Source organism: Amblyomma maculatum, chromosome 9, assembly GCF_055883805.1.
Source record: "Amblyomma maculatum isolate TAMU_Amacu chromosome 9, ASM5588380v1, whole genome shotgun sequence".
Classification (NCBI taxonomy): domain Eukaryota; kingdom Metazoa; phylum Arthropoda; class Arachnida; order Ixodida; family Ixodidae; genus Amblyomma; species Amblyomma maculatum.
In genome coordinates this window covers 84,582,241-84,726,419 of record NC_139352.1, presented here as the reverse complement: position 1 = coordinate 84,726,419, position 144,179 = coordinate 84,582,241, and the positions used below count along the sequence as shown (strand labels likewise).

Sequence of the window (144,179 nt, the reverse complement as noted above, 5' to 3'; positions counted from 1 at the left end):
AAAATAGTTTCTGCAACGTTCTTAGTGTTCTCTCTTATTTAGAAGTCCTCTATCATTGTGAGAGAGAGAGACAGTGTCATACTCTATGGTTGTTTCTCTTTTCCATGCCTCGAAGAAAGACCAAGAAAAAAGAACAGTTTCTTCCCCCGAAATATCCCTTTTTTTCAAGCCCTCCTATCTCACAGCGTAGGCAGTTTATGCAAACTAGCTTACACTTGTTCACTAAAGTGGCAAGCCTAGCTCTACTGATATTTAATACGCCACCATTAGATGCCACAATGATTAAAATGTAAATTGGCTTATAGGAAAAGGAAAATCGCAACATCGGTGACCCCTGTGGAAGCCTCTTTTTAACGCGATAGCGTTAAAAGCCCCGTGTCGCAGAAAAGTCTGTGTCGCCGTCGGCGGACGCCGTCCCGCGTCGTCCGGCGTTGGCCGTGAGTGAAAAATCCCAGAAGCATTAATAAACAAAACGAGTAGGCAAAATCGCCGACCTGAGGAATCGAACGTGGTCCTCCGTGGTGCGAGACGAGCACGCTAACCACTCCGCCACGACAGCTTATTTTTTTTCAGCATGGTAGTTATTACATGCTTTTAAGTCCAGCGTAGAGTTATAAACCTTATTTACAGAGTAATCAGCCTGTAGGCGAAAAGTCTAATTGGAACATACAACGCAACACCACACAACTAGATCCGCTAGATGGTTTGAAATGGACAAAAGCGCGTCTATTGATTGCGGTTTTGTCTCAAAAATGTCCCTCAGAGATGTGCATTGTGGCGTATAATAATAATTATGAGCATGTAAAAACAGAATTAGAGAACACGCAGTTAAGCGAGCGGCAAATTACTTTTCCTCTGTACTTCCTCTTCGCTTGCCGTGCACGTAGCGCCATCATGCGAGTGGCGCACGGAATAAGATAGACAGGGCATGGCCTCCGAGATCTTCATCGCGCCGGCTCGGATCGGCAACGATGTTGCCGAAGAACTACGACTGCAACTTGAGGCCCGCGCGTTTCGGCAAGGTGGCTGGCAGCGCTTCTACGTCCCGGAAGGAATAATACATAAAAATGAGTAACTTTGTACAAGTTAACGAGTGTTGTATCATGTGAACTATGTCTTTGTGTAACTCAAAAGCGCGACAAGCAAATGGGTAGACGGTGCGAACGGGGCGCGATAACGTTATCGCGTTCCATTCTTAAAGGCGAAGCTTAAGCGTCCTCCAAATTTTTTCGTCGTGGTATCGCTATGGCTCGCATATATCGTCCTTCGCTTTCTGTGTGGTTTCCTCGTCTTTATTGTTTTTTCTTTCGGAATGGCGCCGACCAGTCAGCGCGTGCACGGATGTCACAAAATGTTTGCGTACGATTTGATCACCATATGCATGTATCGCGACGCAACTCGCATGATTTCATGTTAATACTTAAAGCCTCCACTTAGCCATGATCGATGTTTTCAGAACACAATTACGTTGTGTCTGTTATTTTGCGTGTCATTCCTCTTAATTTACAAAATTAACCATATATCGACGGCCTAATTACTGCCTTACGCGGCTCGTGCGTGTCGACAGCCCCTGCTATGTATTTGTTTTTATTGCGACAGCAATACTAACACTTTTCAACCCTTCGCGTAACGAGGCGGTAGCTACCATTGACCTTTAGCGTGACCTTTGATGCGGCGCCGAGCAGAGCTGCGCAAAAACAGGGGCCCCAACTCGCGCCGTCAACTCGCGAGGCGGTAGCTACCAACCTCGGCCTAACTCCCGCTCTTTCCGTGAGGGAGCGCTACAGCCGGAGTGACGTCAACCCTGAGACTGTTGTGAGACCGTTTAGAACGTCGTTTGGGGCGCCGGTTCGGGTACGCCTTTACACACCGAGAGTTAAGCCCAACGAGTATCTACGGCCAGGTGGAGCTGCATTTGTGCCACATGCTCCTAAAGCTAAGACGAATTATGGGGTTGCAGCCGCAGCTACCGCCGGGGGTGCAACGTTGGATACTATAGGAGGTGGCCTAGCGGCAGGTGGAACCAATGCAGTCTCCAGGGATGCTTTCACTTCTGCTGGCGTAAAGAATGCCGTTGCAGCCGGCTCCGAAGCGGCAGTTGTACATTCTGCCTTAACCTCATCCACAACCAAGTATATCGTTGCAGCCACGGCACTCCTTGCCTCGCTACTAGTTATACATAGAATAACCAGGTAGCACCCCGCAATAAACAATATTTGAGCCATATGCCGTGGCCAGAGTGAATCACTGCATAACCATAAGCTTAACCACAAGCACCACAACCAGCTACACCACCAGCTGAACCTATGCGTAGCCATAGCTATTGCTTTCATTATTACCAGGCTTAACCAAGCTAAGCCACTGCCAATTTTGTTTACTTAGCCATGCAACATGTTATCGGGGCGTGGTACACAATGTTCAGCAAAAAAAAAAAGCCACTTAGGCGACGCGCCTCCAGACGTAGGGGTAGAGTTCCTGTAGTTTCTTCCTGTCGTCCCCGTTTGTTCGCGCTGTTTTTTTGGTAGAGTGGGGGTTCGTCTAGAAACGCGCCGCACATATTTATTGATAAATATGCTTTACAGAGATGTCAGACGCGAAATGTTGTTGCATACGTAATTACATGGTCTTAAAATAATGCACTAGCTCTTACAAACGACTCCTTTCGTAGCCGCAAAGTCAGCTTCTTTGAGAACCATTCTTTACAAATATTTTTTGGGGGACCGCACTACCGCAATGCTTTTCTAACTCGGATTCCAACGAGGGATAGATGTAGATTTTTTACCGCATCGACGCAGCACAGTTTGTCACACATTTTATCAAAGCGCTGGCCAACGTTTAACGACTGGCCAGCACTTCTGGTGTCCTGTGAAACGAGAAAAATGTTACGAAATGTGTGTTTACATGTGTTTTTATGGGTCGCCCCCCCAACTCAGGCCCCGATACGTTTCGCGGTTTTATTTTAAATACTTCGCCTCTGTAATGAGATTTCATACTTTCACGACCTATTCGGATGTTCACGGTTGCTCTATACCGAATAACAACATCATAGGTGTCCCGGGAAATAAGAAAACTGCTTTGAAATCTTTCGGTTCCACGTATTCATATGGGCGCTAAGTGTACTTTTCACCCCCAGTCGGCCCAGGCTTACTAGCCTGGCGACAGAAGTTCCACCGCATCGTGCTTGCGTCACAGATCGGTGTTGGTCTATACGAAGTTGACACCGCCGGACGTTCGATCCAGACGTCCGTGCGGCGCCATTCATTTGACACTTCCTAGAACGCCGCACCACAAAGCATATAGAAGCCGACTCAGTGCAGCAGGCATCAGGTGGGAGGAAGGTGGGAATGAAAACGGAAAGAGATAAATTGATGCCGTAGTGGAGGGCTCTGGAGCAATTTCGACCACCTGGGGATCACTACCGCGCACTGACATCGCACAGCACATGGACGCCACTTCATTTCGCTTCCATCAAAACGCTGCAGCCGCCAGTCGATATCGAATCCGGGTACTCTGGCACAGTAGTTGTGGCTGTAAGAAGAAGGAAAAGAAAAGGCACGGGCCTGCTACTGGCTCTGTAGCTGAAACATCTCCGCTGCCTCGTGCAGACAGAAGAGAAAATAGAGAAGAAAGAAAAGGAAGAGGGCGAGAAAGACGCGCCTCGCAACAACGGCCGTCGTCCTCCACCAAAATGGTGGCGGGTGCAATGACGGCCTACAACAAATTAAAAATCGCTGGCAAGCTAGCCCCCGCCGCAAGCGACGGTGACCAACCTGTCCCTGCCCCCAGCTCTTCATGGCACATTAGACAGGCGTCTTAACACTGCACCACCGCGACAGGCCATCAGCGGCGTTTCAACTTGGACTACAGGAAAGAAAAGGCGCAGTATCTGTCACAATTTTCCGCGGACACCTTAACCAACTTGTAAAGCCGCGTTCAGACTACGTGCGCAACGTACGTATCGTTCGTAATGATCGTAAGCGTAAGCGCAAAAAACGTAACGTGTGTGTTCAGACTGCTGTCGTATTGAGCGTAAAATACGCAACGTACGCAGCCAGCGTGGGCGTAAATGTCGGAGGACCCGCGACTTTTACGACTAGCACAGATACGTCTGTTACGCGCGACCAATGCGCACTGCCGTTTCGGTTTTCCCTTTCCGGTCATGGGGCTTCCGGTCCTCCCAGATTTCGCGCGCAAACCACTAGTAGGCGACATCATCCAACGCTCCTACTCTGCTGCAGTGTCTCGGCTCGCCGGTGTTATTGGTGTTGTGTCGGTGATTGTGTCTGTCCGCTTGATCATGTGCAGTGCGGAATCTTCGCTGTGGAATTATCAGCCTCTCATAAAAAAAAGTTAGGCAGAGGCCGGCTCTCTACTACGAGTAGCTGAAATCGCACAGAGAGAAGTGCAAAACGAAGCCTGGCTGCAAATTGCCAGTGCGCTGAGTCAAAGTAGTAAGTGGTTTATCAATCCGTTTTTTCATGCGCGAACAAGCTCTCAACAAGCAAATGTTTCCTCTAGTTAGAAAAGTGAGGTTATGGAGGCGGGGGATGTCCGCTTCATCCCCGTGCATTCTCGCAGCCCATCGGCTCCGTTGACAAGTGAGGAAACAGTTGGCTTGCAGCGAAAGGCCGATGCGGGGTGACGGTGCGGTCGGGCCGCAGAACGGAGCTGGTACGGACTCGTCGAAGTTTGAAAGAAGCTCACCGTAAAAGAGAAAAAGAAAACAGCATTTTCTGAGGGGGGACGAGGTTCCGTGGACGTTTCCGTGTCTGCCGCGCGCCCCGGCTCATTGTTTGGAGTCAGTAGCACGGCTTTTGAGTCACCGCCCCGGCCCGTCTCCAAGATCGCTCCGGGGCACTGGTAAAATCGCAAGCAGGGATGCAGGCGGACCGTACGCCTGATTTGGTGCGAGAGAGTGCGATCACGGGACACCGAGCAGGAGTGCGCGATACGTCGACAATGAGAACGGGCGCGTGAAGAAATGTGCGAAGGAGTGAGCGGTGCGTCAGCACGGTGAGCGGACGTTTGAAAACTGTGTGCGAACGTGCGTGTGTGAAACGAAGTGTATTTATAATCGAGTTGTTAATTGTTAATATACCCATTGTTCTTTTTCGTATTTTATTTGTGTGTCCAGTCTTTTCTTTCACATCTCATTTTGAGCTTGAAGAGCCCAGACCTCCGCTATCAGCCGCTTGCTAACCGGCCCCATGTTGAGAGCGCTGATTGGCCGGTCGTAAAGAACGCATCTTACCGAACGGCCCAGTGTGAACATGCGCGGTCGCAAGCTACGTAAACGGGAGTTCCAGCCACTATGCGCACTGCGATAAATACGATACTTACGACGGATGCGCACGTAGTCTGAACGCGGCTTAAGAAAAGGAGGATGGTGGGAGTGAAAATGGAGAGAAAGGGGTGAAGTAGTACAAAGCTTCAGACCACCGAAAAACATACTTTCGCTCCATCGCACTTCAAAGCGAGTCGGGGAGCCTAAAACAAGCCAGGCTTAGCCGTCGGAACAAAACAGGCGAAGACGACAGGCTGAAGAGACTGAGGAAGAACGCCCAGAACGTCTCGATAAGCAACGGCGTGAAAATACAGCTGTGACGGGGACAAGGTGCATCTGCGACGGGGACAAGGAGGTCTAATGCGTCTCTCGCTACGTATATGCTGGCATAGCTGAGCTAAGCCACAACCAATTCAATGAAGGCGAAAAGCAAGGCGCAATTGTGCAGGCCGATGTCAGTGCACGTTGAACAACCCCAGGTGGTCGAAATTTCCGCAGTCCTCCACTACAGCCTCTCTCATAGCCTGAGTTGCTTTGGGACGTTGAACTCCACAAATTAAACCAACCTTTATTGTATATTACGATTACCTAAATTTCTGTGCATCACATCGATTTGCGAGACATGTAATTACTTTCTGGACAAGTACCGCCAAAATTTGTGGGGATGTTTTTAATAAAAGACAAAAAAGAGGGAAAGAAATGAAACGCGTTTTTGATGCAGTATTACTATTATTATTATTTTGTTTTTGAGCGTGCGATTACTCTTCAACTTCGTTTCTCCCGGTACGTTTGCTCCATCGTTCAGTTTTTCTGTTCATTTGAATATGTGACATGTCATTCATGGTTTGGTTTCGTTTATAGGGTTTAACGTCCCAAAGCGACTCAGGCTATGAGAGACTCCGCAATGGCTCAGCTACAGAGCCAGTAGCAGGCCCGTGCATTTTCTTTTCCTTCTTCCTACAGCCACAACAACAACAACCACAACAACAACTCCATAATGCAGGTCTCTGTAAGGGGCTAATCTTATTTACAATGCTTCGTGCATTGAAATACACAGGCATAAAAACTTTGGTCCTCTGTTGTCAACATGGGAACTGCTGTGCGCATGCAGACAGCAATGTACTATGTAACCCTTTTATTTAATTTTTCGCCCCGAGCAAAACCCTGCCTTCGACCTTGAGCTTACTAAATATCAAACCTTGGAGCTGCCGGCCTTCTCTGTGGCAAGAAAGCGCCAAAGTTTATAGTAATGATACCTGGCATTTGACAATAAACTCTCAGAAATCGTAAAAGAATTAACCTCAAGTTAGTAGCTTGATAAAATATATTTTTTGTTGTCAAAAATAATAGTATAACCGGACAGTCGCACCTGTTTTGCTGTTGCGGTTGGCGACCGGTGAATGCGCTCCGGATAGATGACTTTCAGACTAATTTTTATTTAAATATGTACCGTCGAACTTTGTGTTCTAGCGATTTGCCATCGTTATTTGTTGGCTTTTTTATGCCATAAATCATAAGGTCGTTGCAGCGACTCCGGGTTTCGAGGTCATCAGTTTTTCTGCTAACTGGAGAATTTCTTTTCTCATGCAGCTGCATCACCGTTTGAAGTTTGCCATGCGCTGCTCCAGGGCTTAAAACTTTAGAATAATATTAACTACCAACGATACTATTTGCTCTACATTGTTACAGAAGTTTCAACGTGCTTTATATTCAGAAGCAGTGTCCAATATTTTATTTGTTTCCAGTTGCTTCTTTTGTATTCTCATTTACAGATCTCTATTCAGAACGGTGTCGGTATGCGTCAGACGGAGGTGCAGGTTTTGCTTTCATCTCCTGATTGCAAATAACATTCTCATGATTCAGGTGAAATCATAAAACAGGCATAAGGCAAAGCAGTGCTGGCAACAACGTGAAGGTTAAGGGAACATCCTTGACTGAATAGAGGATGTTTCATAAACCGGAGCAATAAAAAAACTGGATCATTAAAGATCTCCAGATGATTGAAAATTCTTCGGAGCCCTCCACTACGGCCCACCTGCCTTTCTTTCCTTACGGCGTGGTCCAAGTGTCCACAGAAACAAGTGTGACAATGATCGCCCCTTACCCTTCGTGTGAACAAATTATTATTACCCTTCTCTATTCTCTCTTTCCGCTTTCACTCCACCGGCCACCCTTTCCTTACAGCGTGGTGCAAGTGTCCACTGACAAATGTTAGAGAGTGCCATTTCCCTCTGTGAACCATTTTAAAAATTATTCCCTATTCAGTGTCACCGAACCGATGTTGAATCCTTTTATGCGCGGTGGAAAGGGCAGCCGATGTCGTCACCGATGTGGTCAGATGATACCGGAACAGTACACGTGGAACTGCGTCGAACGCATGTTGTGACGCGTCGATGATGAGGCAGTCAGGGGGCGTTACGAGGCACAAACATCAGGACATACTTGGCAGGGCTGTCCTTCAGCGGTTACATTCGGCCATAGCGCTATCTGGCCAATCAAGACAAAACACGATCAGCATCCTTACTCCAAATGATCGGGCCCAGCTTCCGAACACGACGTTGCGTCGATAGCGACAACCTTCCACGGTGGCATGTTTCCCTCCGCAGTGCCTGTGCTCAACTTGGCGCGTATCGCTCGTATGGCCATGCACAGTTCTGTGTGCACACCGATGAGCCGTACAAGAGGCTCTAAAATAAGATTGAGCTCCACGGCAGTCGAATGTTCACATCATTCTTCGGTATTCTAGAATCACCGAGAAACCGTTCACCGCGATGAAATTTGACTGCGATTTCTGCATTTTGATCATGGCCAACTTTCCGCCAGTCTAGGCCCGGACGGGCGAAAGACGACGTATGGAACCGCAAGTATTCTGCCGAACAGATTAAACGGAAGTGCGAGAGGTTCATCGCTGACGATCGGTGGAAGGCGGTAAAGCATCACAAAGGCCACTGGAGAGCCCATGTGCTTCCGAGGTATTTCAGTTGACCGGCTAGGGTGAGAGATTCGCTGGCACCTACTGCAGGGTGCTGGAGACATTCGCTGAACCGGAGACTGCGCCTTCATCGGCAGCAGAGCAGGTAGAGGTAGGTATCTCTGGACAAGTACCGCCAAAATTTGTGGGGATGTTTTTAATAAAAGACAAAAAAGAGGGAAAGAAATGAAACGCGTTTTTGATGCAGTATTACTATTATTATTATTTTGTTTTTGAGCGTGCGATTACTCTTCAACTTCAATCTTAAAGTGGCGTTGTAAATATATCAGGCTAAAAGTTGCTCGCGAAATTTATTGCTACTCCAAATAATTTAATCCACTAATGTATAAGCGCACAGGTCTGATTCAGTGGAGAAATGTAGCTGCCAATAACCTGTATCACCTGGTACCTTGCCACAAAACTAAGTCGAAAAGAGAATTTATTGGGTACATACATACATACAAAAACACACATCCCAGTCGGAAAAAACTACAGAAAATTTTCTGATATTATGACAGAATTTCTGTGCGGTTTTTGACGGGAAACCTGTTGTGACAACAGAAAATTCTGTAGTAACATCAGAAATTTCTGTAGTTACAACAGAAAAGTGCTACAGAACTTACAGACAACAGAAATATACTACAGAAAAACAACAGAACTACAGAAAAGTACTACAGAACTACAGAAATATCTGATGGTTACGACAGAACTACAGGATATTTTGTCGTGTTTTTGACACAGTTCTGTAATTTTTTCGACTGGGATTACTCAAAAAAAAAAGCACTATACAAAACACTATAGGTTACATATGCATAATAAACTAAATATATCATGATTTCCCTGAGAGGGGAAAACAGTATCAACGAGGAGGGTTCTAATAAAGGACGACAGGCATCTCAAGTCTGCTCCCTCGTACAACATAGAAGCGCGTGGGCCAGCGCCGCAGAAACCGCGTCTCGCCGTCCGTTTCTAACTGTCCAGAGAGATAATTCCAGACGACGAGGCGCAGTCTTTGCAAGGCTGGGTACATTGCACGGGCGGAAGTTCGGCGTGCCTCAGTGAGGCACCTGCGATGGCACTACACAAACAAAAACACGCTGAACACAAGGTGTTCAAAAGGAGTGCGCCGGTAATGCAAACACGGGGGCCAGTTGGTTGATCATTCTGTGGAATACTGCGCTACTTGATATACAGAGACAAATGGAAGACGACACACGAATGAAGCGCAAACTTACAACTATTTATTTTTATCGACAAAACACGTACATATATACAAAATGCATTCTTGTCAAATCACAGACACATCATTCATGCATGTGATCACGCACGTTATCATTTCGCCACAACTCCGCATCTGCACAGCTATCATATCTAGCTCCTCTTTTGTGAGAGCCACAGAAGATGTACTAACGCACGTATCTTTTTCTGCTGACTCGATTAAGAAGGCTTCTACTATTTCTCTTTCAATTCTTTCCTTTTGTTTACCTACAATTTCAGTCCTATGAAATAATGGTTTGCAGCCATTTACGCATCGCAAGCAATGTTGCGCAAGATTTCCAGGGTGGCTGATTTTCCCACAGTCATTATGATGAATCATCATAATGACTGTGGGAAAATCAGCCACCCTGGAAATCTTGCGCAACATTGCTTGCGATGCGTAAATGGCTGCAAACCATTATTTCATAGGACTGAAATTGTAGGTAAACAAAAGGAAAGAATTGAAAGAGAAATAGTAGAAGCCTTCTTAATCGAGTCAGCAGAAAAAGATACGTGCGTTAGTACATCTTCTGTGGCTCTCACAAAAGAGGAGCTAGATATGATAGCTGTGCAGATGCGGAGTTGTGGTCGAAATGATAACGTGCGTGATCACATGCATGAATGATGTGTCTGTGATTTGACAAGAATGCATTTTGTATATATGTACGTGTTTTGTCGATAAAAATAAATAGTTGTAAGTTTGCGCTTCATTCGTGTGTCGTCTTCCATTTGTCTCTGTATATCAAGTAGCGCAGTATTCCACAGAGTGCGCCGGCGCCTGACGCCGGGGTTCATGCGGACGTTAAACATCCTATATGCGAGCCGCCACATTATTCTAGCGCACGTTAAAGAACCCCAGGTGGTCGAAATTTCCGAAGTCCTCCACTACGGCGTCTCTCATAGCCTGAGTTGCTTTGGGACGTTAAACCCCACAAACCAACCAACCAGCCAACATTGTTCTAGCAACTACACATTCGAAAAAAAAAAGCATGAGCGAGGCTCTCGAGAGCACCGCAGTTGGCACACTGGTAAGGCGCTGTCTCGTGGGGAGGACGCCCCAGCGCCTAAGCCAGTCAAATTCTCGCACTTCATTTGGCAGCCGACAAGCTGCCCACGCTCGCCATTTGGGTACAGCCGTCTCCCGTTGCTCATCAGCTGAAAGCCTGCGCACGGCTACTATTTCGCTGATGCGTATGGCTGGTAGGTCGCCTACATCAACATCTGACAGGTCTGCATCTAGAGTCGACTTTATCTGGGCAACCTCGCGCTAAAAAGGCAGAGGTCTGTCCGCTTGTGGACCGAGGTATTGTTCGGGTGTAAGCACACGACGCGCCGTGCTCATCCAGTACAGGATGAGCGAGCGACCAGCAAAGACTCGTCATCCAATAGCCTCTCCACCAGCCTTAACGCGAGCACTTGAGACACTGTCGGGATGCACGGCAGGCCAAGGCCTCCCCTGCTCCTCGGAAGGTGAAGGATGTGACGGGCGACTAGTGCTGTCCTGCCATCCCAAACAAAAGTCCCTATAAGAAACGCGAGTCTGTTCACCATCCAGCGCGGGATTGTCGCGATACGCGCCACATAAAAGGTGAAAGCGCACGCTCGTGTCTTGACGACACAAACTTTAGCATCGAGCGCGAGGTTGAAACGCGCTGCGTCAGAAAGGGCGTGCGTGGATCGCGAGAGAACTGCGTCCCATGTCCGGTGGGAGACTCCGCTTGGCTCAAATAGCACGTCAAGTACACGCACTGCGACCACAAACGGTACGGCGGCCGCTAAAGCGCCCCTGAACTGACTGAAGCGGAGAGCGTCACTTTTCTTTGGGTTGAGCTGAGCTCCTGACACAGCTGCGTATTCTGAAAAGATGTTCAAAACAAAAACAATGAAGCTGTCATTTTCATGCACGAAGAGCGAAATGTCGTCCGGGTATGCAGATACAACGACAGTCTCCTGTCCTACTGATGTAAAACCTCGAATACGCCTGTCCGCGGCGACCCTACGCAGCAGCGGGTCGAGCGAAAGTATGAAGAGTACCGGCTAGAGCTGGCACCCCTGACGCACTCCCCGCGTAATCGGAAAGCTGCCGGCAATTTGGCATTCAATACTAGTTCACTGCTAAGATCTGCGAAAAGGCCGCGTAGGAGCTGAATGAATTCGTCAGGAAAACCAAATGAGCGGAGCACAGCGAGCAAGTAACCATGTTCTACGCAGTCGAAGGCCTTTACCTGGTCCAAGGAAACAAAGGCTCCAGTGATCCGTCTGGCACAGGCGTATTCGAAGACGTTTCTCGTTAGTGTCAGCGATGCGAACACCGATCGTCCTGGTACCGAACGGGACTGGTATGGGCTAACCAAATCCTGAAGGTAGATTCGCACCCTACGAGCTAGCAATGTGGCTACGAGTTTATAGTCGGTGTTAAGTAGGGCAATCGATCACCACGATGAGGGACTCGACGGCGTCATGCCCTCCATCGGTGTTAGAACGATACGGCCGACACTGAACGAAGGTGGCCTGGTGCCGCTCTCGAGGAAACAATTACGAGGCTAATCGCTGACGCTCAACTGCAACGAAGACAAGCAATACTGAACTAGGCGATTACGCCACTGTTTGGAACGCTCTACGGTGCACTGATTTTTGGATAAAAATAGTGGGTTTCTTGCTGCGGCTCAACATTCTGTCAAACTCATAATGAATGATAATTTTAGCGCTTGAAGACCTGCGTTAATTTTGAATTAACATTTGTACATGATAAAATTGTACCTTTAAAATAGTCAAGGAGATAACGAACCGATTGTGATACCTACATGCTAGCTGATCGAGCAGCGATTCTGTAGTAAACATAATAGGAACACCATAGCGTTAAATGATCTAGTCTGCGTCTTTCCATGCAGTTTTTTGTTTGTGTATAAAGTAGTGAGGCTCGGTATATGTTGTTTAACGTGCCAAAGTGACTAAGACTATGAGGGATGCTGTAATGAAGATCTCCGGAAATTTCGACCAACAGTTGGTGGCTAACGGGCACTGCCATCATACAGCACGCAAGCGTCTTGCTTTTCGCCTCCATCGAAAAGCGACCGGCGCAGCCAGGATTCGATCGCGCGTTATTGGGTATAGTAACAGAGCGCCCTAAGCACTACACCACCACATTGTGGTGTCTATAAAGCAGTCTCAGTTCACTAAGCCCTTAACCTCGACCCCGCCGGGGTGGCGCAGTGGTTACGGCGCTCGACTACTGTTCCCAAGGACGTTGGATCGAATCCCGGCCTCGGCGGCCGCTTTTCGATGGAGGCAAAAAGCAAGGCGTCCGTGTGCTGTGCGATGTCAGTGCACGTTAGAGAACCCCAGGTGGTCGAAATTTCCGGAGTCCTCCACTACGGCGTCTCTCATAGCCTGAGTCGCTTTGGGACGTTAAACCCCACAAACCAACCAACCAACCAACATTTATACCTCTATAAACCCTAACTGATTGATTAATAGGAAGGGAAAGGCGCGGTAACTGTTTCGCTTGTTTTTGTGGACACCTCAACCGCGTCGTAAAGGAAGAGAGCAAGATGGGAGTGAAAGTGGAAAGAGAGAAAGAGGAGCCGTATTGGAGGGCTACGGAGTAATTTGGTCCACCTGAGTCTTCAAAGTGCACTGACATCGCACAGCACATGGACGCCTCTTCGTTTCGCCTCCAGGGAAACGCAGCCGCCGAGGTCGAGTTCGAACAGGGGTACTCCGGCACAGTATCGGGCATCTTTCCACTGCACCACCCCGGCGAGGCTTTGTGCTGTGCGGCGTTCGAGGAAGTGGCAACTGAATGGCGCGCGCAGACGCCTGGATTGGTATGACGCGATAGCTCAAGCTACCAGCCATCATATAAAGCCTCGCTTTGACCGAGCAGTATGCACATGCTTGCGTTGCCAAGGGATAACGTGAATGCACAGGTCTTGGCAGGCTGATTTTTTGAACGCCTTCCCATATGAAAAGAGAGGAATGAGCTGGCAGCTCCTACCAACCATAATGTCAGGAAGCCATACGTCCAGTTAGATCTCGGCCATGTTAGCTGCCAGCTACTTCCTTCCACTAACTAAAGCGTTAAGGACAGACACGAGCGTGGCCGCAAGCATAAGCCATTAAAGGCTGTCGCCTTATTACCTAATGCATGCTTATTAGCGTGTAGTGCTATGCTACAAAGTTATCCAAGTACCACTAATAGGTGACAACCCGATCAATAAAGTTCATATTAAGGCGATAGCCTTTAATGGCTTCACGCTCGCGGATTGTGTCCGTCCGTCCATAGCAGTTTCGTTACGTAGGAGGCGGTAGCTGGCAGCTCGCATGGCCAAGCACTACCTGGACGTTGGTCTTCCTGACATTACGTTTGTTAGGAGCTCCCAACTGGGGCATTTCCTTTCATATGAGAGGTTGATGTCAGAATCAGCCTGGCAAGACTCTTGCATTCACCTTACCCCTAAGCTACACAAGCACGATCATACGGATCGGTTCAAGCGAGGCTTTGTATGTTGGCTGGTAGCTTACGCTACAGCGTCATTACGAAAGTTGGGAGCGATCACTATGTACTCAAAATAACGATTAAGCGGGGAGTCAAAATAACACGAGAAAAGCTACTCAGAGCAATCGAATGGAAAAAATTCAGACAAATTAAGGAAATTCAGGAACCCTCAGATATAGAAGAAAATATTCAAAACAGACGATTAGGCAGAAACCCTCATGCGCCGCGTTAAATTCGCTATCATCCATCTAGAGGTGGACGATGCACCGAAAACAGTCGACAGGTGGGAAGCAAAAAATGGTATAGAGAGACGCCTCCGCTGTCGGAGGTGGAACCGAACCCTAGGGCGAAAAATAGCCAGGCACAATAAAGAAATTTAGGATTATGCAATTAAACTCTGCTAGCAAAACTGGTGTAACAGGTGCCATGAAATGGAAGTCAACATGAGCCTTTCCAAGACGTTGAGGCTGCTATATCTTCTTGATCCCGACAGTTCGAAAACAGAGTCGAACGCAACAATAGGCCCCGCCGGGGTGCTGCAGTGTTAAGACGCTCGCCTACTGTGCCGGAGTTCCCGGGTTCGAACCCGACCACGGCGTCTGCGTTTCGATGGAGCTAGGCGAAACGAAGTGGCGTCCGTGTGCTGTGCGATGTCAGCGCACGTTATAGATCACCAGGTGGTCCAAATTACTCTGTAGCTCTCCACTACGGCTCCCCTTTCTCTCTTTCCACTTTCACTCCCATTTTCATCCCTTTCTTTACGGCGCGGTTCAGGTGTCCACAAAGCAAGTGTGACAGATACTGCGCCTTTCCCTTCCTGTGAACCAATAAAAAAATTACCGACGATTACGTTACTTCCTAATGCGAAATTTGAGCGCAGCAAATAAGCTGTTTCACCTTTTCGATAGATTGAGGCAAAGAAATCGAGCAACACATGTATGCGCTGCCACAGAATTTTTTTAATATTTTTCACACGTATTCCTTTAACAAAGACTCCACTAACAGTTCTTGACAGGAGACTCGCAGGAAGAGGGGGGAGGGGGTCGGCGTGTACACCCAGCGGCAAACGGTGGGGGCAGAAGCGCGCGCAGCAAGCGGACAACGCGATAAAGGGAGGAGGGAAGAGATAGCAGCGACTGACTGATACTGCTGACGCCGAGAGTGAGTCAACCCCAGCTGCGGAGTTGGTTTCAGGGACAACGCCGCCGATGCCGACGCAAACAATATGATACCCTCGCTTCCGCAGCGCCAAGAACCAGGTCTAGCCGTGGGAAGGTGGTCACGTATTCGTCGACGTGCCGGGGCCTACGTGAAATAACCGGCGCGTCGGCAACTGAAAAGCACCCTATCCGCCACACAAAAACAGGGGGGGGACCCTCCCCTCCTCTTTCTGCATGGCGGCGACGGTGTTCTATGCAGTCACGCTATCTTGACTCTCTAGCGCCGTCAGCGGCATCCAGCGGTATCAGTCGGTCGCCGCTAGCGCTGGGGGGATGAATGGGGGGCGGAGCTGCTTACGATCGCCGACGACGACGCCGACGCCGACGCGAAACCCAGGAACGGACGCCAAAGAGCTGCGCTCTAAAAACACAACAATAGCAAAGGCAAGACACGCGTTCAAGGAGACGGACTTGGAACGTATTAGATATGTCGACGATGCAACATTCCTCCCTCTTAAGCAATACGCGGGCCCTCTGAACGAGGCCCTCGACGCGCCCATCACATTGGCGGAGGTTAGAGCCGAAATCCTGAGCTTAATGAAGCGATCAGCCCCCGGCTCCGATGGCATAACAAACCAAATGCTAAGATGCCTAGACGATGCCTTCATAACGGCACTCACCAACTAAATGCAAGAAGTGTGGAGTAGCGGTCGCCACCCCTAGCAGTGGAAAACTGCAAACGTTGTGCTAATTCGAAAACTAGAAAACCACCGAAATAGGAAAATCTTTGACCCCTTTATCTAACTTCATGCATTGGAAAGCTCATAAAACGCGTAATCCAAACAAGGCTAGCAAACCTCATGGAGCAAAACGATCTGTTGCCGCACGAGATGGTCGGGTTCCGACCGGGCCTGTGCACGCCGGACATGATGCTCCGTTTACAGTATGACATCACTGACTCGAAATCCAGAGACGCCAAGGTAATTTTAGCACTAGATTGGCAACGTAAAACACGAGGCAATTCTCGCCGCTCTGCAAGAATTATTAGTCGGCAAGAGAATACAAAATTACATAATAGATTTCCAGGAAAACACGACACTGGAACAAAACTTTCAGGACCTAGAATCCCCCACTGTCCACCTGGGAAGTAAAAGCCCGCCGCAAGGTTGGGTGCTCTCCCCCTTCCTCTTTAACGTGGTGATGAGAGCCCTTCCCGCCGCTCTTAAGGTCATAAAAGATCTAAAGTTCAGCATGTACGCAGATGGCGTTAATCTCTGGATGGACAATGGCAGCGACGGCAGCATAGAGGAACGCCTACAGGCGGCGGCGGACCCTATTGTGTCCTACGCGGCCGGAAGGGGTCTCACGTGCTCCCCTCAAAAATCCGAACTTTTCATATATAAACCGAAATCATGCGATGCAAGCGCGACTGTAACTTCGAAATTAAGGTCGACGGCAAAACCATACCAAAAGTCCAGCAAATCAGAATCCTGGGACTTTTTATTCAAAATGACGGATATAACCACGGAACTATAAAAAGAACTCACTACGTACACGACGTAAGTAACAGGGATGTTTAGGAGGATTGAACTCAGAGGCAGAGGCCTCAAAGAGAGAGAAGCCTCTTGAGACTAATGCAGGTGTAAATAATAAGCCAAAAATACTACTCCACAATGTTCCTCAACATCAGGACCAATTAAAATTATTATGACCACATTCCCTGCTTAATTCCCATAACCCTATCTTCATTCCTACTTCCCCTTCCGTTATAACCTATCCCTTCCGCTAGTTCCCAGAGGAGATATGTGGGGTATCCCTGGGCCTTCCTAGGCAAAGCCATCGCTCAGTAGCATTCCCCCCATACATTTAATAACTTCTGATCAAAAACTTTTGACCGGATGCCACTGTTCATTTATATCGCCAATTCCAGAACTTTCTCTACCCGTGATATATTAGTGGCGCGGGAAGGGTCTGTCTTTGGACTCCATCTTGCATATTGCTGCTTGCGGTTACATTCGGCCATAGCGCTGTCTGGACAATCAAGACAAAACACGATCTTGCATCCTTACTCCAAATGATCGGGCCCAGCTTCCGAACACGACGTTGGGTCGATAGCGACAACCTTCCACGGTGGCATGTTTCCCTCCGCAGTGCCTGTGCTCAGCTCATCACGTATCGCTCGTATGACCATGCACAGCTCTGTGGGGACACCGATGAGCCGTTCAAGAAGCTTTAAAATAAGATTGAGCTCCACGGCAGTCGAATGTTCACATCATTCTTCGGTATTCTAGCATCACCGAGAAACCGCTCACCTCGATGAAATTTGACTGCGATTTCTGCATCTTGATCATGGCCAACTTTCCGCCAGTCTAGGCCCGGACGGGCGAAAGACGACGTATGGAACCGCAAGTATTGTGCCGACCAGATTAAACGGAAGTGCGAGAGGTTCATCGCTGACGATCGGTGGAAGGCGGTAAAGCATCACAAACGCCACTGGAGAGCCCGTGTGCTCCCGAGGTAGTTCTGTTGACCGGATAGGTTGAGAGATTCGCTTGCACCTACTGCAAGGTGCTGGAGGCATTCGCTGAACCGGAGACTGCGCCTTCATCGGCAGCAGAACGTGTAGAGGTAGGTCCTATCTCCGCATCCTAAGCAGTGGCGTTGTAAATATATCAGGCTAAACGTTGCTCGCGAAATTTAGTGCCACACAAAATAATTTATTCCACGAATGTATAAGCGCACAGGTCTGATTCAGTGGAGAAATGTAGCTGCTAATAACCTGTATCACCTGGTACATTGCCACAAAACTAAGTGGAAAAGAGAATTTGTTGGGTACATACATACATACAAAAACACACATTACTCACAAAACAAAGCACTATACAAAACACTATAGGTTACATATGCATAATAAACTAAATATATCATGATTTCCCTGAGACGGGAAAACAGTATTAACGAGGAGGGTTCTAATAAAGGACGACAGGCATCTCAAGTCTGCTCCCTCGTACAACATAGAAGTGCGTGGGCCAGCGCCGCAGATACCGCGTCTCGCCGTCCGTTTCTAACTGTCCAGAGAGATAATTCCAGACGACGAGGCGCAGTCTTTGCAAGGCTGGGTACATTGCACGGGCGGAAGTTCGGCGTGCCTCAGCGAGGCACCTGCGATGGCACTACACAAACAAAAACACACTGAACACACGGTGTTCAAAAGGGGTGCGCCGGCGCCTGACGCCGGGGTTCATGCGGACGTTAAACATCCTATATGCGAGCCGCCACATTATTCTAGCGCACGTTAAAGAACCCCAGGTGGTCGAAATTTCCGAAGTCCTCCACTACGGCGTCTCTCATAGCCTGAGTTGCTTTGGGACGTTAAACCCCACAAACCAACCAACCAGCCAACATTGTTCTAGCAACTACACATTCGAAAAAAAAAAAGCATGAGCGAGGCTCTCGAGAGCACCGCAGTTGGCACACTGGTAAGGCGCTGTCTCGTGGGGAGGACGCCCCAGCGCCTAAGCCAGTCAAATTCTCGCACTTCATTTGGCAGCCGACAAGCTGCCCACGCTCGCCATTTGGGTACAGCCGTCTCCCGTTGCTCATCAGCTGAAAGCCTGCGCACGGCTACTATTTCGCTGATGCGTATGGCTGGTAGGTCGCCTACATCAACATCTGACAGGTCTGCATCTAGATTCGACTTTATCTGGGCAACCTCGCGCTAAAAAGGCAGAGGTCTGTCCGCTTGTGGACCGAGGTATTGTTCGGGTGTAAGCACACGACGCGCCGTGCTCATCCAGTACAGGATGAGCGAGCGACCAGCAAAGACTCGTCATCCAATAGCCTCTCCACCAGCCTTAACGCGAGCACTTGAGACACTGTCGGGATGCACGGCAGGCCAAGGCCTCCCCTGCTCCTCGGAAGGTGAAGGATGTGACGGGCGACTAGTGCTGTCCTGCCATCCCAAACAAAAGTCCCTATAAGAAACGCGAGTCTGTTCACCATCCAGCGCGGGATTGTCGCGATACGCGCCACATAAAAGGTGAAAGCGCACGCTCGTGTCTTGACGACACAAACTTTAGCATCGAGCGCGAGGTTGAAACGCGCTGCGTCAGAAAGGGCGTGCGTGGATCGCGAGAGAACTGCGTCCCATGTCCGGTGGGAGACTCCGCTTGGCTCAAATAGCACGTCAAGTACACGCACTGCGACCACAAACGGTACGGCGGCCGCTAAAGCGCCCCTGAACTGACTGAAGCGGAGAGCGTCACTTTTCTTTGGGCTGAGCTGAGCTCCTGACACAGCTGCGTATTCTGAAAAGATGTTCAAAACAAAAACAATGAAGCTGTCATTTTCATGCACGAAGAGCGAAATGTCGTCCGGGTATGCAGATACAACGACAGTCTCCTGTCCTACTGATGTAAAACCTCGAATACGCCTGTCCGCGGCGACCCTACGCAGCAGCGGGTCGAGCGAAAGTATGAAGAGTACCGGCTAGAGCTGGCACCCCTGACGCACTCCCCGCGTAATCGGAAAGCTGCCGGCAATTTGGCATTCAATACTAGTTCACTGCTAAGATCTGCGAAAAGGCCGCGTAGGAGCTGAATGAATTCGTCAGGAAAACCAAATGAGCGGAGCACAGCGAGCAAGTAACCATGTTCTACGCAGTCGAAGGCCTTTACCTGGTCCAAGGAAACAAAGGCTCCAGTGATCCGTCTGGCACAGGCGTATTCGAAGACGTTTCTCGTTAGTGTCAGCGATGCGAACACCGATCGTCCTGGTACCGAACGGGACTGGTATGGGCTAACCAAATCCTGAAGGTAGATTCGCACCCTACGAGCTAGCAATGTGGCTACGAGTTTATAGTCGGTGTTAAGTAGGGCAATCGATCACCACGATGAGGGACTCGACGGCGTCATGCCCTCCATCGGTGTTAGAACGATACGGCCGACACTGAACGAAGGTGGCCTGGTGCCGCTCTCGAGGAAACAATTACGAGGCTAATCGCTGACGCTCAACTGCAACGAAGACAAGCAATACTGAACTAGGCGATTACGCCACTGTTTGGAACGCTCTACGGTGCACTGATTTTTGGATAAAAATAGTGGGTTTCTTGCTGCGGCTCAACATTCTGTCAAACTCATAATGAATGATAATTTTAGCGCTTGAAGACCTGCGTTAATTTTGAATTAACATTTGTACATGATAAAATTGTACCTTTAAAATAGTCAAGGAGATAACGAACCGATTGTGATACCTACATGCTAGCTGATCGAGCAGCGATTCTGTAGTAAACATAATAGGAACACCATAGCGTTAAATGATCTAGTCTGCGTCTTTCCATGCAGTTTTTTGTTTGTGTATAAAGTAGTGAGGCTCGGTATATGTTGTTTAACGTGCCAAAGTGACTAAGACTATGAGGGATGCTGTAATGAAGATCTCCGGAAATTTCGACCAACAGTTGGTGGCTAACGGGCACTGCCATCATACAGCACGCAAGCGTCTTGCTTTTCGCCTCCATCGAAAAGCGACCGGCGCAGCCAGGATTCGATCGCGCGTTATTGGGTATAGTAACAGAGCGCCCTAAGCACTACACCACCACATTGTGGTGTCTATAAAGCAGTCTCAGTTCACTAAGCCCTTAACCTCGACCCCGCCGGGGTGGCGCAGTGGTTACGGCGCTCGACTACTGTTCCCAAGGACGTGGGATCGAATCCCGGCCTCGGCGGCCGCTTTTCGATGGAGGCAAAAAGCAAGGCGTCCGTGTGCTGTGCGATGTCAGTGCACGTTAGAGAACCCCAGGTGGTCGAAATTTCCGGAGTCCTCCACTACGGCGTCTCTCACAGCCTGAGTCGCTTTGGGACGTTAAACCCCACAAACCAACCAACCAACCAACATTTATACCTCTATAAACCCTAACTGATTGATTTATAGGAAGGGAAAGGCGCGGTAACTGTTTCGCTTGTTTTTGTGGACACCTCAACCGCGTCGTAAAGGAAGAGAGCAAGATGGGAGTGAAAGTGGAAAGAGAGAAAGAGGAGCCGTATTGGAGGGCTACGGAGTAATTTGGTCCACCTGGGTCATCAAAGTGCACTGACATCGCACAGCACATGGACGCCTCTTCGTTTCGCCTCCAGGGAAACGCAGCCGCCGAGGTCGAGTTCGAACCGGGGTACTCCGGCATAGTGGTCGGGCATCTTTCCACTGCACCACCCCGGCGAGGCTTTGTGCTGTGCGGCGTTCGAGGAAGTGACAAATGAAAGGCGCGCGCAGACGCCTGGATTGGTATGACGCGATAGCTCAAGCTACCAGCCATCATATAAAGCCTCGCTTTGACCGAGCAGTATGCACATGCTTGCGTTGCCAAGGGATAACGTGAATGCACAGGTCTTGGCAGGCTGATTTTTTGAACGCCTTCCCATATGAAAAGAGAGGAATGAGCTGGCAGCTCCTACCAACCATAATGTCAGGAAGCCATACGTCCAGTTAGATCTCGGCCATGTTAGCTGCCAGCTACTTCCTTCCACTAACTAAAGCGTTAAGGACAGACACGAGCGTGGCCGCAAGCATAAACCATTAAAGGCTGTCGCCTTATTACCTAATGCATGCTTATTAGCGTGTAGTGCTATGCTACAAAGTTATCCAAGTACCCCTAATAGGTGACAACCCGATCAATAAAGTTCATATTAAGGCAATAGCCTTTAATGGCTTCACGCTCGCGGATTGTGTCCGTCCGTCCATAGCAGTTTCGTTACGTAGGAGGCGGTAGCTGGCAGCTCGCATGGCCAAGCACTACCTGGATGTAGGTCTTCCTGGCATTACGTTTGTTAGGAGCTGCCAACTCGGGCATTTCCTTTCATATGAGAGGTTGATGTCAGAATCAGCCTGGCAAGACTCTTGCATTCACCTTACCTCTAAGCTACACAAGCACGTTCATACGGATCGGTTAAAGCGAGGCTTTGTATGTTGGCTGGTAGCTTACGCTACAGCGTCATTACGAAAGTTGGGAGCGATCACTATGTAATCAAAATAACGATTAAACGGGGAGTCAAAATAACACGAGAAAAGCTACTCAGAGCAATCGAATGGAAAAAATTCAGACAAATTAAGGAAATTCAGGAATCCTCAGATATTGAAGAAAATATTCAAAACAGACGATTAGGCAGAAACCCTCATGCGCCGCGTTAAATTCGCTATCATCCATCTAGAGGTGGACGATGCACCGAAAACAGTCGACAGGTGGGAAGCAAAAAATGGTATAGAGAGACGCCTCCGCTGTCGGAGGTGGAACCGAACCCTAGGGCGAAAAATAGCCAGGCACAATAAAGAAATTTAGGATTATGCAATTAAACTCTGCTAGCAAAACTGGTGTAACAGGTGCCATGAAATGGAAGTCAACATGAGCCTTTCCAAGACGTTGAGGCTGCTATATCTTCTTGATCCCGACAGTTCGAAAACAGAATCGAACGCAACAATAGGCCCCGCCGGGGTGGTGCAGTGGTAAGACGCTCGCCTACTGTGCCGGAGTTCCCGGGTTCGAACCCGACCACGGCGTCTGCGTTTCGATGGAGCTAGGCGAAACGAAGTGGCGTCCGTGTGCTGTGCGATGTCAGCGCACGTTATAGATCACCAGGTGGTCCAAATTACTCCGTAGCTCTCCACTACGGCTCCCCTTTCTCTCTTTCCACTTTCACTCCCATTTTCATCCCTTTCTTTACGGCGCGGTTCAGGTGTTCACAAAGCAAGTGTGACAGATACTGCGCCTTTCCCTTCCTGTGAACCAATAAAAAAAATTACCGACGATTACGTTACTTCCTAATGCGAAATTTGAGCGCAGCAAATAAGCTGTTTCACCTTTTCGATAGATTGAGGCAAAGAAATCGAGCAACACATGTATGCGCTGCCACAGAATTTTTTTAATATTTTTCACACGTATTCCTTTAACAAAGACTCCACTAACAGTTCTTGACAGGAGACTCGCAGGAAGAGGGGGGAGGGGGGCGGCGTGTACACCCAGCGGCAAACGGTGGGGGCAGAAGCGCGCGCAGCAAGCGGACAACGCGATAAAGGGAGGAGGGAAGAGATAGCAGCGACTGACTGATACTGCTGACGCCGAGAGTGAGTCAACCCCAGCTGCGGAGTTGGTTTCAGGGACAACGCCGCCGATGCCGACGCAAACAATATGATACCCTCGCTTCCGCAGCGCCAAGAACCAGGTCTAGCCGTGGGAAGGTGGTCACGTATTCGTCGACGTGCCGGGGCCTACGTGAAATAACCGGCGCGTCGGCAACTGAAAAGCACCCTATCCGCCACACAAAAACAGGGGGGGGGGGGGGACCCTCCCCTCCTCTTTCTGCATGGCGGCGACGGTGTTCTATGCAGTCACGCTATCTTGACTCTCTAGCGGCGTCAGCGGCATCCAGCGGTATCAGTCGGTCGCCGCTAGCGCTGGGGGGATGAAAGGGGGGCGGAGCTGGTTACGAGGCCGACGACGACGCCGACGCCGACGCGAAACCCAGGAACGGACGCCAAAGAGCTGCGCTCTAAAAACACAATAGCAAAGGCAAGACACGCGTTCAAGGAGACGGACTTGGAACGTATTAGATATGTCGACGATGCAACATTCCTCCCTCTTAAGCAATACGCGGGCCCTCTGAACGAGGCCCTCGACGCGCCCATCACATTGGCGGAGGTTAGAGCCGAAATCCTGAGCTTAATGAAGCGATCAGCCCCCGGCTCCGATGGCATAACAAACCAAATGCTAAGATGCCTGGACGATGCCTTCATAACGGCACTCACCAACTAAATGCAAGAAGTGTGGAGTAGCGGTCGCCACCCCTAGCAGTGGAAAACTGCAAACGTTGTGCTAATTCGAAAACTAGAAAACCACCGAAATAGGAAAATCTTTGACCCCTTTATCTAACTTCATGCATTGGAAAGCTCATAAAACGCGTAATCCAAACAAGGCTAGCAAACCTCATGGAGCAAAACGATCTGTTGCCGCACGAGATGGTCGGGTTCCGACCGGGCCTGTGCACGCCGGACATGATGCTCCGTTTACAGTATGACATCACTGACTCGAAATCCAGAGACGCCAAGGTAATTTTAGCACTAGATTGGCAACGTAAAACACGAGGCAATTCTCGCCGCTCTGCAAGAATTATTAGTCGGCAAGAGAATACAAAATTACATAATAGATTTCCAGGAAAACACGACACTGGAACAAAACTTTCAGGACCTAGAATCCCCAACTGTCCACCTGGGAAGTAAAAGCCCGCCGCAAGGTTGGGTGCTCTCCCCCTTCCTCTTTAACGTGGTGATGAGAGCCCTTCCCGCCGCTCTTAAGGTCATAAAAGATCTAAAGTTCAGCATGTACGCAGATGGCGTTAATCTCTGGATGGACAATGGCAGCGACGGCAGCATAGAGGAACGCCTACAGGCGGCGGCGGACCCTATTGTGTCCTACGCGGCCGGAAGGGGTCTCACGTGCTCCCCTCAAAAATCCGAACTTTTCATATATAAACCGAAATCATGCGATGCAAGCGCGACTGTAACTTCGAAATTAAGGTCGACGGCAAAACCATACCAAAAGTCCAGCAAATCAGAATCCTGGGACTTTTTATTCAAAATGACGGATATAACCACGGAACTATAAAAAGAACTCACTACGTACACGACGTAAGTAACAGGGATGTTTAGGAGGATTGAACTCAGAGGCAGAGGCCTCAAAGAGAGAGAAGCCTCTTGAGACTGATGCAGGCGTAAATAATAAGCCAAAAATACTACTCCACAATGTTCCTCAACATCAGGACCAATTAAAATTATTATGACCACATTCCCTGCTTAATTCCCATAACCCTATCTTCATTCCTACTTCCCCTTCCGTTATAACCTATCCCTTCCGCTAGTTCCCAGAGGAGATATGTGGGGTATCCCTGGGCCTTCCTAGGCAAAGCCATCGCTCAGTAGCATTCCCCCCATACATTTAATAACTTCTGATCAAAAACTTTTGACCGGATGCCACTGTTCATTTATATCGCCAATTCCAGAACTTTCTCTACCTGTGATATATTAGTGGCGCGGGAAGGGTCTGTTTTTGGACTCCATCTTGCATATTGCTGCTTGCGGTTACATTCGGCCATAGCGCTGTCTGGACAATCAAGACAAAACATGATCTTGCATCCTTACTCCAAATGATCGGGCCCAGCTTCCGAACACGACGTTGGGTCGATAGCGACAACCTTCCACGGTGGCATGTTTCCCTCCGCAGTGCCTGTGCTCAGCTCATCACGTATCGCTCGTATGGCCATGCACAGCTCTTTGGGGACACCGATGAGCCGTTCAAGAAGCTTTAAAATCAGATTGAGCTCCACGGCAGTCGAATGTTCACATCATTCTTCGGTATTCTAGCATCACCGAGAAACCGCTCACCTCGATGAAATTTGACTGCGATTTCTGCATCTTGATCATGGCCAACTTTCCGCCAGTCTAGGCCCGGACGGGCGAAAGACGACGTATGGAACCGCAAGTATTGTACCGACCAGATTAAACGGAAGTGCGAGAGGTTCATCGCTGACGATCGGTGGAAGGCGGTAAAGCATCACAAACGCCACTGGAGAGCCCGTGTGCTCCCGAGGTAGTTCTGTTGACCGGATAGGTTGAGAGATTCGCTTGCACCTACTGCAAGGTGCTGGAGGCATTCGCTGAACCGGAGACTGCGCCTTCATCGGCAGCAGAACGGGTAGAGGTAGGTCCTATCTCCGCATTCTAAGCAGTGGCGTTGTAAATATATCAGGCTAAACGTTGCTCGCGAAATTTAGTGCTACACAAAATAATTTATTCCACGAATGTATAAGCGCACAGGTCTGATTCAGTGGAGAAATGTAGCTGCTAATAACCTGTATCACCTGGTACATTGCCACAAAACTAAGTGGAAAAGAGAATTTGTTGGGTACATACATACATACAAAAACACACATTACTCACAAAACAAAGCACTATACAAAACACTATAGGTTACATATGCATAATAAACTAAATATATCATGATTTCCCTGAGAGGGGAAAACAGTATCAACGAGGAGGGTTCTAATAAAGGACGACAGGCATCTCAAGTCTGCTCCCTCGTACAACATAGAAGTGCGTGGGCCAGCGCCGCAGAAACCGCGTCTCGCCGTCCGTTTCTAACTGTCCAGAGAGATAATTCCAGACGACGAGGCGCAGTCTTTGCAAGGCTGGGTACATTGCACGGGCGGAAGTTCGGCGTGCCTCAGCGAGGCACCTGCGATGGCACTACTCAAACAAAAACACACTGAACACAAGGTGTTCAAAAGGGGTGCGCCGGCGCCTGACGCCGGGGTTCATGCGGACGTTAAACATCCTATATGCGAGCCGCCACATTATTCTAGCGCACGTTAAAGAACCCCAGGTGGTCGAAATTTCCGAAGTCCTCCACTACGGCGTCTCTCATAGCCTGAGTTGCTTTGGGACGTTAAACCCCACAAACCAACCAACCAGCCAACATTGTTCTAGCAACTACACATTCGAAAAAAAAAAAAGCATGAGCGAGGCTCTCGAGAGCACCGCAGTTGGCACACTGGTAAGGCGCTGTCTCGTGGGGAGGACGCCCCAGCGCCTAAGCCAGTCAAATTCTCGCACTTCATTTGGCAGCCGACAAGCTGCCCACGCTCGCCATTTGGGTACAGCGGTCTCCCGTTGCTCATCAGCTGAAAGCCTGCGCACGGCTACTATTTCGCTGATGCGTATGGCTGGTAGGTCGCCTACATCAACATCTGACAGGTCTGCATCTAGAGTCGACTTTATCTGGGCAACCTCGCGCTAAAAAGGCAGAGGTCTGTCCGCTTGTGGACCGAGGTATTGTTCGGGTGTAAGCACACGACGCGCCGTGCTCATCCAGTACAGGATGAGCGAGCGACCAGCAAAGACTCGTCATCCAATAGCCTCTCCACCAGCCTTAACGCGAGCACTTGAGACACTGTCGGGATGCACGGCAGGCCAAGGCCTCCCCTGCTCCTCGGAAGGTGAAGGATGTGACGGGCGACTAGTGCTGTCCTGCCATCCCAAACAAAAGTCCCTATAAGAAACGCGAGTCTGTTCACCATCCAGCGCGGGATTGTCGCGATACGCGCCACATAAAAGGTGAAAGCGCACGCTCGTGTCTTGACGACACTAACGTTAGCATCGAGCGTGAGGTTGAAACGCGCTGCGTCAGAAAGGGCGTGCGTGGATCGCGAGAGAACTAAGTCCCATGTCCGGTGGGAGACTCCGCTTGGCTCAAATAGCACGTCAAGTACACGCACTGCGACCACAAACGGTACGGCGGCCGCTAAAGCGCCCCTGAACTGACTGAAGCGGAGAGCGTCACATTTCTTTGGGTTGAGCTGAGCTCTTGATACAGCTGCGTATTCTGAAAAGATGTTAAAAAAAACAATGAAGCTATCATTTTCATGCACGAAGAGCGAAATGTCGTCCGGGTATGCAGATACAACGACAGTCTCCTGTCCTACTGATGTAAAACCTCGAATACGCCTGTCCGCGGCTACCCTACGCAGCAGCGGGTCGAGCGAAAGTATGAAGAGTACCGGCTAGAGCTGGCACCCCTGACGCACTCCCCGCGTAATCGGAAAGCTGCCGGCAATTTGGCATTCAATACTAGTTCACTGCTAAGATCTGCGAAAAGGCCGCGTAGGAGCTGAATGAATTCGTCAGGAAAACCAAATGAGCGGAGCACAGCGAGCAAGTAACCATGTTCTACGCAGTCGAAGGCCTTTACCTGGTCCAAGGAAACAAAGGCTCCAGTGATCCGTCTGGCACAGGCGTATTCGAAGGCGTTTCTCGTTAGTGTCAGCGATGCGAACACCGATCGTCCTGGTACCGAACGGGACTGGTATGGGCTAACCAAATCCTGAAGGTAGATTCGCACCCTACGAGCTAGCAATGTGGCTACGAGTTTATAGTCGGTGTTAAGTAGGGCAATCGATCACCACGATGAGGGACTCGACGGCGTCATGCCCTCCATCAGTATTAGAACGATACGGCCGACACTGAACGAAGGTGGCTTGGTGCCGCTCCCGAGGAAACAATTACGAGGCTTAACGTTGACGGTCGTATGGCAACGAAGACAAGCAATGCTGAACTAGGCGATAACGCCACTGTTTGGAACGCTCTACGGTGCACTGATTTTTGGATAAAAATAGTGGGTTTCTTGCTGCGGCTCAACATTCTGTCAAACTCATAATGAATGATAATTTTAGCGCTTGAAGACCTGCGTTAATTTTGAATTAACATTTGTACATGATAAAATTGTACCTTTAAAATAGTCAAGGAGATAACGAACCGATTGTGATACCTACATGCTAGCTGATCGAGCAGCGATTCTGTAGTAAACATAATAGGAACACCATAGCGTTAAATGATCTAGTCTGCGTCTTTCCATGCAGTTTTTTGTTTGTGTATAAAGTAGTGAGGCTCGGTATATGTTGTTTAACGTGCCAAAGTGACTAAGACTATGAGGGATGCTGTAATGAAGATCTCCGGAAATTTCGACCAACAGTTGGTGGCTAACGGGCACTGCCATCATACAGCACGCAAGCGTCTTGCTTTTCGCCTCCATCGAAAAGCGACCGGCGCAGCCAGGATTCGATCGCGCGTTATTGGGTATAGTAAGAGAGCGCCCTAAGCACTACACCACCACATTGCGGTGTCTATAAAGCAGTCTCAGTTCACTAAGCCCTTAACCTCGACTCCGCCGGGGTGGCGCAGTGGTTACGGCGCTCGACTACTGTTCCCAAGGACGTGGGATCGAATCCCGGCCTCGGCGGCCGCTTTTCGATGGAGGCAAAAAGCAAGGCGTCCGTGTGCTGTGCGATGTCAGTGCACGTTAGAGAACCCCAGGTGGTCGAAATTTCCGGAGTCCTCCACTACGGCGTCTCTCATAGCCTGAGTCGCTTTGGGACGTTAAACCCCACAAACCAACCAACCAACCAACATTTATACCTCTATAAACCGTAACTGATTGATTTATAGGAAGGGAAAGGCGCGGTAACTGTTTCGCTTGTTTTTGTGGACACCTCAACCGCGTCGTAAAGGAAGAGAGCAAGATGGGAGTGAAAGTGGAAAGAGAGAAAGAGGAGCCGTATTGGAGGGCTACGGAGTAATTTGGTCCACCTGGGTCTTCAAAGTGCACTGACATCGCACAGCACATGGACGCCTCTTCGTTTCGCCTCCAGGGAAACGCAGCCGCCGAGGTCGAGTTCGAACCGGGATACTCCGGCACAGTAGTCGGGCATCTTTCCACTGCACCACCCCGGCGAGGCTTTGTGCAGTGCGGATTTCGAGGAAGTGGCAAATGAAAGGCGCGCGCAGACGCCTGGATTGGTATGACGCGATAGCTCAAGCTACCAGCCAACATATAAAGCCTCGCTTTGACCGAGCAGTATGCACATGCTTGCGTTGCCAAGGGATAACGTGAATGCACAGGTCTTGGCAGGCTGACTTTTTGAACGCCTTCCCATATGAAAAGAGAGGAATGAGCTGGCAGCTCCTACCAACCATAATGTCAGGAAGCCATAGGTCCAGTTAGATCTCGGCCATGTTAGCTGCCAGCTACTTCCTTCCACTAACTAAAGCGTTAAGGACAGACACGAGCGTGGCCGCAAGCATAAGCCATTAAAGGCTGTCGCCTTATTACCTAATGCATGCTTATTAGCGTGTAGTGCTATGCTACAAAGTTATCCAAGTACCATTAATAGGTGACAACCCGATCAATAAAGTTCATATTAAGGCGATAGCCTTTAATGGCTTCACGCTCGCGGATTGTGTCCGTCCGTCCATAGCAGTTTCGTTACGTATGAGGCGGTAGCTGGCAGCTCGCATGGCCAAGCACTACCTGGACGTTGGTCTTCCTGACATTACGTTTGTTAGGAGCTCCCAACTCGGGCATTTCCTTTCATATGAGAGGTTGATGTCAGAATCAGCCTGGCAAGACTCTCGCATTCACCTTACCCCTAAGGTACACAAGCACGTTCATACGGATCGGTTCAAGCGAGGCTTTGTATGTTGGCTGGTAGCTTACGCTACAGCGTCATTACGAAAGTTGGGAGCGATCACTATGTACTCAAAATAACGATTAAACGGGGAGTCAAAATAACGCGAGAAAAGCTAGTCAGAGCAATCGAATGGAAAAAATTCAGACAAATTCAGGAAATTCAGGAATCCTCAGATATCGAAGAAAATATTCAAAACAGACGATTAGGCAGAAACCCTCATGCGCCGCGTTAAATTCGCTACCATCCATCTAGAGGTGGACGATGCACCGAAAACAGTCGACAGGTGGGCAGCAAAAAATGGTATAGAGAGACGCCTCCGCTGTCGGAGGTGGAACCGAACCCTAGGGCGAAAAGTAGCCAGGCACAATAAAGAAATTTAGGATTACGCAATTAAACTCTGCTAGCAAAACTGGTGTAACAGGTGCCATGAAATGGAAGTCAACATGAGCCTTTCCAAGACGTTGAGGCTGCTATATCTTCTTGATCCCGACAGTTCGAAAACAGAATCGAACGCAACAATAGGCCCCGCCGGGCTGGTGCAGTGGTAAGACGCTCGACTACTGTGCCGGAGTTTCCGGGTTCGAACCCGACCACGGCGTCTGCGTTTCGATGGAGCTAGGCGAAACGAAGTGGTGTCCGTGTGCTGTGCGATGTCAGCGCACGTTATAGATCACCAGGTGGTCCAAATTACTCCGTAGCTCTCCACTACGGCTCCCCTTTCTCTCTTTCCACTTTCACTCCCATTTTCATCCCTTTCTTTACGGCGCGGTTCAGGTGTCCACAAAGCAAGTGTGACAGATACTGCGCCTTTCCCTTCCTGTGAACCAATAAAAAAAAATTACCGACGATTACGTTACTTCCTAATGCGAAATTTGAGCGCAGCAAATAAGCTGTTTCACCTTTTCGATAGATTGAGGCAAAGAAATCGAGCAACACATGTATGCGCTATCACAGAATTTTTTTAATATTTTTCACACGTATTCCTGTAACAAAGACTCCACTAACAGTTCTTGACAGGAGACTCGCAGGAAGAGCGGGGAGGGGGGCGGCGTGTACACCCAGCGGCAAACGATGGGGGCAGAAGCGCGCGCAGCAAGCGGACAACGCGATAAAGGGAGGAGGGAAGAGATAGCAGCGACTGACTGATACTGCTGACGCCGATAATGAGTCAACCCCAGCTGCGGAGTTGGTTTCAGGGACAACGCCGCCGATGCCGACGCAAACAATATGATACCCTCGCTTCCGCAGCGCCAAGAACCAGGTCTAGCCGTGGGAAGGTGGTCACGTATTCGTCGACGTGCCGGGGCCTACGTGAAATAACCGGCGCGTCGGCAACTGAAAAGCACCCTATCCGCCACACAAAAACAGGGGGGGGGGGGGACCCTCCCCTCCTCTTTCTGCATGGCGGCGACGGTGTTCTATGCAGTCACGCTATCTTGACTCTCTAGCGGCGTCAGCGGCATCCAGCGGTATCAGTCGGTCGCCGCTAGCGCTGGAATGATGAAAGGGGGGCGGGGCTGGTTACGAGGCCGACGACGACGCCGACGCCGAATCGAAACCCAGGAACGGACGCCAAAGAGCTGCGCTCTAAAAACACAACAATAGCAAAGGCAAGACACGCGTTCAAGGAGACGGACTTGGAACGTATTAGATATGTCGACGATGCAACATTCCTCCCTCTTAAGAAATACGCGGGCCCTCTGAACGAGGCCCTCGACGCGCCCATCACATTGGCGGAGGTTAGAGCCGAAATCCTGAGCTTAATGAAGCGATCAGCCCCCGGCTCCGATGGCATAACAAACCAAATGCTAAGATGCCTAGACGATGCCTTCATAACGGCACTCACCAACTAAATGCAAGAAGTGTGGAGTAGCGGTCGCCACCCCTAGCAGTGGAAAACTGCAAACGTTGTGCTAATTCGAAAACTAGAAAACCACCGAAATAGGAAAATCTTTGACCCCTTTATCTAACTTCATGCATTGGAAAGCTCATAAAACGCGTAATCCAAACAAGGCTAGCAAACCTCATGGAGCAAAACGATCTGTTGCCGCACGAGATGGTCGGGTTCCGACCGGGCCTGTGCACGCCGGACATGATGCTCCGTTTACAGTATGACATCACTGACTCGAAATCCAGAGACGCCAAGGTGATTTTAGCACTAGATTGGCAACGTAAAACGCCAGGCAATTCTCGCCGCGCTGCAAGAATTATTAGTCGGAAAGAGAATATAAAATTACATAATAGATTTCCAGGAAAACACGACACTGGAACAAAACTTTCTGGACCTAGAATCCCCCACTGTCCACCTGGGAAGTAAAAGCCCGCCGCAAGGTTGGGTGCTCTCCCCCTTCCTCTTTAACGTGGTGATGAGAGTCCTTCCCGCCCCTCTTAAGGTCATAAAAGATCTAAAGTTCAGCATGTACGCAGATGGCGTTAATCTCTGGATGGACAATGGCAGCGACGGCAGCATAGAGGAACGCCTACAGGCGGCGGCGGAACCTATTGTGTCCTACGCGGCCGGAAGGGGTCTCACGTGCTCCCCTCAAAAATCCGAACTTTTCATATATAAACCGAAATCATGCGATGCAAGCGCGACTGTAACTTCGAAATTAAGGTCGACGGCAAAACCATACCAAAAGTCCAGCAAATCAGAATCCTGGGACTTTTTATTCAAAATGACGGATATAACCACGGAACTATAAAAAGAACTCACTACGTACACGACGTAAGTAACAGGGATGTTTAGGAGGATTGAACTCAGAGGCAGAGGCCTCAAAGAGAGAGAAGCCTCTTGAGACTGATGCAGGCGTAAATAATAAGCCAAAAATACTACCCCACAACGTTCCTCAACATCAGGACCAATTAAAATGATTATGACCACATTCCCTGCTTAATTCCCATAACCCTATCTTCATTCCTACTTCCCCTTCCGTTATAACCTATCCCTTCCGCTAGTTCCCAGAGGAGATATGTGGGGTATCCCTGGGCCTTCCTAGGCAAAGCCATCGCTCAGTAGCATTCCCCCCATACATTTAATAACTTCTGATCAAAAACTTTTGACCGGATGCCACTGTTCATTTATATCGCCAATTCCAGAACTTTCTCTACCCGTGATATATTAGTGGCGCGGGAGGGGTCTGTCTTTAGACTCCATCTTGCATATTGCTGCTTGCGGTTACATTCGGCCATAGCGCTATCTGGACAATCAAGACAAAACACGATCAGCATCCTTACTCCAAATGATCGGTCCCAGCTTCCGAACACGACGTTGGGTCGATAGCGACAACCTTCCACGGTGGCATGTTTCCCTCCGCAGTGCCTATGCTCAGCTCATCACGTATCGCTCGTATGGCCATGCACAGCTCTGTGGGGACACCGATGAGCCGTTCAAGAAGCTTTAAAATAAGATTGAGCTCCACGGCAGTCGAATGTTCACATCATTCTTCGGTATTCTAGCATCACCGAGAAACCGCTCACCTCGATGAAATTTGACTGCGATTTCTGCATCTTGATCATGGCCAACTTTCCGCCAGTCTAGGCCCGGACGGGCGAAAGACGACGTATGGAACCGCAAGTATTGTGCCGACAAGATTAAACGGAAGTGCGAAAGGTTCATCGCTGACGATCGGTGGAAGGCGGTAAAGCATCACAAACGCCACTGGAGAGCCCGTGTGCTCCCGAGGTAGTTCTGTTGACCGGATAGGTTGAGAGATTCGCTTGCACCTACTGCAAGGTGCTGGAGGCATTCGCTGAACCGGAGACTGCGCCTTCATCGGCAGCAGAACGGGTAGAGGTAGGTCCTATCGCATCATCCTAAGCAGTGGTGTTGTAAATATATCAGGCTAAACGTTGCTCGCGAAATTTATTGCTACACCAAATAATTTATTCCACGAATGTATAAGCGCACAGCTCTGATTCAGTGGAGAAATGTAGCTGCTAATAACCTGTATCACCTGGTACATTGCCACAAAACTAAGTGGAAAAGAGAATTTGTTGGGTACATACATACATACAAAAACACACATTACTCACAAAACAAAGCACTATACAAAACACTATAGGTTACATATGCATAATAAACTAAATATATCATGATTTCCCTGCGAGGGGAAACAGTATCAACGAGGAGGGTTCTAATAAAGGACGACAGGCATCTCAAGTCTGCTCCCTCGTACAACATAGAAGCGCGTGGGCCAGCGCAGCAGAAACCGCGTCTCGCCGTCCGTTTCTAACTGTCCAGAGAGATAATTCCAGATGACGAGGCGCACTCTTTGCACGGCTGGGTACATTGCACGGGCGGAAGTTCGGCGTGCCTCAGCGAGACACCTGCGATGGCACTACACAAACAAAAACACACTGAACACAAGGTGTTCAAAAGGGGTGCGCCGGCGCCTGACGCCGGGGTTCATGCGGACGTTAAACATCCTATATGCGAGCCGCCACATTATTCTAGCGCATGTTAAAGAACCCCAGGTGGTCGAAATTTCCGAAGTCCTCCACTACGGCGTTTCTCATAGCCTGAGTTGCTTTGGGACGTTAAACCCCACAAACCACCCAACCAACCAACATTGTTCTAGCAACTACACATTCGAAAAAAAAAAAGCATGAGCGAGGCTCTCGAGAGCACCGCAGTTGGCACACTGGTAAGGCGCTGTCTCGTGGGGAGGACGCCCCAGCGCCTAAGCCAGTCAAATTCTCGCACTTCATTTGGCAGCCGACAAGCTGCCCACGCTCGCCATTTGGCTACAGCGGTCTCCCGTTGCTCATCAGCTGAAAGCCTGCGCACGGCTACTATTTCGCTGATGCGTATGGCTGGTAGGTCGCCTACATCAACATCTGACAGGTCTGCATCTAGAGTCGACTTTATCTGGGCAACCTCGCGCTAAAAAGGCAGAGGTCTGTCCGCTTGTGGACCGAGGTATTGTTCGGGTGTAAGCACACGACGCGCCGTGCTCATCCAGTACAGGATGAGCGAGCGACCAGCAAAGACTCGTCATCCAATAGCCTCTCCACCAGCCTTAACGCCAGCACTTGAGACACTGTCGGGATGCACGGCATGCCAGGGCCTCTCCTGCTCCTCGGAAGGTGAAGGATGTGACGGGCGACTAGTGCTGTCCTGCCATCCCAAACAAAAGTCCCTATAAGAAACGCGAGTCTGTTCACCATCCAGCGCGGGATTGTCGCGATACGCGCCACATAAAAGGTGAAAGCGCACGCTCGTGTCTTGACGACACTAAATTTAGCATCGAGCGTGAGGTTGAAACGCGCTGCGTCAGAAAGGGCGTGCGTGGATCGCGAGAGAACTACGTCCCATGTCCGGTGGGAGACTCCGCTTGGCTCAGACAGCACGCCAAGTACACGCACTGCGACCACTAACGGTACGGCGGCCGCTAAAGCGCCCCTGAACTGACTGAAGCGGAGAGCGTCACTTTTCTTTGGGTTGAGCTGAGCTCCTGACACAGCTGCGTATTCTGAAATGATGTTCAAAAAAAAAACAATGAAGCTATCATTTTCATGCACGAAGAGCGAAATGTCGTCCGGGTATGCAGATACAACGACAGTCTCCTGTCCTACTGTTGTAAAACCTCGAATACGCCTGTCCGCGGCGACCCTACGCAGCAGCGGGTCGAGCGAAAGTATGAAGAGTACCGGCTAGAGCTGGCACCCCTGACGCACTCCCCGCGTAATCGGAAAGCTGCCGGCAATTTGGCATTCAATACTAGTTCACTGCTAAGATCTGCGAAAAGGCCGCGTAGGAGCTGAATGAATTCGTCAGGAAAACCAAATGAGCGGAGCACAGCGAGCAAGTTACCATGTTCTACGCAGTCGAAGGCCTTTACCTGGTCCAAGGAAACAAAGGCTCCAGTGATCCGTCTGGCACAGGCGTATTCGAAGACGTTTCTCGTTAGTGTCAGCGATGCGAACACCGATCGTCCTGGTACCGAACGGGACTGGTATGGGCTAACCAAATCCTGAAGGTAGATTCGCACCCTACGAGCTAGCAATGTGGCTACGAGTTTATAGTCGGTGTTAAGTAGGGCAATCGATCACCACGATGAGGGACTCGACGGCGTCATGCCCTCCATCAGTATTAGAACGATACGGCCGACACTGCACGAACGTGGCTTGGTGCCGCTCTCGAGGAAACAATTACGAGGCTAATCTCTGACGCTCAACTGGCAACGAAGACAAGCAATGCTGAACTAGGCGATTACGCCACTGTTTGGAACGCTCTACGGTGCACTGATTTTTGGATAAAAATAGTGGGTTTCTTGCTGCGGCTCAACATTCTGTCAAACTCATAATGAATGATAATCTTAGCGCTTGAAGACCTGCGTTAATTTTGAAGTAACATTTGTACATGATAAAATTGTACCTTTAAAATAGTCAAGGAGATAACGAACCGATTGTGATACATACATGCTAGCTGATCGAGCAGCGATTCTGTAGTAAACATAATAGGAACACCATAGCGTTAAATGATCGCGTCTGCGTCTTTCCATGCAGTTTTTTGTTTGTGTATGAAGTAGTTTGGCTCGATATATGTTGTTTAACGTGCCAAAGTGACTAAGACTATGAGGGATGCTGTAATGAAGATCTCCGGAAATTTCGACCAACAGTTGGTGGCTAACGGGCACTGCCATCATACAGCACGCAAGCGTCTTGCTTTTCGCCTCCATCGAAAAGCGACCGGCGCAGCCAGAATTCGATCGCGCGTTATTGGGTATAGTAACAGAGCGCCCTAAGCACTACACCACCACATTGTGGTGTCTGTAAAGCAGTCTCAGTTCACTAAGCCCTTAACCTCGACCCCGCCGGGGTGGCGCAGTGGTTACGGCGCTCGACTACTGTTCCCAAGGACGTGGGATCGAATCCCGGCCTCGGCGGCCGCTTTTCGATGGAGGCAAAAAGCAAGGCGTCCGTGTGCTGTGCGATGTCAGTGCACGTTAGAGAACCCCAGGTGGTCGAAATTTCCGGAGTCCTCCACTACGGCGTCTCTCATAGCATGAGTCGCTTTGGGACGTTAAACCCCACAAACCAACCAACCAACCAACATTTATACCTCTATAAACCCTAACTGATTGATTTATAGGAAGGGAAAGGCGCGGTAACTGTTTCGCTTGTTTTTGTGGACACCTCAACCGCGTCGTAAAGGAAGAGAGCAAGATGGGAGTGAAAGTGGAAAGAGAGAAAGAGGAGCCGTATTGGAGGGCTACGGAGTAATTTGGTCCACCTGGGTCTTCAAAGTGCACTGACATCGCACAGCACATGGACGCCTCTTCGTTTCGCCTCCAGGGAAACGCAGCCGCCGAGGTCGAGTTCGAACCGGGGTACTCCGGCACAGTAGTCGGGCATCTTTCCACTGCACCACCCCGGCGAGGCTTTGTGCTGTGCGGCGTTCGAGGAAGTGGCAAATGAAAGGCGCGCGCAGACGCCTGGATTGGTATGACGCGATAGCTCAAGCTACCAGCCAACATATAAAGCCTCGCTTTGACCGAGCAGTATGCACATGCTTGCGTTGCCAAGGGATAACGTGAATGCACAGGTCTTGGCAGGCTGATTTTTTGAACGCCTTCCCATATGAAAAGAGAGGAATGAGCTGGCAGCTCCTACCAACCATAATGTCAGGAAGCCATACGTCCAGTTAGATCTCGGCCACGTTAGCTGCCAGCTTCTTCCTTCCACTAACTAAAGCGTTAAGGACAGACACGAGCGTGGCCGCAAGCATAAGCCATTAAAGGCTGTCGCCTTATTACCTAATGCATGCTTATTAGCGTGTAGTGCTATGCTACAAAGTTATCCAAGTACCACTAATAGGTGACAACCCGATCAATAAAGTTCATATTAAGGCGATAGCCTTTAATGGCTTCACGCTCGCGGATTGTGTCCGTCCGTCCATAGCAGTTTCGTTACGTAGGAGGCGGTAGCTGGCAGCTCGCATGGCCAAGCACTACCTGGACGTTGGTCTTCCTGACATTACGTTTGTTAGGAGCTCCCAACTCGGGCATTTCCTTTCATATGAGAGGTTGATGTCAGAATCAGCCTGGCAAGATTCTTGCATTCACCTTACCCCTAAGCTACACAAGCACGTTCATACGGATCGGTTCAAGCGAGGCTTTGTATGTTGGCTTGTAGCTTACGCTACAGCGTCATTACGAAAGTTGGGAGCGATCACTATGTACTCAAAATAACGATTAAACGGGGAGTCAAAATAACACGAAAAAAGCTACTCAGAGCAATCGAATGGAAAAAATTCAGACAAATTAAGGAAATTCAGGAATCCTCAGATATAGAAGAAAATATTCAAAACAGACGATTAGGCAGAAACCCTCATGCGCCGCGTTAAATTCGCTATCACCATCTAGAGGTGGACGATGCACCGAAAAAAGTCGACAGGTGGGAAGCAAAAAATGGTATAGAGAGACGCCTCCGCTGTCGGATGTGGAACCGAACCCTAGGGCGAAAAATAGCCAGGCACAATAAAGAAATTTAGGATTATGCAATTAAACTCTGCTAGCAAAACTGGTGTAACAGGTGCCATGAAATGGAGGTCAACATGAGCCTTTCCAAGACGTTGAGGCTGCTATATCTTCTTGATCCCGACAGTTCGAAAACAGAATCGAACGCAACAATAGGCCCCGCCGGGGTGGTGCAGTGGTAAGACGCTCGACTACTGTGCCGGAGTTCCCGGGTTCGAACCCGACCACGGCGTCTGCGTTTCGATGGAGCTAGGCGAAACGAAGTGGCGTCCGTGTGCTGTGCGATGTCAGCGCACGTTATAGATCACCAGGTGGTCCAAATTACTCCGTAGCTCTCCACTACGGCTCCCCTTTCTCTCTTTCCACTTTCACTGCCACCTTCATTCCTTTCCTTAGGGCGCGGTTCAGGTGTCCACAGAGCAAGTGTGACAGATACTGCGCCTTTCCCTTCCTGTGAACCAATTAAAAAAAACACAACAATAGCAAAGGCAAGACACGCGTTCAAGGAGACGGACGTGGAACGTATTAGTTATGTCGACGATGCAACATTCCTCCCTCTTAAGCAATACGCGGGCCCTCTGAACGAGGCCCTCGACGCGCCCATCACATTGGCGGAGGTTAGAGCCGAAATCCTGAGCTTAAAGACGCGATCAGCACCCGGCTCCGATGGCATAACAAACCAAATGCTAAGATACCTAGACGATGCCTTCATAACGGCACTCACCAACTAAATGCAAGAAGTGTGGAGTAGCGGTCGTCACCCCTAGCAGTGGAAAACTGCAAACGTTGCGCTAATTCGAAAACTAGAAAACCACCGAAATAGGAAAATCTTTGACCCCTTTATCTAACTTCATGCATTGGAAAGCTCATAAAACGCGTAATCCAAACAAGGCTAGCAAACCTCATGGAGCAAAACGATCTGTTGCCGCACGAGATGGTCGGGTTCCGACCGGGCCTATGCACGCCGGTCGTGATGCTCCGTTTTGCAGTATGACATCACTGACTCGAAATCCAGAGACGCCAAGGTAATTTTAGCACTAGATTGGCAACGTAAAACACCAGGCAATTCTAGCCGCGCTGCAAGAATTAGTAGTCGGCCAGAGAATATAAAATTACATAATAGATTTCCAGCAAAACACGACACTGGAACAAAACTTTCAGGACCTAGAATCCCCCACTGTCCACCTGGGAAGTAAAAGCCCGCCGCAAGGTTGGGTGCTCTCCCCCTTCCTCTTTAACGTGGTGATGAGAGGCCTTCCCGCCGCTCTTAAGGTCATAAAAGATCTAAAGTTCAGCATGTACGCAGATGGCGTTAATCTCTGGATGGACAATGGCAGCGACGGCACCATAGAGGAACGCCTAAAGGCGGCGGCGGACCCTATTGTGTCCTACGCGGCCGGAAGGGGTCCCACGTGCTCCCCTCAAAAATCCGAACTTTTCATATATAAACCGAAATCATGCGATGCAAGCGCGACTGTAACTTCGAAATTAAGGTCGACGGCAAAACCATACCAAAAGTCCAGCAAATCAGAATCCTGGGACTTTTTATTCAAAATGACGGATATAACCACGGAACTATAAAAAGAACTCACTACGTACACGACGTAAGTAACAGGGATGTTTAGGAGGATTGCACTCAGAGGCAGAGGCCTCAAAGAGAGAGAAGCCTCTTGAGACTGATGCAGGCGTAAATAATAAGCCAAAAATGCTACTCCACAATGTTCCTCAACATCAGGACCAATTAAAATGATTATGACCACATTCCCTGCTTAATTCCCATCACCCTATCTTCATTCCTACTTCCCCTTCCGTTATAACCTATCCCTTCCGCTAGTTCCCAGTTGAGATACGTGGGGTATCCCTGGGCGTTCCTAGGCAAAGCCATCGCTCAGTAGCATTCCCCCATTCATTTATTAACTTCTAATCAAAAACTTTTGACCGGATGCGGCTGTTCATTTATATCGCCAATTCCGGAACTTTCTCTACCCGTGATATATTAGTGGTGCGGGAGGGGTCTGTCTTCGGACTCCATCTCGCGTATTGCTGCTTGCAGGTGCCGCTTGCTGCTGCTGCTGCTGCTGCTGCCGCCGCCGCCGCCGCCGCCGCTGCTGCCGCCGCCGCTGCTGCCGCTGCTGCCGCCGCCTCTGCTGCCGCTGCTGCTGCCGCCGCCGCCGCCGCCGCCGCCGCCGTCGCCGCCGCCGCCGCCGGCGCTGCTGCTGCTGCTGCCGCTGGCGCCGCTGGCGCCGCTGCCGCCGCTGCCGCTTGCTGTTGCCGCTTGCTGCTGCTTGCTGCTGCTGCGGCCATGCTTGCTCCGCATGCTGCCGCCACTACTGCTATTGATACTTCTACTGATAATGCTGCTGCCTTTTACAGCACTGTAAATTTGGGTTTGGCTATATATGGCTACTTTTCATCGGCTTCTAACATTTCTTTTGGAGCATTTCTTAGCCTCTTTTTAGTAATAAGAGAAACAATTCCAGGCTACACTTAACATCCCATAACAGCTATAAGACGAAAGCCTTTGGGGCTAGATCTACTGTACTGTTTATTTGACAGAACCCCGTCATTGACACAGGGTAGGAAAGCGGTTTCTGCAGTGCCTAATCCGAGGTCAGTAACTCCACTCTAGAGTAACTCGACCGGGACAGGAAGTATGGTGCTAAAGGTAAGCTCGGTGGCACTGAAGGACCAGCCACCACATAGAACGGCTCAGATGCCAAGCCTGACGAAAGGAAAGCTCACAATCTATGTCGAAGGATAAGTCGAAGCCATGAGTTAATCCTTCAGTTTCCGTTGAAAACCGTCCATGACACCATTTGACATTGGGCAGTGAAATGTCCTAATATGATTAACTCCGATGAGCCGAGAAAACATAACGAACATTTTACATAAACTGACGTCCAAAGTCGGTCATAATGTTAGAAGTGACTCCATAGCGGCTACTTCAGAAAGGACTTGAACTATCGACTTGGCCGTGACCTTCTAGCACCGTGGCCGTGACGTCCTTGAGCGGCATCGCTAAAGACTAGCGAGTGAATCTCAGTGCAGATTAGTAGGTAGCGATGGTCCCCTGAAGGGTCGAAGAGGACCGACAATTTCAACGTGCAGATGGCTAAAGCATGCGTTCAGGGACGAGAATGAGTCTACAGAACTCGTAGTATGGCGACGCACCTTAGACTGCTCGCAGCTGAAGCAGGCGCGACCAGTGACAAATGCCTATGTTGATGCTGAGCCAGACGTATTAAGATATGACCAGTCTTTGGCTGGCGCGAATCCCACGATGAACCAAGGAATGGAGAGCATCTTGACGGTCCGGCGATGGGCTAGGCACGTGAAGACGAGGACGGCCGGTCGACATATCACAAACTTGGGACACGTCGCAGCGAGGAAAACGTCTTCAAGTTCCAGAGAGCTGCCACATGTACGAAATAATGGGATCTCGTCATCGGTAATTTCAGCGGCAGCCATTGCATTGAAGTCGATGACTGGGCGATCTTGCTCCGTTGCATGGAATGCGGGAGAGAAAGTGCATTGGCAACTGCGTTAGATTTGTCGCTGACATAACCACACCTACTAAACAAAACTAAAAATTGGACGAAGTACTTCTCATTGCTACTTTACGCGCATTACATATCAATTTCGTAACCATTCTTTTATTTCGAAACCCTATGGGATATACCGCAAAGTCCGGTTCAGGTTCGCCAGGAGCCGTGCAAATTAGAACAGCTGCCTCGGCCAAACCTGCGAGCCCCCAAGCTGTGCTTCATTGAGAACAAGGTGGTAGTTGCACCCCCCGGTAGGATGTTAGATGTGCCTACCCAATAGGCTGCAGGTGCGGCAGTGGCTATATGGTTTTGGGTGCCTTTGTGTTAACCACAATCATGCTATTGACGCTGAAAGGCGTTGCTCTGGCCCCAAACGGAATCACCAGATCACCTCCTTGTGTCAGCCATTGGTTTTAAACACATAATTCTTCGTTTTTGGAGTTATCTTTGTTGCCGTCTGTGGAACAATAGTGCAAAGTTAAAAATCATCCGTCGTATGTGTAACGTGTAGTGTTCATTTTTTGAGCAGTGCCGCCCTCCAAAATTCTGTAACACCACAAATGCAACTGCGCTTCTGAAATGCTTCATATGAAGGCGGCGCGAGCTTCAGCTTGTTCTCAGACTCGAGAATGACCCTGAGCCTATAACCGGCGTTTGAAGGCTCTCTGTACACAATGAAGCTTTTTTACTATTCCGGAGATATGCAAAGAGATGTTTCACCTTCATTTTTTATTTCGGTTGCAAGCAAGCGCAGCTTCATGGTAACTGGCTCATATCCTGCGACTAGAAAGATGCCTCAAAACTACGGAAAAAACGCTTCCACTCTAATAAACCGCAATGCCAAAGTAAATGCCACATTATTGAACATAGCTAAGCATGGAACATTATGCAGTCGCGCCGCTTGGCCTACTTCAGCACTGCTTCCATCTGTTGAGCCACGATCTTACGATCCGTCAACACCCACAGTTGCCGCAGCATTGGCCGGCGCTCTTTTCGTTGTCAAGTTCGGCTCAACATTGCGACAAAATTCATACGAGATCCAATTTTGCATCCATGCTAATATCAGAAAGCAGGCCCCACCTGGTGGGGATGATGATGATGAGGATGATGACCTCAGACAAAATGACACATACCCATGACAGGGGATTGGCGAGGGTGCATTGTAGATAGTAGATATATAAGGTCAACCCTACTGTAAAAATTGCCTGAGGCAATAACCTCACATTTTCTCGCACACTCACATACAACTCACATAAGAAATCGCGTACAAGTCGCTTATAATTGCATAGGACCTCATAGTTTCTTGCCTATTATCATAAATTAAGGGAGATATTTTATGATAATGATATGCACCAAATGAGAGTATATGCGATTTGATGAGATTGTATGAGGTTATCGCCCCGTAGACCTTTTGCTTTTTCAGTAGGGAAGTACTGGAGTATTCAGATAAATATGGGTGTTTAACTAGGATTTGGAAAAAAACAAAAAGGAAAAGAAAAAACTAGAAGTCTTGCCAGGCATAGGAATCTGCCTGTTGAACTTATGTAATCATGAACAGAATCGATCACTGGTTTTAAGGCATATCCCTTGACGCTTGCTCCGAAGGAGAGGCGAATTGGACTGGTTAGTGGAATGCCTAACCTCAAAAGGGGAGTCGCTAAGTAAGTAAGTAAAGTAACGCCAACTTCTTCATGGGCCATCGAGAAGACCATATGAAAAACACAGGCACACATTTAAAATCAAGTCTTCCATTATTTGTCAGCGGCGATGAAGCCGATAAGGAAAACGACATCGAAAGTCAGCTTGAAAAGTTGCTAGCAATCGCTCTGTTTGTGGCGATGTAATTATACATCTAAATGCAATCTGCGCCCCAGTTCTCGGCCGGTCTCCTTATGTGGGTATGTGCCATCAATTTAGAGGATAACAACAGCAACAACGGTATTAGTTTCTTACTAAAATTGGAATATTAAGTACAGCTGTTTTTCGTTCATCGCTGCACCAATTTGCTACACAGTGGAGAATACTTTATTGTGTATTATTTCCGGACAGCCCACATTATCATGCAATTGTGCGCTGCCTACACATCGCATAAAATACAAAACGAGCACGTATGACACATCATGGGGATCTGCCGCAGAGGCTGAGTAGCTTTAGGGTGCCCAAATGTCCTGAGCACGTGGTCCAATTCCAGCAGCGACGGTAACGGTTCAGTGCGAAGTATTATTAACAAGTGAAAGAGCTAGCCCGCTTCAACTACGCATGCGCTTCGGACTAAATTATGTTTTCAGGAAAAACAGGCAGTGCATGGAGTGCCGTTTGATGGAGTATTTATGTACTCTTCGTGCATGCTGGCGGCGCAGAAACCATGGAATCCTGTCCCGTCCTGTCTTCACAGCATCATTAACATGGTGTGTTAATGAGTTAGCGAGCCTTAAAAGAACAAGGAAAAATTTGTTGTAGTTTAACTCTGGTTAATCCTAGTTGAATTGCGAAAGCAACGGCGGAAGATTCTTTTGCCTGCTACATTATTCCCCTGTCACGCCCTATCAGCGTAAGGTGCTACATTATTGGGGACACTTAAGTTCATCCTTTAAGAGTATGACGCGAGAGCGTAAGCTACCTGCCCACATAAAAATGAGAAGGGTTCAATGCTGCTGAACCGAATGCGGAGCGAAATCATTAGCTGCGGGTGACCGAGCGTTCATCGTCTTCTTCTTCGTCGTCTTCGTCTTTTTCTTAGTCTTCGTCTTCCTCTTCGTCTTTTTTTCTTAGCCCGATGACTAGTGCGATGACTAGTGCGGGATGGAGAAAAAATAATAATTATTTACATTGGCACATAACTAACTTAAGGGGTCACGCGCCAAAAGAAAGTTAAAAGAAAATAATCTTTCCTTCTGCTTTTTTCAGGTACTAAAAATTCACATAAATTTTCATTTAGAGGGAAACCTCTTCTATTACACGTACAACAGTGTTTAATCCGACTCCCACTAAATGACTTTGAAATCAGATCATGGCCCAACCAAGCACACACCTCAAGACTAACGGTGCATATACCATATGTGTGACTATATATCGCACACCATGCGGACGCTTTTGCATTATTTACTTCTATTAAGGTGAGGCTCTAAGGCACCCGTCTGTTATTATCGGAAATGCGCTGACCAAAGCCCCTCCTCCCTCCCCCGCTATGCATTGGGATTGGAGTCATTATCGTATTTGCCGGTAAACCGGATAAGTTAATCGTAATTTGAAAGTATGCGCTGCTTAGGCATAGAGACATGACATGACATCATGACTGCTCTGATATATTTCATTATGAGCTCAGTAAATGCTTCCAACTTATGGGTTCAGAAGTGATTTGATCTAACATGTTTTGAGTTTGTGGCACGCAGCGGCATCGTACAAGGACACTTGCAGTAACTGCTCTTTTCCCACCTGGTGCAATGTGCATTGAAAAGTTTGTCATTGACACATCATTTCAATTTGTTCCCCAAACGCATGTTTTCTTGACGAACTTGCAAAAAGAGAGATGCATGGTAAAACGAAGATGTACTTTAGTTTTTAACGCACTGATAATATTCTTGGCCAGAGTGTATAATATTATTCTAGCAGGAGTATTATTCTATTATTGACAAGCTATGCTCTATCACACTGAGGATTTCCTTATTCATTTACTTTGTTGCAGTGCACCCGCGGATTGAAGGCCAAGAAAAACGGCCTAACTTTGGTGGCACTCATGCTGGTTTGGTTTGTTTGTGGTTTAGCGTCTCAAAGCGACTCAGGCTATGAGAGACGCCGTAGTGGAGGAATCCGGAAATTTCGACCACCTGGGGTTCTCTGACATCGCACAGCACACGGGCGCTTTGCTTTTCGCCTCCATCGAAAAGCGGCCACCGAGACCGGGATTCGATCCCGCGTCTTTGAGAACAGTCTTCGAGCGGCATAACCACTACGCCCCCCGTGGCACTCAGGCTCTTCTGCTCTTGACCGACAAAGTTCCATTTATTGTTCTGTAATGAAATATTTTGTGTAGACCTGCTTCCGTTCAGTTTAGCTACACATTTGGCCCTGCTATAGCGTGGCTACTTTCAGGCACTTTAAAGAACTTGAATTGTAGCTCTTTTCACTATCAGCTCGATGGAAAGACTGCGTGGAAGGTTGACTCTTCTGCGACACTCCCCCTCTCGAATCATCAAGCAGAGTTGGCTGTTCCTCCCAACTTTGTGATATCACGTGGCTTCGTTACATCACAAATCCAGACCGCCGGTGGCTGCACTTCAATGAAGGCGAAAAAAAGTGACGTCTGTGTACTGTGCAATGTCAGTGCACGTTAAAGATCCACAGGTGGTCAAGATTACTCCGGAGCCCTCCACTAAGGCACCCCTTTCTTTCTTTCTTTCTTTCTTTCTTTCTTTCTTTCTTTCTTTCTTTCTTTCTTTCTTTCTTTCTTTCTTTCTTTCTTTCCGCTTTCACTCCCGCCTTCCTCCCTTCCCTTACGGAGTGGTTCAGAAGTCCACAGAAACAAGTGTGACAGATGCTGTGCTTTTCCTCATTTTTGAACCGGTTATTATTATTATTATTTTTTTTTTTCTCTTCTATCTACCGTTCTTTTTTTTTTCTTTATTTCCTGGTGTGCTAAAAAATTCTCTCACTGTGTATATAAGTGATGCTACTCATTGTTTGCTTACTTTCCGTGATGGATGGATGGATGGAAAAACTTTATTTTCGTCAGAGAGCATGTATGGATGGTTCCGTGTTAGATGGCCATCAACCCATGGCTGACGGCGACCTGGGTGGCCCACTCCACGGCCCTGGTCTGGACGACCGGGTCTGAGCTGGCCAACACGGCCTCCCACTGCTCGAGGGAAGGATCACGCATAATATCCGCCGGTGGCGGTGCTATGCTACAGCTCCATAATATGTGGTCATAGGTTGCCAATTCCTGACACCATTTGCACTCCGGCTGAATGTCCGGGTAGATTTTGCTCAACACGTATGGGTTTAAGAAACATCTAGTCTGCAATCGTCGCCAGACGCATTCCTGCGCCTTCACCAATTGCTTGTCCGGGGGTGGGTAAATCCTCCGCTCAAGTTTGAAATGATTAGTAATGTCATGAAAGGATACCAGCCCATCTCTCGTGGACCTTCCCGGAACGTCCGGCTCACCTACTCGGCTGACGAAACCTCGAGCATTCATGTGAGCCGTCTCGTTCCCAGGATTCCCAGAGTGTGCTGGTACCCAGACAATTTCCGCCTCCGTAGTCCCTCGCCCCGTGGCCCGATTCAGCAATCGCGCCGCTGTGACAGATATTCTGCCCCTCGCCAAATTTCGGATGGCTGTTTTGGAATCGCTGAAGATCAAGTCAGCATTACTACTAGTAATAGCTAGTGCTATCGCCGCTTCCTCTGCAGTTTCTGGGGAGCGGGTTTTGACTGATCCGGAGGCGATCAAGCGTCCCCGCCCGTCCACCACCGCAATTGCAAATGCGTCCTTGTCCCTATACTCGGCGACATCTACATAGACTGCCCCGTTGTACTTCCCGTACTTAACATGTAAAGCTTTGGCTCTTGCCTTCCTGCGGTCCTCGTGATGTATTGGATGCATGTTCTTGGGCAAAGGTTTTATGTACAATCCCTTGTGCATTTCCCGCCTAATCTGAATTTTAGTGTCACCAGCTGGAGCATCAACTCCAATGCCGATCCTTTCCAATATGTCCCTTCCTGCTTTTGTTTTTGAAAGCCTACCGAGCTGCATCACCAAGTGCGCCTCCCGTAGTTCTTCTAGGGTGTTGTGCACCCCTAATCCCAGCAGCCTTTCGGTAGACGCATTGTGAGGCAACCCAAGGGCCGCTTTATATGCCTGCCTAATCATAGCCTCCACCTTGCCTTTTTCCGTCGCGTCCAACTTCAAATAAGGCGTCGCATACACTATTCTACTGAGCACAAACGCCTGCACCAGCTTACACAAGTCCTTTTCCTTAACACCTCTCTTACGATTAGCGATTCTCCTGATTAACCTCACGGTAGCATTGACCGTATTTTTAAGCCTTTTCAAGGACTCGCTATTTTTCCTGTTAGTCTGCAGATACATACCCAGGATCCTGATCGTTTGAACCTCAGCGACCGGTACGCCCCCCACTTTGACCTCTAAAGGCGGTGGCGGCACATAGTGTCTCGCATGTATCCCTCTTGGCTTGTCCCTCAGCACAAAAAGCTCGGACTTGGGCTGAGAGCACGAGAGTCCTGCTTCCCCTGCTAGCTCCTCAACAATATCCACCGCGTGCTGTAGAGTTTCTTGCAAATGTGCGTCACTGCCTCTTGTTACCCAAAGAGTAATGTCATCCGCATAAAATGTATGTTTAAGTCCCGATATCCCTTGCAGCCTGGGTGGTATCTTGATCAATGCGAGATTAAATAGGAACGGCGATAATACCGACCCTTGCGGTGTCCCTCTGCCCCCCAATGGGAAGGGATCCGATTTCATTTCTCCGACTATAATCTCCGCAGTCCTACCCTCCAGAAACGATCTGATGTACCGGAAGGTTCTACCCCCCGGTCTTATGTCCGATAGGTTCCTCAATATTGCCTCATGGGTAACATTGTCAAAGGCCTTAGTTAGGTCGAGCCCCAAGATAGCCTTGGTGCCCGTGCCGTACCCAGGATCAACAACGTCTTTTTTTAGTTGTATCATGACGTCCTGCGTTGATAAATTAGCCCTGAAACCAATCATTGTTTCAGGTATCAACTCCTTGTCCTCTACATAACCCTGAAGCCTGTTCAGGACCACATGCTCCATCAATTTGGCTAAACACGACGTTAGCGAGATGGGACGCAGATTCTCAATGCAGAGCTTCTTCCCTGCTTTAGGAATAAATGTAATCCTAGCATGCTTCCACTCTGGCGGAATCTCCCCGGCCACCCAAAATTTATTCATCAAATTCGTGAGTGCCCCTACTGACTTGAAATCCAGGTTCCTCAGCATCTTATTAGTAACCCCGTCCGGACCCGCTGCTGACGTGGTACGAAGCTGACCCATTGCAAACTCCACCTCCGCCACCGTAAAGTCTGCATCTAATTCAAGGTTTTCCTCTCCCGAGTAATCCGGCAAGCAACCGCCCGCCTCTGTGTTTATGTAACGTCTTCGGAGTTCATGTATAAACTCCCCAGTCGTGCCTTGATACCGATGCACTAACCTAGCCATTTGCCCCTTCTGCGCAGATTTGGTTGCCGTCGGGTCTAAAAGGTGCCTCAACAACTGCCATGTTTTTATGCATCCGAATTGCCCATTCATCCGGTCACAAATCTGCCCCCACTGTTTGCACTGCAACTCCAATGTGTACGTTTCGATTTCTCGTTCTAACTTGGCCATCTTTCTACGGAGCACACCATTATGCCTTTGTTTCTTCCACCTCCGAAGGAGACTCGCATGTGCTTCCCACATGTGTAACAATCTGGAATCAGCCGTAGAGCCCTCCTCCTCCGCTGGAACCTCTTTTGTGGTACTCTTCACGGCCTGCTTGAGTGCCTCAACCCAGGCTCCTAAGTCCTCGATTTCCCCGGTCACTGTATCATTCCTGACTTCCCGAAATCGGTCCCAGTCCGTCACTCGAGTTCCTTTCACCTTGTCTTTGTGCTTAGCAGCACTAAATATCGTGGAAAGGATATAGTGATCACTTCCCAGTGGCTGTCCCGTGTTTACCCACTTTGTATCCCTGATACCATTCACAAATGTGAGGTCTGGAGAGGTGTCTATGCTCACGCTGTTGCCTATCCTTGTATGATCTAGCGGGTTGTTCAAGATCGTCCATCGCAGGTCCTGGGCAACCTGCCAAAGTTTATTTCCCTTCGGGCTGGCTCGGATGTAGCCCCACTCCGGATGAGGCGCATTGAAATCCCCCACCACGATGAGTTGAGACCTAGCCGCTAGCCGTTGCATCTTTATCAGGAGGTCTGGCAAGCCCACCCCCTTATCTTTTGGAGAAGAGTATACATTAAGAGCAAAGAGACTCTTATCGCCTTTTCTTTTGGGTAAAATCTCCAGCAGGACGTAGTCCTCCCTGCTGCTATCTATGGTATGCTGAATCACTGTGGTGTTACGATGGACTAGCATGGCCGTAAAGACGCTCGATACGCCCCCTCGATCAATTTCTGGTGGTGTAAATGTCTTAAATCCCGGTAATTTAACCGAGCCGCTAGCCTCCTGCAAAGCTATAATGTCCGGCTTACTATCTAGATTTTGTATGTGCAACTGCAGGTTCCCCCGCTTGCGACGGAAGCCCCTGCAGTTCCACTGCCAAACCTCAATTTGCTGGCGAGGGGCCATGGTGAGGCACTAGGTTCACTAACATCGGCTCCTGGCCGACTACGGGAGGCAATCTAGCCTCTAGCATAGCATTTAGGTGTTTAAACATACCCATTACTTGGGTCTGGAAACCCCTTAAGTCATTGGTGAAGGCGTCAAGACGCTCCTCAATCTTGCCTAGTCTGGCTTCGATCTTGTCGACCCGACCTTCCAACCTATCCTGTCTTTCTTCCAGTTTTCCTACTCTCTCTGCAAGGGTAAGCATGTCCCTCCTAAGACTAGTGACTTTAACTACTGGCTGCGGCGTGTCCGCCGCCGAAGTTTCTGCTATTCTCTTCGCATGAGCTCCCTCATCTGCCGGCGGCGGCCTTTTGACCGTCCCCCGATTCTCCACTTCCATAGCTGTACAGTTATCGTCCACGCTAGAAGCGTTCGCCTGCGCCGCTTTCTGTGGGGCGTCCACGCTAGAAGCGTTCGCCTGCGCCGCTTTTTGTGGGGCCTGGGCCAGCGGCGTCTGTACCCTTTCTACTCTGCCGGTTTTAAGCGCGCGTTCCATCTCTGCCATCCTAGCTTCCATCTTTTTGATAGTTTCGGCTTGCTGCAACACCTGCCTTTGTAGCTCGTTCTCTCGAGCAGTCTCATTTTGGGAGCCCGCGTTTGGCCAGCTCACCTTTTTCCTTGTGGCACTGGGACTTCTTCCATGACCGGAACCTTGCCCTCCTCCTTTGCCAGGCTCGGGTCCGGGCAGTGACGGGAAGGAAGCTGACCGGTCCCTTCTCTTGCTATCGCCTCTCGCACCGCTAGATGACCGCTTCCTGGGCCTCGAACGCCGCTCTTCCTTGCCAGTTTGGCTCTTGTCCTTGTTGCTGTGCCGCTCTTCCTTGCCAGTTTGGCTCTTGTCCTCGTTGCTGTGCTGCAGACCCGTCGGCTGCTGACGGGCTAGACGAAACTTGCAGTTGCGGCTTCCCGTGCTGTGCGCCCCATGGCACACGATGCAGTCCGGCGTGCAGGTCAGCGACTCTCCGTCCGGTGGTGCAGGATGTTCCTTCCCGCAACGGCGACACAAATTAGTCTTCGGACGATAGCAAACGTCCGCCCGATGTCCCACTCGTCTGCAGTTATAGCAGGTCTCGACTAACTCTCTATACGGGATCACAGCGTACAGACAGTTCCAATAAATAACTTGCCGGGGAACGCGCTTCCCGCCGAAAGTGATCTGAATCGCCTTTGACTTGCCCAAAGGTCTGGCATTCAAAATGTCCATGTCTTCGTTCTTCTTCAAGAATCCTGCGCGAACTTCTGCCAATGGGCATCCGTTGTACGCATTGTAAATTACTCCGCGCACAGAGTTCTCCGGCGCCGCCACGTACGCCGAAACCTCAAGGTCACGACCGCCCAGCTTGAGCGTCTTTACATTCGCATATGCCCCACTACGATTCATACACGGCGTGCTCACCGTCATCGTGTTGTTTGTCTCATTGACCCGCACCAGGTCTTCTTCCACCGCAGTCGCGTTCGTCAGCTCTGCTGCCGCTCTCAAGGCACATCCGAGCTCCCTCGGCGTCACTATACTCAAGTCCCAATTCTTGGGCCGGCACACAACCTTGAAATCCTTGGCTTGCATCTTCAGAAACGGTCCCCGTTTCTTCCACACCGGCGCTTTCCCCCGCTTGACTTGGGCTGCTCCGTGCGTCTGGCGCCCGTCGCTGTCCGCCTGTTTCTCGGTAGGCCTACTCTCGGAGTGATCCCCGTACACAGACTTCTTGAATCGATCTTGCGCCTTCAAAACCCAGGTCCATTCTCCCGCCACGAACTCTTCGGGCGATATTCTCCCTCAACGGAGTACTCCATTGTATTCAGCCTCGCAAAGGCCCACAACCACAAGTCACAGCCCCGGAGCCCGGTGCCGCAGGCGTCGGCTCGGCCTAATGATTAGGCCTGATTTGCCGCGCCGTGGTCGAGTACAAATCGTGAAAAAAACCCTAAAAGGGGGGAACACTTGCCAAAATATGGTGTCCACAGGTACAGGGCAACTGCCTGCAGACGAGTCCACAAAAAGCAAGTCCAAGGCACAGCGCGTTCCGCCGAAAATCGGTCTCAAGGCGGGAGCTCATGCGGAACACGTCCGCACAGCGTCCGCTCTACAACCCTTCTCCTACTTTCCGTGATACTTTTCGTAATACTTTTCGTCTGTTTCATTTCATGCATTATTTATTTATTTTTTTTGTGTTCTCTCTGTGTGTGTAAACATGTTTGTGCTTTTTCATTTTTGTTTCTTTTTTTTTATTTGTGCTGCAGCACAAAGACCACATGGTTGTTCCTGCGCACATTAAATAAAGATTGATTGATTGATTATTATTATTATTATTATTATTATTATTATTATTATTATTATTATTATTATTATTATTATATTATTATTATTATTATTATTATTATTATTATTATTATTATTATTATTATTATTATTATTATTATTATTATTATTATTATTATTATTATATTATTATTATTATTATATTATTATATATTATTATTATTATTATTATTATTATTATTATTATTATTATTATTATTATTATTATTATTATTATTATTATTATTATTATTATTATTTTCATTTCATGTATTATTTCTTTTTTTGTGTTCTCTTTGTGTGTGTAAACATGTTTGTGCTTTTTCATTTTTGTTTCTTTTTTTTTTTATTTGTGCTGCAGCACAAAGACCACATGGTTGTTCCTGCGCACATTAAATAAAGATTGATTGATTGATTGATTGATTGATTATTATTATTATTATTATTATTATTATTATTATTATTATTATTATTATTATTATTATTATTATTATTATTATTATTATTATTATTATTATTGTGGAAAATGGCACGCGTGTTTCCTGTCTTCAAGTCTGGAAACAAAACTGATGTTTCCAATTATCGTCCGATTTCTCTTCTATGTGCAACCTCTAAGCTTTTCGAATTAGCTTTGCACAGCGTACTTTCCTTCCATCTCAAACATATCATAGTACCGAATCAACATGGCTTCATGTCGGGTCGCTCTACTTCCACCAACCTAGTCACGTTTATGACGTATGCCTCTGCAGCAGTCCTTCAGAGGGGTCAGGTTGACACTGTGTACTGTGATATGAGCAAAGCTTTCGACGTTGTTACTCACTCACTACTTCTTGAAAAACTTCTACTCTCTGGCGTTGAAGTCTCTCTCGTAGCCCTCCTACGCAACTATCTCCTTGATCGCTTCTGCTTTGTCAGTGTCAATGGACAGACTTCTTTCGTTTACCCTGCAACGAGTGGAGTTCCTCAAGGTTCAGTACTAGGCCCGCTTCTCTTCTCCGTTTTTATTAATGATGTTTCCTCGGCGATAAAGAACTCCTCGTTTCTTCTTTATGCTCATGATATAAAAATATTCAAGGTAATACATTCTTTTCAAGATTGCGTGTTGTTGCAATCGGACATATCTGCTTTTTCTGATTGGTGTGCGATGAATCGACTTACCCTCAATTCTTCCAAAACTAGGGTTGTGTCCTTTACTCGTAAAACACATAGCTTTCTCTACCATTATTCTGTCAATTCTGTGCTGTTGGATAGGGTTGATGAAATTAATGACCTTGGTGTACTTTTTGACCGCACCCTCAGCTTCTCCTCTCACACTAAACGCATTGCTCAGCGGGCTATGCGCACACTCGGATTCGTTTGCAGACTTTCGAGAGAGTTCCATACTCCACTTCCGTTCCTAAAACTGTACCTGTCCATATGCCTCCCGGTCTTGGAGTATGCGTCGGTTGTTTGGAATGGCACTTGCCAATCGAACTTGGACAAGGTTGACAGAGTACAAAAAAAATTTTTACGGATATTTCATTATCGCTTTCCTTTCGCAACTTCCCCCTCTCGCTCCACCAGGAGCGCCCAACTGAATCTTCCTTCCCTTCACTGCCGTCGTATCAGACTTGATATCATATTTCTGTACAAACTCCTTCATGGCCACATTATGTGCCCTCAGCTCTTAGAGTACATCCTACTGCGCGTTCCGCGAAAGAGCATGAGGGAATTCAGACCATTTCAGGTTTCTCCTCTTCATTCCCACTCCCCTCTGGACAGGATGCAGTGGTTATTTAACTCTTTTTGTCCTCACCTTGACATCTTCCAAAACTCGCTCTGTTCATTTACATTGGATGTTCGTAGCGTTGTATTCTAAATAGTACTTTATCACATATAACTCCCACTTTCTAGCCTTAAATTGTATTTACTTCACTTTTTGCTTTTTCTCCTGTTCAATGCTGTCTGTATCTTGAACTACTTTTTATCCGTTTCTTGCTTATATTTCAACTTTAAACTTTATATTCGAATCTTACTGTCCCTTGTTCAATTTTACTTCTTTATTGTATTATTCTGTATTTCTAGCCTGTGTTTTAAGTACCATGCACTTGTTGCGCCTGGAATGGTTGTTTATTTTATGTATATTTCTATATTACTATAATCAATGTCAGTCATCTGTTTTTTTTTTTCTCTTCTACCTACCGTTCTTTTTTTTTTTTCTTTATTTCCTGGTGTGCTAAAAATTCTCTCACTGTGTATATAAGTGATGATACTCATTGTTTGCTTAATTTCCGTGATACTTTTCGTCTGTTTCATTTCATGTATTATTTATTTCTTTTTTTTGTGTTCTCTCTGTGTGTGTAAACATGTTTGTGCTTTTTCATTTTTTTTTTGTGCTGCAGCACAAAGACCACATGGTTGTTCCTGCGCACATTAAATAAAGATTGATTGATTGATTGATTGATTGATTGATTGATTGATTGATTGATTATTATTATTAACAATATTAATTAGTCACAATTCTCGGCCAAGTAACCTGCACACTACCACCTAGTCGAGACATGCCCGTGATTTTTCGCACACAACGCTGGCGTTGTCGGCGTTACTGTGATATCGTAAATTGGTGGATAGACGAGAACTGTGGGATTTCTTATCAAGAAGCGTATACAATGTTTCGCAGCTTTATTGGACCAGTGTGCCAACTGCGGTTCTCCCGACAGCCTCTGATATGTTTTTTTTTTTTCGAATGTGTAGTTGCGGGAACAATGTGGCGGCTCGCATATAGGATGTTTAACGTCCGCATGAACCCCGGCTTCAGGCGCCGGCGCAACCCTTTCGAACATCTTGAGTTGACTGTGGTTCTGTTTGTGTTGTGGCGTCGCAGGTGCCTCGCTGAGGTGCACCGCACTCCCGCCCGCGCAATGTACCCAGCCTTGCAGAGGCTGCGCCTCGTCGTCTGGGTAGTTAGAAACGGACGGGCGAGAAGCGGTTTCTGCGGCGCTGGCACACGCGTTTCTATGTTTTACGGGGGAGCAGACTGGAGATGCCCGTCGTCCTTTATTAGAACCCCCCCCCCCCCCCCCCTCCCCTTCTATTGTTTCCCCTGTCTGGGGAATCATGTTTTTCAGTTTATTATGTATATGTACCCTATAGTGTTTTATATAATGCTTTGGTCTGTGAGTAATGTGCGTTTTTGTATGTGTGTATGTACCCAATAAATTCTCTGTGTAACCGTTCTGGAAAATTCTCCCACCTCAACCGAAGGCTCGTTTGCGGTGAAACCGTGCCGAAATCTTCGCGGTATTGACCTCTTTATTGCACAGTAAGAGTGCTGCTTACCTGATTTGGCCGCACATGATATAAAATGAGAGATATATTACGACACTGAAGGAGCTACCGGTAATTTTCCGACAAAGGGCGATGGTGAGGCTATCTGTCATCATTACGAAAATATATACTACGCTTACCTCGGCACTTCAAAGTTGTGGCGCTTTCCTCCGGTGTAGGCAAATGGCGCCACGACAGCCATTTGCCTGAATCTTGGCGAAGGCGTCTTTTGATCAGTCAATCTTGGCGCATATGGTTGTTGTTGCTCAGCATGCACGGCCAAACCAGGTAAGAATCGTTGTCATACTTACTACGTAACAAAAGGGTAAACATCGCCAATGCTTTTATGTGCGGTTGCACCGGAAAAAGCCTCCAAATGAGGCGAGATAATTTTTTTAAAAAGCTCGCACAAAGTAGCTGAACACTGCATAGCTAGGGCACCAGAGGAAATTTAAAGCATTAACGAGTGAGTGACAGTTATCGCAATTCAGCTTCCTAAACTAGGAGGTGAAGATTGAGGATGCAGTATGGCATGTAATGGATGCCGCGAAAACAAGGACAATCAGTGAGCAGAAGATGACCAATGCACAGAAAGTTATATCCAGTTGTTTATCTTAGTCTGGAAGCTACGCTTAGGATGCCAGGTGCACCACATACGCACCTCAGGGGGGCGTGTAATCCGACAGATAAATAGCAAATTTTAATGATTTTATCTTCTCGTGTGCTACCTTCCCATCGAAGCAAGAAAAATGGATGAGTAACAAATAACAAGATGAATTTCAGATAAGGACGGTGACGCAACAGCATATAATTAGCTAGACTTCCTTAACGCTTCTTGACATTCATTACTATTCTTGTCTCTTGCTTTGCTGTGTAGGGAGCTAAAGAAGAGATAAAAATAATTCGAAGGTGTTATAATTTTTCTGTCAATGATACCTAGCGCCCCCCTAGTGTGCGCACGACATGTGACTGCCTATATAAATGTAGCTTCCTGGCGAAAATAAACCAGTTGATAGTAGAGATAATTGTGCCGTGCATTTTCTGCTCTGCTGTCGTCCTTCCCTGTGCTGCCTTCTTAAAAATAATGTCAGCAACTAGCCTACCAACAGTTTTGTTGCAGTGCGCCTATGTGCTTGCATAATGTCATAACTGCCAGATTATTAAAGGCCTTTACGAAGATGTGGAATTGGCACTGAGTGGAAAAGCACATCACACAGTGCTGTTGAGCGACTAAATGCCAAAATAGTAAGGAAGCAGGCTAGACAGCACTCTGTGTGGCTATGACACTGGCTTCAGGTATGTCACCGAAAATATTTTTGTTGAGTATGCACATCGAAATAATTTACGGATATTGAAAACCTTCTTCCTTAAACGGGAAAACAAGAAGCTAAGATATGGTAACCTTCAATGGCGAGGTTAGAAACGAAAACAGACTTAACACAGCTCCACGTGGCATCGTGCGGGATGTAGATGTTGTCGGAAAGGTGCAGTGCAGCTACCATGGCGTGATAAGGTCCCTCTCGGGTCTAGTAATTAAGAGAGAGCAGAATAACTGTTGAGGAAGAAGCCCACCTAGTTAGCGGCAATAGAGAAAGTAGTGCAATGAAAGGCATCGCGCGAAAACAGATATTCGGCTTGAACCGAGGACGACGACCACCGTCATTCTCGGGAGAAGGGAGCAGCAGTAGCGAGGAGCTGGAAATCACAAAGCATAAGTAGGTAATTAGTTGCTGCGCATCCGTACTGCCAAAGAGGAATGACTGGAAGAATAAGAATAGAGCGCGAAGTTTTCGGCAGGTACTGGCACGCACCTATACCTTATATAAACATGAAGCCTAAGCGGAAGGGTTCGCCTTAAATTGAGGACAACGCGGCAAGAGACGGGAAGTTATGACAGGATCCTAGGAGTCAGGAAGCGTGCCGAGTAAGTGAGAGAAGAAACATCTAGCCGATGAAGTTTGGTCTATGCAATGACTTAGCTGTGTTTAGTGTCGATGAAAAGGAGTGTTAGGAATGCAATGACACGCCGCGAATGTTTGATTGTTAGTTATCGACTTAATCTGGACAAACCTGATGGGTTATGACACGGAGACTGGGGACGCCTGATCACATTCTCCAGAAAGTAATTTCACGAATCTGTTTTGGAATTTCCTTGGCTCAGTACCCAAAATATTGCGCCACACGGGATCTCAAGAACAATCGAATACATGGAAAGGAGGATATTTTTCAGTATTTGCGTGGGTGGCCATTTTTAACGTGGTTTTGTTTACCAGGTTTTTATTTATTTATTTATTTATTTATTTATTTATTTATTTATTTATTTATTTATTTATTTATTTATTTATTTATTTATTTATTTATTTATTTATTTAGTTATTTATTTATTTATTTATTTATTCAATCATACTGCAGGCCAATATGTTGGCCCAAGCAGGAGGCGCAATACAACAAATATATTGGAATATAGAGCAATACAGAGTAAAAAGTACAAAAAACTGAGGACAAAAGTTCAACTCTGGTCACTGTAATGAAATAGGCAAAATTCAAGAACACAGTTCAACTTAAGGAGCTGTTCCGAGAAGACATTCCAGTTCTTTTAGGACGTCGTTTGATTGATGAACATTTGGTGGCAGTTCATTCCAATCGTTCACAGGTTTAGGGAAAAAACTGTTCTTACAAGAGTTTGTTTTTGCGAAAATTTGAGCTAGCGTGTGCAGTGTAGTATGTCTTGTTCTTCGAGTAGTAGCTTGCCAGAGTACAGGTTTTTATTTTAATCCCGATAACGTGAGGAAGATTTACCAAGTCTTCGGCGTTTCAGCGGATGCCAGCCTATGCAAGAACAAGCCGCGACAGCCTGTTTCGGACCCTAGACGGTGGAGCCTTAGCGCCTTACCCAGCCTCAATGCTAAACAAGTGATCTCGCGGCTTCTGTTTCTTGGAGACCAAAACAACTCTTTGCTTCCCACGTTACTGCAGGCATGCCTCTCTTCTGCGCTTCCGAACGTTGTTGTTTCCTCCAACGTGAGCGTAAATAATTTTGGAAGTTCTACCAATCGACTTATCTAAGATAGTACCTTCGGGAAAAGGCAATGAACGGATGCTGTTCTGATGGCGTAGTTCTCTGAAATAGTTTCATGCGAAACTGAGCGGTTCGCTTCGTCACGGTGTTATTAAACGCGGTGGCGTCTATATTTTTGTTTTATATTATTTCAAGGAGAGTGAGATACAGGCACTGATGACAGGTAAGTGGATTAAGTGGAAGTTCTCAAGTCAGCACACCGCTCCCCACACCCACAAGAACAAAAAAAAAAAGTAAATCCCCTGTGCTCTACTTGGCAACAAGACCTTAAGCTCCCCATCCTCGTGTGCTCAACATTTTGTGTTGCAGTTACTTTCGCAAGCTACATAACCATTCTACTGTCTAATTATGCTGCCTTTGTGACCACTAAGAAGATAATTCAAAATTTTATCAGTAGGTTAGTCAGCTCGTTTTTACATTTTCTTGTCGGTTATTTAATATGCATAGCATTCTGATGCTTCATGATAATTATCTTTGCTCGCATTTAATTGCCCCAACCCACTGATGTTTCTAATCGGGATATTCGCAGGAAAAAGTTGAGGTAAGCTTTTTTTTTGTTTTCTCCCTTGTGTTGCCTGCCACTTAATGGGTGAATAGGCTGCGGCGCTTCTATAAACTTATCGCTTTCGTTCCCCTCCCACTTGTCGATTCGGGGGAAATAGTATTCGTAAATATTCCCAGGCGAAACGCCCACAGGAAACAGAGCCACGAAGCTCAAAGTACATCAAAACACGGACAGCTCTCCCACGGCCCGCTATTCGCGCGTTACACGAGCAGAGCGAGACATTTGTCTGCAGGTATTGGCTGTCATTCCGGAAATGAAGGCTCGATATTTCGCGCAGGATGTGTAGACGTAGTGCTCTAAGCGGGCAATCGTACAACTATATACCATGGTTGCCGTACAGAATAATAAACTAAAATAAAAGTTGTGCTGCCGGTTTCTTAATGCATAATAAATTCAAGCCACCAGACACAAAATCAAATTGGAAAGCAAACCAAAATCATTTGTAAAAAAAGGCAGGCTGTAAACCACTCCAGTTAGGGCTCCAAACAAAAACTAAGAACCGATACTCACTTCAGCTAGGAAATGGTGCAGTCGCAGTATTGATTTTCTTCCATCTTTTAAATATATTTCTTTCTTTCTTCCTAATTATCTTGCGCATATTTGTTTACTTTACTTCTTTTTGTTTTGAACGCCTTAACTCTTTCATTACCCAGTGCGGTGTAAGCCAGCCTCCGTCTTAGCATTTCTGTACCGTGATTAGCAACGCCAATATATATGCTTAAAATTGTGAAGATATAAGACATGTGTATTATTGGACGTGCACTGCTGTGTAGACACTACACGTTCTGAAAGGAAAAAGGGCATGACGTAAGGCGGAAAACTTCATACGACCGACTGGAAATATCAAGTTATGTCATTCTCTTTGTTGCAAATGTATAACTGGTTAATTTGCAAACGCAGGGAGCTGTGAGAAGAATAGGAAAGGAACGAGACACATGTTTGTTGTTGCAAATCTGAAACTGGTTAATTTGCAAACGCTGGGAGCTGTGAGAAAACCAGAAAAGGAAAGAGACAGGCTTAAGCCCCAATTCATCCTACTCTATGGGCTGTTTGGTTCACGGTTGCTCACGACTACAATGGGATATAAACCGTATTATTCCTTATGGAGAACTATTACGTCAACGTGCTAGTATGACTTCCATCGCACTGTAATTTCATGGTGCAATTAAGCCTCTATGACCTTGCTTTCTATGATTTGAGAAGGCCGTGCTTTTATGTGGCCAAATTAAGGTAAGCATTGTAAGGAAACTGTGGCGAGCATATATAGCAGCACTTGCCTGGAATATTGCGAAAACTTACGTCCGGACATTGTATACAGCACAAAATGAATGTTGTAAGAATGTATAGGCAATCGGGTGCTTTGAACCTGGGCTTACACAAGCAGGGAATGTCCCTTTACCAATGCATTGGACTTAACTGTCACCACAACAGTTGCTCGCATTTTGTGTTCAAAATTATTATTCTCGTCATCCTTCGTTCATGCGTACTGTGCCGCGAATATTTCCTAATACTGGTGAAGAAGGGGTTAGGCGCCAAAGAGAATCGGCTGAATACAGGACCACGTATACAACAATAGCGGCCGCTTTTCAAGACGCAAAAGCAATTTGAAAAAAAAAAAAAAAGACAAATGGAAAAAGGCAGCAATGACACGTTCGAGAACCAGAAGGTCTGGCCGATACCCGAGTAATCACGCAACAAAGCATGAGGTGTCCTATAGAATGGTCCATGCTTTTCGCGCAGTGGATTTTAAGCTTGCATCTGCTTTCGACGATGAGATAGTTTGGAGATTTGTATTCTGTTCATGAGAGTTTTATTCTGTTCATCAGAGATGAGTGTTAGTTTCAGGTTATGATGTCAGTCGGCAATTATATGCGATTAATGGGTTATAACCGGCGGACTGGTAGATATCTCAGTCACAGGCTGATAGACCATCGTAATGCATGCAAGCGAGAAGACCAATAACGAAAAGCTTGATGGCGATTAATTAGCAAGCCTGCAGCTGGCAGCTAACCTGCTGAAAACTTCCATCGTCGGTGCGTCAAAACGAAATTAGCTGGGGTTTAGCTTTAGTTAAACCCAGTAGGTTGCGTAAGCAATACTGCATGGCTACGCTCAGGTTCAGCATGTAGTGTAGACAAGTGTGGTGCGATATGTTTAGGCTGCTGCGCGGCGTTGCTACCGACCTGGTTTACCCGATGGCTTGAAGAGAGGCCACATCTGCGGTCGCTCTAAAGGCCTAACGTGGCTACCGGCCGGGTTTACGCGATGGGCTGAAACCTGGCGTAGTATTGCTTACGCAATAAAAACAAATCGATGCAGTTTTTTCGACGTGATAAGGTCAAGAGAACTGCCATATTTGTTTCCATATTATGATGAAGCCTGTGAAAAGAGTAAATCATCTATGACGGCGGACCACTACTAGTTGTTTAGCGATAGCTTCACTTCGCGATGTAAAGCCAATGTCTCCGCGTACAGGAATATGACCTTCAAGTGAGCCAGAGGTCAAACCGCGAAACACTTCTGGCGTCGATACGGCGTTGCACCTCGTGGTAACAAATGGCAAATGTAAAGACCAAAACTCAAAGCGATGAAATGTGACATGGGCATATGGTTCGGTGTCACGTGATAATCGGCGTCACATTGTGACTGAGTGTATAAGAGTAGAGTGCAGCGCAGTCAGGCCATTTCTGCAGCAAGGAACCCGAGGAGAGGGACGTGAATGACGCTGGTGCGTACACGCTAAGTTTAAGCGTAGCCAAACCACCAGAAATGCTTTTTTTTCTTTCTTTGCGGTGGCCCCTACTCTTCGTATAATCACTGAAAGCAAGCCTCTTTTATAGTTGTTATCTCGTTGCAGTTTCATGGCGTTACCGTTGCTATGACGCGTCCACTCCCCTTTACGCGGAAATCTACTTTCGACCGAAAGAAGTCTACGGTCATTTTAACTAAGCACTAATTGCCTTTGTCTGCTGGAAGTCGTGTAGGACTGCGGACCTGCTCCCAGACAAAGGCACCACAGGTCCGCTTGTTCGTGAAGCTACATTCTCGTCTTTGTTTGACTTTTTTTCACTCGAAAATAGTCCTGAGCTCCGTTGTGAACAATTCTTACAGCGTACTGAGAACAGAATGAGGAAGGAGTGATCTATACCGAGACACGCTTCAAACGTTCGTTCCGCTCGTGTATTATTATTCTCCATTACGAGCCGAGCATTTCACTCATTTTGAACGTGTACGAACGCCGAAAAACGACGCCATTCAGCACCTCACGAATTTGCCAAAGGCACATTTGGTGTTTATTAATCAGTCGCAGCCTTCAGCGCACTTGAGCGTTGATCTTTATTGCAACGACCTCCTTCCAGGACTACTACCGATCGTTGCAGCTATCTACTCAGACGACCTAGGCACCAAAGGGCCCCAGACGACAGCGCAGGAACTTTCTCATAATCTACAATCATTGTAATGCTGGTAGAGAAGCAAGGGAGCCTCTATTAATATGTATTTTGTTTGTGTTTATGTCGTATAGCCCCAACACTGACGGCTGCCGTCCAACCGCGACCTAGACTGACACAAATGCCATTTGTTCCGCTTTCGGGCGTAGTCAATAACAGCAGCAGCGGCAGCAACTACACGGCAAAGTAAACAACCTCGCACCATCGGTATAGCGTGAAGCCGCTGATTGCATTTGTCGTGCCGCGTCAAAACGGCCTCGATGTCCTCATCGCGGCTACTGAAGGCCGTCGTCCTAACCGCTGCCGCGAATCACATTTACTACCGCAGCACATCGCGCTTGCGTGCCCGCTTGTTCGACGCTTATACGCTTATATACCAGCATAAACCCTTTCAATCACCTCCACGTCAACCTGGCGTACGCGGACGATTCCGAGAAACCCGCATGCGGCCCCAACGGCAACCAGGTCGCGAAGTGAAAGCCACTCCCGTCCCATCATCTGGCACCGCTATTGCGTGTCTTTGGCAGAAACGACGCTGCGACCATGCTTGTATGCACCGTCCTCCCATTAGGGCAGAAGCTTCCAGGTTTCCGAAGCTGACATGGCATCCTTCCATGGCAGATATGTGTTTTATATCGAATCTGTTTTCCTCGTGTTGTCTCGCTTTCGTGGACTGCGATGCGAAGTACGTACGTGACAGGACGCACGCCTCGTGCCGTGACGCGTATGCATATTGGTTTGCAGCGGAGACGGTTGTGGGTGGGATTTGCGGTTTGGGTGGATTCAATTACCGCCCTTATTACGCGTGTACGGTTGGACTGGCAGGAAAGAAAAGTGAAGATAAACGAAGATATAAAACTAATGGTAAGGTGTATAGCGCATAAATCTCAGCGAGCGGAAAACAGACTGAGAACCTTCACGTTCCTATAACCTTCTCATCCCCACCTGTTGCCGGCTACGCGCGGTTGAGTCTGTTTTCGTGAGGTGACATGCAAGCCTAGTCGAATGCTGATCTAAAACGAGGCCTTCATAGGCAATCTCCCATTGGCTTATAGCAGAAAATGACGCTGGCCAATATTCCTACCGTCAACTGTTTTCCGCCTACAGCAGCTGACTAGTAGGCGCTATGCGATTCTCTATGATGTCAAGAAAATTAGACGGCGCCATTTGTTGAAGCATGTTGAGGCGAACTCTTGCAACTTCGCGCTTGAGTTATTTCCGACTACACAGAGTACGCTGAAATTTCGATTGCTAGCTTATATATTGTTTTTATTGTCGCCAGGTAGTCTTGCAAACGAAAATAAGAAGCACACAACTAATAGGTTGACTCTGCTAGTTTTTTTTTTTTGTTTTTTTGTTTTACTGTGTAAAGTTGCTCAGATGCATAAATTGAACCTACAGGTTTCAAATTATATCACTTTCATAGAAAAAATTGGTAACCCTTACTCATTTATTTACGCTTAGGAGCACAAGGCGTTCGATGGGACACAAACATTTGTAAAGGGTTAATAATATCGGCAAGTTTAAAACTAATGTAAGTCTCGCGCATCTTAGTATCGCTCAAGACGATTGGTAAGCTCTAAAAGCCGAAATTGGCCGAAAAGATGTAACTAAGTAATAAAGGTGATTGCAGAAGAGAAACAGCTATTTAATAATCTTGTCCTGACAGATGTGGAACCCGGACAACTAAGAAGCACATCATGGTATTTTAGCACTGAAATTTAATCCATGTCATAATTAGTACACTCCTGTGTCCAATGGTGGTTATAAAGAAAAACGACCGTCGAAATTTGGTTTTGACAGCGTCAATGGGCGCAGACTCCTTCGCGCTCGACTGCCTTTCAAGAACACGCGACGTATCGCGTTTAAAGTAACGTTCACAAATGGGTCTTCTCTTTGAACACCACGATCTACAGAACAAGTCTGCGGCGTCTTAGCGACAAACACAAACAGCAAAATAAACTAAAAATAAATGAATCGCGCTGACTCTGACGACGCACCTGTATGGAACTGTTCCTTGACGCGTATTTTGCTTCTTCGGTGGTAGGTACGGCGTCCCTTGTCGTGCAACATTCACTTCGTTAACGCCTGTCCACAAAGGGAAAGAGAGCATACAAATTTACGGCCTACAGGGCACGTGTCGTTGTATCGCGCACGGCTCGTTGTGATTATAGGCGCAGCTAGGAGTTGCCCCGGCGCTATTCCGTCACCTCTGTGCGACCGCCATGTTAGAATGAACGCGTTTCCGAGACCCCTGTGCATTGAAGCAGAAGAAACATGCTGGCACCAAACACCTGCGCGTCTTGACTCGGGAATGAACAGAACTGTAAACAGGAGGCTCGGGTTTTGTTTGTCCGTATGCTGTACGCCACGACGCGTGGCTTCAGCAGTCACACTGTCAAGGAGCAGGCTGGGAAGCAGGCAGGAAAAGAGATGAGTTGAAAGGAAAGAATTTCGTCTAAAATTGCGGAGTCAGAGATACGCAGCATGTATTCTTGCTTTCTTTTTTTACAGCTATTGTAAATTGCTTAACAACTTTAATATTTAAACACTCATGGCGTACCTTATGTCAAATGTAGACACTGAATATATTTTAGGCGTGTTAAATATATTTGTCTCATTAATTATACAACAAATAAAAAAAGTTTCGGTGTCAACTTTCTGACTAAAAATAGATTAGAGGTTTAAGAGGCATGAACGATAAGAATAAGAATTCACAGTATTCAAAATTTTCTACGGTGGATCTTTTTTTTTTTTTTAGTTTCGAAAGCAGCTTCCGTGTCTAATTTTTCTTGTTTTCTGTTAACCCTTCAGCGACCGTATAAAAAGCCGGCGACTGTCAAAGCAGTGTAAAAACATTTTGTAAGCGAAGAGGACGCAGTATGCTAACTAGACGTGTACCAGCGCGTGGAAGTTTGAGCTTAGGAGAGAGAGAGAGACAAATGCGTGATTCCGTTCTCTCAACAGTATACGGTCCTCTGAGCAGCGTCACATGGCGACAGACAGCGGAAATAATGTAAAAATGAATAACTGTGCAATTAAAGCCTACCGCACTCATTGCTTCAGTGGCGAAATGGGTTGACACTGCTTACCTATTAGCGAATAAAACATCTGTTCGTCCTGTATGGGCAACTTTATTTTTTACTTTTTTTAAGCGAAACGTTAAATTAAGCTACTAAGATCTCGCCTGCTCTGTGTTCCCCATTAGGTTGCATTATGTGATGTTTTTAAATCCTAATAATAGCCGCAAAATCAGGCGTGAACCGAGCCACGAAGTGACGGCATAACAACGGTAACGCTATGCAACTACCTTCACCGTATTAATTTCCCGCCTTCAGTGAGTGTATGTTACCTTCAGGTTGCATTCAGAGACACCTCTCGGTAACAACCACTGAAAGGTAACCAGTGAGGAGAGAGAGGTTGCGTGATCCTACCGTTGAAGAGACGGAATTACGCGAGAGAGATGTAGTCCCCAACGTTTCGGAAATCAATATATATATATATATATATATATATATATATATATATATATATATATATAGAGATCAATTAAGGGGAAAGGAGGGTGCTCGTTATAATACATGAAGGAAAGAAACCAACAGTAGGCGAGGCCAAGGAAAGCGTTAAGGATGATACTTTGTCTTTTTTTTTAATGTTTACTTGGATAATCACAGAGATTAGTAATGTAATCTATTTAGGGGAAAGATAATTAAACACAAAGTAGAAGAAAAAACAACGTGCCGATGGTGGGAACCGAACCCACGACCTCCGAATAACGCGTCCGGTGCTCTTCCAACTGAGCTACATCGGCCGCTGTCCCCCCTGCTACTTTCTTGGGTATTTATGTTGTCTGTATATGTTGTCCTTCTACTTTGTGTTCAATTATATTTCCCCTAAATAGATTACATTACTAATCTCTGTGATTATCCAAGTAAACATTAAAAAAAAAGACAAAGTATCATCCCCAAATCCCCAACGCTTTCCTTGGCCTCGCCGACTGTTGGCTTCTTTCCTTCATATATATATATATATATATATATATATATATATATATATATATATATATATATATATATATATATATATATATATATATATATATATATATATATATATATATATATATATATATATATATATATATATATATATATATATATTGATTTATCTTATTCCGGCTCAACTCAGTCCGAAAAGTTGGGGCCTACATCGCCGAACACTTGGGCGCTATGGGCGATGAGCTGTGGCTGCAATGGAGTTGAGCAGGATGAGCGGCTCAACTATCTCAACAACAGAATACGTGGGTAGGTAGGGGCCTGCGTTACAGGTACTGTGGTGACTGAGCGCGCAAGAGCACTGTGCGAATATGAACAACGACCTACGTGGCTGTTCCGAAAGAAGCACCAAGAAGTCTGTCCGCATTCTGTGTTCATGAAAACGGAAACGTATTATAGCTATAGCTCGTTTTGTGCTCTCTACCTGTAGTCAATTTTTTTCTGAAGGGGTGGGGAGAGAGACTTTTTCCTTTTTTTTGTAGTTGCAACAACTGCCTGGTTTTTCACAATGTTTATTCTAATGGCGGTCCCTCACAATAATGTTATTGTTGTGAATAAAATATTCAGCACTTGCTAGTTGCAACTGCGTTGTTATTTTGCTCTGATTCTGTTACTTCATCGCCGCGTATCTTTAACCCCTTGCAGAATTTGTCATCGAATATACTGATGTTCGGTGGCACAGCGAAACGGCGACCTCTGAAGATATACTTCCTACTGCTAATGCACAGAGAATTTACTTACGCAGAGAAAAAAGGGCCTCATGTTTGTCCTTCTTTGATCGTTCCGCCAGGAGTATATAATCACCCGAAGCAGCGATTAGAGATCGCATGGCCGCGTCAGCTAACTATTTCGAATGGCGCGGCTTACTGAGGGCCTACGGTCCCGACACGCAATCTCAATTAAAGCGCATATACTTTTCAAAACTGCATTGATAGCTACGAACAACGACTCAGGCGAGGTCTACGGGCTGACAGCGAGCTCCTGGTATTCACTGGCGCAAAACAAGTACACGGCTCTTGGCGAGCTTCACATTGCGTCCCTTCAAGACAAAAAAAAAAAAAAAATAATAATAAGGGGGAGGGGGGGGGGAGGCATCGTAGATGCTTTCAAACTTGAAGCCGAATGTCTAGCATCCACCCTTGATTCATGGTAAACATTTCCCCATTTGACGAAATCACTCCAGAATGCAACACCTGCCTGATATCGTATAGTATGCCGCTGTGGTGTGTGAAAAAAAAATGGCATTCGTGTTTTTGCAGCAGAACACCAAACCCACTAATACTCATTGTGGTGTTAGGACAGATGGTTGAAGCTGAAAGTGGTGATCATGCAGATTTAAAAAATCTATCTAGATAGTACTGGAAAATAAATGCGTACGGAGAAACCGAACAGAAACTTATAAGTTTCCTTATTCATGGCTTTGTTGCGGCGCTTATACGGTTTTGTTGTGTAGTTAGAGGATTTATTTTTATATACAAAAGCCTTTTCGTGTCTGCAATCCCATCGTGTTTGAGGCAGCTGAAGCATTTTTAACTGAGATTTCTTAAATAAGATCCATTGCGTGTTTTGTAGACCCATGCATCACAGTAGGATTGCAATGACGGACTATACTATTTTGTCTTTAAGTGGCCGTAACTGAATAGTTTATATGCTGGTGTTTCCGACTTCAGGACGTTTTAGTGTGTACCGGCTCAGACTGCGCTTTAACAACATGCTCGATGTTCTTGTTGAGACAAAGATTGTACGTTAAATATTCAAATGAGGTCGAGGTCTTGAACCTTATCTGTTATAGCGACTCAGTGATTTTTTTCCGTATAGCTTCGGCAGCATCATCGCAATCTATTTATCCTTTCGGTTTGCATTGCTCTAGCTGCAAGGGGTATTGTTGTTCACTAATGAAACAATGTCAGGCCACAGGGATGTCAAACAACGCTGTATGCGCGGTGTTCATCCCTCCTTAGTCGCGTAGAGCTTTGTGATATTTGAATGGTTGGTTAGTTCGTTTCTGGGGTTTAACGTCCCAAAGCGACTCAGGCTATGAGAGACGCCGTAGTGGAGGACTCCGGAAATTTCGACCACCTGGTGTTCTTTAACGTGCACTGACATCGCACAGCACACGGGCGCCTTTGCTTTTCGCCGCCGTCGAAAAGCGGCCGCCGAGGCCGGGATTCGATCCCGCATCCTTGGGAACAGTAGTCGAGCGCCGTTACCACTGCGCCACCCCGGCGGTAGGATCTTTGAATGGTTAGCCATACTAACCAGCTGCTCACAGCAGCCGGGCATCTCTTAGAAAATGAAAGCAGGACATTTTGTGCACTTTAACTTTTGAGCACAGTTAATATTCCAGTCACGTGCCCTGCAGTGTCCGCCACCCCCCCCCCCCCCCCTCCCTATATATCTCTGGAAGAAATTATTACAGCAGGTTAGGTGTTGCAGTGGTAGCAGCTGTTTAAGCCTAATAGAAGGTTGGAGAGGTGAGTGTAACTGTCCATTCATTAAATATTCTTCCCTAATCACCTTGTAACAATAACATCATACCAAGCTGGCTAGCATTCAACGCTTTTAAATCAGTCCAGATATGAAAAGAAGAAACAAGTTCCTCTGAGCAAATTTAAGCCGCTCTTCACAGCCATGTTCAGCTTACAGTTGAGTATACACCGCTTCATTCGTTCCTCTTTATCTGTAATCTCGTCTAACCTCCCACTGAGCTGCGGCGTTGTCACTTAGCATATTCAGCTAATCCGAAGGATACAAAAAGCGCCGTTTAAAGTTATTAACTTTATATTAAGTATGCCCTGGAACTGGAAAATTACGACAGGTTGCAACGTATTTTTCGGCTGTGAAAAAAGCTTGCCCATAGGAGAAAAGCACGAATATTTTCATTGCATCTTGCTGCCAGCGTTTTGTTTTTCTCCCCTTCCTATCCTTTTTGACACTAATTGCTTTGATTTCTCTCTTTTCCTCCACGCCCAAAAACAGGCTCCTTTTGATTGTGCCACGTTCTGCTAGGCTTATACGCTCTGCACTTGTGTCTTGGGAGCTGGTCTCTGACCTCGCTCTAATTATCCGCTAATGAGGGGTCCAGCTAAGTAATTATGGTAAAAGTTTTATATTTACGAATAAGAACTGGAAAGCAGAGAAGGGGCTAGAAGAACCAACAAGAGTACTTTCTGTTAGCGTCCTACCGAGCACGCGATCGGAACTTCGCTCCGACCGCATGGCGTGCGGACTACGGCGCACTTTCGGCCTCCGCAGGAACCGCAGCAAGCTTGGCGACGAAGTAACAAGTGACCCAAAGAACAAAAACTGGTTCTCGCTATCGAGGGATAGAGAGAAGGAGGGGACGAGGAGGAGGAAAAGGCATGTTCGAAGATAGTGCGCGGTCTTTCTCGCCTATCCTTTCGTTCGAGGAGGAAACGTTCTCCTTTCTTCACTTAACCGACAGGGAAGAAAAAAAGACTTCCTATCACAAGGTTACATTGGAACGTCGCACTCGAAAGCGGAGCGGTGATCGGCCGACAAAGATGGCCAGAGGCTAAATCAAGAGGAGGGAGTGCTGGGTAGTCGTTGGCTAAAAGGCGAGGAGCACGCGAGGAGGTTGAAGATTCGAGGACCAGGTAGAAAAGACACTCAGCGATGGACAAATAACGTCGAAAGAAGGAAACAAAACACGAAAGCGACAGATCGTGAGAGAAAGAGAGCGGAGAGCGGAGCTTCCCCCCGTAACGGCCCCCTGCAAAACTCCTTTACCGCAACTTCTTTCCTACCGCCCTTCTCCATCACGTCGTCGTGAGCTTCGGAGGAAAGCGGGCGAAGCGAGAGCGCCCTACTGTCTCCCCCTATAAACCCTCTCTCTTTCCATCCTCCTCTGGGGACCCCTCATCATTCGTTGCCGCGCGTGGAGTAGTACCGCGTACACCTTGTGAGGCAGGTTCCGTCTTCGCGCGGAGCGGCGCGCATTCGCATAAGCTGAGGGTAGGAAGAGGTCCTTCCAGCTTGCTACACTGATCCAGGGCGGCGAGCAATGCGGCAAGGACGCCGTGCCGGCTGAACCGGCTCGCTCGTCGGCCTTTTCCGGTGCGTTTCTCCAGTTTCTTTCTCCTCACCTTACTCCGCGCGACTCGTCTCTACTTCTCCGGCGGGAACACGTCGACCGCAGTGCATTGATGTGCGGACCCCGTTCGCCGACCGCTTTTCTATCGGAAGCTTCATCGATGACGACACGGACAACCGAACTAACGGCTCCGAGCGGACCGTCATGGCCCGTTGCTTCCGCGAGATAACCGTCTTCACGGAGTTAGCGTCACGTTTTGTCGATGCGATGTTCCGGCTCTGCTGGCTATAACGAGCGCGTACTACGGCCACGAGTGGTGAACACTGTTCTACCATTGACGGAGGTGTACAGCCGCTACGGCCACTACGAGTCTGCAGTGCTGTTTCGAAGCTTGGCGGGGTAACACCGAAGGTGCGTGCGTCTCAGCAGCAAGAGGCTCTGCCCCCTTGGAATTCCGCATCAGATGGCAGACGTGTCGACTCAGAGGGGCTTGTAAGGTGAGTTCATTCCTCTCGTACTTACACGAATTCCGTATCAGTGTACGCAGCGTTGCAGCCCACGAATGTCCCACGTGTTTCAGAGGCACGTCGCTCTTTGTTGGGTGGGCGGCGAGGTTTCTGACCTTTTGCGCTTTTGTTATTTGAATCAGGTTGGTACGAATACTTACCAATATGTTCTATTCCGTATATTTTAGAGAGGTTTTTGACATGGCTTATATTCCTTAAGGGTGGCGTCAATTGTTGGCCGTCCAATACGTCATTTACACTTGGCATGCGAACGGTAATTTCCAATGTTAGCTTTCGCAAATTATTTAGCAATAAGCACGCATCAGTTACTGGGCATAAGGCAGTTTCTCAGAAGTGAACTCAGGAGTAGTATAGAGAGAACCTGCCAAAGACGCTTGTAAGCTCTTGATTCTAAGCTCATTGCATACTGTACTCTGTGTTGAGGGGTGCCTGCTAGGAGCCTGATTTTTAACAAATGGGGGATATTTAAGCTCTATCTTTAAAGGCATATTGGATGGCGTTAATGGCTCCCCAGATATGTGAGACTATACCCGACACAGAGGCCTATGACTTTCCGCTTTAACCAAGCCTTGCGGGCACGCCTCCTTGAAATAGCGTGTTTACTCATCATCCAAGGGTCCTGAAAAGTACGGTCCCACCTCAACGTCCAATCTGAAAGGAGAAGCTCGAATTAGAAGCACCTTTCGTCTTAGTATTAATGACTGCTACATTATAACTAGCGTGGAAAAAGACAAGGGATAGCGACAATAAGGTACCAACGGGACAGCACGCTAGACTTCAACTGACGTTTATTCAACAAGTAAAGGGAATTTACGCTTGACATCAGCACATGCTCTACACAGTCGCCAGTCATTTACAAAAACGCATCAACTAGCCCAACTGACTTCTTTGATCACCTTTCGTCATGTCATATGACCTCATGACGTCCCATAAGCAGCCAACCAATCAGTCGCCGGCCATGAAACCTGCCACACGCACTATTTCGCTCACAGTGCCTACAAAGGCGAATATATACATTTTTTTTAATGGGGTCCTTAACACGATGGCGTCAAAACAAACCAAATGAGATTTCTGCAGTCAAAAAAAAAAAAAAGGAACAGCACAAAATCTTTTGTTCTCACGACAGAATCTATGTGTGGTTTTTGACAGTGTTTCTTTTTTTTTTTTCGAAAAGTTTGCCACAAAGCATAAGTTGAGAAACGGGAATGGGATGCAGAAGATAGACAGTTAAAAGAAGGAGTGAAGTCCAGTTGCGCTTAGGTATTCGCAGAGGTTGGCAGTGTAGCGATTGTCGATTGTCCACTTCTCGTAATCACAATCGCGATTCCACCGCAGGCCCACCCTCATGAGTATCCGTTGTCTAATGTGAGTCGTTGATGGACACGTACACAACAAGTGACGCACATCGCAGACGTCAGGTGGAGTGTCACAGTGAGGGCATCTGTCAGTCACTGGCAGATCTTTATCCCGCCATCGATGTCGTATACAGATGGGGTCAGAGCCGCCCCTGCCCGAATCCGGCGCACTGATACCTCCTCCTGCCGAGTAAGACTACGGGGGAGAAGGTGCGAACACGGAGGGTTTTTTACAGTTAACCGGTTGTGGCGACGGGAATTTCTGTAGTAACACCTGAATTTTCTGTAGCTACAACAGAAAAGTACTGCGGTCTAAAGAAAGGTACTGGAGAAAAAAAAAATCTCCTGTGCTATAAAGTAAACTTTAGAAGATTCTTAGCTCTATAGTACTTTTGTGTAGTACTGGAGTCTTTTTCTGTGGTAGTTTTCTATAGTTCAGTAGCACTTTTCTGCTCTAACTACATAAAATTGATGTTTACGACGTAATTGCAGAATATTTTGTCGTATTTTTCAAACCATTCTGTCGCTTGTTTTTTTGTTTTGTTTAGAACCGGTAAATAATTCTTCGCCTATATCGTGCTAGCGTACAGTGCCGAAGAACATCAAACCTTCAGACCGACAATTTGCGTAGCTGAATGATGCATGAGGCAGGTATGTCCCTTTCCTCCTGACGCCAAGGCACACCTCTTGTTGCGCTAAAGCGCGTAAGGCGACGGTGAATCAGAGTAGAGCAGGTCAGGTTACATAGCCTACATGATTGCGTAATAGAGAAAATGCGAGCGGTATCGTGCGAGCACTAGCTGCGAAAGCTCCGGCGAGATCGCCCGATTGTAGGTTAGCCATCCTAATTGCTTGCAGGACACTGCAATGTGCGGCGTCGTAGCCTCACCGGGTTGTACCATAGTAGAAAATATGTATGCGCCTTCCTTCGCCTACAAGCCGATAAGCTTGTTCGGTAAATGATATCAGGTATGCTAGTTACCGGACTGCCATTCTGCCATTGCTTACTTTAAAGGAACTATTACAACCGATAGTTTTTTTTTTTTTTTCATTTTCATCGGTATGCCGGTTTGTCGTCTGGCGACAACTGTTAACACGCACTCGCACAACAAAAAATAGGTTACATAAAGCAATAAACTTTTGCAACGTTATACGTGACAGGAGGAGCTAAAAATAGACGAAAGAAAAGTAAAATAGGACCGAGTTACGGGAAGCGCTGTAAACTAGCGTTTCTCTCAGATGTTCTTCCGCATTTCTGTTGCGGTCAGTTGTTCACGCTCGTTCCAGAAAAAGAGGTGAAAAATGAAAAACAAAATTAATGTCGTGGTTGTTGTCGAAACTCGAGTTGGCCGCCGCTTTCTCGGCCATGGAAAAGTATACCGGAAAAGGCGGTTGGAAACAATTTCTACTCAGTCTCTGCGCAACGTCCGGTTTTGATCATTTATCGGTCTACGATCGCCCTTTTGATGCGCCGTAAAACTGGATATTTCCTTTCAGCTTTGTGGTAGCGAATGTTGCAGCTTGATCAAGAAGCGAAGAAAAGCGAGTGAAAAGATAAAAGAATGTCAGAAACATCCATTAATTGGTGTCCCATTGCGTGGTAGGACCGGCTCAGGAGTCCCGTCCGCTACCTCAGGTTTTTGCGTACTCTTCTACACTTTTTTTATTGCATTTTTGTTAAATTTGCTACATATGTCTTGCCATTCCTTATCAGGATTCTTAAGATTCGAGACAGGAGACAGCCGGTTTTTATGGACAGTCTTGTTGTATGTGTCACCCTTTAGTGGCTCAAAGTATATAGATTTAAGGTCGTGATGCAGCGTGCACTAGTGTGAACTTGCTCAAACTGCAATAGCGGGTAGCATTGCCCGTTACCGTGAAAAGCAACGTGAATTGAAGACGAATGCTCAAAACGAAATTTGCGGTACCTGCCGCTATTGAAACCTCACTAAGAGAGGGAGATAAAAAAAAAGTAGCTCTTTGAATTTCTCTCTTCTCGGAAGCGATAGCGAGAACTATGAGTCACTTCTCTTTTTTGCACATTGTAACTTTTTGTGAGGCTTGCTTGAACCAAATGACTATAGGTCGCGCATTGCCGAAAGTAACCACGCCCCTAATCCTCTCTCTTTACGATCGAACCTATATCTGGACAATTTGTGCATTCTGGGGTGCGCATACATATTAGGACTGCATATCGACTACGACCTATCACAACGCAATTAGCAACGAAATGGACAAGTGGGGGGAGCCCGTTAACGATCCCTTCCGAAATTGAGAAGGTACCTTACGCATCTGTTGCTTGAATGTTAGTAGCAAGTAATCGCTGAAGTAATAGCTCGACGAGGAGAATATAGGGCACGCATTTTGCTACGTTTCATTCTTTTCATATGCAAATACAGAATGCATACGTAATTTGAAAGCTGCATTCTATTTTGTACACAGTGCATATTATATACCGCGCATAAGGATCAATATTGACTTCAGGTGTTCGTTTTGACGGGCTATCATTTGGCGTCGAGTGGCGATCATAAGCATATGAAGAACTCAAGTAAGCCCCTGACACGAGATTCAGGGGAAGTAGTATGCTCACAACATCACTCAGTAGAGGCACCAGAACACATTTCTGTATTTACCTGAGATGCGGTCATGGTTTACATGACTTCGAAGAACTATGAAAGGTGTTAACACAAAAAAAAAAGCAAGTGTGTTAAAAAAAAAAAAAAAGCTTTCTTGGTTTCCATTATACCTGCAGCTGAGAAACATGGATTGTTCTCGCTGTGACTGTTCACTTTGCTGCCAATATTATTTAGTTTTACAGTAGAGCCATGGCAACTGCAGTGCACCCTTAGTGGCGGCACACTTGTGAACTTCCTCTTATAATGCGACACGAGTTGTTCAGAAAATGTCAGATAAACGAAATTGAACGCATTTCAGCAAGTATATGAGTTCGAACGATCGAGTCATCTCCTTAGCTGCGACTATACCAGTTTACTGCGAAGCTTTGTATATGCTTATGACTTTGAAAACGCGTCATTATGTGTATAATGTGCAGCGAAGCGGAGGCAGTGGCGAGAGATGCAAACACACAAACACGTGTGCTGACTCCTGTTTTGGACACGCTCGTTGCTGACCGCATTGAAGTCACTCAAAACCAAAATCCCCTCCGTATATCCTACTGTCACACCTAGCGTCATCATTTGCTTTGTGTGCACCTTCGTTGAAAGAAGAAAAAAAAAACGCCGTAAGAAAAAAGCAACAAGAAGAAGAAAGGAAGAGAGCGGACCTTTGGCAACGAATGGACAGGGGAGCATAGCACGCATAGAGAAAGTGGCCGAAATCGAGGTCACTGTTTTAATAACGAGTCAGAAGAGCAGCTGCTGTAGAGAAAGGGACGAAGGAAATAGAATGGGGCGATGGTTGCGCGCGACAGATCCAGCGAAGCCTGCGTTTAAAGTGGCTCAAATTAGATCCAAGGTCTCGCCCCTCGCTGTGGGGTCACTGGGGCTGTCTACGCTCGGCGACGTACGCTTTTCAACGCGCGGTGCACGAGTTTACTATGGTGCAGGATGCCTTATAGGCCTGGCCATGCGCAAGTAGAGCCTGGCGCTACACCACGCGACAGTGGGCCCCGTTTATGCCGCCACTCATAGTTTGATGCGGCTTCTGCGGAACGGACCGGTGTTGCTTTCCGCTGTTGTTATTGTTCGAGTCGATGTTGCCCGAATCTTATGCATTGAATACGAGTGATACATCATCATCAGTGCGTTGTTCAACACCGTTAGGCAGTGTGCCCGTTTATGAGGGCTTCTATAATGGGTCCTAAAAAAGCCCAGAGATCACGTTCACAGAAATAATTTTTTTCACTTAACGAAAATCAACAAGGTTGCTGCTTGGCTAGTTTCAGCGAAATGAACTAGAACTAACTGGCCACACGGGGACAGGGACAAACCTGAAATGTGCAGCACTGAATTTATTTGAAGTTGAATTTTTTTCTGACAAACGCATGCGCAGACAACTCGCTACAAAAAGCGACAGAAAGAGCCAGAAAGCAGGTAGGCCTATCACACCGAGGTTTTAGGGCCTTGTATTTTCTGAATGAGTGGGAGGGCATATAAATGTCGCAGCAGGCACGCGGCAGGGGTAAGTAGAGAGATAGCGGAGATAATTTCGTCTGGCTGTGTATGCTTGATTAGGCTGATCAAGACGACGATGATGGCGGGCGAACAATAAAGCGTCTTTATAGAAATCATATTTCTACTTGCACTTGATAGGTGTCGATGACCTTCAGTGGATGGGACGTTTTTGTTTTCCCTGGCAATTGCCATGTAACTTAAGCGCGGCAAGGTTGGTAGCACAGCAGGAATCATAATCTCGTTGAAAGTCCTAACTTACATAACTTCAAAATGTAACTTTTGTATCGATTCGAGATGAAAAAACACTGAAGGGAGAACGCGCCTGTTGAGAAATTATACAGAAAAAAAAATCTCTGGGCAAATACTCAAGATATTGGTTGCAACAGCTGCGTAGAAAACATATCCCTCTCTATTTTGTCCACAGAAGTCTCCGCATCTATTCACGCGATTCCGTTATTTGGCGACTACTTGCTCCGTTCGTCAGGCTCCTTCGCGCGAATTTTCTTAAAAGATCACCTCCAATCAATGATATCCTGTCCTCCTCCCTAAGAAGTCTTGTAGACGTGGTGGCCTTCGTCGACATCCAGCCATGCTTGGACCTGAATGGTTATCCGGGTTAGCACTGCAATGCGGACACAAAATTGGCGATAAATGGGGCGAAAAATCCGACCTGAAAGCCCTGGAATGTAACCTTAGAACAAATGTGTACGTACTGTTCCTCTCAGTTAGTATTATTGACTGCGTATGCTGTAAATAGGTTGGTAGCTCTTCACCCTATTCGTTCATCAGTTAGGCGAACTGGTTATATTTGTTTTGTATTCTCTCTTTTTATTTTTTATCAAGGAAGCAGAACGTGTAGCGAAAAACAACACGCTTTGCGTATGGACCTCGTTCACTCCGGCTACGTCACGAAGATGCGGTGGTGCTGTCGTCGTCAGTGACTTTCGCCTGGTAGGCAAAACATTTCAGTCGCTTTTGTTACCGTGATTGCGGAGTAGTTTGCTGCTGTCGGAAATAAAACAGCACCATGACCGACTAACTGCGTCACCGTAGCATGTGCCGAAAGGCACAGAAAGGGAAATTTAGTAACTTTTCACAGGTTTCTTGACGACGAAGGTTGCCGTAAACAGTTGGCCGCCGCGGTGAAGCGACGAGGCTGGATACCGACGCCGGTTCCGGATATGCAGCAAACACTTTGTCACGGCTGAGCTACAACTTATTCACTTTTACGCCAGAGCGGTATAGTTGCTCAAAGGCAAGTATATTGTGATGAGTAGGCCTGTTTCTATGTTGGAGCATGCATAGATATGTACCTAAGTAAACAATTTCTCAAAGATGTTTTTTTTTTCACTTTGGTAATTGTACGCATGCGCGAGAAATCAGCCTTGAACTCCTTTCTGGTTATGGTCCATGGCTAGCTTTCGCCGTGTTAACCTCAAATTATTGTAATGTATTCCGTGATGAAGATTGCCACTGTGCTTAGACAGTCACTGATTTGCTTGATTGGAGCTGAATTTTTTTTTTTACCGAGAGGTTTTAGTTGTATGCACAGCGGCTAATTGTGAATGCGAGTTGGGGGGTCAGCATCGCCGAGCGACATATATGGGCTCGTGATTCAGACACTCTGGGGATCTTTATATAGGCACCCTACTACAGAACCACAGCGACTGCTGCAGCTTGTAATTGTAATGTAAGCTAAAAGCGTGAATACCCGTGATGAAATTGTGAAAGTTAACGCCGACAGTCACCCATGATAACAGCAGACACAACAGGCGCGCGGCGTGGCGATTTCAACAAATAACGCGCGGATAAGCAAATCTGAGCGGGGCCAAGGCAGAATGCCCTTGCTACTATTGCCATGCTTACTTATATAAAAGCCGCTCGAAGCTAGCGAGAAGTTTAGTGCTTACTAACAACGTTAATTTGCCGCTAGGTGTGAAGAATCATCCGAGAATACATTAATAAGTTTCGAGCGGATTACTTCGTACATGGTTTGCACGCACTGTTTACGAGCGAGAAAAAAAAAAGTCATCGCCTACTTACTCGACTAAAAGCAGTTGTATGCACCCGAAGCTTTGAAATTCGCGTTCCGCGGTTGATTTGATGGACGAAAACATCAATTAGATAACAACGTTGTTCATTTTCCCTGGCGGACAGCAATGCTTAGCTTGTGCGCCTTGAACCTACTCTCCGTCTGGTGGCACCGGGCGCCGCATGCCGTGTACATGTCATTTCATGTATCGCTTTTGTCCTCATCGCTGAGGCTCACGAAATACTCGCACAACTTTGCTTACATGCACTTGACAGAATGCGGGTCGAGTTGATTATTTGGGAGAAAGAGCGAGCCTTTATTGGGACACGCGTGACTGGTGTTTGGCTCTCTTCCTCAGCGTTTTGTCCTTTCCCTCTAGAAGGGGACTCGACTGGACATCTGTTGGGTTTGTGTAAACTCCCTGAACACATGGTTATTTCGTCCGCCAAAGAGGCGCCTGCACTTCACAATAACACGCCTTTAATAAGCTACGCCACAGTGCCGATCCCGTGCGTTTTGCCTACCCTGGGATCGCAGACGACTGCAGCGCCACCTCGATCGCTTTATTTGTTTGTAAACATGGAGGAGGTCTATGGGAGACTGTATGACCGCCTTATACGAATGCGCCTTAGTAGATGCGTCGGTTCGCGCGTGGGGTCAGCTTACAGCGGCGGCCGACTGCCACGTCGTTACGAGCCAAGCGACATTGTTTTGTCATAATGGGTCGGAGACACGCTTTATACGGCCCTTACCGCAATATACGCCTGTTATCTTGTAGCGTGGACCTCAGCTCCCCTGGCTTCTTGCGGGCACGAGTGACCCGTCGTAAACTGCACCTGCTTCGCAGTTGCATTTACTGTCACCTCTTGTGTGACTATCTCAAGATTGTTATTTTTATTTTATGGAAGCACATAGCGGCATTCCACCTGAGCTGAAGCTAAGAGATGTGGATGCTCTACATGCACTAAGTGAAGGCGAAAGAAGTCTTCTTGTCGGAACATTGGCCCGGCTTGTGAACTGAAGCTTCCCCATCTACCCTTGTTGTGTTCTCTTCCACATCGTGTTGCCATCGTCCTCCTGGTTTTCTGTCCTGGACCGTAACCAAAAGCAGTCACTCTACTAGTCGTGACTGATATCCCCACATTCAAATGGAACAGGCGGGACTCAAACTGCTGCTTTTTGCATTTTATTGCAATCACGAGTATTCCTTTTTAAAACGACGAGCTTTTAAATTTATTCATATGGCCACCCGCATCATTTACATTTCAGCGAATTAAATAAACTGCTGGAATACGGCTAGGGTCGTCTATAAGTGTATTGTTTGTCAGACCGGGCCCACCGACAAAATACTGAGGAATATATTACGCGGTAGATAATTGCGTCAGTCTTGGGAGAGAGGCCATCTTTTATTTTTTCTCATCAGAGGGAACGTAAGAATTAAAATCATAGGTTTAGGACACAAATTATGACGTACTTCTAAAATCGTTCAAACATTCTAAAGTAGTTTTCAGGATCCTGGCCAAGTTGCGCAACCATACGCTAAGCTGCAGCTGGCACCTGTCAGGTAAAACGTTTTCTTCAGTTTAGCGGACGGCTTCCCGAAACTGTATACAAAAAAGTTTACACACGATAAATAAGTTAGTACGGTTAGGCTAGTATAGAAAACTTATTAGTTAAAATTGTACCAAAGTATTTGTAATTATTAACAAAATGATATGCTCCTATCTGCTGGGATGTTGATTGCTACATGTTGCATTTGTTGACGAAGAAGAGAACATTAATGGTGTATTCTGCTGAGGCTCACTGCCTCTGCGCCGGTGCGCAGGAACTGACGTCAAACACGGCACGAGTAGGCCGTCCCTGTGTGCTCCAGCCGAGCGTGTGAAAGACACGAAGAGTGCCATCATTTTTCTGCAATCTATTCTACGTAGCCTCCGAAAAGCTTGACTATCTCAGAGGCCATACTACGTTCCTAAAAATGGAGTGTATAGCTAGTGCTAACTAGCGACGCTAGCACAAGCTGCTGAAATGCTGCGATTGTGGCGGTGTATGTTTGTGAGGCACTACAACAGTGCTATGCTTACCTGTTTCTATCTGTACATTTCATAATGCACACATTTCAGACCTTCAACTGCGCAGGGATCGTCGGCCGGTGACTGCGTAATGGCAGAGTGCATTGCAGTTGCCAACATATGTTCATCGTTTATTTACTATAAGCCCACATGAAATGTCTCCTCAAATTTTCCCTTCGTCGAAGCTCGCTATCGGACGTTGTAAAGCGAATACAGATACGATGACAGCGTCGTCCTCGCGCAGCGTCTGCTAGCGCAGGCTACACGATGGGATTGCACATATGCACTACGCTCCACCGTGGCACGATGTCGCACACTCGTGTCTTACTCGCCCCAGCCGAACGTACTGCACTGCACGAGTGGCGACCAGCCGAGCGTGTGGCAGCGCACGAGTGCGCGGAAAACTCCACGAGTGCCGTCAGCCGAAGGCACCATAAGTTTTTAGGAATTTTGAGGGCATGTTTCATGTATTGCTCCGCTCAAAGCACAAGCCGTTTAAGCAGCTGACATCAGTGTATAAATCGGGAGCCTAAACTTAACTATATAACAGAACTAAACTATAAGTCGGGAGCTTAAACGAAACCCGACTACAGTCGTTACAAGTATAATTGATATATATTAGGAAAGGATGAGAGCTGATTTGGGCTGCGGCGTCATGGCGAGTGGTCAAGGCGTTCGACTATTCAGCCGGTCAACACAGACTCGATCCCGACTTCGACGGCTACGTTTTTATGGACGCGGAACGCAAGGCGAATGTCTGTGCGATGTCTGTGCAGGTTAAGGAATCCCGGATGGTCGAAATTCCTGGTGCTCGCCAAAACGATGTTACTTCTGGGTCGTTCTGGTACACTAAACATCAGAATCCAAACAAATTTAAAACGAAAGCTTATCTTTAAGGGACACCCGATGTGAATGCAATAAGCCGATGTATTCCCCCAATCACGTTGGTTTCCGCCACAAGATGTGTTTGGACGCTTTTGCAGAAGCACATATGAAACTTAAGGTACAAAGGTTCAGTGGCAATGAATAGTGTGCAGTTTGAGTTAAAAAGAAGAAGCAGGAGAGTCCAAATAATCCCAGGCAATGAATCAACGACTGCCGAGTCAGAGGGTCTTGATCAGCAAGCAAAATCGTGTAGAAATAGGTTTTTCTATAAGATAAATTTTTAGTTGAATACCAAATGGTGGAAGAAATTCTGTTGAACGCAGTGCTACTAAGAGATGGTAGCACCACAGTGCATACAGCATGAGCGAAAGGCAGCATCCAGGACTTATTTTCTCTTCCAGATCAACGTTCACCGTTTTTTTTTTTCGTCGCAGGAGCAAACATGAAGACAAGAAAACCTATGACAACACTTCGAGATGTGGTCGGAATGGTCGGTGCGGATGTTGGATAAAAAAAAAAAAAACCCAAGGTCTTCCCAGTTAAGAAACGAGCGAACCATGCGAGGTGTTGACGAGCTGGCCAGCTCTTTTCCTCACTGCTTTGATTACCGCCCTGTATCAGAATCAGATTACGCGAAGGTTTCGGGGTGGCATCTGCACTACTGTACATGAAAGGTTTACGAACTCTTGTGACACAATGATAGCTACTTATTTTGCTTTAGTATTAGTGATCAAAAGGACTTGTGGTAGTCGAGCGCTGCGGACTAATTACGACCACCTAGGGATCCTTCAGCGCTCGTCAAAGATACCCAGATGGTCGAAATTAGTCCTCAGCCTTTCAGGCACCTCTTTTCTTTCTTTCTTTCTTTCTTTCTTTCTTTCTTTCTTTCTTTCTTTCTTTCTTTCTTTCTTTCTTTCTTTCTTTCTTTCTTTCTTTCTTTCTTTCTTTCTTTCTTTCTTTCTTTCTTTCTTTCTTCTTTATTTTTCTTTCCTTCCTTCTTTCTTTCTTTCGTTCTTTCACCGTCACTTTGCACCCTTCCTTTGAGATGCCGTTCAAGTGTCCACGTAACAAGTGTGACAGATTCTGCTCTTTTTCTTTCCTATGAATAAATTATTATAATTATTATTTGACATAGGCATCCAGCCTAATTCTACTACTCCTAAGAGCTGGTATAAGTCACCATTCGAACGATTCAAAAGCCAGCTGGCAACGAACTTGGGAACTGAATTATTCCTTGGCTTGTACGAAATATAAACAGGGTGAGTAGACACTTAAAATGATGCCCTCGCGTATTTGCGCCCTCTAACGCCAGACAACGAATCCGCGTGATCCGTGTGACCTGTGGGTCAACATGCTTGCAGCCATCCACAAGCGTTTCGTCATCGACGCGAGAGAGATCGCGAAGCCACGCGTCTTTAAGTCTTGCCCGATTCCGTGGGCCGGCCTACGTCTCTTTGATCCCGGAAATTGCTAGACCGCTAGAGGTGGTTGTGTGCGCATCATCCGGTTGTGTTTGTACGTGTTTCCACATTCTCGTCGTGTTAAGGTAAACACCTCCAAGGTGTCGCTCTCAGTACCACCCACCAACTTGTTTACTCGTCACCTCTGCCCTCTAGGGGTCTGTGTCCCCCTTTCGTTTTGCCGTCCTTCAAACTTTTCCGTGTCGCCAACCGCGATGTCATCTCCCCGTCGTGTTCGTTCGGCACGCGAACCCACACAGCGCTCGCGGGTCACTGTGTCAACACGGAGGCCGTTTCGCCTGGAAAGCTGTAGTGGACTCTTTTCTTCTTACATTTCCAGCCCCCCCCCCCCCCCCCCCCCCCCGTTTCTTTTTTTTGTTTAGTGAAGCTTTCTTTCAGCATTAATCATTTCGTGTCGCCCGCTTCCCTGCGTCAATGCCGTTCCTGTATTTTTTTTCCCTCCTAATAATGTACTGTCGCTACAGTTGGTTCCTTGTTTCGTTATCACTCATTGATCTTTCTTTTAGGTTAGCTGTCCTTTTTTTTTTTTTTTTCGTGCCTTTTTGCGTCGTCTGCTACCGGCTGCAACCGCCGCCGCCGCCATATCTGTTTTTTTTTTTTTTTCCTCCGTCCTCCTGCCACAAATTTTCCCGTTTGCTACCATCTCCCTGCTCTGTCTTTTTTTTTTCTTCTTTTTTTTTCTTCTTTTTTTTCTGCGCATCTACGGCGAATTGTGTCCGCTCCACTTGTACCGCCCCCATGGCAAAACCCGGCACCGTCCTGGTTTGCGTCACTCTGCGTGCAGGCCAAACATTTACCATCGCTCAGGGCCAAGGCCTCGCGTGATAACTTGATTCTCTCTCCTTTCAAGTGCTTTCCAAACAGCCTGCTGGCTCTTTCGGGGGCGCTTGGTGCGTGCCGCTGAAGCGCAACGGTGCGTGGACGGAAGGAAGAAGCGCAGCAGGACAGGCGCGCGATCGCCTTCTCTCGCGCCATTCACTGTGCGCACCGGGAAAAAAAGGTCTAAAAATCGCAAGGCTTTGTGTGGTGCCAGAACAGTGTTTGTTTTGGGAGCTATACGGGAGCATATCCAGATGCATTGGAGCATGATGAAGCCGCGTGCTTTGAATCGAACAGTGCGTGCTTGTTTATTTCGGAGTGGAAGGATGCGCCGGTGTATTCTAAGGTGAGCTTGCGGGACAATATAGCGCGTGACGCCATTTGCATGGAACAAAACCGAAACTTTAGATGTGTCTACTTCCCTCTGGTTTTTTTTTACTCCTCGTCCATATCTACGCTTTTTTAGGTGAATTCAATCGGCACGCTTATTGTCGACTGAATCGACTGCGCTGCGTACCTGGGTGACGGTTTATATATATGAAAGGAGTGAATTGTCCATTATCGTACTGCGTATTTTCGGCACAACGTAGTACTGTTTGTTGCGAAATGCGCCGCAATGAATGTGTCCGCGCTAAATTTGACGGCAACGGGTTCTGCAATGTGCGTCTGATTTTAAAAATGGCAATGTTTTTCAATATGCCTTGATTGTAATGGAGCCGCCGAGGCCCGACCCAAACCCGCGACCTTACATTTAAGGAAATCACACCACGCCTAACAGGTATGTAATGGCCTGAGACATTGTAATAGCGAGTTGCCGCGAAGTTTAATTTCGCATAAATTGCTTTCGTAAGTGCAGGTTTCTCGCTTTAGAGCTTTGTATAATGAGTGGTTTCCACGCTGCTGTACACTTCCTGCAAGGGACGTATGACGGACGTTCGACGGACGTTCCAAGCTTTTGAACCTCAAATAACGGCCTATGACATTATTTTTATCTCAGGAAATTGCCAAGACGGATCACGTAGCAAAAAACTCCATTATGGTAGTAAATGTCAGACATTGCTGTTACACATCTCCTAGGCGCCTTATTTGTACATCCTGGCTTCGGCGGCCCCTTTTCGATGGAGGCGAAAAGCAAGGCGCGCGGTCGTGTACTGTGCGATGTCAGTGCACGTTAAAGAACCCCAGGCGGTCGAAATTTCAGAAGTCCTTCACTACGGCGTCTCTCATAGCCTGAGGCGCTTTGGGGACGTTAAACCCCCATACCAAACCAAACCTTATCGTACACTGCAAGACGGCAGCGCTCACGGAACAGCACAGGTGTAGTGTGGGTAGTGGATGTACTGTCATCGAGTCGTACAGCACTCCTGAAAAATGTTGTTGGGTATAACCGGATACAACTGACGTATACAGTAGCCGCATCACACATTTCCTCCGAAACAGAAATAAGTCCGCTTTCCTGATTACCTGTAAGAAGCTAACCATCGTACTAAATTATAAGCCAAAGAATGTTGAGGCTTCTAGTGGTACAGTCAATTATCCAAAATGGATTCTGTTTAATGTATAGCAAAGTAATAGACACCCTGCGTAGACTGTGGCTGATAATTAGACCCCAGGTTTTTTTTTTTTTTGTATAATACGCCAAAAAGCAACACGGTCGCTGTCCTAAGCTTGGCCATATCTGCAAGACGGAGTCGCTTTATCACACCTGGCAGATGTTTGCGGCAATACTTGGAGGGGTTCTGATCTAAAAGAAAGTAAAAACGTATTACAGACACTTCACTCCGTGGCTGGCGTGTTTGCGATGTCGGTAACTAAACCCCTTGGGGACGCTCGTTAGAAGGCACGCATGGGCAATGTACAGGGCCCAATTTACCTCGCTGCCTCCCAGGCATACTAAAATGAAGAGAGGAAGGATCGGGAAGTACCCAGTAGCGACGACGGCATTATATAATTCGCCATAAGCATCTATATGGCGCACCCTGATGCGTATATTTGTTTAAGAAATACTCAAAAAAAAAAAAAAGAACCACCTCAAACATAAACCAATGAATTCATCACATGTAGAAATACGCTTTCCAAGCCCTCTTGCAACATGCAATTCTTCCTGGTAATATACTGGTTGTTGGGGCGCGTGAAGGGCTTAACTTGTCATTTTATACAACGACGATCGGCGGTTTACCCACGACTGAGGTTTCACGCGGTTCAGAGCTTTAACGATGCTGTACTCAAAAGGCCAAAGCAAGTTCATTATGCGACTATGTGACGGCTCGCTCACGTGAGAACAATTTTGCTTTTCGAAGCAACGGCCTCATCACATTAGATTATTAGCGCGATGACCTGTGTCAGGTAGACGTTTTTTGCAACCATGACGTTTATCTGGCAGTTCTGTAGCTTCACATGTACCTGTAAGACGGCGTTTGGGTTGACGCTACTGAGTAGTTAGACCCTTACTACTGCATAGTTGATTACCCATTCTGACCGAAAGAAACTGGACACAGCAGATCGTAACCAAGGTGTCATGTACGAAAATACTGAAGAATTTGTGCAGAAAACGTGTTGGCTCAAAGTGAAGTGAAAATTCGTGAAGTAAGCAATTTAGGGAACAGAAAGAGAATACGGAGAGACTTATATGCCGAGTAAGCAAGGCAAAGGCTGTGAGCTGGTTTGATTAAATGTAAAAGACTATACCTCGCTTCTGAATATGGAATAAAAAAAAGGAATGAGGAAGGAATATTTATAGGATAACTAAAAAATTTGCGGGATGAGCGCTACTCAGGACCTCCTTACAGAAAAAAAAGTTAGCCAGTTGACTATCTGGGGGATTGCGGATTTAAACGTCTCGTAAAAACACATAAGCTCTTAAGGTGCGGTGTAGTCCAGTACTCTGGGTTGATTAACAACCTGGAGTTCCTAATCGAGTGGCTGGTGGCACATAAGCAGCGTGATGTAAATATGGACAAAGAATAGAGCAGGCTTCGCTTGGAATGTGCCAGTATCATCCAGGAGTCGACTCAAGCACAATCAGTATCCGCTAAGCAAAGTAGTTTAAATATGAGAAAGCTGATGAGAACAAAGCCAACAGCCACAGAAATTATGGAAATTGTGTCGGTTTCTGCTTTTATTAGTATTTTATTATGTTTCTTTTTTTGTGTGTGTGTTTTTTAACATTCCTTTACGCTTCCATTGGCTTTGGTGGTTGTTGGTTTGCTTACGCGGTGTACGTATATCTCAGAACGAGCTACTGATTTCTTTATCTCAGTTGCTGGAAATAAACAAGAATAAATTTGTAAAAACGATACAGTAAAATTATTTAAGGATTCTTGTCTTAAAAGCAGGGCTGGTGCCTCAGGGATTAAAAATGCGTAACGTAACAGTATAATTTTTGAACAACAACAATATCCAGGCAGTTTCCTGACGTTTCAGAGTGCTTAAGCCGAAAAATAAAACGAAAAAACAATACCAAGTATGCTAGAAAAATTAAACAACTAGCGATCTTCAAAGGGGCCGCTCATAGCATACGCACGCACTCACGCACATACATACATACATACATACATACATACATACATACATACATACATACATACATGCATGCATGCATGCATGCATGCATGCATACATACATACATACATACATACATACATACATACATACATACATACATACATACATACATACATACATACATACATACATACATACATACATACATACATACATACATACATACATACATACATACATACATACATACATACATACATACATACATACATACATACATACATACATACATACATACATAAGAATGCCCCACAATGCACCTTTTGCAGAACTGGGTCGGGTGTTTACACTAAACATTCCTTACATAATAAGGCAAATAGGACAATATTTTTCTCATTCTTCTTCAAAGTAAAATATTAGAATTGCCATGGAGGCGGAAACTATCTGCGTTTGGTGAGAAGCTCCTGCCAGTTAATGCGGTTGGTAAACAAGAGAGCCATCTGATGCCGTTGGCACAACAGAGAAAGGGGGAGAAATCTGCCCTTTTTTTATTGAGGTGAGAAGCGGACTACTCGAGTATGAAGAAAGACTGGGATACAAGCAAAAGCTCGGATATAACAAAAGAACTTGGATATAAGGACGAACTTAGTCTTAAGAAAAGTCGGTAATGTGCTCCTCATTTGAACAGAAGCGGAATGAAGGAGGCGCATGTTATCGCGCTTTATGCGCTTTACTCAAACAGCCTTCACTATTGTTTTTGCAGCCACTAGTTTGTTCAGACGCCCATCGATCAGTGAGACAACTACAGTGCTCGTAGTAATAGTAGTAGTAGTAGTAGTAGTAGTAGTAGTAGTAGTAGTAGTAGTAGTAGTAGTAGTAGTAGTAGAAGAAGAAGAAGAAGTCGCATTTGGTTCTTTATTGAACATAAATAATGATAAGGAAGTGAAACATCTTTTCCAATGCCCCTTATCTGTTATCCTGTGGCCATTTCATTTTCGTTTGCTCATACAAGAGCCACTACCACTGCATCATTGTTTTCTGGCGCGATTCTCATCGAATTTTCTCAAGCAAATGACGCACAAGGCTCAAAACCGTCGCCTAGGCCACCTAAGACCGATTACGTGCTGCGAGTACGAAAATCTGAAGTGGGTTAAGTAGTATAGGGTGGATAAAGAGCCGTATTACGACATTGAGTTGGGTATATTAAGGTGAATTATTAGTAGTGGTGTGTATGTACTGCTATGATTATTCAATAGAAAACTGAGGCCACGTGACTGTGCCGATGAAGTCACGCAGATTCTTCGGGACCACTTTTCTGGACTCCGCCGCTGCCGCCGGGTTCCGCTGCTGATGGACATGTTAGGCGTTCGGCTTACTAAAAGCACTTATGAAGGGATGCCACACAAAAGCTTATGCTGCAATGCTTCCAGAATTGTACGAGGATGTGGGCAAGGAAGCTGATCGTGACTTGAGCCAGTGCCGCGTCATGCTTCCGTTTAATGTTTCCTTTTTTTGCCATTTTGCCGTTCAACAAGCTTCATGAATGGCTTCATGTGTAGGTAGCTTAACGGAGTATGCAGGCCCCTTCATTTTTGCAGATAACGAAGCTCAAACAATGAGCTCTTCCGAGTCGTTCAGGAATCAAACCGTGACTGAGCATGCGAGGGCTGAAAGGAAGACTTAAAAATAGATGAAGCCGTTTCGGGCAGGCTTCATCGCGCGTGTGTTACCCACGTGGCAGCGATTGCGCGCGCACTCACACTGGGATGAGAGTTGCATAGATGTAGCCCATGATGCGTTGAGCTTTTAAAGGGCCTGTGGAAGAAGTAAACATCCTCACGGGAACGCCTGCTGTTCTTATTTTTCTTATCCTTATATGGCCAAAGTCACGATTCTCAAGCGTGGCTGGACGTTCTGTCACGATGCAAGACACTAGGTGAGTAAGTGAGGCGAGAATGAATAAAAAAAAAAGGACGATGCAGAAATGAAATGGAACGCCTGACCCATGAGCGCGAGACGGGCGGAAGCCCGGCGAAATGTGCGTCATTTGGTTTCGCAGAGACAATTTAGTTTTTCCTCCTCTGCTTTCTTCGCGTGGCCTTCTTTCCTCCCTCTCGACAGAAGAAAGGCTTCATTTTGACTGCTTCATGTCCGCCATACTTAGCGGCACGGACTGGGGAAATTCAGTGGCGGTTTTCCTCCACTATTCTGCTCCGTATTCTGCGTATACATGGCGTGGTATTCGTTGCAAGAAGTTGGTTAGGGCGAAAGTGGGCTTGCGCAACCATCAGATAAAAAGCGAAGAGGGGAAAGGGGGGAGGGGGGGTCAGTCAAAACAGGCAAGTTTGATTATCTTTAAGGCGCACCTTCACGGACATATGGGTGACCACTCTCCGCCCCTTGTGCGTTAAAAGGCCACAGTCACGCAAAGTACATTCTAGAAGAGGGAAACTACATACTTCGCAGAGGTGTGGAAGGACGTTTGTGACGTACTTTCCTATGTTCTGCTCCTGTATATATGGTCACAGGTGGCTGGCGATGGAGAAGACGGCACCTATCACCCAGGAACAAAATCAACAAAAAACGAAACTTTACAATGTACGACCCCAGTTACCGCTGCCACCTGGTCTTTGGTAAAGCACAGAATCTCCGCTGTCCTCACCATTATGAGCACCTCGGTTAAGCACACCGGATAAAAACTTGTAAAGACGACATGACACAATGAAAACTTGGTTCCGCGCTTTTACTTAAAGGACATTTGCTGGAAGAGTATTTCTTAGACCTGGCATTCTACTGCCCAGTTTACTGCAGTCGGTTACCGCTGAGCATTAGAAAGCCAAGTGCATTTTAGTGCACTCATGCCTTACATTAATTAGTTTCGCTGACAAGTAATCTTGGTCCCTGCAGGCTTTTCCCACACTTGGTTCGTCGGTCACGGTCTACGTATTGTGTAGTCCTCTAGTTTTCAAAATTGCTTCCCGAGCCAACTACGGAGTTTTTACCTTTTAGAGTCCTTATTTTTGCGGAATGTACTTTGAGCACCGGAGGGGAACGAGGAAAATATTCCGACCTTGCATTCACACGAGCTTCCTGAGTAAATATAGAGAGATAAAAAAAAAAGATTTCTCGTGAGTCATTTTCATCCGAAGGTGAAATTGTTTTGTACGTTCATGATGACCGAGACGTGAAGTATTAGATATATAAACTGAACGCACAAACGCACCTTTTTTACAGCGCAGTTTTTACGCACTTGATTTGCGGTAGAGCCCGTCGCCATTGTTGCCGTTGCCGGTGTAACCGAGCGAGAGTACGAGTGAAAGAAAATTTCTAAAAATATGAAAAAGAAGAGCCACGAGCGACGCAGAGTTCGTGGCTCTTCCTTCTCTTATCAGAAATTACTTTAGCTGGTGAGAAAAATAAAGAATGCGTTGTAACTGTACGTGCACACATACAATCATATCTGAAATGATTTGCCTCAGTATATCGCGAAAACACTTAAATAGATCTGCTCGAACTTCGCTTAGAGAGCATGTCATAAAGAGCATATCATAATTGTCCTTAGAACTTTTGCTGGTTCCCAGTGGGAAAAAACTACAGAAACTTTTCTGATGGTACGAAAGAATTTCTGTGCGGTTTTTGACGGGAAACCTGTTGTGACAACAGAACATTCTTTAGTAACATCCGAAATTTCTGTAGCTACAACAGGAAAGTGCTACAGAACTACAGACAACAGAAATATACTATAGAAAGACTACAGAACTACAGAAACGTACTGCAGACTTACAAAAAAATCTGATAGTTACGACAGAACTACAGGATATTTTGTCGTATTTTTGTCAAAGTTCCGTAGTTTTGTGTTTCGACTGCGTTGGCCGTCAAGCTAAGGTTCTAAAAAGCTACAAAACGTCGGAGCAACAGGATGTTCCTAAACTTAAAACCGACTTGAGCTAAGTGCTTTGTTAAATTAGCCTCATCAGGTAGTCTGTTAGTCCTGAGTAAACTACGGCCATAACTTGAAGATATGACCGTTGAAAAGCTACTGACACGGTCAACACATTTCCCCTTCGTACGTGCCAGATTCGTTTACGACCCTTCGCGCCGTCTATGCAAGGCTACTGATGCATGCGCTATACTGGCTGCGATCTCTTCCTGCACTTTCGAAAAGCGCCACTCCGTAGGTAGCCCAAGGCCGCGACGTGGGCGAAGAAGATTGATGTAAATTCACGTTTGGGTTTCGGGCCATATTTTAGAATTTGAAACGTTGACGTCAGAGACGGATCGGCGTAATGGCCGCAGCTGTAAGCTCCAGTCTTCAGGTCTTTCTTTCAGTTGGCCCCTCTTTCCGTGTATTGCAGAGATGGGCCAAACATTACCTTTATAACAGCAGTGCTGAATGGTCCCTGTTTCCAACTTATGGTTTTCTCTACCAGCGAAATCTGTATATTTAAACAATACTCGCTTGAGGAAAATGAAATGAAATGACGATGAAAGATGAAATGACGTTTCGGCTCCTACACGGAAGTATTCTGTTGTAGCCGAAACGTCATTTCAGTGTTCTTTTGGTACGTGCCGTTTATTTTTCATGTTCCAACCCAATTAAACGGGTTTTTATCGAACTCCTGAATTAAAATTCTTCGCTTGTTCTCAAGATTGAATTATGCACAGTCTATAAACTACAGCTCGTATCACTAAACTATTCGGTGTTCTGTGGTGACGCTGTTCAGCGCTCTGCAGCCTTGGATTACGGCGGGTCATTTCGTATCTCGTCGCCCTATCCAGCGTTCGTGTTGCGCTGGTGTGCGCTGACAATGGTAGGCTCGGAAGGTGGTCCGTCCTCCTCTCTCGCGGGGCGTCGAATGCGGCAGCCGGGAAGGTCTCCCTCCTGGCGACGCTCGGCTGATCGTCCTTGACTCGAGTTACTCGGAAAGGCGGCGCACAGTTATTACGGAGCGCTGACGGCGATGATGAAGCGATACAGGAAGCAAGTCCTGCCGCTAATGGAGCACGCACCCGCTTTCGTCACCCAGGCCTCTCGTGGATGCTGCGATAGCACACGGGCGAATAAAAGGAAGAGCAGTCCAGTAATTGTGCGAACTTATTATTTTTTTTTTTGTAAGCGGAGGAGTTTAACCAAAATGGGAAATTAGTGAGACATAACTGTTACCAGCTGCTCAACCATGTTCATTGAATATGCACAAAACTATAGCCTAGCAATGTTTTCATAATGCTTCTCTCCCCTTATGTAACACCCCATCATGGGCCTTTAAAGAAGTAGAATGACATGAAATCAAGGAACAAAGTTTTTAGGGTCGATTGCGTTTCTACTTTTAGCGTATGCCTCTAAAATTTGAGACAAAGTTCCAAAACTCCCAAAAAGGAAATTTACGGTAATATTCATGCTCGATGAGAAAACAAAATTTCCTTAGTTCCAATATTTATACTACTCCAATGGAATATTTAAGAATGACAATTTCCGACTTGGCGTTATCATTTACATGCTGTCTTTGAAGGTCGTAGCTTAATATATGTGTGAATATGAGAGTATCTAAGTGCAAAATGGCGTAATTACTACTTCTACGTTCAATTCCAAATGCAAATGATACTGTCATGCTATTGGATGTATATTCAAAAATAAAAATATTTCGCTTTCTATTTTTCACGCTTAATTCTTCAGCTAATAGATTGCTGATTTTTTCCAACCACGTCATGTTCTGATTAGCGCAGGGCGAAACGTTCTTAGAGGTCTCTTCTTGAACTGTCGGCTTGGAGGTCTTGTTCAAGGTAAACATGAAGTCGATCACCTTTCACACGGCTTTATTATCTCCGTTTTAAAGTGCGCGGAATTTAGGTGAAACTAGCTGCATCCGCATAGCAATGCTTTCACTGTCTCAAGTCGGGACAGGCTTATTTCATGTGCCTTGGTTGAGTTAACAGATCATCCAGAAGTCGTTAACGCTTGATGCATCTTCACATGCAAACGCAATATTTAGGGCTCCGGGAAACTCTGCACACATGAAAACCATGGAATAATTTACGCCACTTTCAGCCTCCCAGAGTGCATATACACCTCAGTGTACGGGAATTCTGCATTTTGGCTCCAATAAAATTCCGGCAAAGCTGTTGATATCGAACCCCTAACCCGGTGCGCAGCAACCGAGCGCCGTCTCAACAAGCGCAGGGGTCGGACGAAATAAGTGTCGTTTCTGCCTTCCCGAGCAAACACAGGCGGTGAAAAAGATCATTTCAATATAGGTACTGTATTGGTCCTATATTTGGCCTGACATTTCCAACAGAATAGCAATACTGGGCGAATGGTTTGTGGTGCCTGGGATCGATTTCGCTTTGATTTATTGAGGTTGCTAGAAGAAAGAACGGACGACACCTCGAATGTGGCCGCACTCACAATGTAGAAGTATTGTTTTCCTTCCTTGAGAAATGAAAACCCATCTCTGGGACTCGGTGTACGCCGGTTCAAAGGTCAAACCTTAGATACTCGCGTACGTGACGCGGCAACAATTCACTGCTTGACCTAAATATTGGGACGCGAGCGGACACAGTTCACCAGAGCGTGGGACGGCGGCAGCACCATTGACGCTCTCATGGCCACGCGCTTCGTGCTTGGCGGTGGTGATGCGAGTGCAAGCTGTAATCAATTGCGTGATCGTTATGCCACCTGTCTGCGAGAGCTATCGTCAGTGTTATGCTTTCACTGTTAGTAAATACTTTCGCCTGGGCACGCATCCGGAAGCGTCTCTAGAGAACTGACTAAGCAGATTGGTTCGTGAATACAGAGTGGACTACCTCCTCTTGTTTACATACAATCGCCCGGACTGCACAGAGGGCTCGGCGGTGCGACGCGCGTACAATGCAGACACTGTAGTCCCTTTTTATTGTCCCCGAACACGCGTAGTCCGCGTGGGCACGACTTCGCACGTAGGAGGAACCGAAAGCAAAACACTACCTATTTGTATGCTAATGTAACCGGCGGTTGGGCAGTGTGACTACAATGCGCACGAGGCGAGCTCATAGAGGAAAGGGATGAGGAAAAACGAAGGAATAAAAGAACCAAGGAAGAAAGCAGAGAATGAAAAGAGAGGAAGGGAAGATTGTGAATGAATGAATAAAGATCGAAAGACAAATAGAAGAAAAAGGAAGAACGAGAAGGAGGAGAAAGGAGTAATAAAAAATGTATTATGGAAATATGGATAGAAAGGGAAATTTTGCGATCTGGTCCTTCCTGTACTTTGATCACCCCGCTGTAAGGTCTCCATGCATGTTTTCAATGTTTCGATCTCATCACTGTACAAGAAAGGAAGATGTAACGAAGGTTGCCACTTAGGAAACCAGCCGAGATGGGAATTATCGAAGGAGCGATAGACGGATCGAAAGAAGGAATAAAGAAAGGAAACAGGACCAGATAGAAAGCAGATGGGAACGAAAGAATGAAAGAAAATGAGACCGAAAGAAAGTGGAGAGAAATGATCGAAGGAGGATATGAAGGACGGGCGTAAAGAATAACGAAGGAAGTAAGGAAGGAAGGGGAGGAAATAACGAACGAAGGAATGAACGGTGGAAAGAAGGACACCCTCTGTTGAAAGTGAAACCTTCCTACGCTACGGGAGCGCCGTCGTATTCGCAGAAGAAGCGTGGGTGAAATCGAGCACAAAGGGGGCGGGTTATTAGGCGTCGGCCGCTTTCGCTTCCCGGCCATCTGTTATACTACTATGCCCGCACACTGTGAGAACGGCAACCGGTTCCTTATTCTTTGGCCAGCGTCAGCCACCGACCGGCTGACCCTGTTGTTTCTGCTTTTGTTTCGGGGCGACCGGCACTTTGTCGAGGCGCCTACCGCTCCACACAATGGGAAATTAAAGTTGCTGCCATCTGGCTGGCTTGATCCTTTCGAGTCCTCCTGAGAGGCAGCGCTACGTCGCCCTTGCATTGTTCTCTCTTCGTTTATGTTGCACAAGGAAGACGAAGTTCACAAAACAAATGTAGAGAATGTAAAAAAACGTAATCGTGCAGCTGCGAGGCGATGGTGGCCGGAATGTGATCCTTAAAGCCTTCCTTTACTGTACGATCACTGTAATACCGTACTGCCATTTCAACGTCTGCATGGGCGAAAGCAGCTGTAAACTAAAAATCCTCCCTCTCCTTCCCAACGCGCTTAAGGAGTTAGTCATGGCATAGCCGTAGATAGACACTAAACGCAAATTGCCCTAGATGGAGTAAAAAGGGAGCAGCCACGTCATCTAACACACTTCCTTTTAGATGTACTGTGTGGGTTTAAAGCCCTGGGTAGAGATATTTGCTGCCTAATGTACGGAATATAGCATTACTAGACACAGAGGAACATCCCTTCCCCAAATTATATATTTCATGCAATTAGCTATGACAGGATATTTTTAACAGCTGAGCAAGGCGTTTCAAAGGTAACAACTGGAAAGCATCAAAAATTTCGTTTATCATCTTGAGAACTGCTAGAAATTCGCATGTTTTGCAGCAAATATCAGCATCCGTTGGCGACTACAGGTATTCATTTATGGCGATTAAAATCTATCGTAGCGTCTGTAGAGAAAGCCGTGGCCTTGCAAAGGAGTGCGCTAGAGGGACATCTTGCCCATTAAAACTTACCGGCCAGTATTTAATTGAAGAGGTTTCTCTCTCTACCCCATCTTTGTAGCTTTTTGCTCCTACCCTAGCCTTTCTTTTCTGTTCCTCAGGACAAAAATGCTGAATAAAGTTGATTTGATTGATTGATTTAGTCCCGCATGGGCTCATTCGTGGTTAGAGGGATTAGCACTTAGAAGGCTGCATATTTTTTTGTTTGTGTGTCCGTATTACGTGTCTGTTTTCCGTTAAATACAGCTTCGTAAATGGAAATTGAGTGAAGGCTCGCTGACGATAAACCAAGTGCGAATTCAGAGAATATTGGAAGGGAATGCGCTGAGAAACTGCGAAAAACGCGAGAACTGATTAGAGAATGGCTAGATGAAAGGATAGAACGCAATTGAACAGGTCTCCGCGACATTTTCGCCTTGTATCGCTACTCCGAAAATTGTTGCGCCTCGCCGAGGGTTGCTTTTCAAGCAAGACCGTCCCCAGTACAATCCTGCGCTTTTCTTGGAGACTATCTGGATGGCCGTAAAGCGTGCTAGCGCGCACCTATCGGTGTCAGCGGGTCGCCCTTTTTCATTGTCGTTCCTTCCTCGTCTTGACCTATGACCTGCTCTGCTTTAAAACACGAGGTCACAGAGCACTTCCTTTGATAACCTCTGTAACCTTTGGCACGGATCGTTTGATAGCAATGTTTACTTTTCATAGGGCACAAAGTATTATATTATATATCTTGGATGAACCTTTCACATTGGGCAAAAAATGATTGCGCCACGGCTACATGAGAGATCTGCCTGCGTTTCAAAATGATTTCCGACAGCAGGCTGTGAAAAATGCCTTTGTGCTACACCCCGAACGATTGAGCAAGGGGTCATGAGCGCCGAAACTCGGTGATCCAAGGTCACCGCTGAAAGCAGACTCTCGCAGCCCCATCAGACTCAGCCACCTCCCACACATGCGCACAATATGTCGTGAGGCGCCAAATGGATTTGCCTATTGTGACGTGGAAGGCACTACATGTAGAGAGGATGGAATAGTGTATTCTCTTTTAACGGAATAGAGTTGAAGACCCCGTTCACCGAATATCCGGAGCCCGCGTTGGCCTTGTAAGAGAAACATTATGAGGATGGCGCTGGTTGGCGCTAGCTGGCAGGGGACATAGCCGTGCACGGACAGTGACTGGACGTAAGGTTGCAGCCTTGGGTCCCTCCTTTGATATGGGATATCAGGATCGGATATCAGGATCAGTGATATCAGGATCGGCCTGCTAAAGCTCTTGCATTCACGTGACCCCTATAGACCACTAAGGCACGTTCATACGGCTTGATTAGGCGGGGCTTTTGTATGTGGGCTGATTCTCTACGCCTTCGCGTCATACCCAAAAGGCGGAGCTTAAGTGTACCCCCCAAAGTTTTCTTGAGGCAACTATTGCTGTTCAGTGGCGTTGGCGCTCGAACTTTGTTTGAAAGGTCTAACGAAATTGTCCTAGTCATGTATGGAGTGCTTAATTTTCTGCGTGATCATATTATCCTGCTCTGAGGGATCAGAAGGTGAACGTGATCAGAACAGCATGTGAGTTACCGTGTCGTCCATCGCGCTCTGGAAATCGTGATGCACTTTATTAGCCAGTATATATATTCCCGATAAAAGCGGCAAAAAGAATTTAATCATCATCATCATCATCGTCATAGAGCTGATGGGAAATATCGATTCTTAATTCATGCTACATTGATCTAGGTGCAGTTACTGTGCAAAAAAAAAAAGAATCTTAACAAGAAGGGCTGGTATGCACGAGAACAAAAGAAAAGAAACGTTGTGGTGGTGGGCATTTAATCAAACAAGGCAGCGCAAAACGTAAAACGATATTTTATGAAAAAAAGAAAAGCCGGAGTAAGAAAAACAAGCACCAGGAGAAAACATAGTGAAGGAGTGAAGGAAGAAGTTAGTATTGCATTTTCATGGAATACTAAGAGATACGGAGTTCAAAATAGAAATATATATATATATATATATATATATATATATATATATATATATATATATATATATATATATATATATATATATATTTGCAGAAGCAAACTCTCTGCCGCGCTGCAATATTCTTCTGATTGTGCATATAATTATACAAAATCTACTAATTACCTTTTTAATCACGGCACATGGGTGGCTAGTCCTAATGAGAAGTTCGAAGTCGCGAAGAATTCTATGCCATTCAGTATCCGGAACGAAGAAAAACTCATCCTCTAAAGTCCAGCAGGGCAGGCGAGGAAGTCCGATCGAACCTTTTCCTGAAAAAGAAGGCAAGATACGCGTAGGAAGTTGGGTACAAAAGCGACTTCCGATGATGACGTGATGTACTGGTAACGGCACCATATCTGAACTGCTTTCTCTAGTGTGCCACGTCGTGCACTTTATTTCGTTGCGTGACTCTCAAATATAACGACCAAGCAGCTGACGATGACTGGGCTTTGCCTTGCACTAAGTTGCGAAGGAAAAGAAGATGCGACGTGACACAATACGGTTCACAGTTTGACCTGAGTACCTTTGTCACTATTCACGTCATCACCAGACGTCCATTGTTGTTGTTGTAGTGGTTATTTTATTAAATATACAAAAGGAAGAAAAGATGTTTGTCAGCCCCAGTATCTGCTATCTGATATCTGAAGCACCTGAACTAGGGCGGCGGAGATAAAAGGATAGTGAGGAAGGCGTAGAGGAAATGAAGGATGTATGCGATAGGGAGAAATTACAAGGTAGATAAAAATAAAAAAATGTATATACACTATGGCACAATATACAGTAGCTTGTATCGCAAATGTCTGGCCACTGAGCCTTCGGCATATCGGGTGGGCCTCCGCAATAGCTCTGCGTCCATGTAAGTATTTACTACGCACGCACGTGCGAACTGTACAAAACACTAACGGCCGACGTGGGGCGATATGCCATTATCGCCCGGAATAGCACACGCGGAGCGTTCGGTCACACCGCACACTATTTGGAGAGGTGAAAAAGGCGGGTCATCAAGCCCGCCTGTTCGATGTATTCATACAGGCTCACGTGTGTTCGCTCGGGGACGCGCGTACTGCTCGGCGGCCACAGGAGCACAGCTACGCTAGCTGTCCGGGCTTACCCCCTGCGCTCTGTAAGCCGCCAGCAACTCACGGCGTGGTTCGGCTAGCGCGGCGTAGTGCAGTAAAAGATGTTCGAAAGTTTCTGCCGCACCATGGCCGTCACACACGTCACTGGTGGCAAGTCCGTGGAGCATCCGTCGTTCCCCAGGCCACTCACATCCAATGCGCGCACGGAGGATCATAGCGCGCTGCAGCCGAGTCAGCGAGCGTCCGCTGACACTGTGAATGCGCTCACCTCTTGCGATGCGTGGGTCAGGGGGCTGCATCCGGAGGTGGTCGTCGATTACCGCACGCACGTCCTCCAGAGCGAGTTGCTCGTCGCTAGGAGGGAGTTCATGTGCTGCGGTCGCAATCTCGTCGGCACGTTCGTTATCCCTCTACACGCCGCAGTTCCCGGGGATCCACTGTGCCCGTATAGCGCAGCCACGCTCCCCAAGCGGTCGAGCTGCGCTTAGGCTTGAATCTACTGCTTGAGCTGACTCCGCCGCCACCCAGGTGTGACGTTCTATGCACTCCCGCAACGCCCTCAGCCGCCTTCGAACCACCGGCCGGGGACCTCCGCTGCTGTGTCGGACGTCCATTCTATAGCGGGCTTCCTGTGCATCTCTCGCGGTCAGTTCCAGTTTCGTGCGAAAAAAAAAAAGCATCACATTTCCACACGCTGCAAGGCTATAAAAAATCAGTTTTTGTTTATTTTAAAACCTGTTACGGCGTGCCCTTTTCGCGGCTTCGAGCTTCCCATTGGGACTAACCACCCGACTGCAATAATCAAGAAGTTTTTTAATGGGTTTTAGTTAATGGCCTGAATAATTAAATGAGCTTTGCAGCATATTGTGTCCTCCGTGGCAGAGAGTTTGTTACTGCAAGTATTGCTTTTTTTTCTTTTTCAAACACACTATTTTTAAAATTACTCATCGTTTCCTCTGAGACACCTTGAAATACGTTAGCAATTATAAAACTGCGCTATAACAGTGTGAAAAAAACGAAACGAAACGAAACAAAAGGACAATACAACATACGTCAGGCTTGATACTCACGCGGCATTAAAGTGTTAGACAACAATATGAAACAGCTTGTATGAGGCACCTCAGCGGTGTATGCACATGGTGGCAGTGCAGGTGGCAGGGCGCTCTGTCCCGTTCTTCTATTCTTGTGTGTGTGTGTGTGTGTGTGTGTGTGTGTGTGTGTGTGTGTGTGTGTGTGTGTGTGTGTGTGTGTGTGTGTGTGTGTGTGTGTGTGTGTGTGTGTGTGTGTGTGTGTGTGTGTGTGTGTGTGTGTGTGTGTGTGTGTGTGTGTGTGTGTGTGTGTGTGTGTGTGTGTGTGTGTGTGTGTGTGTGTGTGTGTGTGTGTGTGTGTGTGTGTGTGTGTGTGTGTGTGTGTGTGTGTGTGTGTGTGTGTGTGTGTGTGTGTGTGTGTGTGTGTGTGTGTGTGTGTGTGTGTGTGTGTGTGTGTGTGTGTGTGTGTGTGTGTGTGTGTGTGTGTGTGTGTGTGTGTGTGTGTGTGTGTGTGTGTGTGTGTGTGTGTGTGTGTGTGTGTGTGTGTGTGTGTGTGTGTGTGTGTGTGTGTGTGTGTGTGTGTGTGTGTGTGTGTGTGTGTGTGTGTGTGTGTGTGTGTGTGTGTGTGTGTGTGTGTGTGTGTGTGTGTGTGTGTGTGTGTGTGTGTGTGTGTGTGTGTGTGTGTGTGTGTGTGTGTGTGTGTGTGTGTGTGTGTGTGTGTGTGTGTGTGTGTGTGTGTGTGTGTGTGTGTGTGTGTGTGTGTGTGTGTGTGTGTGTGTGTGTGTGTGTGTGTGTGTGTGTGTGTGTGTGTGTGTGTGTGTGTGTGTGTGTGTGTGTGTGTGTGTGTGTGTGTGTGTGTGTGTGTGTGTGTGTGTGTGTGTGTGTGTGTGTGTGTGTGTGTGTGTGTGTGTGTGTGTGTGTGTGTGTGTGTGTGTGTGTGTAGTTTTGACGCCTTTAACTTATAATGAATAGACACCAACCAGCCCAACAAGTTCTGTTAAGCGGTGTATAACCGAACACCCGTCAATGAGATTTGGTGTCACGAGGAACAGGCGACAACAGTCTGTTGGAGGAGTGTATACTGGTGGACTTGCTTGTGCAGACGCATCTTTTTGCACTTACTGTCTCACCGCTGAGGTACATAATATAACATGTCTTTGTTTCTTCGCCAAAAGATGGCCACTGAGTATTCGCTTCCCGCGTAGCTGGCAACTTCTGGCATCTGATCTGAGCTGCCTGTTTTTGTCTTGAGTGAAGTTTATTCAGTCACCGACTAAAGCAACTGGTGGCATAGGACGAGAATAGAGGCCTATCAGGCAGCCAGTCAGTTTAATGGCCATACTCATGCTCTCATATATCCGGCCCTGCAATTCACTGATTTCGCAGAGTGCAAATCGGACGACGAAGTGCGAATTCGCGTTAACCCAATCCACAGTCAATGATCCGGTTGTACTGATTCGACGCATTGATCCACCATTGTGCCTCAGGGGTTATCGTCCTTGGTGTCAGAGCGAAGGGATCCGGGCTCCTGCCTGGCCGCTTTCCGATCAGAGGCCAGATACGAAAGGCGCCTGTGTCCTGCGATGCCAGAGTATGTAAAAAGATCCATATGTGGTCCAAAGTACTCTGCAGCCCTCCAATATGGCGTTCATCACAGTCTGAGTAGTTTAGTTCGTTAAGCCCCAACAATTACAACCTGCGATGGACCGGCCAGCAACCTTTCTTGATTGAGGGTATGGTACTCATGTCAGAGAAAGTCGGCGGGGAACAACATCCCACCGCCTACGACGAGCGAGCGTACAACGATGGCAATGACGCGCGTGTTAAACAAAACAATGTGGCAGTATCCACAAACAACCTGGAGTGGCATACACCATTCCTACGGCCGTAAAGCGGGCCAGGAAGAAGGACGCGTGGACCGTAAAGATTGGCGAAGCGGACGACTGCGACAAGTGCCCCCTCTTCGCTGCTGTCCGCTCGTGTGTAAACGAAAAGAAACGCCCTCCCGTGGCGTAAGCTTGGTGGGGCCACGCCGACAACAAACTACCGAGACTGGACGCCGAAGCAGCGAAAGACACACGACGAGAGAGAGGTCGTGTCGTGCGTGCAATGCTAACCGGTTCACCCACCGGGGCTCGACCCAGATTTGCAGGGCGGCCTTCCGTCTCTTCCTACCCGTTGCTTGGTGGTCTACGCGCCACAAGACGGAGACTTCGGCGAAGACGAGGAGATGCCGCAGGATCGTCGCGTCAGATAGGCCTTTCCTGCGACGGCGGCGGTCCACCCGGGCGAAGACTGAAAACGTGTTTGCGGATCGGAATTCAGCTTTTTTTTTTTTTGTTGTTCTCTGGCTTTAAATATGTGTATCAGAATCGGTCTTTATTTTCTTTTTTGACCGTAAACCATTAAGTATACGGGTAGTCAGTCTTCAGTAACGCTACAGCAATCTCCAGGATGTACCGTCAAGGTGATTTGCTGGAAGGCGACTCAGACTAGTTCCCCGCGCGAGCTTTGGGTCTTGGGGGTGGGTGAAAACAATCATTAAACAGCGCCCCTCCCCCCCCCCCCCCACACACACACACACACACTTGTATCTCTCACTGACAACCAAAAATTGTCACATCAAAGTGACATTACTGACTCGCATGCGCCCAAAGACGCGATGAGATTATTTACCAAAAACGAGCCTGCAGTGGCAGTAAATATTATATCATGAATATTTTATGTGCATGAATGTATCAGAGGGACCATGAAAACCCCTGCGCTGAAATTTTGCTGGGAGTGGGTAGCACACTTCTCGCAACATTGCAGTCGAAAGAAGATGGTACAGAGCTACTTTTAGGGGCTCCCAAGCATGACCTTCGCATGCCTGTCCAATTGAGGTCGCTGTACATTAGGCAAATGGACTTAATATACATGCTAAACGAATAGTGGACTCGTTCGTCATTCTAGCTCTTGAATAATACGGCAATGAGCGATGACCGGCGAGGCACATGATTGAAGTTCGTTTCCTAATGGAACTCGATATGCCAGAGTGTGCATTGCGCCGCTTTTAGCTGGTGCACATGGCCAGAAATTTCTGATCATGTGGCAGCGCTGCAAAATGCCTGAAGACTTGAGCATCTGACGCATTGCTTCACGCGTCTGGAGAAATGTGAAACGCTATTGACAAAACATTTCTAGATGAAGTGCCTGAGTGGATTAACAGCACTTTCACTAAAGGTGGTTAAAAATCCCAGTGTTTCGTGGTTGGGACACTGAACATACTGTCGTGTTATGTTAGCATGAAGACTGCCCAGTGGTCTGATTACGAGAGGAAACTCTTTAATGCTCATCTCGGCTGGGACCTCGCGAACAGAGGCTGCTCAATTCATGCCACGACGCACACATTGGTACACGACTTCGTGCGCGACACCCAACCGCAGGGTGCTTACCATAATAGAGGGCAACTCATAAACACATCGCCCTCCTTCTATATAATAATAGCCATACCAGACCCTAATCCGCTTCCCCACCCCCACCCCTCGCCCACTTTTTTAAGGCTATTACCTTGATAGCAACCACTTTCAAACCCATATCTTTCAAATCCGCTTTGTCCACGTGACCCTGTGCCTGGCATGACCTCATAGGACCTACCGAGCATGCACCTACCTCACAGTTACGAGGTGCTACGATTTAATTAATTTCAACAATATCATCCTTTATTCTGAGTAAGTGTCACCCACCGTAAGGTGGCATATCTACTGCGCGGTGTTATTTTTTTTTTTTTTACGCCGGAACGTTAGAGATCCTGCTCGTCAAAAACCCGGCTGCCGGCGATACGTTAATTCAAATTGGCCGAGAAGGTGTGTGAAGTAATATCCATGTACGCCACGCAGCCAATCAGGACTGCGGTTTACGTCGTGGGTCAGAGGATGTTTATGATGTCTTATGTCTCACACAAACAACATTGATAATAAATGAAATAAACGAACTAGTTGAAAATGGACTATAGAAAGAATTACCAGAACAGGAGTTGAACATCGTTGTCTTGTGCGTCGTAAGCGTGCGGACTCGACAGTTTGGAAGGTTTACCGTCCTAAACCAGCTCACACGAAGGTAGACTGTGTAGTGGATGGCTCTATACGTAAGTTTGAGCACCTGTGCTTCTTCGACATGCACGTACATAGCGAAGCACGCGGATGCCTTGCTTTTCGCCGCCATCGCAAAGTGGCTGGGATCGAAGCAACGCGTTTGGAATCACCAACCGCGAGGGACATATAGTGTATATGCAACAAAAGAACTCAATAAGAGCCAAGAGGCTCCCAGAACAGACAGAGAATCGTCTGTTGTAATTTACGGAGCATTCACTAAGGGGTTCACGTAGATGAATCTTCAGAAGCCATCGCGTTACCAGTGCATACCTTAAAATGTTTCTTTTTTTTTTCATGTGGCCTTATGCTGGGGCGCAAAAATGGGTCTACTCCATTAGCGCACTTTGATGACAGAAAGCAGAAGAAGCGGAGGATCGATTTTCTTGTATATATATATATATATGTGTGTGTGTATGCGAATAGAAAAGGAATAATAACGGCTAGATGTGAGCCTTGTCGGCGATAGCGTGATGCGAGGTTCTCGTATGCAGCATGTCGGTGTTATCCGTGGGTCTTTCTGATTAGTACGCACGCGCCGCCCGAAATAGATAGCGAACAAAGTGAAGTGCACGAACAGCCCTTGGTTGCACGCTATGTCGTGTGACGCGCTCTGCAAGTGGGGCGTCAGTGTCGCGATAAATTAAAGAAAAGGTGAAATTGGGGGACAGTTAGGATATTTGGTACCTTTTAGGCATTCGGATCGGCTGAAGGCTTCCTTCTTACAAATAGCGGCTTCAGTGTCATCACTGGCACTGCCGCTTAAAATAATGGGCCAGACGGAGGCTGCACGAAAGCAGGGAATCCTTCTACTCTTCATTTAAGCCCTCGTTATAATAATCACCGCAGGAACAAAGCTTAGTTCGGTGACATTGGACGCTAGGATTTGGTTAGGGATTTAACGGGGCGGTGTGTTGTCTGCTTGTCTCCTTCCAGTCGTTTACGTGGTTTTAATTTTTAAAGTGAGGATGTAACGTCACAATACGGGCGAAGGTAATGAAATAAGGTAAGGTTATGGGAAAGGTATTGAATGAATGAAATTTTATAGAATTGATAATTGCGTCAGACCGGCATATGTGCTAGCGATAGCTAAGAGGACAAGAGATTTACGAACGTTAAACCCTTTATTTATTCTTCGTTAGTCTTACGGTTTTTATTTCTAATATCATTGGTTTGCATACGCCACTCAAGTGAACATTTCGAACGAGTAAGCAGGCTGCTAAACGGCTGTTGCTGCTCTTGTATTTACACCCCTGGAAATGTCTTGAATTTGATGGAAATATGACAAGACACTCATAGCCAGATACCTGAAATTGATAAGTCCTTTTTGCTCAATCGTTTACCACACAATGAGCACAGGTCATAAGGTCGGTCGCCTCCACGACCCCTGCTTTGCACTGAGCGGCTCGGGAGCAGCGCTCTTCATTGCTTCCCACGTTGGGTGATTGTTTTTGTTTTGGTGGCGCCGTCTGAAAATGGCTAACAAGGGCAGGCGCTATTTGTCGCTTTTATCTTCCGAGATGCTTAATTTCTGTGTTAATTTTCACTCTTTACTTAATTAACATTTCTACATTTACATCTATTCTTTTGTTGCTGCATCTATTACAGCTATTTCGTTTCCAGACCCAAGTTTTGTATAGCACGAATCTAAGGTTTTGAAATTTTTTTTCAGCAATTGTTTCCGGAATTAATGTGCTGATAACGACTAACACCGACTAATAATTTTCAACGTGCGTGCAGATATGGCAACGAATCCTCTTCTTTCACACAAACTGATTCTTCTCTTCGTATATAAAGCCACTTTTCCTTTATAGGGCTCTAGAGAGTTGCCCGAGCCTTCTTGAGATAGATTCAGGTTGACCACGCGTACTCAACTCTAACTGCGTTCGTTTTGTGTTCTTTGATTGCAGGAATGAGTCTACGATGCGCACTTTGGCTCCGATGCCAAAGACGACCTCGTTCCCTTCTCCTGGCCATCCCAGCACTTTCAATTGTGACGCCAAAGGTAAGGCGACACACGTTCGAATCTTCCCTGCGTGCTCTGATTTCAGATATAGAATTTTCGAAACCGCTTACGCAAGTGTGGATGGTGTCGTAATCTGTTTTGGACATATTGCCAGTCGAATAAAACTACAGAACCGTGTCAAAAGTAAGACAAAATATTCTGTAGTTCTGTCGCAAAAATTCATATTTTTCTTTAGTTCTGTAGTATTTTTCTGTAGTTCTGTAGTTTTTTCTGTAGTATGATTCTGTTGTCTGTAGTCGGGTAGCTCTTTTCTGTTGTAACTACAGAACTTTCTGGCGTCATAACAGGTTTTTTGTCTAAAACCGAACTATGTCGTAACAACAGGAAAGGTTCTGTAGGTTTTTCCAACTGGATTTTGCCCTTCCTGTTACCTTAAAGGCCAAATATGCGACATTTTTTTCTGCTTCCTCGGGCTTTTCTCATCTTCATTGCACAATCTGCGCAGTTTTATAGTTTATTTGTGTCAAAAGTGACAGCTGGGGTGGTTCAACTGGAAATTTACTTTAAAGTTTCGCGTTCTGTGGCCTCAATCAGAAAGATTTATAGAGGCAATCGTGCGTGCGTGACTTCACTGGACGCACAACCGTCGCTGCTCGCTCTACATTTTTTGTTGTATTTTCTCCCTATTGCCAAGAGAGAAAGCTGGTGGTGCTGTATATTAGCTACCGTGTACATTCCAAAGATCATGGCGTGCACTACTGAAAGGTGCGGGCAGTGAGATATTTTAGAGTGCATAGAGACGTTATTGAGGCGCTGTTTTTTCGTTAGTGCACGTACCCACATCATTTCTGTGAAGAGAAGATATATGAGCTGCCCTTGGAGATTCGTGCAACAATTTTCTCAGCTGTAGTCAGGAAGGAAAAAAAGTGGATGGTAGGCGCAAGTCCATGGTATATTTCTGAACTCGTATTGGCACGTTTTATTTCATCTTGGGCACGAAAAGATTGCATGCGTCAGTGGCCAATGTAGCCGTTGAAGGTGCGTGAAGCTAACTATATTGCTTGGAGAGCGAGGTACGTTGAAAATAAGCTAGAGTTATGTTACACGCAAAGTTCCATGCCAGGCAGTAGCGGCGCGTTGTTCCAGAGGTGACTTCGTGAATTCAGTCATGAAAAGATTTCCGAAGGTTGCGCTTGATAGCACGAACAGGATCGCCACTTGCGCTATAGGACAGCTTTCCGCTTCCTGTTTTACATTTTCCCTTTGCAAACTTCGTTCGTGCACCTCCAGAACATAGCGAGAGCCGACTCTTTGCGCGCGCTGATAATTTTCTTGATGTGCGCAAAAACCTCAGTTTCGAAAGAGAAGCAGCAGACCAAGCCAATGGCCCTTCTCTGTTTTGCGATATGGCAATAAAAACATTCAAAGTGTTTGTTGGTTATCTTTAAAAAAATGTATGCATGAAGAAGTGGTGCCTTCTAAACGTGAAGAATAGGCTTCGATGGTATGCTCGTAGGCCCATAGCAGGGAACAGAGAAGGCTTTTTCTCAATTTCTCAATTTGGCTAATTTTAAGTTGAGCGCTTTTCTGACATTAGTTGTAGTCGATATATAGTTAGCATATTGGATAATAAGTCGTTTTTGATCGTAAAGCAGCCTCTAATTTTTCATTATTTTTCAGGCAGAGGTTGGGGGTTCTGCTGTCGGTATAGCGTATCGGCCCATTATGCTTAAGACGGCCATAGTGGCTGAAGCAGTATCTAACGATGTCGCAGAGTTGGTGGTGCTACCTTTATTAAGTCGTGGTAAGAAAATGTAAAGGTTTTGCGAAAGCACAATATGTCGAACTTGATTTTGGTCCTTTCAGACAAATAATGATCTAAGTTGCCCTAAAAGCCACCGGTTTGGTTTTATATTAAACGCACAGAGAATAGGTTTTTAACAGTATCCGCGTTTTATTGAACGCTCTGTCAGGTCGTTATCACCTGGCTGGAACTCAGCTTCGGTTTCAGTTTCCAGGTCTTTGCAGCATTGAAGTGCTTCTACTCGGTATTAAGCAACTTTTTTTTTTGTACCTATAAGAAAGGACTCGACGGATTGTAGTTTTACTTCAACTGTACAATACTACATATCTAGACCACTCCTATGTGACATTGCCGAGTCGAAGCCCGCAAGTCTTGGAGACCAGTCGTGATCTTTATTCTTATGGCTTCCGTGGTGCGTACGAATGATATCCATTGTAACTCATATCGTTTATTTTTCTGCATGGTTGTAGCCGCCTAACCATATTCAAAATCAGCTAACCGAATCGGAGCCTGTAACATCGGTAATCCTTATTCGACAAGAGTTCAACTGCAAGTACTGTACTGCGTTATTCCGCGATAGACGGTACATCCTCACATCAACTTGCAACTAATTTACTCAGCCAGTGCCATTTAATTATGAACAGGAAGTACTACACTTACTATTGGGTCCAAATAAAAGTAAAGGAACGACTGAGTTCGCTTCGTGGTCGGTGCTTATGTTTGGGTATATTCTGGGTAGATTCTGGGTAGATTCTGTAACCACAGACAAAGGCCAACAAAGAAGTTAAGCGAAACAATGTATACAGTTCCTTGCTTCCTTTAGAGTGCGTTCACTGCAGAACGAGTTTCATATCTTTGATTTCGTTTACCTGCCTTCATCCTTCCTTTCTTTCTTTTTCAAACGCTGAGAAGCTACGGGAAAGCTTGCATTTTATTAAAACTTACTGAACGACGTGTCGGTTTCGTGTGAAAGTTTTAACAGAAGATTTTCAGTTACTTTGGGACTAGCGCTTACAATATCTGAAGATAGATATTAAATTTATTCGTATAATAAAACTTAGCATTGCATAAGTAAAACAAGAATGAGAGGCACAAACGTAAATAAAATGTACGTCTAATCACCCACACACTCGGATGGTCTGTGGCCAAGAGGACGATTAGCCGTGCGCGGCCGTTTCCTGTGGCTGAAGGTGGCATATAGATAAATGCACGTCTTAATGACACATCGTAGAGAGATGAGGATAATTCGGCCCTAGGGGTTCAGGGGCGAGCATATCTCTTCTTTGCCCGTCCTCCTTCCCCGCACCCAACTTTGGGCGCCACTCCTGGCAGCCCATCAGCCGAATGGATCGGAGACAGGAGCCCGCCACTGTCCGGCGCAGGGATACCTTCTCACCCTTGCTTTTCTTTTTTCCTGGATATCGGACACAGCGACTGAACCTGGCGCGGCGCATCAGGCAGCAATGGAGCGGACGTATTACAAATACTACTTTTGCGCTCAATATATATCCCGATGGCGCCTTTGTTTCCTAGTTTGCATGCATCCCGCTGCCGGCTTCGGTGCATGACTTTGTAAGGAGAACTAAAGCGTACTAAGGCGAAAGCCCTAATAAGTTGGTGGTTCCAAACCTTAAGTGCTAAAAGTCGAGCAACTAGGCTTAGTGCGGTGCAGCAGTATGACTTTTCATACGGCTTAGTTCATGTGCCTGTAGAGAAAGTGCGACAGAGACGGCGCCGTTCCTTTCCTATAAACATATTACTAATGCGAATGCACACTAGCAGGCAGTTTAAAAGGTAAATAAGGATAATTATTGATAATAGTATTATTATTATTAATAATAAAATAATATATATATATATATATATATATATATATATATATATATATATATATATATGGTAATAATAAAAAATATTGGTAAGTGTGAACGCTAAAAAAAAAGAAAAAAAATTAAAATAACAAATGAACATATCGCAAAGTAAAAATGACAAAAACGCCATGGTAGCGATAATGCTTCCGCATTCTCGCAATTCAAATTTTGCAGTGACCTTTAACTTTTTTCTTTCGTTTTATGGCTTCTCTCCTCTAACGCTCAAAACGTTATTGTGAAATTATCTCAACGAAGATCAAGTATACGATCTCATTCCAGAATGTCCGCTACGGCGACATCCTCTCAAGTTTCAACATCTCCTTCACACATGCCTTACTACATGGCATGGTTCCAGTGTCGAGCTCAGATGAAACGGTTATTGCTCTTTTTGCATAATAGTGTAAGAGTCCTCTGACTCAGAAAACTATTGTCGCCGGCGGCGCGCAGTTGGTCGTGAGCAATAAACCCTGTTTGTTCGAGAGTTCATGACATCATTCTCGCAATGACCTTTCTCAGACATCCCACTGCGGTCACATTAAACATAACGTCGCGCTTCCAATAAAAACGACCGAAACGTGACATCTAACGATAATTTTAAGTTAACCGCATGTATATAAATAATTTAACTTAAAATGACGATAATTCTCAGGTTTCAGGTCGGATTACAACGCTCTGCCTTTCGTTTGTTAGCCACACACGCTAGCGATAGGCTTAAACTGAACTCTCAGAATATCCCCTTGAAAACCCCATGCAAAAGTGTAGGACCTGTGTTCACCTATATATCGACGTCCCGCTCAGCGGACCATTCGCTATACCGAACTGTGGGGGGTGCTTCGCAAGGACTACTCGCTATCGTGACATGCCCTTAAGGGTGGAGCTTAGGTGCTTTACATTTTTGAGTCTATTTGGACTTCATTTCCCTTTTGCAGGTTAGGCTTGCAATAAGCTTAGTTAAGTTCTTGTAAAAGCAACTCGCTATCGTGACATGCCCTTAAGGGTGGAGCTTAGGTGCTTTACATTTTTGAGTCTATTTTGACTTCACAACATTTGCCTTTTGTAGGTTAGGCTTGCAATAAGCTTAGTTAAGTTCTTGTAAAAGCAACTCGCTATCGTGACATGCCCTTAAGGGTGGAGCTTAGGTGCTTTACATTTTTGAGTCTATTTTGACTTCACAACATTTGCCTTTTGCAGGTTAGGCTTGCAATAAGCTTAGTTAAGTTCTTGTAAAAGCAACTCGCTATCGTGACATGCCCGTAAGGGTGGAGCTTAGGTGCTTTACATTTTTGAGTCTATTTTGACTTCACAGCATTTGCCTTTTGCAGGTTAGGCTTGCAATAAGCTTAGTTAAGTTCTTGTAAAAGCAACTCGCTATCGTGACATGCCCTTAAGGGTGGAGCTTAGGTGCTTTACATTTTTGAGTCTATTTTGACTTCACAACATTTGCCTTTTGCAGGTTAGGCTTGCAATAAGCTTAGTTAAGTTCTTGTAAAAGCAACTCGCTATCGTGACATGCCCTTAAGGGTGGAGCTTAGGTGCTTTACATTTTTGAGTCTATTTTGACTTCACAACATTTGCCTTTTGCAGGTTAGGCTTGCAATAAGCTTAGTTAAGTTCTTGTAAAAAGCAACGGCCTGACAAGAACGGTTTCGTTAGACGTGTAAATACATTTTGTTTTCCGTGCATTGTACCATGAAGGAATCTCCTCATCTGTGAGACAGGTTCATTTACTGCGCAAGATAAATCCATTAGAACTTCCGTTCTTTTGACTACATCTGACTGGCGCAAATAGTTAATGTCTTGGGAAGAGCCCACGACCGACATCACAGATGCGACACTTGACCTGGAAACCACACCTCATGGATGCCACGGTTCTGAGAACCGGACGCAAAATCAGACGACTGGAACGAAGGGAACACGTTTATTCAAATGGCAAAACTTGAGGACTGTATGTTGAGTTGACGGGAATAAATTTTGTCAGTGGCAACCTGTGGAACTAAATAACATCCCACGAGGAGCGCTAATCATTCTCCAGTAGACCGTGAAGGTTGTTACTGTATAACTTCCCAGCTCCCAGCGAACCATGACCCGAAGCGAATTCGCGCCGTAGTCTTGCATTAGTGTCCGTTATCTGGCTTGGCGATGCACGAAACGAATACAAGTTGTGCAACCTTGATATGCATGAGTGTTTAATACCCAAGCTGCGTCCAGCAACCGTCATGACTAAACCTAATCTCAGGAAAACGCTGATTTTGGCGATTTCATGCAGGAGCGGCATATTAGAAGGCCAGTTATTCACGGTCATTTCATTAACAAGGCGAACTGAAAAATGTGCTTCACAATAAGCAACACAGGGTAGTAGTTAATTATCTGTCAAAAGAAAAGGATTTCGACAAAAAGTTTGTTGCTCAAAGGTAGACGTTTATGTTTATTTACGGAACACTCGCCCAGGTTCAGTGAATGAAACTTCAGTGCTAAAGCAAAAAAGCATGCATTTTAACCACAATCTTTCTGGGTCGGCGATCCTTTTTTTTTTTTTTCACATAATTTACCCGACTGGAAGAGGGTTCTTCTGACCTTGGATTTCAGACATTACTCGCGATTCTAAAGTCTCATATTCCAATGCAGAGCTGCGTGGCGCAAATGCACACCGTTAAAAGAATATCAGAGCTCTCCCTCTCCACCCTTGAGGCTAAAAGCTAGCAGTTGCTCCACATTGTGGCGCTGGCGTTCAGCTTCCGAGTTCAAGGCCCTCGTGTCGCACCCGCCGAGTTTGTGTGGATGCAAACAGGACAGGTCCGCTCGCTACGTGACGCCAGTATACGGTAAGAACACAACAACTACAAAAAAAAAAAACAGTTTATTGTAACTAATTCAGTTCTGGTTTCTACCAGCCACCATTTTTCTATCCTTTCTTTCGCCTCCTACTTTATCCGACATCATCCTTTTTCCAGATAAAAATAGATGCACGACCGGGCCGTAGCGGTAAGGTGGTCGTCGGAGAGCGCGGCCTTCCACTCTAGGAGCAGCCCGTATATAACCTTTCGGGCATAGGCCGCCGAAACACGTAAATGCGGAGGGAAAAGTGCGCGTGGCAAAAGAGAAGAAAAGAAGACAAATAAATACTCAGCGGGAGAAAAGAGCGGAACGAATGGACACCACCACATGCAGAGCACTGTACAGGGTAAAGAGGGTACACGCGCACCAACGCCGGCCGCGACGAACAAAAAAAGCAAGAACGAAAGAGAAAAGGGTGCCGCACGACGATGCATAAAGCAAATCGCCAGTAACCTGTGACGTATGGAGCGTGGTTTGCCGCCGCACCTTTTGCGGGAAAGAGGGCTAATGGGAGAGGGGAAGGGTTGGCGGAAAGTGATTGCGGCGAGAGGGCAGGACCCTATTTAACGATTTTGTCTCGGTGTACACGCTTGGCCTACAGGCAAAGGTAGGCGGGGCGGTCACTGCTACTGCATGCCGCCGTCCATCGCTGGCACGGTACAGGACGAGGACAGTGGGTTACGCGGTGAGAGTCGAGCCGCGTGCGAGCCTCGTGGCCCGGTCGTGAACTAAGTATAGGAAGACTGTGCCCGGCCGGTGTAAATCGCTAGGGAGTTTGAGGTGATAAATTTGAGGAAGTCATGCCTTGCTTGACGGAATGTGCGTCTGCGATGATCGTTAGAGTGGATCGCAGCGCTGGTAGTTTGACATCTGTGAAGCTTTCAAATGAGGTAAGTGTGCTGTTCTCTTTTGTGAGGAGAAAGGTTCAGTGTGCATGTTGGGCGTGACACTGCTGATTATTGCTGTGCGCAAGAAAGTAAATTATTCTTGATAACACGGGATGTCGGCCATCGAGGAAAATCGTAATCTGTTCCTTTATTTTCTTGATGACATCTTTATGTAGTGGTAATACAGTGGCTATAGTGGCATGTATGTCTTATGGGGAGAGGTAGGCCCCTATAGTGTTGTTCACATCAAACTGGCAACTAAAGTCTAGACCCTCAGTTTAGTGCAAGAAAACTTGGAGCGCGAATTTGAGAATTAAATTGAGCCAGTGTGTGACAGCTCCTAGCCTCACATGTTCTGGTAATTGCTACTAGGAAAATAGGAAGAAACGTTTTTGGCAAAACATTGCAAATTCTTATTGTGGCTAAACCTTGTATAACGTTCGAAAACACTAGTCTGACGTGACTATTATTTGTGGGTGGTAAATGTGGATATAACATCACTGTGTTTTTGTCCGCCGCTGTTCATGTCGCTTGAAGCGACATATCGCAGCCTATGAATCGCTTCTTTAAACACGTTTTAAAGAAGACTGAATTCACACGGTACATCACGCGAGTTTATACGGGTAAACTACATGACACATACCCCACTGATGACATCACAAGCACATTTAATCTATGTAAACATAAGGAAAATCTACTTCAAAAACAGGCAAGCACACAGAAACCGCGTGCCCGGAAGTGTCACCTGTCAACTACAAACTGTCGCAGGCATTCTCAAAGGTGAAAGGTCAAGGGTCATGGTTTCAAGCGTACTTCCTTCTTTTTGCCATTTACTCTGACCGAAGTGTAATGCTTTCGCACTTATCATCTCCGCTTATCATCTTATCATCAGCTTATCACTTATCATCTCAGCTACTTCGATTTGGTTGGAGACCTGCGATTTGCTCTTTCGCAAAGCGCGGTCGAGCTGCATGATATGTACACATTGCTAATTGTTGCTTACTGAACTCTTACCGCAAATTTTAGCGGGCTACCAAGATTTCAATATTGGCTTCTGAATGTGCATATGTTGACTACCATAATATGGGAGCAACGATGTTTCTCTGATTCGTTCACAGTTTGTGTAATAAAGGGCTAAAGCAATGATGCATGTTCTTCTGCAGGTATCGTATATTAGACCGAGTGTCACTGTGACTCACGGTCGTCGCTGCCTTCTCTACACCGCTAGTTCTTGGAATTCACCAATGATCTCCCAATATCAGGCCGTGGGCCCATTATTCAACCCAATGACATGGCCGACCTCTTAGGCCAGTTTTCAACGGTGTAGTCTAAGAACAGTGTACCGAACTTCGGGCGTGCTACTGAAGGAAGTGCAAAGAATGTTTGATGATCTAGACAGGAAAATAAAAGAAAAAGTAGGGCTAAAATCAATATGTAGAAGACGAAGGTAATGTTCAACAGACTCGGGAAGCAACAGTAATTTACAATATGTAGCCAAGCACTGGAAGTGATTGGCGAATATGTCTACCTAGGACAGATAGTAACCGCAGATCACGACCACGAAGGTGAAATAACTGCAAGAGGTAAGATTAGGATGGAATGCATTTGGCAAGCACTCACGGATTGTGACTAGCAGTCTGTCGGTATCGTTCAAGAGGAAAATATATGAGTTGCATCTTACCTATGGGATTGCAACGTAGTGGCTAACGAGAATGGTTATACTTAAGTTGAGTACAACGCAGAGGGCTATGGAACAAAAAATGGTAGGGGCAACTTAAGAGATAGGAAGCGTGCAGAGTGGGTCAGAGAAATAACTCGGTTACTGATATTCTAGTCGCAATCAAGTAGAATAAATGCGCATGTCTAAGGGATGTAATGCAAAGAAATAGGAAAACCGATGGTCGAAAAGGGTAGCAAACTGGATTCCAAGGGAAGGAAAGCGTAGCGGGGGGCGGCAGAAAGTTAGGTGGGCGGATGAGGTTAAAAAGTGTGCAGGGGTCAAGTGGATGCAGCTAGCACAGAACCGGGTTAAGTCGAGAAATATTGGAGAGGCCTTCGCCCTGCAGTGGGCATAGTCAGGCTGAGGATAATGATGACTCACGTAATGCATTGGAGAAAGTTATTTTCCTCGAAAATAAGTGCACCCTGCGTTTATGTCCCGCGTTTTTTATAATATTCAGTCCAGTGCTTTTTTTCGCCTCACGCATATCTTTAGCTGATTTGGAAAAGCAGGAAAACGAAAGCAGTCACAGACGCACTATGCCGTATTCGCAAGCTGGTGTGATACTGACAACTTGAGTCTATGCCCTCATATTGGTGATACGGTTTTATGCTTAAATTAAAATTAAAAACTAAGCCTCGTGCATGAGTCATGCAAACGTTAGGGCAGTAGTTGCAAATACTACATTATGCATTTTATCACCGGTACGGAAAAGAAAACAAACAAACAAAGTAATGTTATCAGAATAACTCGCGCTTGGTGATAATAGACCAATCATGCTTTGAAATGTTTGGATAAGCAAAGATAATTCTACTTATATAGGCCGCAGTGCCCAATGTCGACGAAAAAACACTGAAATCACACCGGCTTTGCGTTCTTAATTGGACTTTGTGGTGCAAGCTTTCGAAGAACAATATTTTGAGGTTTTTTGCTTAATTTTCTTGTTATGTAGTTTTATCCGTTTTTCTCCAGCGCTTACTAAAATTAGACAATAATTTCAACAAATTGTAGTGAACGAAGAGCGGATGTCACGAAACACGAGGAAGAGAACAACAAAGTGCCGCTGCGCTGCTCGAGCTCGCTGGTTTGTGACATCCGCTCTTCGTTCAATGCTCAGGAGTCGGCCCTTCTCTACGTCCCCGGCATATCTCCCGCGTCATGGCCTTATTCGCGCTAGATTTTTCCATCTGAGTAATTTGCCACCAAGCCGAAAGGGAATCACTTTGGTGTTCATATTCTGTATAATACCAAACATCAAGCGTTGAGATAAAAAAATATCAAACAAAAAAACAAGGTGGCCAAGAAATGGACAATCAATATCTCCGCATGACCCAATTTAACAATATGGGTGAACGTCCTGGTCTGCCGTTACGGACAGCAACCCCGCCCTGTCTGCTACGCACCCTTTTTGCTTTCTTGTAGCCTTAGTTTGCAGCATACATTAATCTGCGGCGCTTGCGAAATCTCGGCGCCTCCATGCGCGGCCTGTTTTCGCCAGGAGCGTCCCTCGTGCGAAGATTATACGCAATAGTCCCGGTATAAGGAAACGGCTGATTTCGAAACAACGGATGTAACAAAAGTTATGGTAGAGTTTGAAGCTGCCCCATAACTGCGCAAATTTAATGCTTTAGTTTATTGTATTAACGAATTTCCACCAGCTCTTGCAGTGAAACCGGCTTGCAAACGTTACGGGGGATAGCGGGATAGAGTTGAGAGTGAGGGCAGTGTGTGGTTATTGAAAGGTAAAATGGTGCATATCAAGACAGTATTCATCTGGAGACGCCAAAGGTGGCCCGGTTACACAGCGTCCATTGATGGAACCAAAAGAGTTACCTACAGTACAAAACTGTCTGCTCTGACCCGGAGAAATAATTGACAGCCATAACTGCGCTACACCCCACCTCCTTCCATCATAACTGCTGCCAATCGAAAGTTTGCTGTGAGCACGTGATTGTGGCCTCTGCAAAATTTTGTCTGCACTGAATTTAACTCGCATTCTCTTCCAGTAGCTTCCGGTGGTCTCCGGTCAAAGCGTTGTCGGACGGCGACGACGACGTACACACGAGATAAACTTCAGTATACTCACCTACCGCCCTCAACTTTTAATAGAGACGCCATATGGACATCAGGGTGGTTGTCAGCCCGGGTGGGCCCCATGTTGATACTGATCATACTGGTAAACCTAAATGACACTTAAGGCGGAGGTTTGATCAAGTTAGTACACCACGCCTAAGGGAAAAAGAGCACAGAACAGAGGGCTTTGCTGACCCGTGGTCTGTGTTCTTTTTCCTTCTTCAAATAAAGGTAGGGATCGACCATTGGCAATACAACAAAAAAGTAGAGGGCAGTACAGGGGGGAGGCATTTCTGGTCACCTTTTTTGCTGTTTGAAAATATTTCCCCCCCAGAATACACTTTCATGCATCCATAGCCTAGCTGGATTTTTCTAGGCCGCTTGAAAATGAAAATATTCTTTCAACTTTCGCTTTGGTCTCATCGCGCTGGTTCCAGAGTAAGAGCGCTTAAATGCTGATCTCCAAGGATGAGCGTTCAATCTCGGCCACGCCGACCGCTCCTGCATAGAGGGAGAATGCAATGTGCAAATGTACCCGTGTACTGCGATGTCATCGCACGTTAAAGAACCCCAGGTGGTCGAAATTACTCCGGAGCCCTCCACTATGGTATATCTCTTATCCAAGGCTACTTTCGAATATTAAACCTTCTAAGCCAAAACGCCAGCCTTCGCATTGCTTGCTGAAGCACGAAGAGACTGTGCAAGCTAGACGATAGAGAAAAGCAGGAAGATGATACAGACAAGCGCTAAGATGCAACTAAATTTTTATTCAAAAGTACACATACTTTTACAATAAAAATCACGTGACAGTACAGAACATGGAATACCTACACAAGTAAATTCAAGAAGTCCTCATTTGGCGACTTATCCAGCATGTGGCGACACCCTATCAAAAGGCTTATCCTCCCTCCATCCGCACACAGCCTGATTATCCCAAAAATCACGAGCTATCTGGATAAGAAACCTCTTAATTAACGAACAGCAGGGAAGGCTGACTGAAACAATGTTGCTCTTTCTTTCGGATGATATAAGCTTCCATCAATTCCCTGGTGGTTTTATCCCGGTCGCGAAACAAGAATTACCAATGAGTGGCATTTTTTAAGACGAAAGTCTTTAATGGCTCATACAGTCGGCGTTCGTTCGGTAACACTACTGTTGCCACTCAAATGACGTCATCACTCGAAATCAACACTAACGTTGTCAGAAAAAATTAAAATCCGGTCTCCACCGGGAATTGAGCCTCGATCTCTAGGATCCCCAGCCGAGCACGTCAACCAACTACGCAACTCCCGGGATCGTAAAATGGAAGTCATGATTCTCCTTTTCTACAGCGATGATGGTAGTAGCGATGACATTGACCCTGCAAGTAGTGGTGATGACAATGATAGTATTGGCAATGATAATTACGGTGTAATTAGTTGCTAATGATAATGAGAGCAACGCACCAGCAACGTGCACACCAGCAACACCTCAGACTTTCGCATTTCTGCCGTGTAGATTACACAGTGCCCTAGAATTTTTGTTTCTTATTTTGGCTTCTTGTTTTCCACTTTTCCGCAGTCGCGGCTGTAAGCTTTCAGATAAGAACAACTGGAATCAGAAATTGAGTTGAGATGTTCGCGCCGAAGAATGTTAATGCATCGACTGGTTTGACCAATGTATATCGTATTTCATGATAGAGGAAGCTCATATACTACTGCGTAGGTGCAGTCCAAAAATCTTGATCTGCGTGATACCTGGAATTTAAAAGACCTTAATCTATCTTCCTTCTCGTGGCGGTTCCTATTAGCATGCTATAGAGCCCGTTCAACTTCAACTGCGCCCCAAATACAACATAAAATTCATAACAGGAATTAGAACAACACTGTTATGGCTATTGTTGAAGCATGCCCAGCTATAGGCATGATTCGACGCTTCGTAAAGAATCTAATTGCTTCTTCGGTTATAAGCAATGACCTCCCGGTGAGAGGTGATAAGCACCATTTCGCTGGCCTCATAACGATTACATAGTGCGTACTGAGAGGTTCTGTACACAACAGTAGGATTGTGAAAGCGAAACAAGACAGAAATTAGTGAGAGAAACGTAATGCGAACTTTCTTCAATGAGGCTATTACACTGGAATCAGTTTTAAGCGATATTTCAATCATATTTATTTCGACTGCGGTAAACTACTGAAGAACCGCCTTCTTCAGTCGTTTCTGATAAGACGTAGCGTAAGCAGGGCAGACGAGAAAAGCGAGAAACATCGAGACGGAAGAAAATAAAAGTTATAAACGTCCTATATCAGTTCCTAAATATTTTCAAAATCCTGCAGGTGTAGCCGATCCGTCAAGGTGGCAGTAGAAATGACTTTGTTTTGTTCATAATAAAAGTTGTTCTCTCTCGTGAGTACGTGTTTTTCAAAGAAAGAGCTACATAACCAGATTTTGATATGTCCTATTATCAAGGAATAACAGTGAGGTTTGTTTTATTATTTAAATGTAGATCTTTACTGCCTTAAGACATATTCCTACCTTCTTCGAGCTCAGAGACCATTGTTGTCTCTTCCGTGTAGAAAGGCATCTGTGGCGGCGGCACCAGAGGAGAAGGCGGCCAGCCATGTCCTGAACGAGAAGCGTCCGAATCTATCCCGCGACCTGCCCAAGCTTCGACGTAGGCCATGGTTCGGCACCGTAGGCTGCTGCTGCTTCTGTCGCTGGGAGCCGCTCTCTTCCTGGCCGTCGTCCAGCTGGCTCCAGACCTGGGCCTGCCTGCGGTCAAGGCTCCGGCAGTGTCCTCTGTCAACTCTCTCGTTGCGAGGGTCAGCACCGTTGATACACTGCATCCCGGTCAAGATCTCACGGGTGCGTAGTACGGTGTGTCTGTGTGCCTTCCATGTGCCGCGTTGGATGAGCTACGTTTGCACTTCCTTGGGAAACAAAACTAAGCACCACTTCAAACAAAAAGTCTTTCAGCCGTCAAAAGAAATAACAAGTCTTTATATGTATGCCGCTACATCGGGAGTTTTTTTTTTAGGCTGTGTTACAGCTGATTTTTATTATTGACTATAAGATAGAGACATGTCAACGCAGCCTGTGCAGGCGCACTCCACGCCAAGGTGAAACGATTTAGAAGTAGTAATTAAACGAATATTTAAATAAAGTAGTGAATTTTTGTTTATCTTAAAGGGCAATGATATAATGAGATAATGGACGCTGTAGGCATTGAAGGGTAAGCGCAGTTTCTAAATGATCTTTATCGACAAGGTGACTGGAAACACCGAAAAAAATACGCACTTGAGTGTTTGCTGAGTTGGCTTCCTCGCAGGGTTTACGACAGAAGCCTTACTAACCCTCAATAAAGAATGTGGCCGGGCTAGTTGGTTTACCATCTTAAAAATATCGAAAAAATTCTGTCCATTGTCCCCTCGTCTCTCTCTTTTCTGCGCGTGAATTTCTTGCACCAGGCTGTTTTCCCAAAATTTTAAAAGTTACTAACCTCATTACGGGAAAACCACTCCTGCGTTATTAAAGCGTAAGAATTGTTTCGGTATGTAGTGGGGTTTCGCACGAGCATTACCTTGTCGGACCTGTAAAGGAGGAACTATTTTGTGTATCGAAAAAAGAATTGTACCATCGGATAGAGCGTCAAGGAAAGATGTGCAAATGACAAGATGGTTGGTGTGGGTTAATTACGTAAATAATAGAAACCAATAAGGGTGTAATTAGGAGCCAAGATGACCTCCAGCCAACTTCCGGTTATGGTGCTCAGCTTGCGGTCACGTGTCTCAGTCAGCGAACACAACCAGCATTTTGTTGAATGCATAAAAGTTCACCGGCGTTCTATACTGGTTTACATGAAAGGAAATGCGCACTAACTCTCACTCAGAATCCCGCTTACAGATCTCGCGAACAACACATAAACGTTCAGGTTTACGCATTTCTTCAGCGCAGATTCTGCAGTGATTTCGGAATTTTTTGTTATTGTTGCAGTGTTTAGGAAAAAAATATGAATGTGCTATTGATCGCTTACACGGCGCAATAACATAGAGTCTAGACATTATCCCGAAGGCTCGCACTGAGTACGTGAAGCGAGAACAGGACAGAAGGTCGTAAGTACAGGGTATATCATATCAAGATTTTGATGTCGTTACACAAACGAACGGCCTCAACAAAACGCAGCATCTCCACTTTGGCCTAAACGCCAGGTTGAGAAGGTTGCTGATTATAGAAAAAACGCGCAAGGCACACGAACTCTTCCTGTCCAAAAAGATAGGGTTCTTCTGACAAGTGACAAATAAATTCACGACACCTATGACCGAGTATTCACCCCACGGCACTGCGCCAAAACCCACCCAATACGCATGCAAAACAACCTCCTCATAAACTGAACAAGCCTACCACTTTTCATAGGCATGCGAAACAGCCTATGGGAAAGCGATCACGCGAAACACATGAAGCAATGCCCTGTCCGAGGAACCCAGCATGAAACGCGCGCCACAAGAAACGGGCCGCCAGACAGGCGACGGTTGCGTTGCAATTAGACAACCGTGCTCAGGCCTTTCGGGCACGCACTGCAGTGCACTACATCCTATCTCTCCAGGCGGTCGCGAGTGGGCAGGGAAGCCCAACCGAGTCGACAAACAAAATGTGGTCCGATAAAATAGCTCGCCCGTAATACGTCCTTGAAGAGAGAACTTATTGGGTACATACATAGATACAGAAACGCACATTACTCACAGACCAACGCCATAACACTCCATGGTACATATACATAATAAGCTGAAAAACATGATTCCCCAGAGATTGGAAAACAATAGAAGGGGGTGGGGGTTCTAATGAAGGACAACAGGCATCTCAAGTCTGCTCCCACGTACAACATAGAAGCGCGTGCGCCAGCGCCGCAGAAATGGCGCCTCGCCGTCCGTTTCTAACTGTCCAGACAGATACTTCCAGATGACGAGGCGTAGCCTCTGCAAGGCTGGATACATTGCGCGGATGGGAATGCGGCGCGCCTGACCCAGTCACCGGCGACGCCACAACACAACCAGAACCACAGTGAACACAAGGTGTTCAAAAGGGTTGCGTCGGTGCCTGACGCCGGGCTTCATGCGGACGTTAAACGTTCTATATGCGAGCCGCCACATTCCTCTCGCAACTACACACTCACAAAAACATGCGAGAGGCTCTCGGGAGCACTGCAGTTGGCACACTGGTCATTGGGTCAATCCCACATCTGGCAAGGCGCTGTCTCGTGGGAAGCACGCCCCAGCACCTAAGCCAGTCAAAATCTCGCACTTCATTTCACAACCGAAAAGCCGCCCACGCTCACCATTTGGGGACAGCGGTCTTTCGTTGCTCATCAGCTGAAACCCTGCGAACGGCAACTAGTTCGCTGATGCCTATGACTGGTAGGTCGCCTACATTAACATCTGACAGGTCTGCATCAAGAGTAGACTTTGTCTCGGCAACCTCGCGGTAAAATGGCAGAGTTTTGTCCGCCTGTGGACCGAGATAATGTTCGTGTGTAAGCACACGACGCGCCGTGCTCATCCAGTACAGGATGAGCGAGCGAACAGCAGACTCGTCAGCCACTAGCCTCTCCACCAGCCTTAACGCGAGCACTTGAGCCACTGTTGGGATGCACGGCAGGCCGAGGCCTCCCCTGCTCTTTGGAAGGTGTAGGATGTCACGGGCGACTAGCGCTGTCCTGCCATCCCAAACAAAAGTTCTATAGGGACGCGAGTCTGTTTACCACCCGGCACGGGACTGTCGCGATACGCGCCACAAAAAAGGTGAAAGCGCACGCTCGTGTCTTGACGACACTAACTTTAGCATTGAGCGTGAGGTTGAAACGCGCTGCGTCAGGAGGGGCGTGCATTGCTCGCGAGAGAGCTACGTCCCATGTCCGGTGGGAGACTCCGCTTGGCTCAAATAGCACGTCAAGTACACGCACTACGACCACGTTTGTGGTCGCAGTGCGTGTACTTTCGGTACGGCGGCGGCTAAATGGCCCCTGAACTGACCGAAGCGGAGTGCGTTATTTTTCTTCGTGTTGAGCTGCGCTCCAGATGCAGCTGTGTATTCTGAAAAGATGTTCAAAAAACAATGAAGCTATCATCGTCATGCACAAAGAGTGAAATGTCGTCCGCGTATGCAGATACAACGACAGTCTCCTGTCCTACTGATGTAAAACCTCGAATACGCCTGTCCGGGGCGACCCTACGCAGCAGCGGGTCGAGCGAAAGTATGAAGAGTACCGGCGAGAGCGGGCTCCCCTGACGCACTCCCTACGTAATCGGAAAGCTGCCGGTAATTTGGCAATTCAGTACTAGTTCACTGTTAAGATCTGTGTAAAGGCCCCGTAGGAGCTGAATGAATTCGTCAGGAAAACCAAATGAGCGGAGCACGGCGAACAAGTAACTATGTTCTATGCAGTCGAAGGCCTTTGGACTAGATTTTCCAGGTACCGAACAGGACTGGTATGGGCTAACCAAATCCTGACGGTAGATTCGCACCCTACGGACCAGCAATGTGGCTACAAACTTATAGTTAACGAAGTTGAGGAAGAAGCAGTTTGAGTCATGGCTATGAACGACAGCTGGTATTTGTAGAAGGCTGAGGGTTGTTTACACATGAGGTGCATAGTTGACAAAGACCGTAGCATTCAATTCCCGTGCCGAGGGGCCAAAAATGTACCTTACCTGGGTTCGCGCAGGAAACACATCCCCCAGTAAGATGTGCATAAAGCTCTTCAAGGCTAACGGCGATGAGGCGACATAGATTTTAGGAAATACAAATCCGCCACACTCCCGTGGCTGTCCTATCACAGCTCGAATCACGAGTTGGTTTCTCCGTGCGTGAAATAAATCATGAACACCGCAGTCTGCTTACTTTTATAACCCGGAATGGGCATTTGGCAATGTAGAACAGGTACTTAAAAATTAGAGGCTCTCGTAGATGTCTCCCCTATCATTTGTCTCTCATCGTTTGCCTCTTATCGGCATTCGTTGCATAGCTACATATAATTATTATTGGTTTACAGGAAAGGAAAGGTGCACCATATGCCACGGTTTCTCCGGCAAGTGTGTTTGAATGGTTTACCATCGCTCCTGTCGCGTGGCGTTCGTTAGCGCGCATTCGCGTGGATTGCAGATAGCAGGAACGCTAGAATAACATATCTCGCGGAATTCCGCGGAATATGACACATCTCACGCACATATCTCGCACACAACTCTCGCGCACGGTATTTCGTTCCATGAGCCTAGAAAGGCTTTCGCGTTATATGTACCCAGCATCACTGAACGGACAAGCTAACGCCGCTCACGCAAAGGTAAACTAAATGGCTGTGCCAAAAGAGCGCTAGCCTTGACGCCCTCCGCACCCGAAGTATATATTCCCTCCCAAACACCGAAGCAGTCAAAGGTTATACCTAAACCTCACTGAGGATATGCCTGTCCGGGGAAGGGGGCCCTATGACAAAGTAGTTGCTTCTAGAGAAATTCAAAGCAGCTCTCGACAAAGAGGCATACACTCTGAATATAGAGAAGACCTCAAGCAGGCTCTGTTTATCTGCAGGTACAGCGTGATGACATCATTGTGTGCTGTGGCCGGCACTGTGCCACTGTCAGATAATAGACCTTTATTACAAGGGTGGCGATGTAGATCCAAGGTTCCAATGCTTGGACAAATTAGGGGGCGGAGTGGACAACGTAACGAACACCACCGGTCACAAAAAAATGGTTAACATTGGCGATCATCCAGAAACAAAGTGCTGCAATTCACTCTACACCTACTTTACTAGAAGAATAAAGGAAGACGGGAAGCCTCACAGATCAAGATTAGCGGAAATTAAACTCATGTTTGAGAAAATAGGTCTTCCCTTTGTCAAGGGACAAGATCAATCCTTGACCGCAAAGAAGAATAGTGTTCTTTGATATTATGTGTTGTTGTTGTGGCTGAAGGAAGAAGGAAAAGAAAATGCACGGGCCTGCTACTGGTTCTGTAGCGGAGCCACCTGCTGTGCGATGTCAGTGAAAGAACCCCAGGTGGTAGAAATTTCTGGAGTCTTTCACTGCAGCGTCTCTCATAGCCTGAATCGCTTTGGGACGTTAAACCCAAACCAAACCAAACCAAACCATCACCTTCCTCTTGCGGACAGAAGAGAAACTAGAGAAGAAACAAAAAGAAGAGGGAAATAAAGACGTGTGTCGCAGCAGCCGTCGTCCACCACCGAAGCGGTAGCGGGTGCAATGACGGCCTACAACAGATTAAAAATTCGTTGGCATAGACCCTGCCGCAAGCGGCGGTGACCTACCTGTCCCAGCCCCATCAGGGCCAGGAGTAGCCACCCTCCATCTCTTCTCTCTCCCATCATGTGTTACTGAAGACACTATTGATGCCGCGACCAGATACAGAGTACATAACTGGCGACAGGAAATAAGTGAAGGCAACAGGTTTGCAGCACGTGATAAAAATAATTTTGCGAACACATATTACAAAATGTTGGCGAAATTATTTTTCGAGAGTCGAGCAAAGTTATGGGTTCCCCTGTCTCTAGGAGTAGACGGGACAGGATTATGTTTAAGTTTAAGACCAATGCGACTAGTTCTGAGGGTATTTGGAACAACCTAATTACTGAAGCCTTGCCTAATTGCTTCTGTGAAAAAGGAACCTGCCACAATTCAGAACTTGATGTAAAATTCCACCGAGGACCCATCTGTTTTAGGGGCTGAATATATTTTCATGGACTCTATTGCCTCTTCAATTTTGCTAGAGTACAGTGGAGCCACGGAGCTATCGCAATACTCTGTGGGAACTTGAGGTAACCCCGCTTAGAAATGATGTAACGAAAGCGCGATATACAGGAGAAAATGACTCTGCGATGGTTATAAAATGTTTGAAGAAGATGGATAAGTCTCTCCCATTAAGGTATATTGAATGACTGAAGGAAGTTCGAATTGGTTAGATGGCATCCTCGAGGCACTGCAGATGAAGTTATGTGATGTTAGGAAGATAGTGAGAGACCGGAAAGCGTGGCGTGATATGGTCCATAGGGTTACGAAGAGTCGGACACGACTGAACGACTGAACTGAACTGAAAGGCCTGGCGCGCGAATCGGAGCACTTCGGCATGGGCTATAGGACTTCACCGACTATAACACGTTGCTGCCGTCGAGGAGGAGGCCCACAAGAGGCGCTGCAGGCGTTCATGGCACTCCTCTTTCCAGGTGTCTATGACTGCAGATGGGGACGTGGTGCGCTATACAGTGCGAAGTTTGGCGATCACTGTTGTTCGAAACTTGATTTCTTAGAGCACGAACAGGGACGACTCAAGGATGACACCACTGTTCCTTCAGTCTATCCCAGCTCTCAGGCACCATACTAACTATCGATAACCGCAAAGTACACTCAAGGCCGTCCATCGCATGGCGTAATGCAGAGCACGGATGTGTAATCGCCACCGTCTTCTAGAAGGCGCTAGCGGAACGAAAACGTAGAACGACAGACGAAAGGGATGGTGGTCGGTGACGTATACCGGTGATGGAAGAAGCGACAGCGCGTCAGCACCAACCACAGAACCTACTCACAAGCATAGGCGAAACATATGCCCTACTAGGTGGCTCGAGGAAATACCGATGTGCCTTGTCCACGCAGTCTCGCCCATAGAGTAGCTCGAAATCGTCCCCTAGCTCAAACCGCCGAACCAAGCATAGCAGCTGTCGCATGTTCCCGCCTGGCCTAGCTCTACCTGGACCCTGAAAGCCTACAATCGTGTATAGCACGTAGTTAAGATCCCCAAGCATCACAATGCTGCGGTCGCCTAAATATAAACATGGAGCCCTTTGAAAAAGCCAATAACCTAAGTAGGACGAATGGAAGTGTAGCTACAGAGAGTTCTAAAACTAATATAATGGAATGTACAGTCATATGTTGTCATACAGCCCGTGGTGGTCGCGCAGAATTCGATTCAGAATGACCATATCAACGTTATTTGAGCACAAGCTAGCATAAAAAAGAATGCATCTACATCGGAACGCGATTCAGAATGACCATACCAACGTTATTTGAGCACAAGCTAGCATAAAAAAGAATGTATCTACATCTGAATGCGTTTTAGACGTCAATACGTCCGCTAGGTAAGCCAATCTAGTTTCTTGCAGGCAAAGGATATTGCAACTTGCAGACCGGCTGAATACGTCACCTCAGCTCGCTTTTACAGACTATAGAAACAGCAAACATTAAGTGCTATAATCTACAAGGTATTCATGAAGAAGAAAAATTTTAAACATGATGTAAGGCAGATCAAAGCGCGCTAAAAACGACGCAGAACAGTCTCAGGTTTTGCGAAGGGTCACACCCGAGGAAGCACGTGGCCTCTCCAGACTGACCTACGGAGGAGCCCGAGTCCGAGCCTTAGGTTCAAGGCCGCTTCAAACTGAAGCTTGAGGAAGCCTCCATCTCAACGTCCGCTGTGTCCGACGACATCGTGTTTGAGGTGGACGATAATGACGCGATTTCGGGAGACAATTTGCCCGTCTTTTCAGTTGTAACGCTCTCGTTGTCGATGACCAGGGAATTCGAACACGACGAAAATGACCATATGTTTTAATTTCCAGGTACAGCGGGATTCGAGGTGTCACCGGATATCTGCGTGACGCTGACCTCTCGAGGAGCTATGGGTGGCTTTCCAGATGCCGTATTTCCTGCTGGGGAAGGCTTTTCAAAACGGGTTAGGGACGCTAGTAAAGGGGTTTCTCACGACGCTCAATTAGATGGCGGGTCTGCCTCGCACAATACCGACGTTTCTCAGTTGAGGTTTAAAACTTCATGTTGTGTTAGATGGTGAATATTGCAATAAAATAACTATAGCGCAACCAAGACGAAGACAAAATAGGACCACACAGGACTAACGCTAAGTTGAAGCATGGGGTGCAGCTGTCGGAGCCTCGTCATCTTTGGTAGACGGAGAAGAAGCAGCCTGAACGTTTTGAGTGTAAGTGCTGAGTTCACGGACGCTGTCGGGACCACTGAAAACCTGGATTTCAGGTGCCTGGGGCTTCGCAGAACTTAGGGAGGGGTCAGTCTTGAGAAGCCTCCGAGTAGTATAGCTTAATCGAACAAGCTAGTGTTTATTGGGGATCACCGCAACGCCGACACGTGAGGGCGCATCGCAGGAGCGTGTAACAAAAGACGCCACAGCTAAAGTAGAAAGGAGCCGTGATAGCAAGGGAAGAGTGCCGGCAACCTACATCGCTGGCAGATGCGCTGGAGCCCCTTGCTGTCACAGGTCACTCGATGAGCGGTGACCTCCGCGTAGTTGGCGATAGGTGACTCGGGATTCATCTCAATCTTAAGATGCTGCGTCGCTGTGGCGGCAGTAGGACGCGAATTCATGAGGCATCGATTGATGTGCAAGGTCTTACCGTAAACCTCAAGAGTTAGAGGCAGGGGCTTCGCTAGGTACACGGGTTGGCAAAAACAGGACAGTCATCTGAATAAACTGTGGACTCTGTGGTACGATGGCGGCGCGTTCCATTCTGATGGTGAGGAAGGATGCATCCACAACGTAAGCTATAGCGGCGTCACTCTTAAAGACCTGTTACCTGTAAGTTGGTGGTTTAGAAAAAGTTTTATTAGCTATTGACATGGGAAGTGACAAATCGTTTCGATGGAGGCGAAACGAAGAGGCGTCCGTGTGCTGTGCGATGTCAGCGCACGTTAAAATGTTGTCGCTGTAGGAAGAAAGAAAAGAAAATGCACGGGCCTGCTACTGACTCTGTAGCTGATTTTTCAAACTAATTTGTTTATTTATAGGAAGGGAAAGGCGCGGTAACTGTATCACGATTTCTTTGGACACCGCAACCTCGTCGTAAGGGAAGGGAGGAAGATAGGAGTGAAAGTGGATAGAGAGAAAGAGAAGCCGTAGTGGAGGGCTACGGAGTAATTTCGACCACCTGGGGATCTTTAACGTGCACTGACATCGCACTGCACACGACGCCTCTTCGTTTCGCCTCCATCGAAACGCAGCCGCCGAGGTCGGGTTCGAACCGGGGTACTCCGGCACAGTAGTCGGGCGTCTTACCACTGCACCACCCCGGCGGGGCTGTAGCTGAGCCATCTCCGTGCTCCGCTGCCTCGTGCAGAAGAGAGAAAGTAGAAAAGGAAGAAAAAGAAGAGTGAGAGAAAGACGCGCGCCGCAACAGCCGTCGTCCACCACATAAGCTGAGGCGGGTGCGATGACGACATACAACAGATAAAATTTAGTGACTGGCAAGCCCCCGCTGCAAGCGGCGTTGACCTACCGTGCCAGCCCCGTAGGGCTAGAAACAGCCTTCACCACCGCCTTCTCTCGCGATGTCAGCGCGCGTTAAAGATCCCCAGGTGGTCGAAATTCCTCTGTACCCTCCACTACGGCTCCTCTTTCTCTCAGTTCACTTTCAATCCCACCTTCCTCCCCTCCTTTATGGCGCGGTTCAGGTGTCCACAGAAACAAGTGTGACAGATGCTGCGCCTTTCGCATCCTGTGAACCAATTAGTATTATAACGAAGTGACTAATGACCAAACTGATAGGATAAAGAAAAAAAAAGCAGAGGACCGTGCACATAACACACCCCAGGAAAAGAAAATACTTCACTGGTCAATCGTTACATATGTAACGAAATTGGTTGCTCGTGATGATATATACAATTTTGAATTGGAATGGGCATGAAAATGTATAAAGTGTAGATTTAGTTCCAGGTAAAAACAAATATATATAATGTCAGCATAAGGCGTATTTATTTTGCACATGTGCAATGTGCAATACGCATTTGTGAATCTTTTGGCTTATTCACATTACATCTATCACTGAACAGAACATTATTACAACTCATATACACATGTTGCAGGAATTACTTCGAAGGAAGGTCAGGATTGATGGTGTCAATGAGAACACAGAGAGAGAGCCCCGCCGGGGTGGCTCAGCCGTTGCGGCGCTCGATTGCTGTGCCCAAGGAAGAGGGATCGAATCCCGGCCTCGGCGGCTGCGTATCAGTGAAGGCGAAACGAAGTGGCGTCCTTGTGCTGTGAGATGCCAGTGCACGTTAAAGAACCTCAAGTGGTCGAAATTTCCGGAGACCTCCACTACGGTGTCTCATAGCCTTAGTCGCTTTGGGTCGTGAAACCCCACAAACCAACCATCTAACCAAGCATCGGAAGAAGCTGCTGATGAGGGTGGTGAGAGACACCGGGTGAATGTCCAGGGCACAAGGAAATCACTTCCCTTTGGTCAGCACAATGGCCTCTGGGGAACCGTTCGAAGCAGCGACAAGCGCTGTGCCATGCTCAAACCGAACAAGACTTGTTGGTAACGCGATTCCACGGGTTAGATGGCGATCAGAAGGCACGACTAGCACACCTCCGTTATCAATGTCAGTAGAAGTAAGCGCGACAAGTTGTTCGCATCCAGGGGGCAACACTGAGTCAGTAGCGGCAAGCAGGCGATGACGGGGCTCGGGAGGTTCAGAAGACGGATCGCTCTCGTTCATGTCAAGGACCCTGTCACAACACGAAATGCTGGCTGATGCGGCAGACAGAAAATCCCAGCCTAAAATAATTGGGTGAGTGCACGGTGACATCACGGCAAATTGTACATAGTAGCGGACACCATCAACAATATACTCATATACATGCTCATATACACAATATATACTATACACTCTGTCCAACATTATATCAAACAATGATGCACAAGCTGCAGGTCCGTCTCCTGCACAACGACCATTGCACTAATGCCAAGCTAGAAAGCACACAATATGCACGTGTTAAGACTTCAACATTCCCTCCCCCCCCAAACAAAAAGGGGGACAAAAAAAGGAGAGAGGGGGGATGTTCAGAAGAAACACCACATGGCACTCAATAAAGCAGTGCTGGCATGGCGAGACCATCCGGACGAACAACAAAAAAACGTGTATGCTAGAGCTGCAAGAACCGCTCCTTCCCATCTGTTTCCAGACGATCGGACAGGTACTTCCAGAGGAGGAGACGGAGATTTCGAAGCGCTGGAATTGTGCGTGCCGGTTGCCTGCGTGCTTCTGCAAGGCAGCGGTGACGCCACAAAATAAACTTGACAATACACACAACCGGGCGCGCAAACACTCTAACCTAGTCTCGGTACCCGCCCACGCGGGCAACTCTGGAAACGATGGGGCCGACCAACTTGCCAGAGGATCCGGGCGGTCGGTCTCGCGCATCTAGACGCCCTCGCTGAAGCCCCCCAGACTTTCGCCGAAATTACCAATTTACAAAAAGAGACGCGACGCCTTTTCCCGCCTCCCCACCCCGACCCCGACCGCGCTCAAGCCACCCTGCTGCGCAGATTACAGACACACTCATTTCTTAGTCACTCCAGGCTATCACTAATTGCTAACGGGGAATACGACCCCGCATGTCCAAATTGTAACAACGGAGAACCCGCCACTCGGGCGCACATCCTCTGGGGATGCGTAAATAACCCGCCCCCAAGGGCCCTCCTGCCAGCTCCCTCTGCGGAAAGCTGGCACCAACTCCTTACCAAGATAGACAGGAACACACAACTTTCACTCATTTCGTGGGCCCAGGATGTCGCCCCCACCTGGGGGCCACACAGGAACCATCTGCCCTAATTCACGACATCTGGGGCAAATAGTTGTTTCTCTCTCTCTCTGTCTCCGCGTGGCCACCCAGCAGTAAAACACATGGTAGATTGTTTCTGTCACGTCGCAGTTGTGACAGCTGTCGTTAGGCACGACACCCCATGAAGCTAGCCGCTGACGCGTGGGCAGAACTCCCCAGCGCTGTTATTTTGAAGTTGTAACGGCAGTATCCCACCGATAGCTCTGAAACACATCGGCGCATGACACCATTAACGGACCTTCATTGGGCGCAGATTTTCCAAGTTTCATATTAGAATTGTGGTGCTGTCGTACTGCATGCAGTTCTCCGTCTTGTGCCACACCATTGCGCTTCTCATTTAGCATGAATCTGCTTCTCATGTTGGTGGCTATTATGCGATAGGAATTCGAGTGGATGTTATACGTACCTGGAATAGTACGTCATTAGTCTCAACCTACCTCATGGCCGAACGCAGAGGTCGCTATCAGAGAAAGGTGGGTGGACAGGACGCGCCACCGAAGCAGAAAGAGAATTCCGGGGAGCGGCCGTCGTGGTAGCGCACCGCGCGAGCGAGCTTTCGCCTTCATGGCCTTGGTGGTCCAAATGTCTATGGTGAATATTTAAGGCCTTTAATGGCTCATACTGTCAGCGACAAAAGCTGTCCGCGCGAGTGGCGCGCCTGATTGGTCGACAGAGGAGTGACGTCACCTGCCGCTAAATACGAAGCGACCAACCAGAAATCTCATCTTGTCTAACGTTCCTGCTATCTGCAATCCCACACTTCAACGCGCGCCAAGGAACGCCACGCGAAAGGAGCGATAGATTGATTGATTTATAGGAAGGGAAAGGCGCGGTAACTGCCTCACTTGTTTTTTGTGGACACCGCAACCGCGCCGTAAGGGAAGGGAGGAAGGTGGGAGTGAAAGTGGAAAGAGGAGCCGTAGTGGAGGGCTACAGCGTAATTTCGACCACCTGGGGATTAACATGCGCTGACATCGCACAGCACAGGGACGCCTCTTCGTTTCGCCTCCACCGAAACGCAGCCGCCGAAAAAGGAGCGATGATGTACCGTGCACCTTTTTCGGCGGCTGCGTTTCGGTGGAGGCGAAACGAAGGAGCGATGCTGTACCGTGCAAGCCCCGCCGGGGTGGTGCAGTGGTAAGACGCCCGACTACTGTGCCGGAGTTCCCGGGTTCGAACCTGATTGCGGCGGCTGCGTTTCGATGGAGGCGAAACGAAGTGGCGTCCGTGTGCTTTGCGATGTCAGCGCACGTTAAAGATCCCCAGGTGGTCGAAATTACTGCGAAGCCCTCCACTACGGCCCCTCTTTCTCTCTTTCCACTTTCATTCCCATCCTCCTCCCCTCCCTTACGGCGCGGTTCGGGTGTCCACAGAGCAAGTGTGACAGTTACTGCGCCTTTCCCTTCCTGTGAACCAATTATTATTATTATCATTATTATTATTAATAATTAGTACCGTGCAAACGCACAATTGTCGGAGAGTGTGTGACAGACTGCTGCGCCTTTCGTTCCTTGTAAACCATTTATAATTATATGTAGCACTGCAACGAGCGCCGATAAATGGCAAACATTACCCCGCCGGGGTGGCGCAGTGGTTACGGCGCTCGACTACTGTTCCCAAGGACGCGAGATCGAATCCCGGCCTCGGCGGCCGCTTTTCGATGGAGGCGAAAAGCAAGGCGCCCGTGTGCTGTGCGATGTCAGTGCACGTTAAAGAACCCCAGGTGGTCGAAATTTCCGGAGTCCTCCACTACGGCGTCTCTCATAGCCTGAGTTGCTTTGGGACGTTAAACCCCACAAACCAACCAACCAAATGGCAAACATTGAGAGGCAAATAACAGGAGAGGAAGGGTAGGCTTTCGTCATTCTCCTCTTAATAGCCATTAAAGAGACCCTATAATTTTAATGAATAAGCATAAAGCGACTATGTTTGATGAGTTCGTCACCAGAACATTTTTTGTCTTCAGGATTGCGTCAAGTTAGGGAGCATGTGAAAAAGCGAATGGTTGCGGCCGGTACAGGAAGAAAAAATCTCCCCAGGGAAAAACTTTGGTGCATATAAAGTTAGTAGTTAGTAAGAGCGAATTGCGTTAATTAGAAGTCGAAATAGCCAAACGTGGTAATGTTGAAAGTGATAAAGTGACCACGTGGTACCTCACTTCCCGTCACGTGACCTATGAGGGCGTTGCAATATTGGCGTAGTTATGTCGAGGTCGGATATGACGTCAGTGTGACGTCGTAAAACGGAGATGGATGTGTTTCGACATGAAGTAGCTGAATAAACAAGTGAAGGTAAGCAGAGTAAAGGGTGTTGGTGCATGTGGAGTCATTGTGTAATTAATTAGACAACTAAGTCAATTAGACGCCGAAACATCCAAACGGAAAAATATCGACCTCCGAAGTGATCTGCTTACGCGTTCCTCCAGTGCGGATGGCCGGAGTGATCTCAAACGTTTTTTGCAAAATTGTATCGCTTGCATTTTGATGCATATTATGCAAGCAGCATTAGTATCTTTATGATATAGACTAAATTTTCTTTAGCGATGCTACAACACCTACCGACGCCATTTTATAAATAATAAAGGGAGAAAGCCAACTAAATTCGCATTAAATGCACTAATGGCACCACATATTTCTGACTAGAATGCCTATGAACAAAATTGCTAACCGCACTCACCATTAGTGTTCATGGCTTTCAATTTCACATATAATGTTGTCCCTAAACTAAACGAAATATTACAGACGATCAATACAATTGATGAGGTGAGGTGAGTGTTACATTTCTGCGACTTAAATTTATGTTAAAAATCTGTTTTAATCGTAACGTAACATAAGTGTATTAAATAACTTATAGTTCGGAATGCATTTGTTTTTTAAAATTATGTATCACATAATTTACATAAATAATGGTTTGTAGCGAGGATTCACAACGTGGAGGAAAGGTGCCGTCTACACCACTACTATCTTGATGTCCATTTCTGAATGATCGGTTGTTCTGTGCAAATTTTCTTTTAGGCGACAAACTATGTGGGATGTCCTGTGACCGTCGGCATTTCTTTCTGGTCAAGGTTTCGAGCTGAATATAATCATCACAGTCTCGTGGTCAGAGAAAAAGGCAGTCCTGTGACCCCTCCCAGTGGCTTATGTACTTTACGACAGAACGAGGCATCAAAAACGGGGTGGAACGGTCCCGCTGTACGACTACCCTCATACCTTTACATATAAAATGAGGTGCCCATACTACTCTCAAATCGGCCATTCCTTAGTGACGTCACGCAACCTGCCGACCAATCACGCATCAAGTGACTTCCATGAGCGAAAGAGAAATGAGTGTCGGTGCACCAGTGCCATCTTCGACATATAAGTGCCCGGCCGTGTCACCTTTAAACTATCACCTGCGAATGCAAGCTCGTAACGTATTGAGCCTAGGCAGCACAAACCGGGGGCCCAATATTGGTGTTGCATTGGTAATGTTCTGCCCTACAAAGGACCAGTGCATTGCCAACAATGTGCCAATATTGGATCCAGGAATTGTGCTGCCACAGAGGATGCGATGCTTAAAAAGGGGTGCGCGGGTCCGAGTATTTTTCGCCTGCCATCTACGTGATATTTAAGGATGCGAGGTTTAAAACGGTCGAGGCCGCCGTCGGACATTTCCTTTGGAACATGTGGCTACAAACTCTCTCAAGTTAAAAGGGACAATTGGCCCTTTGAATTCACATATTGAAAATGTAAATAATGAGCTATATGACGGAAATACAGTATTTGCACGTACATATCGCGAGGGGCACTTGGCTCTCAGAGGGAAAGTAAATATAAATGAGTACGATTATTGCTCACGCTCGCAGTTATGAAGCAGAATTGTAACTTTAACGGGAAACGTAATCGAGGGCGTGAAAATAAGAAAGTTTGCACGCAAAAATCTGGAAGAAACGTGCCTGTGAATAATTCATTGGTCTTCAGCGCTCAATTCTTTATCGCAGTCTTCGAACATGATTGCTGCACTCGTCCGCCCTTCCTCTTCCGATTAGACGGGATTTATAGGTGTAGCAGCTTTTCTACCCTTTATTCAGAGTCCCCTCGCAGTACTACATGTTTTGACTATTAGTCCAGATACAGAGAAATACTTGTAGCTGGGCGTTTTGGTGCATATCTAGAAGTCATGTTCATTTTCTACATCCGTGTACCCTCTTTGAGCTCCTGTTTCTTAGTGAAGGTCCAGATACCGCTACGTGCTCTGATGACATTGGATGAGAGAGCTGGAGCCTTCCATGGCTATACCTTTCTATCCCTTTATTATATCACTGACACGTTCCGACTCTTCCTATTATATCACTGACACGTTCCGACATTTTTACCTTGCTTCGTGTCACGAACCCTAGGTGTCCTAAAGCTGGTTTCTCCTCTCAACCTATTACCATAGTGATAGGAATACGTTGAGCCTCACAAAAAAACTTCCATTAAATTCTGACATTGGTTCCTAATAAAACGTGAAGCGTGATCTCGGCAATCTGATATGTAGACGAAAAAAACCCTTGTTACAGTCGTCCGGATGTGGTATTGTCTTGTTTGCGTGAACTACGTCACACTATCTTTCGCAGGTTTTAAAATAACAACCTGTAAACGCTAAAAAATACTTCCATATATCAGACTGTGTAGGCAATGTATAAGTCTGAGTGGCGTTGTCGCCCATAATCCAAAGCGATGTCTTTGTAAGCTAATTTATTACCTTTAGATTTACGCCTTTGATTTATAATTCGTTAACTTATAATTTAGACGTGTGCTGCCATGAGGCACCAGTCAGAATGATTAAATAATGCAAAGCCATTGTCTTGGAGATGTCATCCTTGTGTGCTTGCATTACGAATATATGCCACAGGTTGTAGTTCATGCGTTTAAGGTTGCCTGTATTACTGCGTTATTGTCATTTCTAAAGGCTGTGAAATAAACAAATTATGATAAGCTTCAACTTCATCCAACATAGAAGTTTAAAGCGAGTATGTAAAGCGAATAGCAATTCACGTAATATCTAGAGAAGGGTTTGTCGTTCGATTGAGTTTTTTTCTTTTTTCAGGAACACCGTTCCTGGCCAACATTGGGATGAAATACAAGGAATCAAACGCCATTCGCGTATCGCAAGAGCCTAGTGGAAAAGCAGCAATGACCAAGAAGGCGTTATCAAAAGTGACGCCAGCCAGTCTCCGCAGGCCGGCAGTGGTGACCTCTACTTCTATATCGGTGGTTCGAGCACCTATGCCATTTCGACATTTCGTCATCCACCAAAAGGCTTCTGTCAGCAAGGCGCCCATCAATCGGTTCAGACCCCTCTTGCTCTCCAGAATGCTCAAGATGTTTGATCGAACTTTGGCTCACTACCCTGTTATCCCCGCCGACAGAATCCAGAGGGTCATTGTTGTCACCTACTTTCGGGCCGGCTCTACTTTTGTCGGCGACATTCTGTCTTCGACACCACGCACTTTCTACCACTTCGAACCTCTGCATATGTTCAGTAAAGATGCCAGACTCGACGGAAACGCAGCGAGCAACGCCTCCGACCTGATCGGCCACCTGCTCCGCTGCGACTTCCAGAGGGTGCAGCATTACGTCCGCTGGGCGTCCGACAAGAAGTTTCTCTTTCGAAGGAACCACTTCCTCTGGGCCTTGTGCGGAGGACAGCATCCGGTCTGCTTCAAACCGGACTATGTGTCCAAGGTGTGTTTGCGGGCACCAGCGCAGGTTATGAAGGTTACGCGGCTGCACATGTCGCAAGTCCGAGACTGGTTAGCGAACAACCCCGACATAGCCGGATCAGTGAAGGTTCTCCATCTTGTGCGCGACCCTAGAGGTATCCTTGCTTCGAGGAGGCTACTGGACTGGTGCAACGAGTCCAAGAGCTGTGCTCACCAGGACACACTCTGCTCAGAGCTTCGTGCGGATCTCGACACATTCGAAGACCTCAAAAGGATGTTTCCGAATAGCACGTACCGAATCCGATACGAAGACGTGTCTCTTGACCCCAAGAAGGAGGCAGTAAAGCTTTTTAGTGCACTGGGTTTGAACTACACAGTCTACGTGTCCAACTTTCTTAAGACTCATACCAAGGCACGAAAGGCCGATGCATTGGATCCATATTCGACCAGAAGGAATTCGTCCACGGTTGCGTTTCAGTGGAGGACCAAGCTGAGTTACGAGGACATCGCAGATATCCAGAGGTCCTGCTCCGATGTGCTGCTTCGGCTGGGTTACAAGACTATCACGAGTGAGAATGAACTACTAGATGAAGCGCCCATAGCTCCGGTGCCGCACTTGATAGCGGCCAGTGTTCGTACAACTTTGAGAGTGTCTGAAGGCAGTGGAAGCTAGTTAATGTGGTAAAACAACTGTCGAGTGTGCCATCTCTGTGGTCACCATGACCACTTACCGCGAGCGTTGTCACCACTTTTCCTCCTGTACCTGGTGAAAATGGTAAGGAAATGTGATTATGTCATATGAAAGCTGTGAGCAGGTGACTTTCCTAAACTGCAATGTGGCGCTCTGTGAGCGCAGTTTGTTGAATAGCTGACAGTGCTTGTTTTTAAAAGCCCAAATACATGAGGCATCAAGCGCATCGAATTTCTTAGTTGCCGATTGAAACCCCATGCTTTGAACAGAGCTGTGAACTGAATTTCAAACTCGGTCGCTGGAAATTATCAATGCGCTAGCAAATAGACAGATTTATGTTTCCCACGCATGTTCGCGAGTGTTAAATGCGAGGTTCAATGTGTGCACGAAGATAAACAAAGATCTTTATATGCGTTGACATACTGCGTACAATACCCTCTTCTAATGAGTAACAATAGTTACAGCGTACCAATATTGCGCAAACAAAAAGACAGGAGGAGAACTGTCTGACACTTTCTACACTTAAGCTTCGCAAATGCATTTGGTAGCCAATGATCGATGCGGCTTAAGAAAGGGATTGGTATTTCGGTAAGTTGACTGAAATTAACGCTGCAGCGACACCGCGAAGACGACGGGTATAGTAATGCCTGGACAAGACCGCTCTCAAACCATTAGTGCTTAATTCTAAGATGTAGGTTGAGCTACATTTCCATTATCGTATTGGTCTACACAAAAAGCTTAGTTGAGCTGCTCATGTCTCAGTTGGTAGATATTGATGTTGCTGTTGAAACAGCCTATGTTTTACGTTTTGAAAAGGTAGCGAAAAATTAGAAGTGTACAAAGTTGTGCTAGTCTTGGGAAACTTGAATTTTGCTATGATGTGTGGTATGCAGTTACTATCTGTGTAACTGCAGCGTGTATTTCTACTGTAAATAGTGCAGCGTTTATTGAGATAAAATATTGTTGTTACCGTCCATACCTTAAGCTGCGTGAGTTTCAGCTGTACTGTGGCCACGTTGTAATCGGTGATCCTGTGTTGCGTGAAAGCGTGATCTATATGGAGGAAGAATAGCACTCCCACTAGCGCATCGTCATGTCTTCCAGCCACACCACGTAGAAGTTGCAGTTACAGCACTCCAGGACTTCACTACACGCGTGTTATTACGTGATTGTGTCTCGGAGAGATTCTTTGTTGTCAGTTTATCCAGCAGGAACTGGATGAGAGACCTCATAGGCTGTTTTTGTTAGCAGGTTAATAAAAACCAACACGCAGTTCCCCATCGTATGTCTGATGTCACCAAGAAGCGGAAGACCACAGGCATAAGCCTGCTGCCGACCCCTTTACCATTCCCCCGCTTTTGTTTTTAATTTCTGTACGATTTGCAGCTTTTCTTTAGTCGGCGATACATTCTCGACCATTGTGGTGATGCGTGCGCTTCCATAGGAGGTATCTGAATTCTGCTCGTACCAAAGGGCAGAGGGAACAGCATCTATGACGTCTGTGCTCGAGAACACAGAAGCAAAGACTAAATAAGGGTCATCTAGCTACTATCTTTGATTCAACGCAGATTGCGACTAAGGAGAGTTTGCAAGCGACGGCTTCCTTGTTGGCGCCACCACAGTTATGCCGTAGTACTACGTATGACGCCGCATGATAATCTTCGGTCATTGTATGATTACTATTCGAGAGCAGTTGGCCTCCGTCAGTGTTTCTACCGCCGCAGTTGACGCCATGGAACGTACTGCACCACGTTATGGCCACCTTTGTTGTTCAATGGCAACACAAAGAGCGCTTTCGCCAAGTGCGCTTGTTGCGATAGGCTTTAACATTTCCCTAACTCAGCTCTTCGCCTTTCCACGCAAGATGTCTCGAGGTGCGACGTCAATTCGTTTTTGAACACAGATATTTGGCGGTTGAAATGAGACTAATAGACCTTTTGTTTAAAAGCAGCAGCAGTGGTATTACAGGGCGCCGCGACCAGAAGTCCAACGTTAGGACAAATCTGTTCTATCCGGTAACGTCATCTGCCATCGAATATTACAATATAGGATATTTTCCGCCCTCTTTTTTGCACTACGAAATCACACGTAAAGAAGGAATGGTATGAAACTTCAGCGATGCGCCGGCATAATAGCAATAATGATATCTTTGGTCCAGCGTCGTAGCAATCTAGGAGAGGAAAGAGCGCGAGAAAAAGGTTTAAGTTGCGCCTTTCAGGGCGATCGTTAATGGCTGGTCCCCCTGCAAAAATTCGTTATAATACCGCAATTTGCGCTGCTATCACCTGGCACATAGCAATAGCAAGCGGTTGCAACTTGTCAATTTTTTGAACGACCATCCGACATAATAGCACCACACTTTAACAAAGTTGTAATAATGTGCCTGCGTAGCCGATGTCTAGCCGATGTCTTTAAGAGTCCTTTAAGATTCAGTTTCCGCCTCAGCCTTCGACCTTATCATATAAGCTCGAGTTTACCGCTACTGCCATGTAACGTGGTCTCGTGACGTCACAAAACCTCTCGGCCAATGAGTACCCACCCATATGGCACCCGCGATACCACTTCTGGTAGAAGGATGCCCATGATTCTTTTCTCACAATGCGGATGCCAAGGCCGGTCTTTGTGCAGAATGGTACCTTGACACATGTCACATTAAAAAAGAATTAGGATAAAGAGAGAGAGAGAGGGAGAAATAACCCAACTGCAGCGAAACGTCCGGCGTCAAAGATATAATCGGTCGGTCGTTCACCAAAGCTAGCTCGTCCCAGGCTAGCCAAGGCCTCAACAGTGAGTGAGAGGGGTATAATGTTCGTGTTTATGAGGGTGACTTGTACGACAACAGGCAGGAAAGAAATCGAGCGTTCCAGAAAGGAGATGCGCACGGCAGCGATGATTAGACCACATAGTGGCTATATAGGAGAATTGCATGAGGTATTGCATGAAGTATTGCATTGCATAAAGCAGGGAGTACCTTTCGCCGGTACCCCACTGCAGAAAATTTGCTCGCGTTTAAAAGGGCTAGAGCTAGAGCACGGTAAGTTAGACGTGATGCCAAAAAAAAAAATCATAGCAGAAACATGTATCATCTGTAAATAGTTCCATAACATAGAAAAAAATGTGGGAAAAAGATTACATCACTTTTGCACTTCCAATGTTAAACCCCCCTAGTACACAAACAACATTAGACGAACAGGCTAACATAGTGGGCGAAAACTTTGCCGAAGTATCAAGCTCATCGGACTACACAAATACTTTCCCGGAATATAAATCAATAATATCAAAAAACAAAGGCTACCCTTCGGAATAGGCATGCATGAGCACTACAATCAGCTTATTACACTAGAGCTATACCGAGTATTATCATTAGGGGAAACGACAGCACCAGGTCAAGATAACATTCATTATGACATGCTAGCCCATATATCCGAAGCTGCCATTAAGGCAGGGCTCAAATGTTTTAATAAGATGTGGACAACTGGAAAGTTACCCAAAGTATGGAAGCAAGCATTTTTAATATCTCACATAAAACCTGGCAAGTCACCAACAAGTCCTACCAGTTACTGGCCTATAGCACTTACCAGATGTCTAGCAAATTCATTTGAAAACATTGTAAATATCAGGCTGACCTTTTTACTAGAATCACGATAACTTTTATAATCAATGGGGATTTAAAAAGCATGTTCAACCGTCGATCACCTCATCCGCCTAGAAAATGCTGTCCGCGAAGTATTCATACACAATTAACATAGTATCAGGGTCTTCTTCGACCTAGACAAGGCCTACAATATGATGTGGAGGTTTACATCCTGCGTGAGCTAGCCGTGGCAGGATGCTGAGCCGCTTTAGTGACTTCATTCAAAATCCATTTAGGAGCAACTTATTAACTGAAATTCGTGCAGAAAAACGGCGTCTTCAGGGCTGTTCCTTAAGCACCACACTCTTCATAATTAAGATAAATTCCATAGCAAAAGTGATCCGAAGATCCGTAAGGTATTCACTTTATGTAGACGATGTCCACTTCCTCCAACTTGCCAGCCTGCGAGCGACATATACAAACTACCATGAACAAAATGTCGCTTGAGAAAACAAAAACGGATTTAAGTTCTCTCCGCAAAAAAAAAAAAAAAAGTAGCGGTCTTGTTCTCGCGCAGACGAGGCGCACAAAATGACCCTACAGTTCAGCTGGATGGCTGGATGGAATATAGGAGCATCCCCTTTGAAAAGGGGTTGTAGCAGTAGCTATCATGCTCATTTTTCTCCCTATATCTTAATTATTGATTTACATTGGTTAACTAAACCATCATTCTATTTCTTAATTTTTTTGTTTCTACATTACTAACATTATGTCACTTCTCTGCTTTTAAGCCACCAATCTTCCATTCGTTTTTTGCTAGCTTCCACCGCCGGTTTATTCACCCGGCCACTGCTATATCTCTAAACCCCAGAGCTTCAGGAACAGTGACTGCGCCTGCATAAACATCCGGATGGATACCATTACATTCGAGCACAATATGGTCAATTGTTTCACTGGAGTTACCAAATACAGCACATGCGTAATCTTCATTGTTAAATTTCTTTTTGTAGCTGCGTGTTCTAAGGCACCCTGATCTAGCTTCAAAAAGTATGGCACTGCCTCTTGAGTTATCAAAGAAAGCTTCTCCTGATCTGCCTTTTCCACTTTCGGTATAATTCCACACTCTGTTTCTTTTCCATCAAATTTATTCAATTTTTATCTTTTGTGTTTTTCACCTGTTGCTTAACGCTCTTTATTTCTCTGTCCTTGTGACTAGCATACTTACTAGTTAGTTTCCTAGTTCTTTTCCTCCATTGTGAGTCAACGCTGTTTAGATATAGGTATTTAAATAGTTTAGCTGCCCATCTGTTACTGTCCAATTTCCTCAG

The 144,179-nt window shown here is 46.7% G+C and overlaps 1 protein-coding gene across 2 annotated transcripts; it reads left to right on the top strand.

The window, feature by feature from the left end:
- Positions 1 to 71,275: 71,275 nt before the first annotated feature.
- On the top strand, positions 71,276 to 139,436 carry LOC146179657 (carbohydrate sulfotransferase 1-like). Of its 2 annotated transcripts, XM_084579300.1 has the most exons (4): positions 71,276 to 71,920; positions 107,018 to 107,112; positions 120,819 to 121,107; positions 137,971 to 139,436. In XM_084579300.1, the coding sequence occupies exons 3-4, from the start codon at positions 120,924 to 120,926 to the stop codon at positions 139,257 to 139,259; spliced, it is 1,473 nt and encodes a 490-aa protein (XP_084435426.1). In that variant the 5' UTR covers positions 71,276 to 71,920; positions 107,018 to 107,112; positions 120,819 to 120,923; the 3' UTR covers positions 139,260 to 139,436. The 2 variants fall into 2 exon arrangements, with proteins under 2 accessions (XP_084435426.1, XP_084435427.1); XM_084579301.1 differs by lacking the exons at positions 71,276 to 71,920; positions 107,018 to 107,112 and adding an exon at positions 114,320 to 114,473.
- Positions 139,437 to 144,179: the final 4,743 nt, after the last annotated feature.

Coding starts and splice junctions, on each gene's coding strand:
- LOC146179657 (XM_084579300.1), top strand. CDS start 120,924: ATGGTTCGGCACCGTAGGCTGCTGCTGCTTCTGTCGCTGGGAGCCGCT. Junction 121,108..137,970: donor TCCCGGTCAAGATCTCACGG/GTGCGTAGTACG, acceptor TTCTTTTTTCAG/GAACACCGTTCCTGGCCAAC.